Source organism: Akebia trifoliata, chromosome 3 (assembly GCF_017979445.1).
Source record: "Akebia trifoliata isolate Shusen 1 chromosome 3, ASM1797944v1, whole genome shotgun sequence".
NCBI lineage: Eukaryota > Viridiplantae > Streptophyta > Magnoliopsida > Ranunculales > Lardizabalaceae > Akebia > Akebia trifoliata.
Genome location: NC_141377.1, coordinates 3,141,791 through 3,252,222, shown reverse-complemented (window position 1 = coordinate 3,252,222; position 110,432 = coordinate 3,141,791). Strand labels below are relative to the sequence as shown.

General features: G+C 34.9%; 6 protein-coding genes and 1 pseudogene across 15 annotated transcripts; 3 read left to right on the top strand and 4 right to left on the bottom strand.

The window, feature by feature from the left end:
- Window positions 1-3,260: 3,260 nt before the first annotated feature.
- LOC147405559 (Pseudouridine synthase family protein) lies at window positions 3,261-9,960 on the top strand. 2 transcript variants are annotated; one of them, XM_086433331.1, is made up of 9 exons: window positions 3,264-4,482; window positions 5,620-5,675; window positions 5,749-5,831; window positions 6,466-6,544; window positions 7,649-7,759; window positions 8,458-8,567; window positions 8,885-8,968; window positions 9,066-9,103; window positions 9,656-9,960. In XM_086433331.1, exons 1-9 carry the CDS (start codon window positions 3,480-3,482, stop codon window positions 9,724-9,726), a joined length of 1,635 nt encoding a protein of 544 aa, XP_086289457.1. In that variant the 5' UTR covers window positions 3,264-3,479; the 3' UTR covers window positions 9,727-9,960. The 2 variants fall into 2 exon arrangements, with proteins under 2 accessions (XP_086289458.1, XP_086289457.1); XM_086433332.1 differs by lacking the exons at window positions 8,885-8,968; window positions 9,066-9,103; window positions 9,656-9,960 and adding an exon at window positions 8,089-8,172 and having other exon boundaries at window positions 3,261-4,482.
- A 2,283-nt stretch (window positions 9,961-12,243) lies between these two features.
- Window positions 12,244-15,837, bottom strand: LOC147405558 (GDSL-like Lipase/Acylhydrolase superfamily protein). Of its 2 annotated transcripts, none has more exons than XM_086433334.1 (5): window positions 15,480-15,837; window positions 14,709-14,903; window positions 13,587-13,759; window positions 12,817-13,087; window positions 12,244-12,645 (listed from the first exon to the last, which is right to left on the bottom strand). In XM_086433334.1, exons 1-5 carry the CDS (start codon window positions 15,724-15,726, stop codon window positions 12,380-12,382), a joined length of 1,152 nt encoding a protein of 383 aa, XP_086289460.1. In that variant the 5' UTR covers window positions 15,727-15,837; the 3' UTR covers window positions 12,244-12,379. The 2 variants fall into 2 exon arrangements, with proteins under 2 accessions (XP_086289460.1, XP_086289459.1); XM_086433333.1 differs by having other exon boundaries at window positions 13,587-13,762; window positions 15,480-15,836.
- A 7,388-nt stretch (window positions 15,838-23,225) lies between these two features.
- LOC147405557 (sufE-like protein 2, chloroplastic) lies at window positions 23,226-39,593 on the bottom strand. 5 transcript variants are annotated; one of them, XR_015175991.1, is made up of 2 exons: window positions 32,254-32,354; window positions 23,226-23,339 (listed from the first exon to the last, which is right to left on the bottom strand). XR_015175991.1 is itself a non-coding variant. In XM_086433326.1 (2 exons), exons 1-2 carry the CDS (start codon window positions 39,439-39,441, stop codon window positions 23,275-23,277), a joined length of 840 nt encoding a protein of 279 aa, XP_086289452.1. In that variant the 5' UTR covers window positions 39,442-39,593; the 3' UTR covers window positions 23,233-23,274. The 5 variants fall into 5 exon arrangements, 3 of the variants coding, with proteins under 3 accessions (XP_086289452.1, XP_086289454.1, XP_086289453.1); XM_086433326.1 differs by lacking the exon at window positions 32,254-32,354 and adding an exon at window positions 38,721-39,593 and having other exon boundaries at window positions 23,233-23,393; XM_086433328.1 differs by lacking the exon at window positions 32,254-32,354 and adding an exon at window positions 38,721-39,593 and having other exon boundaries at window positions 23,248-23,339.
- An 11,587-nt stretch (window positions 39,594-51,180) lies between these two features.
- LOC147405556 (Melibiase family protein) lies at window positions 51,181-58,955 on the bottom strand. 2 transcript variants are annotated; one of them, XM_086433325.1, is made up of 15 exons: window positions 58,707-58,955; window positions 58,441-58,607; window positions 57,665-57,824; window positions 57,265-57,522; window positions 56,604-56,778; window positions 55,824-55,885; window positions 55,207-55,370; window positions 54,987-55,084; window positions 54,297-54,355; window positions 54,064-54,198; window positions 53,725-53,978; window positions 53,465-53,624; window positions 53,201-53,276; window positions 52,514-52,564; window positions 51,181-51,491 (listed from the first exon to the last, which is right to left on the bottom strand). In XM_086433325.1, the coding sequence occupies exons 3-15, from the start codon at window positions 57,788-57,790 to the stop codon at window positions 51,271-51,273; spliced, it is 1,839 nt and encodes a 612-aa protein (XP_086289451.1). In that variant the 5' UTR covers window positions 57,791-57,824; window positions 58,441-58,607; window positions 58,707-58,955; the 3' UTR covers window positions 51,181-51,270. The 2 variants fall into 2 exon arrangements, with proteins under 2 accessions (XP_086289451.1, XP_086289450.1); XM_086433324.1 differs by lacking the exon at window positions 58,441-58,607.
- Window positions 58,956-60,155: 1,200 nt separating this feature from the next.
- Window positions 60,156-68,680, bottom strand: LOC147405555 (O-fucosyltransferase family protein). The gene is made up of 11 exons (XM_086433323.1): window positions 68,292-68,680; window positions 67,002-67,052; window positions 66,813-66,903; window positions 65,983-66,059; window positions 65,766-65,854; window positions 63,968-64,087; window positions 63,216-63,332; window positions 62,954-63,097; window positions 62,739-62,862; window positions 62,466-62,657; window positions 60,156-61,003 (listed from the first exon to the last, which is right to left on the bottom strand). Exons 1-11 carry the CDS (start codon window positions 68,580-68,582, stop codon window positions 60,644-60,646), a joined length of 1,656 nt encoding a protein of 551 aa, XP_086289449.1. The 5' UTR covers window positions 68,583-68,680; the 3' UTR covers window positions 60,156-60,643.
- A 2,128-nt stretch (window positions 68,681-70,808) lies between these two features.
- Window positions 70,809-83,768, top strand: LOC147405554 (sphere organelles protein-like protein). Of its 2 annotated transcripts, XM_086433321.1 has the most exons (15): window positions 70,809-71,099; window positions 72,529-72,593; window positions 73,692-73,970; window positions 74,108-74,297; window positions 74,328-74,347; window positions 76,597-76,666; window positions 78,295-78,372; window positions 78,543-78,608; window positions 78,776-78,917; window positions 80,129-80,160; window positions 81,194-81,391; window positions 82,251-82,322; window positions 82,410-82,562; window positions 82,962-83,103; window positions 83,248-83,768. In XM_086433321.1, exons 1-15 carry the CDS (start codon window positions 70,911-70,913, stop codon window positions 83,436-83,438), a joined length of 1,887 nt encoding a protein of 628 aa, XP_086289447.1. In that variant the 5' UTR covers window positions 70,809-70,910; the 3' UTR covers window positions 83,439-83,768. The 2 variants fall into 2 exon arrangements, with proteins under 2 accessions (XP_086289447.1, XP_086289448.1); XM_086433322.1 differs by having other exon boundaries at window positions 70,810-71,099; window positions 74,108-74,347.
- Window positions 83,769-92,407: 8,639 nt separating this feature from the next.
- On the top strand, window positions 92,408-96,200 carry LOC147405553 (cytochrome P450 736A117-like; annotated as a pseudogene). The gene is made up of 2 exons (XR_015175989.1): window positions 92,408-94,013; window positions 95,306-96,200. The product of XR_015175989.1 is annotated as a cytochrome P450 736A117-like (transcript).
- The last annotated feature ends 14,232 nt before the right edge of the window (window positions 96,201-110,432 follow it).

Below are 110,432 nucleotides of genomic sequence, written 5' to 3'. Positions count from 1 at the left end.
CTTTGGTCTTTTTTAGTTAAATTAAGTTATTTTTGTTCTCATTTAATTAAATGAAATGAGTATTATCTATCCCGATTTAATTTCGTATGTGTCACGACCAATCACTTCCCTCAAGATGGCACATGACTTGGATGTCACGCTTACGTGATTGGGATGGTGTGCTTTTTCGTGAATCAATGGAATCTAAGAGTCTGTTCTTTACAGAAGTCAGCTCCAGCTCCAGAAGTCAACTTCTGAAAGAAGCAGAAGCCTAGAGCCTGAAAAGCTACATTTAGCAGAAGCCTGTTTGTTACAGAAGCATATAAATTAGAAATTGATGTTCGTTTGACAGCTTTTTATTGCTGGATTCTGGTAAAATGATCAGAATACTCTTAATGTTGATAATGCATCTAAAATGCATAAAAAATGACTAGAATACCTTTATAAATTTATAAATTTATATATATATATATATATATAGATATATAATTTTTAATTTAAATAAATTTATAAATTTTATGAATTTTATAATTTTATCAAAATTTCGGTAGCATCTCCTTTTAAAAATGGACATATGAAAGATGACATTAACGCACTGATAATTATTATTGTCTCATCATCATCATCTGTATTATTTTATATAAAAGGTTATAGATGACTAATTTTCGAAAGAAAATTCAAATTTTTTATAAAAAAAATTCTAGGATTTCATTTGGTGATTTTTCATTAATCACTGAAAACAAATTATACTAGTCCCTAAACAGATAATATATAGTCATCTATGGTAAATTTTAGTTATTTTTCTTTTATCTCAACTGTCATTTGATGAACAGTAAACCTTTTATGCTTGTCTTTGAATCCTTAGACTTAAAAAAAATAAGTCTAATTTTATTTTTTATCTTAGAACTTGAGATGACATGTTTTAAAGAAAAAATCAAGACTTTTTCAGATAAGATTAAAGACAAGGGTATTTCCATCATTTTACGTCAATATTTCATGGAAGACCAAAGAAAGATTATGTCATTAGTTTGAATTTTAAATTTCAAAACACACAGGATTATCTATAATGAGAACTTTTATTGGCACCCCAACTTTTACTTACTACACCCCATCTAAATTTTATAGTTGATGGTGGCAATGTGAAAATGTTAATTCCTATTTTAAATGCATTATGTTAATTTTTTTGTTAGGAAGTGGTGATAAATAATTTGAAGTAATTGGATTGTAATAAGTAAAAGTTGGGATGCCAATAGAATTTCTCCACAACTAACAAAAAAAATCAGATTGCTTGGGGTGAAGTCATAATTAATGGTGTGGTAATAACACATCCCTTTATTTATTCTCAGATTTTTATCACCCTCTCTCTTTCCATTATATGTGGCGGACCCATCTAGCACAATTCTTTTTTAATTTTATTTAAAGAAGGATACAAATCATTTGGTGGAATATATTTAAAGAAGAAGGACATTTAAGTCATTTTAAGTAAATGATACAAATCATTTGGTGGGATATTATTTAAAGAAGAAGGGCATTTAAGTCATTTTAAGTAAAAACGTTTTCGGTCTCTGCTTCGCGCAAAAGCTCATTCGCAGAGCACCTCAAAGGCGGCTTCAATCTGAAGCCCCATCAGCTCCATAAGCCCAAACGAATATAATCCAACGGGCCTTTTAGGCTTAAAAGCAATAAAAGCTTAAAAAGTCCGGCTCCGAAACCCAAACGAACAGGGCCTAAGTCTTTTGACATATATTTAGATGAATAATGATTTTCTGATGCCCCCCTCTTAACATACGCTCCCATTACAAAATCGTAGATCATTTGCCTTGGGACATGTAGAATTATCAATCTTTTGTATCTCGAGATAAATGATCTACAGTTCTGTGATGTGGGCGTCAGATTCTCATTACTCTAATTAGATATATGAAAAATAAATAAAAAAAATCAAAGTGATGATTTGCTCCCTTGATTTAGGTTAACAATCAAAGACCACTATCAACTTGACTTAAGTGGGAGCAATGATGGGGAAGTCTCACACTCAACGCCGAGGGTTGGCTCAGTGGCAGTTTCAAACTAGTAAACAGTGAAAGTCCATAGGTCATGAGTTCGATACCTGGTATGAGCATTAATTCCTTATGGGCCACCCCGCAAGGGTGCATCTCATCATCTGATGTGTGTGATGTGCTGGCGTTGCACGTGCCCCAAGACTAGTCCTTGGACAAGACCATGGTCTATCGACTAGGTAAAGCCCAAATACAAACTCGATCCACTGTCTACAAGGATACCTGGTTAGGGGATTATTTTCCATCAATTAAAGGCCTCCAAATCTTTATCACGATCAATCCAACCACTCTTTCAGGCATTAGAACGATACCTACCAATTATTTACGATGCTTAGGTTTACAAGTAGAATTGTATGAGAATAACATAATCCTAGAACAAGTAAATTGGTGATGGGGTAGTTGATGTGGTACTTCGATACTTTGTATCAATTACATTACATGTTGATGTGGTACTTTGGATCGATACTTAGTCACAATTGTGAAGTCAGGATATTTTTCATAGTAGGCCAATAAACAACTTCATTTTAGGTCAGGGGATTTGTTTATACCGTTGCCTATCCTAGGGATTCAACATAGTTATGATTTCTTTCCCCTTATCAAATGCCATTGATGCAAATCTCGAGGGGTCAAATTTTTAGTGAGTCCCCCTATCCTTACTAAGTTAGTAAGCATTTAACCCTTACTAAGGTTCTTTGGGCTCACCTATTGGCATTTAAAAACATGATCCGATGCTTTGAGGTTTGTAGAGGATGAAATTCTATGAATTTGGAAAAAAAAGTCATTTATCACTGTTGAATTTCATTTTGAAGTGTGGGAGTTATGTGAAAGTTCGATAGCTGTTCATTTTCAAAACCTTGGATTTTGTTAAAAAAAATTTGTTTTTTGCTTTTTTTTTTTTTTTTTTATTATCTAAGTTTTTCAATGAAACTCTATGGTGTTGAATTTGTGATGTGGTAATCCATTTATGCAAAACGACTCTTAGTACTAAGGTTCAAATCCTGGAGAATTATGAGTTTTTTATTACACAAATCTCGGAGATATTTATCCCGAGGATAAATCTCAACCATTGGATTTTACAGTTAAAGGGTTGGGATCATATGTTTTTTTAAAGAGTCAATCTTAGGAGTCAAGGGATCCTGACCCAATACTATACAATGTATTTAAATTATGGAGTATATTACTGTGTTTACAATTTTGTATCATATCGGGTTTGGTTTGAACTTAATTTCGATCCGATCCAATTGTTATTGGACTGAGTTTGATCCTAAAATTGCAAAACCATAATATCCGATCCGAAAAGAGTCTGATCCTATGCTGATTGGATCAGTTCTGGATCCAATCCTTATTGAATTGGTCCCAAATCTAATTCGATTCGATCCGGACCCGATCCATCGACAGCGCCGAGATGAGATTGTGATATACCGGGTTTAAAACTATGGTAGAATGCTCGTCTCTTCGACCCGTTTTGAGTCCAGCGTTCTTCAGACTTCACCTCAAACTCTGAACATTTTCATGGCGAAATCTCTCTCTCTAACTCACATTTCTCTCCTCTTCTTCCGCCCCAAAACCTCTTTTCTACTCTCTTCGAAGCTCAATCTCCTCAACAAAACCTTCTCAATCTCCTCTTCGCGCCCCTTCTCCACCACTGCAACTCGATACCCACTACAGTACGAGCTCATAATTTCTCGCCCAGTTCGAACCCCACTCCGTCGATCACTGCCTCGAAGATCTCCTCAACCCAATCGAGCGATACCCAATAACTCCAATGAAGCCAATGAACCAAATCCCGAAATGGGTCTCGAAGATTGGGTCGATAAAAAGCTTTCTGAGAGAGAACCAAATCAATCTGGGTTTGAAAATTTGGGGGATTTGGATAAATCGAAGAGGAAGTATTATAGAAAGAGGAGGAAGAGAATGTATGGGTCAGATTCAGATGAAGATCGACCCCAAGAAGAGAAATTTGTGGAGTTGAAGCAAGAAGTTGTTGATTTTCATAGACTCCACAAAAGAGAAGAAGAGTTATACTTCTATGATGCTTTTGCTTATCCTTGGGAGAAGGAGAAGCATTATAAGATGGTTTATCAGTTAGAGAAGAAGTATTTTCCCGATCAATGTCTTGATAAGGCTTTTGTCGAACCAGGGGAATCAAAGAAGAAAATGGGTGAGAGTGGGGAGAGGAAAGGTGAGGTTTTTGATGAAGGAGAAGAAAAGGGTTTGGTGTTTTTTGAGGATGAGGTGAAGAGGGAGAAAGATAAGAGAGAGATAGGTTTCGTTAAGGATGTTTCAGAGAAGAAGGTTGAGGAGTTCTTTAAGTGTTTGAAGAAAGTCCCAAGCAAGAGTGCTGAAGTTGATTCTGGAGAGCCTTATATGGTAACTAGGAAAACTGAGCTTCCACCAAGATGGGATGGTCCCTTTGGTACAGTGGTCTTGGTTAACAAACCCAAAGGTTAGTTCTTGATTATATATGCTCAAATGATCATAGTAACCAAGTCGGATTCAGCAATTATTGGGGTGGGGGGGATTCAGTTTGGTTAATTCAGATAAGTTCCATAAAAAATCTGAAAGTTTGGGTGTTACACAAAGCCCATAATCTTCAACCTCCCTAAAAGTCCTATCCTGTTTTTGAGATTTGAAGATTGTAGAAGATAAAAATTTTAAGGTTGAAGGGCAAAAATGTTACCATATTTGGCGATTAATCTATAATTCGGATAAGTTTGGAAACATTTCGTAAAAAATCTGGGTATTATTCAAAGCCCATAATCTTCAACATCTGTAAAAATCCTATCTTGTTTTTGGGATTTGAAGATTGTAGAATATAATTTTTTGACGTTGATGGGTAAAAATGTTACCATTTTCAGCAATTAATCAATAAATCACTAACTCGTCGATTCACCAATTTAATCAACTAGTCCCTTATTATCCAAATTTTATGATTTTTTGGAAAAATTCATAGAATTTTGTGATTATGCAAATGGTTTGGAAGTTTAGAAATGAAAGGAGATCGTAATTTGAGAACTAGCGAATTGAATGATCCATAATTTAACAGAAGTTTGTTAACCAATCATGTTAATGAAGTTGCCTTTTTTCTCATCTCAAGAGCTAGTGTTTTAAATTGCATTTTAGTAAATTTCTCATTTCGCTGCTTGGGTTATGTATTTGGCATCATGACCTGTAGTTAAGATCACCACAATATAATGTAGACTTTTATCAGAAATTACCCAACAAATATTTATTAATTGTAGCTTACATACTGAGACATGTTTGTTGATTTGTTGTCTCATTTTTTAACTCAGCTTATATGATTATAGATTTGCATTAGCAGTTCAAAGCCCGCATGGATCCAAATTTGTAGATAAAATGAGATTCATGTTGGCTAACCCAATGTTTGGGATAATACAACACTGTAATGGTGGCCGATCCTATGGTTGCTTTACTTGGTTTAAGAGTAATGTTAAGTCCACCCAAGATAATTTAATCTTTAAATAGTTGTGGTGGTCTATTTGCTTGGCATCTTTGTATAATTTAGATATTGAGGCTCGTTGATAATAACTGATTAGAAGATCACTATTATATTGGAAAGCAGGATGGACTTCATTTACTGTTTGTGGAAAGCTGCGGCGCCTAGTCAAAGTACAAAAGGTGGTGTATTAGATTGGACATGTGTTATTGTGGCTTTCAATGCAAATGCTCCTCACTAAAGTTTTATTTACAGGTTGGGCATGCTGGTACTCTTGATCCTATGGCGACTGGTTTATTGATTGTCTGTATTGGTAAAGCTACTAAGATTGTCGATAGGTATGCTTTGGCTTTAGTTTAATAGAGCTACTATTGGCACTCCAACTTTTACTTATTGCATTCTAATTTCTTAAATTATTTGTCACACCCCAATTAAAGAGTAAAACACACCATTCAAACAGTACAAAAGTTTGGCTCAAACTATTATCATAACATTGCAAAACATTATAACACTCATTCAAACAATTGCAGTAGTTGTTTACAAGTATGATTAGGCTCATATAACATCTTAAACCTAAAAAATAGAAATCTAGCAAAAAAAAAAAAAAAAGAAGAAAGAACTGCTATGGGAATCCAACTTTTAGTTATTCTCAATTATTTACTTATTTTCTTTATTTTTAATTGGGCTCTAATAAGTAAAAAGTGGGGGTGCCAATAGCAGCTCTCTACTTCAATTTTCTCTACTCTATTCTTATTGATGGATGGAGACAGTATATGGAAATCACTTAAAATTTTTTTGCATTTACATTTAGGTCTCTAGTAACTTATCAATGTGGGATCTGTCTTGATGAGGTCCTTACAAGTTTACCACATAGGCTCACTTGTCTTTTTTTATGTTAGAATTGAAGCACATCTTAGGTGAATTTACCCAAATTGAAGTTTCTGTAAAAATTCTCAATGTATTTGGTGGCAGATTTCAGGGTATGGTTAAGGGTTATAGTGGAGTTTTCCGGCTAGGGGAGGCTACTTCAACTTGGGATGCTGATTCACCGGTCAGTTTACTGGTTCTAACAAAAGAACACTCTACCTTCTATACTTGTCCAAAAGAAAAAAGAAAAAAACTTCATCCTCTTTTTCAAGTAATATACAATAAGATGCACGTGTGATTTTTTGCTAGTTGACACATTTTAAAATCATGAGAACAAATGTGCATGTACATTATATTTTGATATCTCAGTGCGATCTATTTCCAAGAAACACCTCTTGTCATCCCATATGTACTTATTTTTCTTTTGCTAATTCCAAATCGTGCTTGTTGTTTCCTTCATTGTTTAACAGATAACCTCACCAACACTTTGATTGTTCGAGTACTTGAGTTTTTATGAATTCTTCAAGGGCACAAAATCTCTTGCTGATAGACAACTTTGATGTGAACTACGTGATGCTTACTTGCCCAAATTATATTAATGGCACGTTGAAATCATACATGCATATTTCAGTTATTAGTTACAACAAGCTCAACGGATCCATTGTTATCAGGAAATCACGCACACACACACACAACCACTTAACAGAAATAAATAAATAAATAAGAAAAACCAGCAAGGAATACACACATTAAAATAAAAGAATACACCCCAATATAAATATATATATTGCAACTTTATTTATATATACACCAAATACATGCATGCTTGGCAAATAACCCACAATCGGAAGACGAAAAGTACTCTTGAAAAATATGAAGTCTGAGGAAGCAAGCAATATTTGTCCCTCTATATGTTAGAAGTAAATTTACCTCAAAAGTCCCAGATAAATATATCTTTGATCAAGCAAGTTATACACAATTGACAATAGTAAAAGGGATGTGCGTACATTAAGAAATTAAAATACGCAGAAGTTGGGATAATCGGCATGGTATGCCCCTGCTTAATCACCAAAGTTCAACTGCCTACAAATTGGAATTTCATTGCCTACATATTATTTAACTTTTTGTATGATTTCTTCTAAAATTATCATGCGTATATAAGCTTTTCATTAACTTTGATTATTGGGTGGTTTCCCCCTCTTAAGACATTGTAGAACTGTTCATTTTACTTTCAAGTTTGTTTGTACACTTCGAAAATGTCTACTTAACACACCGTCTTGCCATGTAGGTCATTCAGCGTGAGCCATGGGAACACATCAAAGACGAAGACATAAAGAAGACTGCCGCATCATTTTGTGGGGAGATATGGCAAGTTCCTCCAATGTTCTCTGCAATCAAAGTAAGCATTTTTGTTAATCTTCTGTGATTGCCTTGATCCTGAAATGGGAATATTACAAAGCTTGCAATTTTGAAGGAGATTATGAAGAATTAAAGAGAAATAATGAATTTCAGAAATTTTCTGAAGAGATTTTAATCTCAATTTTTTTTTTATTATAGTTTTTTGTGTTTTTGTCTGAAGAATATCAGGAGCGTTAGAAGATAGGAAATATATACTGAAACTTAGAAATCATTAGTATTTTCCTTATTGAGTCATAATCATCAAAATCCCAAGAAAATGAACACATTCAAATTCATGCAAGAAGTGACAGATCGGTCTCTTGTGGGCAGAACTTGGATTTTGGCCTAGTTGGGTTACACTCAGCTGAATCATCTCTGTCTAGGAGGTTTTGATATGGTTTCATCTCTTCACAGGTAATAATATGAGCACAAATGATAGTAAATTTCATACAAATTTAGCAGTGATACAACAGAGTTTGTTGGAAATGTGCTCTATGGGCCTCAGCATTGGACTACTGACCAAGTCATACACCTAAACAAGGCTTTGAGTTCTTGATTATGAAAATCTCGAGTTAATGTTCTTATTATTCTTTATAAATCTCATAATATTCTGCAAAAGCATCGGAAGTATTTTGTTTCAAAAAAAGAGAGTGCATCTGTATAGTTTTGTTGTTGATGGTTTTCTTCTCGCATGGATAGGTAGGTGGTGAAAAGATGTATGACAAAGCTAGGAGAGGAGAAACTGTTGAGCTTTCACCAAGACGGGTTTCGATTTTTCTATTTGAAATTGAACGCAGTTTAAATGACAGGTTGGTATTTAAACTAGAGAGCTTCTATTGCCACACCAACTATTGCTAATGCCACCCAAGATGTGTGCAAATCTTTAATGATTTACATATGAATTGGTGTGGCATTAGCAAAAGTTGGTGTGTCAATAGCATCTCTCTTAAACTATTATGTCTGGGATTTATTTCTTTGTCATTGTATCGTATCATATTATCAAATACAGAATCACGTTTAATTTAAAAAAACCTTTGTTTTAAATACATGGTGATTCTTTTTGTATCATTAGGCATTTAGGTGTGTTTCCTTTAGCTTGCATTAATTGTATGTTTTGTATTTACAGACAAAATTTAATATTCCGTGTTACATGTTCAAAAGGGACATATATTCGATCCCTTTGTGCAGATTTAGGGAAGGCGCTTGGCAGGTATGTCATTTATGAATGCAGCAAGTTATTGAATTTAGATTTTGATGGTTAAATCTTTTTAAGTTGAAAAGTTTTGACCCTTCATTTGTGTTTGTAGTTGTGCTCATTTAACTGCATTACGAAGAGATTCAATTGGTAAGGCTTCTATCTTATACGTTCCTGAAGTTTCAATCATTTGTTGCTCAAATTCAATATCTAGTTCTTTTAAAGACATCTGTTTACATAATCTGCAAGTTTGTATCATAGTGACAAAAATATGCGTTTTTTTTTTTTTTTTTAAAGTCGCGAAACTTTTGAAATTTTTTTTTTTTTCCAATAATTCTCGATAATCGGTGGTTTAATCAACGATTTTTTCAAAAAATCACAAATTATTTTTATTTTTAGCATTTTTAAGTGTTATTGTATCATTTAATCAGGATCTTGTTTAAATTTATAATCATTGATATGAGAATGAACAACTTATCTCTGTTCCTTAATTGTCAGAAGATTTTGATCTTTTTACGTTATATTTCCTTGAACGTTGTATGATGGAACTCTGAGGGTAATTTCCAATTGGAAGTTTTGGCAAAGCTTTGAATTAGTAGTTCCTATAAAATCCCAAAATTACAAGTCACACAGAAAATTCAGTTTTGAGTCGTCATTTTACTTGTTTAGACCAAATTAATGCAATTTCGATTGTCTTTTCAGGGCAATATTCAGCAGATGATGCCTGGGATTTCCCAGAATTGGAAGAAGCAATCACCAAAGGTTACTTCTAATGTATTTTTTGGTTGGTGTTTGTCTTGAAAGCTTCAGAGCCACAACAAGGCTCTTGGAAGAGGGACACCAATTTCCCCAAAGCATATCACCATTGAAGTCTGTTTTTTTTCCAAATTTTATTTAAGTTTTGTATCATAAAAATAATGAGGTTATCTGTGAGAAAATATTCTGATATATTCCCATTTACAGGGCATATTTGGCTTTATTTATTGGAATTTCCATTTTTTTAGCTACTTTTCATTCTACTTTATGGCTCAAGTTGGATAATTGAATAGATTTTGGATTGTCTTGATACATTTGGTGGGGGCCTAGGAAATTTGGGGAAGAGGGTTCTTTTTAAATTTCTTTCTAGAAGAGCAGTTCAGGATTGAGAGAATGAGCTTCAATGGATTTTCTCAAGCTTCAATGGAAGCAATCTAAGGAGCTATATTTTAGTTCTTAATTGTTGTTTTTTTTTTTTTTCAATTGTTTAGAGTGCATATAATTATGGCATCTACGACTAATATCTGAATTTCAGATATCGTGGTCATGCTCCCAGCCTCACTTAGTTGATTTTGGCACTCCAGGACTTGTAGACCTATGTTGTTCAGCTCAAACATATTGATGTTTCGGAGATAGCAAGAAAGCATTTTTTGAAAGCTTTTGAAGGCACTTGAGGCTTCTGCAAATAGTTTTCATGTCGCTAAGATAATCTGGATGGATGGAAAATGAAATTCTAGGATAAAAAAACTCTAGGTACAGACATTTTTTTTTTCTTCTTTTGCTGACCATCCAATGGACTATAGACAGGTTAGAACTAATAGATGCCAAAAAAAAAAAATTTGAAAGGTAAGTCTGAAAATTGAGAACTGCTAATGCCACACCAAAAAATTGCACACAGTTGGTGTGACAATGGTAAATCTCCTGAAAAATTCTAGCTATCTGATCTACAGATTAGTGGGGTTGCTAGTGTTTGGCCCTCATCTGTGTTGTAGTCGTGTAATGGTGATTTCTATGTGTTATTTAACATGAGCTTTGTAACAGGTTCAAGGGTTTTCAGAAGTTTTTTTTTTAATCAGACGAGGTGAAATCGCCATTGAAGCTTGATTATTGTTATGTATGGCTCTACCAGGTGAGGCAAGTGTTAATGGGTCATTTGGGTGCAAGAGTTTGCTGTGTGGCATGCAAGAAGATGGAAAGTAGTAGCTAACCAACTCCCAGGTAATACCATCTCAACTCATTGATTTTATTGGCTATTGGGTGCATACATACATAAAGTAGGATTGAACTTCGCTCAGAACTAACCTGAACTCTGTCTCCATATTTTTCATTATAATGATCACAACAACAGGATATCAACCGACCTGTGATCCTCTTATATTCATAGTTGCAGCTTCACTATCAGATCAATCTTTTGGGATAAATGGTTGTCGACATAATATCAAAGCGCTAAGTTTGTATAGGTCACCAGTTCGAGTCTCCTCGAGGGAAGTTTTCATCTTTATATTGAATGTTATGGTATCTGCTTCCTTTTTCGGGTGTCACGTGCTCACTTATTGTGCCCTAGTTCGACCTGTGACCCTCCTATATTCATAGTTACACATTTCCCATTAAATCGATATTTTTGGGGAAATGATTATTAACATTGTATTAAAGCGTTAGGTTCGTATAAGTCACGGGTTTGAGTCTCCTTGATGGAATTTTTCACCCTTATGGGTGAGGGGGAGTGTTGAGTGTCGTATTATCTGCATCCGCTCCCGGGTGTCATGTGCTCATGTATTGTGCCCTAGTTCGACCCGTGACCCTTTTATATTCATAGTTGTGCCTTTCCCATCAAATCAGTCTTTTGGGAGAAATAGTTGTCAACATGGTATTAGAGCGCTAGGTTTGTATAGGTCTTCGAGTCTCCTTGAGAGAATTTTCCACTCTTATGGGTGAGAAAGAGTGTTGAGTGTTGTGTTATTCGCCTCCGCTTCCAAGTATCATGTGCTCACATAGTTTGCCCTAGTTCAACCCGTGCCCCTCTTATATTCATAGTTGTGTCTTCTCCATCAGATCGATCTTTTGGGATAAATGATTGACAACATGGTATCAGAGCGTTAGGTTCATATAGGTCTTCGAGTCTCCTTGAGAGAATTTTCCACTCTTATGGGTGAGAAAGAGTGTTGAGTGTTGTGTTATCCGGCTCCGCTCCCGAATATCACGTGCTCACATATCGTGTCCTAGTTTAGACCGTGTCCCTCTTATATTCATAGTTATGCCTTTCCCATCAAATTGGTCTTTTGGGGGTGAATGTTTGTCAACAAGAACTATGACATCGTCTGATTCTCGTGTCCTTCCATCCATGTAAAATGCAATTGATTACTCCTTGGTGTGCCCAAGTTGTGTCCATGTCTTAGGAGAGTTGCCCAAGCCAATACAATCAATGGTATATTTTTTAATGCGAATGACTATAATTACGTTCAACTTTCGATCTTTCCCTTTCACATATCCCAAACGACTTACCACGCTTCTTAACTTTATAGAAAATGCGTTAGAAGTCAAAGACTAAGAAGGAGCAATCACTCATTCCCAAGAAGATGACCTACCTTAGTTTGATTGAGTAACACTTATTCTCATTCTACTTCCATCGATTACTTATAAACCTAACATCGCATGTTCCCCTAAGCATTGTTAGGGAGGCCTTGACACTATTTGCTTATGACATGCAAGGGGGAGTGGAATTGGCGGATCTGAAAGTGCACCGGTAAAAATGTTCTTTGCAATCCAATGATTCGCAGCTTCAGTATAGTGTATGCCATCCCAGCTAATATACTTCGATGGATCGCTACAAGAAGCCCCGTAAACTTGGATACCATTGATGATCGCCGATTGCCCACACCATACGTGATCATAATCCTTGTGATAACCACAACAGATCTTTAGAGGATCAACAAACCCTGCCAAAAAAAAAAAAAATACAACTGATGATAATTATAAAGATCTTACATAGCCACACCAACTTCTTATTACCGCACCAATTATTAAAATTAAGGAAAACATTAGCTTCAAAAGAGGCTAGACACTCTAAAGACATATCAATGTCTCATTTCATAGATGATGATACATACCTTGATCACTGGCATTGCTGATTAGTCCATATTTCGCGGTGTAAACATCAACATATGTCAATGCAGCATGTTTGAGTTGTGCCCTTAGTAGAATCACACGTTCCTTCAATTGCCTATTGAACTCCACGGCTACGTCGTTATGAGACTTGAGGCAGCCATACTGGTCTAGCAAATCTGGGTCCCCACTGAAATAAAAAGTGGACATAGGCAAGCAACCTATGGGTCCTGTGTTATATATCCAAAATGTCCTCCCCCCTTTTTTGTAAAGTGTCTGCAACATTTATTATAATTTTAAATAAATATTAATAAATGCAAGTAAGAGTACTTGTTTATTAAAAAAGATTATTAGCATGTAAGGGATTTCCCTACTAAATATTTAAAGAGAATTTTTATTTCTAAGAAAGTCAATCCAGAATTTCACAGAATCGCAGTTGATTAATCACACAAAACCTAATATGGGTTGGTTTTGTGTATTGAGGACGCCCTCAGGTAGATCCGGAAGTCTGTAAAATCCTAGGTTTTCCTGTGAGCAAGAATTTTCTTTGGGTTTTGTTAATGTGTGCCCTTAAGGCATATGTTAAGATGCATTAAATACACATTCAAAACAAGCACTTGAGGGTATTTTTGATAGAAAAATCAAGTTGGAGGTGTATTTAATGCATCTTAATGTGTGTGCCCTTAGGGCACATGTTAACAAAACCCAAAATTGTCCAATTGATCCACAATTGAATGGGTCCCACTTAGAGGTGCTTTATATGTGATATATTTACTTGTACGGCTGCTGAGAGCTGATCAAGTATGTCTGGGATGGATGCTAGGACTTGTGTATTAGAAGGCATCTTTCGTAAACCAGCTGAGAGATCGTTCTGTCCAATATCGATGGCGTAAAGGGCCTTGGAGAACTCTTTGGGATCCGGAAGGGTTTTACAAATTGTGGTGATTGCTGCTGATGGACATAAACCAACCAACTTATGTCACACAGAATCAAACATTCAAGTTGAGCGCATGCAACTGCTTCGTTAAAGTAGAGTTAGAAGATAAAGAGTACTAATCCCAACCCTTTAAACACAAGATCCAATGGTTGAGAGTTATTAACATCTTTATAACACAAATCTCGAAAATATTTATCTTAAGGATAAATTTCAACTATTTGGATTTTGTGTTTAAAGGGTTGGGATCATGTGTTTTTTTTTTGTGAGTCATTCTTAGAAGTCAAGGTATCCTAACCCCATATATCTATATGTATGAAGGACCATCCATCTCTATCGACCACATGTCAACACAATGCTCAAATACACTATCGGGTGTCACATGTATGTATAATATAAATTTTTATGAATTCTCAAATAAATAGAATTGAAAAAAAGATTTTTTCACTTTTGCATTTAAATTTCAAATCTAAAAGTTCAATGACGTTCCATTTTTAAAATCAAGATCCAACGTCACAAAATGCTTTTTTTTTTTGAGGTTTTTGTTCTTTCTAGTCCAATCCAGACGACAAACTAGAGGCTGAGTTGTCATTTGGACCAATGTGGCAGTCCATGTGTTCCAATGTGGACCTTGGTCCATGCTCTAGATGATCCCTCGGTATATATATCTATATATGAATCGTAATAATCTGACTACCCCACGCGACAAACTCAATTGACTACCTGATGTGACAAATTTAAGAACCGTAAACATGGTTCCCTTGTGATACATTTTTATGGGAAAGTGCAGTCATATATCTCGAGGAGCACAAATCTACAGTTCCTGAATTTACCACGCCAAGAAAGTCGATTGAGTTTGCCTTGTGGGGTACCAGTAATTAAGTCAAAATACTTGCCCATTTGGGTAAAACATCTAAATTTATATATATATAAATAAAAGATGAAAATTAGTGGGTGACTCACCATCATTGCGTGCCTTAAACTGAGCAAACTGCCAGAGCTGAATATTAAGTGAGAAAGGACTGATACCATCCTGAAATAAAGTTCCATTCTGAGGCCTAATAGTTGATCCTCCTGTTGCAAAGTTGGCCCCATGTCTGAAGTTTGCTCCCATTGAATCCAGATATGCACTCAAGTATGACAACCCCAAGTGCTCAGCTGCCAAACACCCACCCCTCATCAGAACAAAAATATTTTTTCCTAGAAATTTTTTTTTTTCAAAAAGAAATATTATTTTTTACCTTTATAAACATTTTTTTTAAGAATCTGTAGTTTTTGGGAAAATGAATTCCACCATTTTGATTGCACCTTGGAACATGTCAAAAAGATAGTTGTTTGGAAAAAAAAAATTACCACAAAAGAAATTGTTTTTACCTTTTGAAACATTTTGTACAAAAAAAAAATTCTTTAAAAAATATGATTACTGCCCTCTTTATTGCACCTAAGAACATGTCGAAAACATGGTTGTTGGGAAAGAATCTGAATTTTTTTTGGGAAAATGAATTCCACCATTTTTATTGCAAATTATGTTTTAAAAAAACACAATTCTTTCGCCACTAGGATGGTGCATTTTGGTTGAAATTTTTTTCAAAAAAATATTTTCTTAGTGCAACCATAATGAAATATGTACACGTCTTGTGTCACAAGAGACAACGTGACATGATATAGTCGAACCTAAGGACACATACATATATAAACTATGCTGAATTAGAAGGAATGCGTATTATTTATTACCCATGAAGTCTACGATGAGACGTCCATCACTTGCCCTTCCCGAAGGCCTACGAAAGAATGTCTCACCGTTGGGAGGAGGAACGGGAAGAAATACAGCCGATATACCACCAGTATCTGAATTCGAATCGCCAAAATTGTATATTGCCGGAAAATTACACGATTTTGAACCCATCACCACCAGCATCTCTCCTATACTCCAAATCCATAATGCCAAACACCAAAAACTCAAATTTTTTCCAAATTCCATTGCACCAACACAAGCACTACTACTAGTAATACTCACTCCTTTGAGCAAAGAACAATGAAAACCCTCTCATTTATAGAGAAGGCCAAGAAGGCCAATCATGACTCATGAGAGTAAAGTGTTCTAAGTCACTAAAACGATTCTAGTTTTGGTTAAAAGTTGGTGTTGGTGGGTCATATACGTTTCATTCGGCGCTACCAATACTTTTGTTCTTTTGTGTGGTGGTTGTCATCCACTCAAGTGTTATGTTTTGTGAAGTCTAATGGTAATAAGTACAATGCTCAAGTAACATTAAAATTGACATCAATTCACACGTTATGGTAATAATTTGGGGTCAAGGAATCTGTTCTTTCTATGGTCTAAAGTTCAAATCCCACTACCCATAAATAATTTTGGTGGCCACGCATCGCTCCACGTAGTGGGGTATAGCCTGAGTGCGGGGCGCAAGGACTAATCTGGTAAGCGCAAGCTGGCCCGGATACCTTTCGTTATCAAAAAAAAAATATATTGTAATTACCTTTTCAAGGCCTATAAATATAGAATAATGTTGAAGTTACCTCTAAGATTGTACACCTCACATCATACATCCACATGAAAGTCGATTGAAAAAGCATATTTGGTTCTTATACAATCTTGAGGTCACTCCAGCACCTTCCATGATTTTTCCTTGTAATATATCTTTCTCTATAAAGAGTCATGATTTGATTTGCACTATTGAAAAAGTAGCCTACATTTGGACAGCTTTAAGTCTTCCAGGACTCGTCAATGCCACGCAGTGAGAAAGAAAAGTTGGGCAAAAGAGAGTTTCGTTGATGTGACCGTTGGCTAGAACGAACCTCATATTGCACTTCTTTGACATGGAAGTGTATGGGAATTTTCAATGTTTATGAATTAATGTGCTATTGCAACAGATTTTAGTGGTGGATAAAGAAATCTGTCACTATCACCCCCACAATTTATTTATTTTTTCCACGCTTAGTTGTCCCGCAACTATTTTTTTCACTCTTAATTGTCTCCACAAGTATTTTTCTACTCTTGATTGCCCCCCACATGAGCAAATCCTGACTCCACCCGAACCATAGATGCTTTTTATCGAGATACAAAATTCATTCATAGTTCCTATCCACTTTCAAGTCAAGAAGGGCGATATGAAATTTCAGCCTGAGATCACTCCAACACTTATGGCAAACTCCTAAGTCCTAGCATAAATTGACATGGAATTTCTTTCTAAATAGTCCCTACGATTTGGACGGTAGCTTGACAGCCTATTTAGTGAACTTTTTTTAAATTCTTAATTGTTCCTCATTATTGGTGAGCTCACCACTTTTGTTTATTGTCAAACTACCACTTTTTTTATATATTTTTTTTTTATTTGTTGAGTTCAACAATTTTTAAAAATATGTAGAAGAAGACAATAAAAAGTGATTAACTCAATATTAGCAAACCCACTCATTTTGGTTTTTCGACTAAAAATAAATTAAAAGATCTAGTTAAAACTTGAGGCAACAACTTATCTTAGATGATTTTGGTTCTTCTTCTTAAATTCTTTTCAATGAAATGGATTCTTCGAAACTAGATTGGGCTGTCAAAAATCAAATTTTTTTGGATGAAAATGCAAGTTCAAACGGTTAGGACATTCAATCGTGAGCAATGTAGGAAATGGGCTTCAGGGATTTGATTACAAAGAAAAATTTTACTAAATGGACTATTAAGAGATGCCCTAAAACTTAGGTACTAATTATTAAAAAGAACTCTCTCCGCCAAGGTCCTTTTAAGTAATTTTTCTTTGATTCAATTCATGCCAAGACTTTTTTCCATGGATGACATAATGTGGTATAACCTAGTTCTAGTGGAAGTTCAGGTTTGCTTCGGGCATTCGTCGCACACAATTATGAATCGTAGATAAAGATTTAGAGAATAAAGTTGGTATTAGAAGAATGAAGAATGTTAACCCATGTTCCTACTAAGGACGATTACACACTTCTAACTTTTTGTTAATATTTGAAACAATCCTCATTTTGGTGCTTATGTCTCCTACTCTCAATCCACGTTCTAGCGTTTTGGGAGCGAATCCTTCATCAATCCCCGCTCTCAAAATATGAGGAACCCACTCCCTAAATTTTTCAAAACGACTCTTCGTGAAGATTCTCATTTTATCTATGTTATATTAAATAATTTTTATTTCTTACACAATTATTAATCATGTATACCCTAAAAACAAACATTGCAATGATCTATTAATGAATTATTCAACTAGAAAACACCAATAATTTAGGAACAATTTAAAATATTACAATACCTATAGAATTAATCTAAAATCTTCCAAGTAGAAGAAACTTCAATCATTAAAACTTATATTAATTATAAATTACTAATAGATAATAATATTAATTAATATTGTGTTGTTATAACTAACTAGGGTGAGAAGATAACATACTAAAATTGGTGATACTAGTCAAGTTCTCTAAGTATAGCAAAATAATACATCCACTCTACAAACATGGGGCAAGTGAAAACATAATAACTATGAATATTGAACCCATGATTGTAATTTTCAATACGAAATTTATTGAATAAAATTGATATTTGAGTATATTATTTATATAACACTTTGGAGGCACTTAACACCCTAAGATACTTTTGAACTTAACAACTACTCCAGCTCTGATCACTAAGGCCATCATCATCATTGTCACCGTGATCATCACATCATCATCAATTACATGTTATGATTGATCATCATCATCACAACATTGTCGCCATCTTATTCAAGAGATTCTAGATGGACTTGTTTTGGGAATAAAAACAATGGCCTCTAGATATTGTTCATTAGAGAGAAAACTAAGGTCAAGGGGCATACCATCATTTTGAAAATATGAAGTACTAAACTATTAGAAAACGAGAGGGTCAAAACAATTAAAATACCAATTTTCAAACAGTTAATCAGTGACATACGGTCATGTTGCGGCTTAGGGCTAGCACTCTTCTTAGAAGAATTTATGATCAACTCTTATAAGTTTAAAATGAGAATAAGAAAAAAAAAATTTATACATCTCAAGGAAGAATATTAGAGAATAACTAGAGAGGTTGGAGAAAAAAAATTGAGATTGAAAGATCACTTAATTATGGGTAAATATTTACAATAAAGGTACTGTGGACTCTGAATCTGGGATATATTTTCAATGGATCCAATTACTAAAGTGGTCCAATTGGATGATGTAAAACATTTGGTCCCAACCATGGTTTTAAATATTGTTAGAGACCGAGATGACTCGCCTGAGTCATCTCAGTATCGCTTAGCAATGAGCAAGATTTACATGTTGTCTCAGACTTCACACCATCTCGCAAGATAAAGGAGATGACTCAGAGACGATATTTTGAAAATCTTGGCTGAGTCATCTGGGATTTTGTATATTTTGATTAACATAATTAATTTTTTAAAATTTAAATATTTATTATACCAATATACATGATTTTATGATTAAAAATATCTTCTAATCTACCTTATTTTCTATAAAAAAATTTTTTAAAGTATTTTCATATAAATAAATCGAATTAAATTATTTGTCTTGTTCCAGATGAGTCAACTTGGTCATGTTCATGGACGAGACGAGACGTCAAACCGAGTTTGGAAACCATGAGTTAGTGTAGCGTTTTGAACCCTGATTGTGTGGTAGGTTCAGAACTAGTCTCAGCCACACAGAAAAGAATCCTAAAGTCTCAAATTCCCAGCAACTATGTCGTCACCAATTGTATGGTTCCAAAATGAAGTACTGCGTGATTTTATTTTTGTCTTGTAGACATGATAGTAAGGGGTAGCAATTTTAACACGACCCAAAATTACAACTCAAAAATGACACGGAATTAGTGGATTTGGATCAAGCCTAATTGGTTTTGGATCATAATAGTGTTAACTCATCTAACACGATTATTAAATGGGTCAGGTTTAGGTTAGGGGCGTCAAACCACTTAACCCATTTTTACACATTTTGTTATTCTATCATTAAGGTTTAGTTTTAAATACATCAACAATTATTTAAGAATTTTTTAAATTACCCAATTTTGGTGATACAATTTAATTTATGCTTTGTGATACTTAATTTATGCTCATAGATATGTATATACAGTTGTGTGGCTTTATTTTTCACAATGGTATTTTAGTTTTGGTGGTGGAAGTGGAACTTCTTTTTTTTAATAAAGATCAGAATTTTATTAAATAGGTTACATATGGGTCGGGTCAGGTATACCTATTTATAAATTGGTTGGGTTTGGGTTTAAGTTTTTAACACGATTATGAAATGGGTCAGGTTTGGGTTTGGTAAATTTTCATGATACCCTTAACTCAACACGACCGGACCCATTGCCACCCCTAATAATAGTTTCACTAATTGTTTGAGGGATATAATGGAAAAAATTAGGAAAGATATTCTCAAAGCTCATCTCATGACCTACCGGTAGGTTTAAGCGATTGTAATTGGATTGCAGAGCCCATCTACACATCCATATCTGCATCACCCCAACAATGATCTTGTTGCCTGAAAATTTGAAGGCCATCCATGAGAGGGAAGGGAGAAATTGGAATGCCCTGAAATGTGTTAAAAGGTGTTGAAAGAAGGGTAAATTCCTAATGATTGACTTGAAAATGTCTCGTGTAAAAAAAAATTGGCTCACAACTAACATTAGAGACTGAAAAAAGAAGGGATAGGGCCCTGATTTTCAAATCCTGTCCAGGCTATGTAGGGTTGCATCCAAGGGATATCTACAAGTGACAACTGACAACTATTTTTTACATTGCTCGGATACCGTCCATTTTACAAGATCCAACGACATCTGGCGGTATTGTAGAAAATATTGAAAAAATGGACATCATCCAGGTGGTTGTGTAAAAATAGTTGTCAGTTTTAGATATCCCCTGAACACGTCCATACATAGCTTCATTTTTTTTTTTTTTTTACAATCATATTGTAAAGACCCATAAACTATAGTTCTTAGCTCTATGTCATCATTTAAGATACATATTTATGCCTATGTAAATATTTTGTTTTCTTATTATCTTGTACATCTATTATATAAGTATTTTTATATGTAAAAAACATTATTATATTTAAAGATATTATTTTGGCCTAGGCCAAGCCACATGCTCTCAAGCCCTAAGCTATCCCGAATTTAACAGGCATTTTGAAAATTATTAACCTTATCCTTCTTGCATCACAATATAACTCATGCATCTACTCCACAATTTTGTGTCAAAAAAGATCATTTACAGTGCATGTTCCATTCTGATACTGTAAATTTATAAGCACCACAGTAAGACAATTTAGTAAAACAGATTAAGATAACAATATGCAAATGCAACCAAATATATAAATATATATAGTTAGATTGAAGATGCTAAAGAAATATTAAGTCCTATATATAAATCATTTATATTATGATAAGAAAAAATATTGATTATTGTTAGTTCCATATTTTGTCAATCCCGAGACTTAAGTTGAGTGTCGGATCAATTTACATTTGAAGGCATGTGAAGACTCCGATAAAATCCAATCTCGAGCACACCAACAAAACGCTCCATATGCACGTGCACAAAACCTAAAAAGTAATGAGACCATCTAAACCATTCTCCAACACCTAGATGATTGTTAGGTCGACTCATATTGGTAAGGAAATCTTATTCCTCGACCCATTCATTCATTGGAACTTTTGGAAGTCAAAAATGATCATAAAGGGCATTTTGATAATTTGACCACCCTTACACCATCACCCACCCTTGGTAATTATTTGGGGATTTCATATAGGCAAGATCTACTAAATCCTCAAACCGTTTAATCACCAGATTTCTCAAGAGCTCAATTTGACCCAAAATGACTAAAAGGGTATTTTGATGATTTTACCCTTAGGTCATGGCCCACCTATTGGTGAAAGTTTGGGACCTTCTACTTGGTAAGATATATAAAATCCCTAAACAGTTTGTTCATTAAAGTTGTCGAGAGCAAGATATGGCCAAAATGACCCAAAATGAACTAAAAGGGCATTTTGATCATTTTATCGACGCCACCAAGTAACATTACCAGGGGCACTGGCAGAAAGCACCCTAGTTCTACCAATGCCACCGATAGGCCAGTGACACCACCAGCAATGCACTCCAACGGTCATATTTTTTATTGTTCAGCTACCAGTACCCCTTGTTTCAACCTGACACCACCGGTAAGTCCCGAAAAGACCCTCAAAACTCATCGCTTTAGTTCATATGTGGGTTGGACTAATCCTTAGAGAATTTATGCTCTCGCCTCTTCCTTTTGAGAGAGCGTTCTCTACAACATTGGAGGATCATGCGTTAGTTGAATGCACCATCAACACAAGCAACCTCCATGAGAATTTAGCATTAGGTGAGCCTTCCCTCAACCTATATTGATATCTCATTTGATCTCACTTCAACCATCAAACCTTTCCTTGCACACTCATTGGTACATTCATGGAACAAAAAGGAAAGGGAGAAGATGGAAGGAGTATCACAAAGAGCTAACGAACTCAAAAGCTTGATTGGAAGATCCAACCGTCAAAACGCACTTATGAACTCAAGGACTCGAAGAACTCAAGATCGTCATTAGCAAACTTTAAGTGTTGAGTGAGTCTTTGGATTTAGTTTTTTTTTTTTTTTTTTTAATATTTTCAAATTTATGTATGAGGTTACTTGGTTCAGCCCATCAAATACCAAACTCTTGTTAGAGTGTAAGACTCTTGACAAGAGAAAGGGTTTGTCAAAATTCACAATTTTGAGATTATGCGTCACTCTCGATCTTAAGGTTTTATAATTTAACCTAAGTATGAAAATTCTATGTAAAAGATTCGAGGTGAACCATAAACCTCTTTGATAGTAAACACCAAATTTCTAGGTAGGAACTTTGAGAGTGGATGTGGACACGTTGCGGAACCACTATAAATTGTTTGTCTCGTGTTGTAAAAGTACCTCTATCAATTTACACTTAAATGAATGCATGCCATGACATGCCATCAATGTTTAAATTCTAAGTGAACTTCAATTGCATTGCAAACTAGAGATGCTAGATATAAACTATGAGAATGAATATAGGCATATTGCCAAACTATTATAGTCTTATGTCTTGTGTATGTTTTATGATTCTGAAATTTACACTTGAATGCCTTAAATGTCATGAGGTGCTATGAATGTCGAATAGGTAAATCTTATATAAATGAGCTATTCAATGACATGACAAAATGAATGTTTGAATTCCAAGTATATTTTCATTAAATGCATTTTAGAGACATAAGTGCAAAATCGATAATAGGTTAATGACATAAAATATATAGTGATATTATCAATTTAAGTTAAAATTGGATAAATCAAAAGAAATTTTAATTATCCTATTCACCCCTCCCCCTTCTAGGACTAGACACGGTACGAAGCCCAGTATTTTTAATTATAAGCTATAAGATCAAAAAAATGTCCAAAAAAAAAAATGAACAATGAATGAAAACTCACAATTATTAGCACAATTTTGTATGTAATCATGAAATTCAAGATTTCACTTATGGAGTCCCAATCATGTTTTGGATGTGCTTCAGCAATCTCTTCATTTCCCATGCTAGCAAATCTGCCAAATCAACTCGTGCTGGAATCAATGATCCCATATGTTTAAATCTTGTAACTGAGTAAAATATACAACATGAATAAGAATAAAGCACCCTAAGAATGGGGATGAAACACTACCGACCTTCACAAAATATACGAGCTCATGCTTTCCATCTCTAGCTAAGTGTTCATATATATAGAAAACATGCAAAGTTCAATATGTTATCCCCATCGAGATAGTACAAGAAAACAAAAGTTTTTTTTTTTTTGATAAATATAACTTGTATTAATTAAAAGAAGATAGGGAGGCTGAGATAGCCCCCAAACAACAAGAAAGGAGAAACAACAAAGCCAAGAAAAAGAAAACAAAAAAAAAAAAAAAAAACACAAAAACAACGGGGGGCTAAGCGCCACACATGATTTCCCAATTAAAAACAAAATCTTCGAAGCTAACTCCCTCGAAATCTTTCTTCAACTTGGACCAAAGAAAGAGTACTCCTAAAATCTCTAAGATCACTGAATGAGATGAGCTCTCCTTGCCTTGGAAAACTCTGTTGTTGCGCTCTCTCCAAAGGCCCCAAGTAATAACAAACGGAAGGATAGTCCAAAGAAATCTCTTTCTAGAGAAAAATATATTGAATCTCCACCCCTCCAGAAGCTCAAAGAAAGATAGAGGAAAAACCCAATCCATCTGGAACCGAGATAAGAAAAACATCCATATAACTCTGGAAAACGAACAATGAATCAGAATGTGATTGACTGACTCCCCATCCCTAGAACAAAGAAAGCAAAAGTTTGGAGTAATCCACCCTCGATAGATCAGATTATCCACCGTGAGAATTCTACCCAAAGAAGCAAGCCAAATAAAAAAAGACACCTTAGAAGGAACAAGATTGGACCAAACGACAGATGGAGCAAACGAAGTATCCCCCCTCGGTAACAAGCAATAGTAGTAGGACTTAACAGAGAACTTCTTATCCTTTGCCTTGATCCACTCCCTTCCGTCCTGCTCATTTTCTCTGACTTGGATAGAGTTAAGGAGATTTAGAAGAGATGTAACCTCCGTCAATTCCCAATCATTGAAGTTCCTCCTAAATCCCAGATCCCAAGAATCCGTGCTCCCGTCCCAAGTCAGGCATTGCCTTATGGAGTTATTTTTTTTCAAAGAGCAAGCGTACAAGGAAGGAAACTGAGTAGACAGAGATGAATTTCCGCACCATAAATCTTCCCAGAATCTGACCTTGTCCCCCGCCCAACTCTAAATCTAATTTCCTTTTCAAACTTATCCACACCCTTATAATACCCCTCCACACACCACACACCCCGTAAACTCCTGTAGCCTCTTCACTATACCAACCAAATCTCTTCTCACCATATTTAGCCTTGACCACTTTCCTCCACAGGTTATCTCTTTCTTCCCCAAATCTCCACAACCACTTGCCCAAAAGGGCTTTATTAGTGATTCTGAGCCCTCGAATCCCCAAACCTCCATTCTTCTTCGGAGTGCAAACCATCTTCCAATTCACCAAATGATACTTTCTACCACCATTATTATCATTCCACAGAAAATTCTTCATAAGTCTTTCAATCCTAACTTCCACTAATTAGGACAATGAAAACAGAGATAAAAAATAAATCGGAATACTCGTTAAAGTACTTTTAATCAACGTAACCTTACCCCCTTTTGAGAGATATTTAGCCTTCCAAGTACTCAATTTCTTCTCCATCTTCTCGATAACTCCCTCCCAAATATTTTTACTACAGTACAAAGCCCCTAAGGTAAACCTAAATAGGACGAGGGCAACATATCACTCCTGCAGCCCAAAGTAGCTGCTAAAACTGAAAGATTCGGCACCTCACCAACACCAAATAACTTGCTTTTCTGCAAATTGACATGCAGTCCCGAAATAGCCTCAAAACAGCCTAATAAAACCCGGAGAACTCTCACTTGATCTCTAGAATGATCTAAGAACACTAAGGTGTCATCTGCAAATTGCAAATGTGAAATCAAAGGACCCTCATTCGAAACTCTAAAACCGGATAATCTCCCTATCTCAACCCCCCTCCTGAACAATTTACCCAAGGCCTCAGTCACTATCAGGAATAAAAATGGGGATAATGGATCCCCCTGTCTCAAACCCCTAGAACTCCGAAAATACCCAGCCGGACTACCATTGACCAAGATGGAAAAAGAAACCGACGTTATACATTTCATAACCCACCCAATCCACCTAGAACCAAATCCCATCCTACCCAACATATACTCCACAAAATCCCAACTCACATGGTCATACGCCTTCTGCATATCGATTTTTCCTATTAGCCCCGCATTTTTATCTTTAATTCTCGAGTCTAGACATTCATTAGCCATTAACACCCCATCCAGAATTTGTCTCCCCCTAATGAAAGCACCTTGTTCAGGGCCAATTAATTTTTTCAACACTTCCTTCAATCTGTTAGCCAATACCTTGGATATAATCTTGTACACCGATCCCACCAAACTTATAGGTCTGAATTCACTCAAGTCAACCGCACCCACTCTTTTAGGAATCAATGCCACAAATGTACTGTTAAGGCCATAATCCAAGTATCCTTTCTCCTGTAACTCCCAAACCACCTTCATGAAATCTTCAGATATAACTTCCCAACAATGCTTGAAGAATTCCATTGTAAAACCATCCGGCCCCGGTGCTTTGTTCCCACCCATTGAAGCCACCACTAATCTCACTTCCTCTTCCCCAATCTGTCTTTCCAACCACCCACTTTCCTCATCAGTTAACCTATTGAATTCGATATTGTCCGGACGAGGTCTCCTATTCTCCCTTTCCTTGTAAAGATCTATGTAGTAACTCACTATTCCCTCCCTAATACTCTCTTCCCCTTCCACCAAATTCCCGTTGATCGTCAAATTGGCCATATGATTATATTTTCTATGATAATTGGCCACCTTATGGAAAAATTTCGTGTTATTATCACCCTCCTTGAGCCACTGAATCCTTGATTTTTGACGCCAACTTATCTCCTCCATTAATGCCACTCTTTGAAATTCTAACTTCAACTCCGTTCTTTTCACTCTTTCCTCTATTCCTAGGTCCCCCCTTTCCTCCTTATAATCTATATCCTCAATCTCCTTGAGAAGCTCTCCCTTTCTCATCTCTACCTTCCCCACTACTTCCTTATTCCACCTTTTCAATTTCTCTTTTAGAAATTTGAGCTTATTCTTGAAAACAACACCTGGATACCCCACCGTTGGACATTCACTCCACCAATCTTTAATTAAATCTGCAAAATTTGGGTGAATAAGCCACATGTTTTCAAATCGGAAAGGACTCGGTCTAGATCGGCAATGCCCCGCCTCAATAGTAATAGGAGTGTGATCCGAAACTAAACTCGGGGCTGCCGTGTGCACCACATTGCCAAACTTCTCCTCCCACTCCCCACTCACCAAAAATCTATCTATCCTGGACATCCTCGGGTCAGCTTGGTTGTTGGACCAAGTAAACCTCCTTCCTACTAAAGGTAAATCCATAAGAGCGAATCTATTCACAAAAGTATTGAAATCCCTCATCCCCTTAGTGATCCTGTGCCCCCCCTTCTTTTCCTCGGTGAATCTGATAACATTGAAGTCCCCCCCTAGAACCCAAGGCTTATCCCAATAACCCGCAATATCCTCCAACTCTTCCCAGAATTGATTTCTTTCCCTACTCACTGTTGGACCGTAAACCCCTGAAAAAACCCATTGAAAATCCTCATTCACACACTTACAAAGAATAGAAATGGAGAAAGCACCAACTAAATTGTCTATCACTTGGATAAAATCTTTATTCCACATCAGAATAATACCACCTGCGCTCCCCAAAGCTGGGAGAGCAACCCAACCAATATTACCTCTCCAAAGGTCCTTAATCAACTTGTCCTCACAAACCGAGAGCTTCGACTCTTGAAGAGTGACTAAGATAGGTCTTTGAGATTTGATAAATGTTTTCACTGCCGCCCTCTTCATCCTATCCCCCAACCCTCTCACGTTCCAAGATAAGATCTTCATCGACATAGAAACTACAACAATAACCCGGACCTACACCACAAACCAATTCTATAATTGCTCCGCCACCTTGCCCATTTTTGGCCTATATAACCTCTTCACTGATTCCATGGGCGCCACTACAACCACTTCATTCGATTGACCATCCCTGAAGGTTTGAATTTCTTGACTATCCGACACTTCTAGACCCTCTACTTCTACATCGACTCCATTATCCTTACTTAACTCCTTCAATTCTGCCTCTAGAAGAGCTCTATCCGTCGAATCCCCTATGACTACTCTTAAAATAAGAGAACAGTCTTTGTCATCTGTTTCAGGAACTATTCCAAACTCCTCCGCCATACACAAGGCTCGGCTAACTAGCCATTCAACTGTTTCCACCTCAGTTTGAACCAACAACTCCTTCTCCTGACTCAATTTCGACTCTTCTCTGTCATCCCAATATCCTTCGAAATACCCTTTTGTCTGACTCAAACCGGTCACTTCCTCCGACATCTGAGTTAAAGGAATCACCGACGAAAATTGACAAGAGTCATCTCTACTAATCTCCCGCACCTTATCCTCATCTTGAGAGCACTTACTGACTTGGTGGGAATCGATCAAGACTACAGAAGTCGGAGACCTGTTAACAAAGTACCAAGGACATACAGAAAAACAACAGGATGCCCAACCAACACCCTTACAAAAGGCCAACAAAGAATTGTTCAAGGAAGGAAGGAGAATAAAACCAAAAGGAGACGTTGAAGAGATTGAATTACCTTCCCTAGAAATTTCTTCTCGGCTATCCTGCCCCAAATGCATCATACTCAAGTTCCCTGGATCAAGCAACGATCCCAGAAGATTCCAAGAAGAATTGCTCAATCTATCCCATTTTTCTGTGTTTAAAAGAAGGGAGCCTGCTGAATGTCTATCCTTTATCTTAAACTTTTCTGGATCTTCGCGTCCTTCGCTGGTCTTCTCCTCTTTATCGCCTATCGAATCTGATGTAAGATTCCGAATTTTCCAACACTAACCACCTGATACTGCCCTCCTTCCCTCTCTGCTCTGCCGGCTAGTCGAAGTTCGAAATACCTCTTAGAAGTATTTTCGGAATCAACTCTCACTTCGTTCGTTGCACCCCAGATTCTACGTACCTCAGGTCCATCTCCGCGGTATTGTTTATGATATCTCTGGCTATCTTCTTCCGACAAAAGCTCCGATTCTCTATTACTCCCCTTGGCTTCCTTCGCTACCTTGTAGCCTTCTCTCACGGTGTTTAGAATTTGTGATAGTTTCTTCTTAATCTCCTCTGTTAACTTATACCAACTGAGCCCTCTCCCTAGATTTGAAGACCTCATAAATCTCCCTCTGGCTTGCTAAAATTTAAGCCCAACTTGTTTTCGAATTGCAAATGGGCCTACACAAGGCTTAGCAAACTGATTCCTCCACTTGGGTTTCCTACGCAGGCCTGGGCTCTGTCTCAAATCGAAGTTAACAACCGCTGGGCCTTCGCAGCCCATCCCTTCACATGCCGCAATCTGGGCCTCATTCTCCTCCGCTCCTGCCAGCCCACCTCTATTTCTTTGAGCCCCTGAACTACTTTGCCTCAAATCAATATTACCGTCAATTGGGCCTTCGCATCCCATCCCTTCACACTCCACAATCTGGGCCTCATACTCCTGCACTCCTACCAGACCACTAACATTATTTTGGGGCCCAGATCTGCTAACACCCAGCCCGCTCAAATGTTGTCCATTTTGCTCTACCATCCCATTAATGCGCAGCCACCTAGTGTACTCTAGGGTTTCTAGCTGCATTGCCTAACAACCTCCTCGTTTTGTCATTCTTACAAGCCCCCCTACGTGTCTGAATCTTTAAGTTGCTCTTGCCATGTGTTTTCATACTGACCCGAATTTTGAATTTACACCTGATTGAAGACTTTAAACGCACGCCCCTGTCCTTTGGATTTGATACAACCCGATCCAACTTGTTATCTCCAGGCCTCTTCTTCTCCAGCTGACACTTCCCCTCCATCTTTTGTAAACGGACCTCCTCCACCTGACCTTGTGAACCTCTCTCTATTGGATTGTTATTCCCGTCCTCAACTCCTTTTTCAACTCCTTTCTTTCACTTTCCTCCCCTACCAACTCGATCCCAACCATATAGCGAAAACCACCCATCCAAACATACAGTCCACGCGGCATCTTCCATGGAGCACCACCCACTTTGAGCCTCACTATATCCAATTTTGAGCGACGAAGAGTGACCGAATCCACCTCTAACAGCCCTCCCAGTTGTTGTCCAATCTCCCTGAACACCTGATTCATCCAAAGATGGAAAGGAAGCCCATAGACGCTAACCCAGACTCCACCTTCCTTCCATTCTAGTTTGATAGAGTTGCATCCGGCAAACCATGGGTTTAAGCTGAATGTACTGTTCCCTACTACCATTGTTCTACTCGCACCCACCTTCAAGAATGCTGCTCTACTATCCAACATCAACATCTTTTTAGTTGGTTCCCAATCTAACAGTTTAAACATCGAGGATTGGGAGTATGCTACCTTCATAATCTCCAAAAACCCCTCCCAATCTGCCTCCACAGAACTTGAGCTACAAATAAACGACCATCTCCATCTACCAAACATTAACCCATTGTTGTAATCTTGTTTAACCATCGGATTTTGGGCTTGCTTAGTCGAAAAAGTGTTCTTCCCCTCTGCCTTATTAGCATTTGAGCTCTTAAGTTCTGTTTTGGAAGTAGATGATCTATTAAGTACTTGAACCCATGACAAAGTCTTCCCTCCATCCTCCACTGTGCCCTTCATCTTCTCATCTGGAATGATTATTGATTTAAAAGCGATGCTTACCACCCCCCACCCATTGCCTCCTCTGCCTTCTGGGAACATTACCCCTCGAGATCGGAACCTCTCCGAAAACTGTTGTAACTTCAGATATCTCCCATTAGAATTCTGCTCTTCCTGTATCATAAATATTCGGCCCTCCCTCGAGAACTTGGCTCGAAACAGCTTTGTCGAGATTCTTGCTGCGTCGAGTTGATCAGAAACCCATATTGCTTCATCTTCCCACAAATGAAGGCTAGATTCGAACCTTTTACCCTTCTCCTTAACCTCGAACCCTCTCCTCCGTAGATTCCAAACTTCCTTAAATTCGAAAATCTTACTCTCAATCTGTAACTGGACCATTGTTCTTACTTCTCAATTTATTCAATTTTAAGGTATCATTTATACTAGGTGAGGAGCATGTCAAGCTCAGGTAATGACATTACAAATTGATTGGGAGGTAAACAAAAGTTTCTAATTAAAACACTAGTGAAAACATTTAATGGGAAAATTATGGTTTTTACTTGCACAAAATCAGTAACAGACAAAATTGGGTCAATTGATCCTAAACCAAAGGAGCATATTGGCAGAAAATCATATCATTCATTTGAGTCATGCTGGAGTAACATTGAAACTGACATCGTTTGGGACATTGGTGTACACAAAATCATAGATGCTTCTCACTCGTATCTCGATGAAAAGAATCTATGGTCTGTACCCACATCCACATCAGCAATGTCCCAAACGATGTCAATGTCACTTCGGCATTTTCCAATTCATTTATCACTAAATAAACATGGACACCCGAAAGCAACAACGTGAAGAACAAACTTATAGAAAAGGAAATAGAGTTGGTTATCTTGAGTTGTGTAGGTAAACTTCCTTTTGTGTTTACAGAATGTATTTTAAATGCAAAAAAGTTCAGTAATTTGTGTTGAGAACATCAACGCTATCATCATCGTCATTTTTGTCTTCCTCATCATGATCATCATCTTTACCTCAAGGCACGCCTCTTCCTATCTTTTCTTACTACCTCCACCTACATCAGTTCTTGCCTTCCTCCTGTCCAGTTCTTGAAACGGTTAGCCTCTCAAGACTATAGCCTCAATATGCTACAATAAGGCATAAACTTCAGCCAGTTGAGGCATACACCTTGTCGCCATAGCCTTAGGTGTCAAAGGCCATAACCTCAAATGTACAAGAAGATTGGAAACCTCACCCCCCTATATTCATCATCATCATCATCAAAGCCTTTTTCCAAAGATATGGGGTTAGCTAAAATTTGTGCCTCTCAATCTTTGGGGAAACTTTTTTTGCTTGTTTCCCTGAAATAACCCTACTGATGTTATGGTATTGCAAAAATGACCTAATTGCATTTTGCTTGAAAATATCCCTGGTTAAAGTAAATCTCAACTTGTTTATGTTATTTGAGAAAATTTTCAAATCAAAGGATTCAAGCCCTAATTTGGTTTATGATTTATACTCATCAATTGTTGAATCATGTTGATGACACTATATATCAAGTGTTTGGCTTGAAATTGTCCCTCGTTATGGTAAATCACAACAAAAGAAGAGCTAGCATGCTTGTTTATCCATTTATTTTACTTTTATGATGAAATAACTTTTTACAAATTTATTATGATATTTTAAGAGCTTTTTTTAAAATAATTGAGGTTTACAAACTGCATCAAGGCTTACACATCGCCTCATTAAGGCATATTGCCTCAAGTATGTCTCATAGCTTCTTAAACCTTAATTTCTCCTTTTTAGATCCTTCGACTTATACCAATGCCTCACTGATATTAAAATTTTAATTTGTAGTTAATTTGGGTCGCCAATTTTTTTCAAATAACTTCTAATGCAAAAATGGAAACCCAAACTGTCTCTTGATGTTACTTCTTGTTTTCACCTCATTTGGCCTGTTTTCTAATAATTCCAAATCAGTTCTTTCTACGTCGTATTACATTCAAGCGTACAACCTCATTTGGAAACACAAGCATATAATATATATTTGCATAAATAAGAAAAACAAACAGAGGCAAGTTACAAAATCAAGGAAGGCATGGCATCATTACCCTGAAGTTCATCCGTGGATAGAACCAGAGGACTGAAAGGATCAACGAGTGGTTTCTCCTCTCTCGGAAACGAGAATTTTAGTCCTTTTTTGCATACTAATTGTGGGGGAAAATTCTTGAGCACGGACACGTGGCTCGATCAGGGGCCAAGATTAATGATTTGAGGTCGTGGCTCGGTTTATTAACCCCGACGAATGCTTCTATACGAAGCTCGGAGCTAGGCCATCAGCCAGTGAAGCGGTCCGGGCAACTGCCTCTTAGGTCGGTATGACAAGCCTGACAGGCGTGCCAGCAATAGACAGCCAGCTCTAACAACCCACGTCATGTCAGGCCAACTCTGACTTTCTCAGAAGTGATGGGGCAGTTGCAACAACTCCTGCAGCTGACATGTCAGGGAGTAAGCTAACTACCCCAAGTCACCTCAAGGGGTGGCACAGAAAACGATCAAGTTGAACGCCTATATAAGGAAGAAAACTACGAGTAAAAGAGGTTCGAATGCTCCTTCTCTAAACACACTACACTGATCAATTTTGCTAACTTGATCGTCGGAGTGGGCTGTTTTGCAGGTCCCCCGAGCTTAAAGAGAAGGAAAGTGTAGAGCCATTTCGTGCATCTACACTAATCAATACATTATGCCATGTATTCACCCTCGAATGTGCTCGACCGTGCAATCCCACATTCAACGCGACCAAATCTTCCGTCTTCACCTTTACAACCTCATCTGGATAGGCTCCATCAAGAATCCAAATCAAACATGAACAGAACCCTTTCGTGATCTCCGAATCACTATCAGCAGAGAATCTCATCCTCCCTAACTCATCCAATCTTGAAACCAACCAAACTTCGACGGAACAACCCGTGACACGATTCAATGGAATACGATCCGACTCGTCCAATAAAGGAAGAAGACATGCGTAATGTAAGAGGCGTTTAACACGATCTATCGGTTCGGATAGAGATTGGAACTCGGATACAACTAATTGTAGCTTGTAGATTGCAACATCAGAGTTCTCTAATGGAGTTTTCGACACCATCGAGCATGAAACAGAAGATCGAGGGTTTTGAGTATCAGATTTCAGAGGAAACAACGAAGACGAATCACATTTCGTGGATTTCAAGAACAATCTCATCTTTTTCTCTCTAAAGTATCTCACACGAATCGACCTAGGGTTAGGGTAAGGGTTCCATAGTTTTATGAAGTAAGGCGAAGAAGATGAAGGTTTCGCCACGAAGGTTGTGAGGTTCATTTTAACAGAACTTCGAAGATATCCGTACAGTTTGGAGAGAATGAAGACGGACGTTTGCTAAGCTACGCTGGTGGTGTGATGATCCTTATACTGCGCACCCATCATTGGAAAAAATCTACGAATGACAAGCATTGGAAGAAGTACAGAGTCCAGGGCTCAGTCAGCCTTGTATTCGTAGAAGGCAAAAGGAAATGCTGCCACGAAAGAAAGAACAGAATTTGGGGTTTAAACGTACCGTTATTTCCGTTATGTTACCGTTATATTTTAAATATTACAAAGAGTGGGAATGGGAACTTGGTTTCTTTAGCACACCAGATTTTTATGTATAGTACACCAATTAGTGAAATTATACATTATATACTAAATTGATCGGATTTAATTGCCAATAACATAATCAAAGTGTTTTGTCCTATTTAGACTAAAAGTTTGAGACCATCCTCACAAAAAATAAGCTCATTCTATAACTTCTAATCCCAATTTCGAAGTTGAAGAATTGTGGACCGTCAATTTTTACCATTAATTTGTAAAGCATTTTTTATGAGCTTGGAAGTTTCGAAATAGGCTGATTTTTTTGTGAGGATGATCTCCTCACTATACATATCATTCTCACAAATATATCAGCCCATTTTGAAACTTTAGTCATATATGACAAAATTTTGACTATCGAACACTGCCCATATTAGATTTAGGATTAAAGAGACATCAATTGAACTCAACTTTTAGGATTTCTTAAAAGGTTTTTTTAAAGAAAATTGTAAGAGAAGAAATATGAGAGAAAGGGAGGGAATAAGATCAAGAAATATAGTGGGACCGAGTAAGGTGAAATGAATTTGATTTCAAAAAAGATTGATGTTGGAGTGACCTCAGTGGAAGACATCTTGATGTGGTGGTGCGTGCATGCTTGTAGATACGTTTCTTCAAGATACGAGTAAAATGCATCTACGAATATGCACGTGCCACCACGTCAAGATGTCCCCCGTGTGTCCCATTGAGATTACTCCAGCACGACTCTTCAAAAAAACATATTAAAATATCTAAGATTTAAAGAAATTATTTTTTCCAAACAAAAAAAGTGACTATATAAGAAACTCTAGATTTTAAAAATCTCCACCAACCAAATTTTCTCAAACCTCTCTCTCTCTCTCTACACATTTGGAGGAAAACAAAGGAATTCATTCATTTGTTAGGAGAACAAGAAAAAGCGTGAGTCATCATGATAAATAATAATAATAAAGAATGACTATCTATAACGGAATATTATTTTAATTAAAAAAAAATTGGTGTGCTATAACTAAAACTCACAAGTTTTCTAAAATGAAATAAACACTTGTCTGCAATAACAAATTCTCATCCCAAATATTTGGGATTTGTTAAACGAATCAATTTCCTCCCTTCGACTTTGTTAAGAGTCAAATCTTTTGTTATTGAGGCTCTACTTGGTACCAAGCAAATCATTTGCAACACTTTCTGGGCTACAAATTATTTGCAATGCAAAAAAATTTCAAAATATAACCAAACATCTGTAAATTAGATTCCAACAAATCATTTGCATTTGCAAATGATTTGCTTCGAATCAATTAGGGCCTAAGAGTGAATCATTTTGATTTCACTACCAACATTCATGTTCTTTTGGATGTTCAATTTCTTCAACTATTTTAAGATGGGTTCCTTAACAAGTACGGGGCACATGTTAAGAAGCCTTAAATACACCTCCAAACTTTATTTTCATGTCAAAAATACCCTCAAAAACTTATTTCCAAGGTGCAGTTAATGCATATTAACATGTCTCCTAAGCACCCACGTTAACAAAACCCTTTAATGAATTACTTTTCGTGATACATTTACATTTGTCAACATTACACAACACAAGTTTCACTTTCCTACACATCATTTGTTTGCTCTTGTAAATGATTACTATAATACTTCTCTTTCATCAAATCTTTCTAATCTTATATTTTATTATATAGATTTTTCTTTTTTCAAATGGTGGACAACGAAATCATATTGAACCACTAAGTTAATAAGAGCAATTTAGAAAGAACATATTATTAAATGTTCATGGTCTAGCCTCATCAATTGAGCCGCCTCAATGATTATAGAGTGGGTATGACATGTAAGAAGAAGACTGGCTAAGCCGCCCATGATTCATGGGTTCAACTCATCCTGATTAGGCATCTCAATCTGTTAAATGTAATTTTCTTTAACCACTTATATAAAATAATTTTCTAATCAATAAAATAAAAATAAAAATAAAAATAAAATGAAAATATGTCAGTGTTGACGTCAAAACGCATAAACATTAGGATTTCGATAAAATTAAATTATGATAAATAAAGGGTCAGGATATGTAGACTTGTGAAAATGGAACTCATATGTTCACATACAATCTTGACTATGTAAATGCAAAATCTAAGATCAAGATGACATATGCATCTTGAGAAGGCATTTTGTATCTCTAAGATAAATCCCAATCCTTGGGTTTCTTGTTTACACAATGGATTGAGATTGTGTGTGAATAAGTGTCTTTTATAGAGTGACAATGATTGTGCTTGGCATTGTTTAAGATAACGATAACGGAAGGAAAATAACGGGGACTTTGTTGACACATTTCATTTTTAAAAAATAAATGTGTTACATTACAATGGAGTAAGGTCTTATCTTTCCATACTTGGGATGCTTTTCACTTTATCTAAATCAAAATTCATTTTCACTAACATATGGGATATGCCATCTTTCATTCCATTAAAAAATTTATTAGTTTTTCTTTTTCTTCAAAAAATTAATAAAATAATGTTGATTTTGTTGGTTATTAAAAAAAAGTAGTTTATCAAAAATTAAAAAGATTAAAAATGTTGGGACTGTCCAATGTTTTACATTGATTTTGATAATTTTAAAAAAATTATAATTTACTCAATAATAAATAATAAATAAATAAAATCAATGTTATTTTGATCATCCCCCCCCCCCCTTTTTTTCTGGACATTGTTTTCAAGGCAAGTAAGCCAACTGGTTTTGATCCCAAGTGTGGGAACAACACGTCACACCTCACCGACTTAGCAAAGTTAACCATGCAACAGTTGGTGAGATGGACATGACCATGTCTCAGGAAGCGGAGGTTTTGACTTCAAAACCCCCCTTATTGGTCACTCTCAGGGATTTAACCCAAAAATTCCCTGACGCTAGTGGGGGAGGAGATTGAACATGTTCCGAAGATTAGTCAAATGCTCTAAGAGACTCAGACATCTTGATTCAAAAAAAAAAACTTAGCTAAGTTGGCACCATTGTCAAGGGTTGTTAAAGGAGATGGATAGAAAGCCTCTATTGAGATGTTGGTGTTGTGATAAATGTCTTGAATATGGTGTTAGGTCTGTCAATGGATTTGGATTAGACTCGATCAAATAACTTCGGGTTGGGATCGATGTTTTGGATTCTGACAAGGTTTTGATCCGATATCTTATTGGATTGGATCTGGAACAACCATGTCCCGATCTGATAATATGTTAGAAAGTATATAAATTATATTATATATTTATTGAGATGTATGAAGTTTATTTAGATTTTGTTATAAAATTGGATTGGCCCAATTCGAGCGATTATTAATAGATCGGATTTGGATCTTAATATTGAGTTTGATAAAACCCGATCTGATCCTTATTGCATCGATACCAAATCAACCCTAATTCGTTCCGAACCTGATCCGTTGACAGCCCTTGTTGTTAGATCAACATTAAAGTTTTGTACATTTACACTAGGGGTCCAACTTGGTCCGATTCAAACAGAGAATCGAATCAAACCGATAGCTTTGGGGTAGTTTGGTTCAGTTTGGAATAAGTTGCGGTTCGATTCCAAATTACAAAAATGGAGAATTGATCAATTTGGTTCAGTTCTCAAATCAAGCTTGTATAGAACTGAACCCTTATGCAATATATATATATATATATATGAATTATTTTAAGAGTTAGGACATATATTAATGATCTTTTATGGATAAACTAATGATTATCTATGGATAGATTAGTGATTTATTTTATGAAATGTTATGTTTACTTTTTTCATTAAAAAATGTTACTTACAATTTATAGAATATTGACAACCCATAGAACCAAACCGACTTTAAGTTGGTTAGGTTCCAATGAAATTTAGTTCGGTTTTGATTCTTATATAGTGAAACTGACCTATGTGGGTTCCATACTAATTTGACCTCAAACCGAACCAAGTTGCACTCCTAATTTATACCCACATTAGGGAACGATGTGTGCAATGCAAGTCCTGAGCTATTCAGGCCTCAAAATCTTAGCCAAGGCCCATCCCATCTAATGGTCTGACCAAATAAAAATAAAGCCATGTTCAAACTTTACTAATAAGCATTCAGGCCTATTTACAGACCCAACTAGTTGAATCCTGATTTCAAATATATTTTTCTTATATATAAGTTAAAAAAATATAGTTGTAATATATTATAATAGGATCAGGATCCCTTGACTCCTAAGAATGACTCATGAAAAAAATGCATCATCCCAACCCTTTAAATGAAAAATCCAATGATTGAGATTTAACTTTTGTATAAGTATCTCCGAGATTCGTGTTATCAAAATACTTATAAAATCTCAACCATTGTATTTTATGTTTAAAGGGTTAGGATCATATGTGTTTTTTCATGAGTCAATCTTAAGAGTCAACGGATCCCAACCCATCATAATATAAGTTATTAGTCAGGGATGCACCGATGGACCATGAAGAGGACTTTTGCAATTTTACATTCTGTTACTTGTTAAGAGAATTTTAGAGCGTTTTTTAAAATAATTGAAGTTTATAAACTGCATCGAGGCTTACACATCGCCTCGTTAAGGCAAATTGCCTCAAGTGTGTCTCATAGCTTCTTAAACCTTAATTTCTCCTTTTTAGACCCTTCAACTTACACCAATGCCTCACTGGTATTGAAATTTTAATTTGTAGTTAATTTGGGTCGCCAATTTTTTTCAAATAACTTCTAATGCAAAAATGGAAACCCAAACTGTCTCTTGATGTTACTTCTTGTTTTCACCTCATTTGGCCTGTTTTCTAATAATTCCAAATCGGTTCTTTCTACGTCGTATTACATTCAAACATACAACCTCATTTGGAAACACAAGCATATAATATATATTTGCATAAATAAAAAAAAAAAAAAAAAACAAACAGAGGCAAGTTACAAAATCAAGGAAGGCATGGCATCATTACCCTGAAGTTCATCCGTGGATAGAACCAGAGGACTGAAAGGATCAACGAGTGGTTTCTCCTCTCTCTCGGAAACGAGAATTTTAGTCCTCTTTTGCATACTAATCAATACATTATGCCATGTATTCACCCTCGAATGTGCTCGACCGTGCAATCCCACATTCAACGCCACCAAATCCTCCGTCTTCACCTTTACAACCTCATCTGGATAGGCTCCATCAAGAATCCAAATCAAACATGAACAGAACCCTTTCGTGATCTCCGAATCACTATCAGCAGAGAATCTCATCCTCCCTAACTCATCCAATCTTGAAACCAACCAAACTTCGACGGAACAACCCGTGACACGATTCAATGGAATACGATCTGACTCGTCCAATGAAGGAAGAAGAGATGCGTAATGTAAGAGGCGTTTAACACGATCTATCGGTTCGGATAGAGATTGGAACTCGGATACAACTAATTGTAGCTTGTAGATTGCAACATCAGAGTTCTCTAATGGAGTTTTCGACACCATCGAGCATGAAACAGAAGATCTAGGGTTTTGACTATCAGATTTCAGAGGAAACAACGAAGACGAATCACATTTCGTGGATTTCAAGAACAATCTCATCTCTTTCTCTCTAAAGTATCTCACACGAATCGACCTAGGGTTAGGGTTCCATAGATTTATGAAGTAAGGCGAAGAAGATGAAGGTTTCGTCACGAAGGTTCTGAGGTTCATTTTAACAGAACTTCGAAGATATCAGTACAGTTTGGAGAGAATGAAGACGGACGTTTGCTAAGTTACGCTGGTGGTGTGATGATCCTTAAACTGCGCACCCATTGTTGGAAAAGATCTACGAATGATCAGCATGGAAGAAGTACAGAGTTTCGGGATCAGTCAGCCTTGTATTTATAGAAGGCAAAAGGAAATGCTGCCACGAAAGAAAGAACAGAATTTGGGGTTTAAACGTACCGTTATTTCCGTTATGGTACCGTTATGCTTTAAATATTACAAAGAGTGGGAAGTGGGAACTTGGTAGGCGTTTGGATAGGACTCCTTGGCTACTTCTGACTCTTGCGGGGAGTTAGAAGTCGTTTGGATGCGTTTGTATGAACTACTCTTTCGAAGAGCTACTCCGCGCAAGAGCAAGAAATTACTCTTTATGAAGAAGTCAAGAAAACCTATTTCTCAAAACTCTTCTTGCGGGGAGTCAAAATCTAGCGGTTCGTTTTACCAAAATACCCCTAACTTTATTAATTTTCTATGAAAATATTTCTAATTCATTTGCCCTTAAATCAAACAAAAGAAACATTATTAATATTAATTTTTTTTTTTTTAATTTTGAGTATAATGGATTTAAACACATTATATTAATATTTAATATTTAAAATATTATATTATATTAATATTTATTATATTATATTATATTAATATTTATAGTTAAACACATTATATTAATATTTATATTATATTATATTATATTATATATTTATAGTTAAAATGTCAAAAAAAATATAGTTTGAAGGCATATTATGACACTAAAAGACAGTCTGTCAATTTTTTTTAAAATTTTGAGTATAATGGATTTAAACACATATTATATAATATTTAATATTTAAAATATTATATTATATTATATTAATATTTATTATATTATATTATATTAATATTTATAGTTAAAATGTAAAAAACAGTATAGTTTGAAGGCATCTTATGACAAAAGACAGTCTGTCAATTTTTTTTTTAATATTATGTCATATTATGTCAAAAACAGTCAGTCAATTTTTTTTTTTTTTTAATTTTAAGTATAATGGATTTAAACATATTATATTAATATATTTAATATTTAAAATATTATATTATATTATATTAATATTTATAGTTAAAATGTAAAAAACATATAGTTTGAAGGCATATTATGACACTAAAAGATAAAAAACAGTAACTGGTATAATATAAGGGTATTCTAGTCTTTTTTCTAGAAGTCATGAGAAGTCAGTATGGTTCCCAAACAAACTTCCAGCACAAAAGTACTTCTGCCAGTACTTCATAGAGTTGATTGCCAAACGCCATTTCTGCACATAATTACTTTTCCAACTCCTCCATAGAGTACTTCAGCTCCTGTTCTTTGGAAGAGTAGTTCTGCTCCTGGTATCCAAACAGGCCCTTGGTTTCTATAGCACACCAGATTTTTATGTATAGTACACGAATTAGTGAAATTATACATTATATATTAAATTGATCGGATTTAATTGCCAATAACATAATCAAAGTGTTTTGTCCTATTCAGACTAAAAGTTTGAGACCATCCTCACAAAAAATAAACCCATTCTGTAACTTCTAATCCCAGTTTCGAAGTTCAAGAATTGTGGACTGTCAATTTTTACCATTTATTTGTAAAGCATATTTTATGAGTTTGGAAGTTTCGGAATAGGCTGATTTTTTTTTGTGAGGATGATCTCCTCACTATGCAAATCATCCTCACAAAAATATCAATCCATTCTGTAACTTCTAATCCCAATTTTGAAGTTGAAGAATTGTGAATAGTCAATTTTTACCATTAATTTGTAAAGCATTTTTTTTTTAGTTTGGAAGTTTCGGAATAAGCTGATTTTTTTGTGAGGATGATCTCCTCACTATACAAATCATCCTCACAAAAATATCAACCTATGTCGAAACTTTAGTCATATATGACAAAATTTTGATTATCAAAAACCGTCCATAGTAGTTTTAAGATTAAAGAGACATCAATTGAACTCATCTTTTAGGATTTCTTAAAAGGGTTTTTTTTTAAGAAAATTGTATGAGAAGAAATATGAGACAAAGGGAGGGAATAAGATCAAGAAAGGTAGTGGGACGGAGTAAGGTGTAATGAATTTGATTTCAAAAAAGATTAATGTTGGAGTGACCTCTGGGAGACATCTTGATGTGGTGGTGTGTGCATGCTCATATATACATTTCTTCGATATAGGAGTAAAATGCATCTACGAACATGCGCGCGCCACCACGTCAAGATGTCCCCCATGTATCCCCCACGGAGATCACTCTAGCACGATTCTTCAAAAAAACATATTAAGATATCTTAGATTTAAAGAAATTATTTTTTTCAAACAAAAAAGTGACTATATAAGAAACTCTAGATTTTAAAAATCTCCACCAACCAAACTTTCTCAAACCTCTCTCTAGAGAGAGAACATTTGGAGGAAACACAAAGGAATTCATTGATTTGTTAGGAGAAGAAGAAAAAGTGAGAATCATCATGATAAATAATAATAATAAAGAATGACTATCTATAACGGAATATTATTTTAATTAAAAAAAATTGGTGTGTTATAACTAAAACTCACAAGTTCTCTAAAATAAAATAAACACTTGTCTGTAACAACAAATTCTCATCCCAAATATTTGAGAGTTGTTAAACGAATCAATTTCCTCCCTTCAACTTTGTTCAAAGTCAAATCTTTTATTATTGAGGCTCTACTTGGCACCAAGCAAATCATTTACAACACTTTCTGGACTGCAAATTATTTGTTAAAATTTTTGAAAGATTTAAGAGATTTGTGCAAATAATTTGCAATGCAAAAAAGTTTCAAAATATAACTAAACATCTGTAAATTAGATTCCAACAAATGATTAGCTTCGTATCAAATAGGGCCTAAGAGTGAATCATCCAGTTTTCACTACCAACATTCATGTTCTTTTGGATCTTCAATTCCTTCAACTATTTTAAGATGGGTTCCTTAACAAGTACGGGGCACATGTTAAGAAGCCTTAAATACACCTCCAAACTTTATTTTCATGTCAAAAATGCCCTCAAAAACTTATTTTTTTTTAAAGTGCAGTTAATGCATATTAACATGTCTCCTAAGCACACACAAGTTAACAAAACCCTTTAATGAACTACTTTTCGTGATACATTTACACTTGTAAACATTACACAAACACAAGTTTGACTTTCCTACACATCATTTGTTTGTTCTTGTTAATGATTACTATAATACTTCTCTTTCATCAAATCTTTCAAATCTTATATTTTATTATATAGATTTTTCTTTTTTCAAATGGTGGACCTCAAAATCATATTGAACCATTAAGTTAGTAAAAGCAATTTAGAAAGAAAATGTTATTAAATGTTCATGGTGTAGCCTCATCAATTGAGCCGCCTCAATTATTATAGAGTGGGTGTGACATGTAAGAAGAAGACTGGCTCAGCCGCCTCCATGATTCATGGGTTCAACTCATCCTGAATAGGCATCTCAATCTGTTAAATGTAATTTTCTTTAACCACTTATATAAAATAATTTTCTAATCAATAAAATAAAATAAAATAAAAATAAAAATAAAAATAAAATGGAAGTATGTCAGGGTTGACGTCAAAACGCATAAACTTTAGGATCTCGATAAAACTAAATTAGGATAAATAAAAGGTTAGGATCTGTAGACTTGTGAAAATGGAACTCATATGTTCACACACAATCTTGATTATATAAATGCAAAATCCAAGGGTCAAGATGACATATGCATCTCGAGAAGGCATTTAGTATCTCTAAGATAAATCTCAATCATTGGATTTATTGTTTACACAATGGATCGGGATTGTGTGTGAATAAGTGTCTTTTATAGAGTGATGATGATTGTGCTTGGCATTGTTTAAGATAACGATAACGGAAGGAAAATAACGGGGATTTTGTTGACCCATTTCATTTTTGAAAAATAAATGTGTTACGTTACAATGGAGTAAGGTCTTATCTTTGCATACTTGGGATGCTTTTCACTTTATCTAAATCAAAATTCATTTTTACTAATATATGGGATATGCCATCTTTCATTCCATTAAAAAAATTATTAGTTTTTTTTTTTTTTTTCTTCAAAAAATAAATAAAATAATGTTGATTTTGTTGGTTATTAAAAAAAAGTAGTTTATCAAAAATTAAAAAGATTAAAAATGTTGGGACTGTCCAATGTTTTACATTGATTTTGATAATTTTTGAAAAATTATAATTTACTTGATTATAAATAAATAAAATCAATGTTATTTTGATCCCCCCTCCCCCTCTCTTTTCTAGACATTGTATTCAAGGCAAGTGAATCAACTGGTTTTGATCCCAAGTGTGGGAACAACCCTTCACCAACTTAGCTAAGTTAACCATGAAAAGGTTGGTGAGATGGACATGGCCATGTCTCAGGGAGCAGAGGTCTTGACTTTGAAACCCCACTCATCGGTCACTCTCAGGGATTTAACCCAAAAATTCCTTGATGCGTATGGGGGAGGAGACTGAACATGCTCCGAAGATTAGTCGGGTGCTCTAATAGGCCCAGACACCTTGATTCCAAAAAAAAAAAAAACTAATCTAAGTTGGGCACCATCGTCAAGGGTTGTTAAAGGAGGTGGATACAAAGCCTCCATTGACATGTTTGTGTTGTGATAAATGTCTTGAATATGGTGTTAAGCCTATCAATGGATTTGGATCAGACTCGATCAAATAACTTCGGGTTGGGATCAATGTTTTGGATTCCGATAAGCTTTTGATCCGATATCTTATTGGATCGGATCTGGAACAACCATGTCCCAATCCGATAATATATTAGAAAGTATATAAATTATATTATATATTTATTGAGATGTATAAAGTTTATTTAGATTTTGTTATAAAATCGGATCGGCCCGATCCGAACAACTGTTAATGGATCGGATTTGGATCTTAATATTGAGTTTGATAAAACCCGATTTGATCTTAATTGCATCGATACCAAATCAACCCTAATCTGTTGGCAACCCTTGTTGTTTGATCAACATTGAAGTTTTGTACATTTACAGTAGGGGTTCAACTTGGTCCAGTTCAAACAGAGAATCGAACCAAACCGATAGCTTTGGGGTGGTTTGGTTCAGTTTGGAACAAGTTACGGTTCGATTCCAAATTACAAAAATGGAGAATTGATCAATTTGGTTTAGTTCTCAAATCAAGATTGTATAGAACCGAACCCTTATGCAATATATATATATATATATATGAATTATTTTAGGAGTTAGGAAATATATTAATGATCTTTTATGGATAAAATAATGATTTTCTATGGATAGATCACTGCGTCAAAACAGTAAATTTTTCGACATTACTGTAACGTTAAATTCAGCAGCCCAAATCCATCATTTATATTTCGTCGATCCACATCCCACGTTTAGGTCCATAAGATAATTTGACAGGCTTAACTCACCGAATTTTTTTCCCTCGTTTTAACGGCCCATCGTCAACGAACTCTCCCTCTCTCATTTGGTTTTTTCTCCCCAAATTTTCGAGGTTCTCTCTATAAGTTTCTCATCTCCCTCTCTCTGTCTCGATCTCTCCTTTCTCTGTAACTCTCTCAATCTCTCGATCTCTCCTCTCTCTGTAACTCTCTCGATCTGTAAGTCTCTTGATCTCTCCGCTATTTGTAAGTCTCTCTCGATCTCCCATCTTTCTGTCTTGGATCTCTCTCTCACAGCTATTTTCGATTGATTGATTCAGAAAATTATTGATCATCTTCTTCGACTTAAGCTCAAATCGAATCACTGAAGATCAAATCCTCTCGATCTCATTGTCATCTGTGCCTTCCAAGAACTGAAACTCAAATCGAAGAACTGAGCTCAAATCCTTGATCTTCTCTTCTCAGCCAACTATTTTCAAAGCTCAAATTGAGATAACCATTTGATTGGTTCAGTTCCAGTAAGTATTCTCTCATATTTCTTCTCCTTATTCATCATTCATCAATTTTCTCTTGTTTATAGGGTTTTTTTAAATAGTTCGATTGATTTTGTTTAATTTTTTCTCAATATTTGCTATAAAAATTGTTAAATTTACTCATGTTGTCATGATTATATCTGGTTGACGAACAATTATTATCAACAACACTGATAATCAGATTATATTTTCCTTGATACCATTAAAACCGAAGCAACCTCTCAAACTAACAACATCGAAAATCAAAAAGAAGAAAATCCACACAAAATCTCTATAGATTTTCGAATATGAAAACTCAAAGCAAAACCTCATATTCTTATTCAATGAAATGTGAAGTACTGAGAGAATAAAGTCCTACATCAACAATTTTCTTATATTTGATTCTTGGTTAGATTTTACCATTCCTTTGAATGGTTAGCTAAGTTAACCATGCAAAGGTTGGTGAGATGGACATGACCATGTCTCAAGGAGCAGAGGTCTTGACTTTGAAACCCCACTTATCAGTCACTCTCAGGGATTTAACCCAAAAATTCCTTGATGCGTATGGGGGAGGAGACTGAACATGCTCCGAAGATTAGTCGGGTGCTCTAAGAGGCCCAGACACCTTGATTCTAAAAAGAAAAAAAAAACTTATCTAAGTTGGGCACCATCGTCAAGGGTCGTTAAAGGAGGTGGATACAAAGCCTCCATTGACATGTTTGTGTTGTGATAAATGTCTTGAATATGGTGTCAGGCCTGTCAATGGATTTGGATCAGACTCGATCAAATAACTTTGGGCTGGGATCAAACAGATAATCGAACCAAACTGATGGCTTTGGGGTGGTTTGGTTTAGTTTGGAACAAGTTACGGTTCGATTCCAAATTACAAAAATGGAGAATTGATCAATTTGGTTCGGTTCTCAAATCAAGATTGTATAGAACCGAACTTATGCAATATATATATATATATATATATATATATATATATATATATATATATGAATTATTTTAGGAGTTAGGACATATATTAATGATCTTTTATGGATAAAATAATGATTTTCTATGGATAGATCACTGCGTCAAAATAGTAAATTTTCGGCATTACTGTAGCGTTAAATTCGACAGCCCAAATCCATCGTTTATATTTCGTCGATCCACAGCCCACTTTTAGGCCCATAAGATAATTCGACATGCTTAGCCCACCGAATTTTTTTCCCTCGTTTTAATGGCCCATCGTCAACGAACTCTCCCTCACTCATTCGGTTTTTTCTCCCCAAATTTTTGAGGTTCTCTTTGTAAATCTCTCCTCTCCCTCTCTCTGTCTCGATCTCTCGATCTCTCCTCTCTCTATAACTTTCTCAATCTCTCGATCTCTCCTCTCTCTATAACTCTCTCGATCTCTCCTCTCTCTGTAACTCTCTTGATCTCTCCGCTATCTGTAAGTCTCTCTCGATCTCCCATCTCTCTATCTTGGATTCTCTCTCTCTCAGCTATTTCGATTGATTGATTCAGAAAATTCTTGATCGTCTTCTTCGACTTAAGCTCAAATCAAAGAACTGAAGATCAAATCTTCTCGATCTCGTCATCATCTGTGCCTTCCAAGAACTGAAACTCAAATTGAAGAACTGAGCTCAAATCCTTGATCTTCTCTTCTCAGCCAATTATTTTTGAAGCTCAAAATGAGATAACCATTTGATTGGTTCAGTTCCAGTAAGTATTCTCTCATATTTCTTCTCCTTATTCATCATTCATCAATTTTCTCTTGTTTATAGGGTTTTTTTAAACAGTTCAATTGATTTTGTTTAATTTTTTCTCAACATTTGCTGTAGAAATTGTTAAATTTACTCATATTGTCATGATTATATCTGGTTGAAGAACAATTATTATCAACACTAATAATCAGATTATATTTTCCTTGATACTATTAAAACCAAAGCAACCTCTTAAACTAACAACATCGAAAATCAAAAAGAAGAAAATCCACACAAAATCTTTATAGATTTTTGAATATAAAACCTCAAAGCAAAACCTCATATTCTTATTCAATGAAATGTGAAGTACTGAAAGAATGAAGTCCTACATCAACAATTTTCTATATTTGATTGTTGGTTAGATTTTACCATTCCTTTGAATGAATATTTATGATTTGTATCACATTTTTATAAAAATTAAGAAAAATATTTATTATTATTACTTTATACTTTAAAATATATTGGTAGACTTTATTATGGTAAACTTTTTCAAGGGAGTCCACTTGTGATGTTAATTAGTTAGTCTTTTCAGCGATTAGTCTAAATTACTTGACAAACATTTAAGGTTACAAAATTAGTTTTTTTTTTTTGGGTGGGGGGAATGAATATTAGGCAGAAAGGTGGTCTCTCGTCTGTCACCTCAAGTTTCCCAGCTTGTTAAGATCTTGTTTTATGCCATATTTTTGGTGACGTGTTATTTTTTATAATCATTTGGATTAGACAGAATCTTCATTTTCTTTTGACATGTGGCAAATAATCATTTGGCTTACGTCATCTGCCACGTGTATGAAAGTTGTTATCAATCTAGTTCTGTATAGAATCCATAGTAAAGATACTTTAAAAGATTTTGTAACTGTGAATGAACAAATTAAATCGAATACTTTGTCATGAAAATCGCACATGCGATAGGTAGCAAGTGAGTTGACAATACGTATCTGATAAACTTGTGCACACGCCACAGCCCCTATGTGATTGTTAATGAGTAGAGGCATTGAGTCCACGACATGCTTGGGCTATGACTTCCTTTCTTATTGATCAACCAAATTCTTGTAGGCAAATTTGACTTTTGAATTCATTGTATTCCTTGGATTGGGCTTTTTACAACGAGTTTTGTTACGTTTACCTAATTTTTATATTGTCCTTGATACTATTAGAACTCTAATATTTCTCAAGGGTGGGGTATTGAGAACAATAATAACTTTTGTATGTAAAATTGTGTTTGAATGGCCATAATAACTTTCTAATTCTCCCCAAGGCCTATGAACAATCCATGTGAATAGAAATAATCAAGTAGGAGTAAGCCAAATCCAAATGAACCTGACACAAATTTGATGCACATCTAGATTGGGCGAGTTCTAGTTGAGGATCTAATTATATATATATTTTTTAAGAATGCCCTATAGCGACGGTCGTCGACCGTAGCTAAATATATATTTTTAATAAAAATACCCTATAGTGACGGGCAATAGCCGCTGTCGCTATAAGTCCATATACCGACGGTTTTCTTCTATAGCGACGGTTGTCGACCGTCGCTATATCCTTAAATTCTATGGTTAAATTTATGGTTTTTAACCGCCGAATATTTTTTCGACAAAGCCCAATTCGACGGTTTTGGACCGTTGAATTTTGAAACTTTTAACGTAGTGGATTAGTGATTTATTTTATGAAATGTTATGTTTATTTTTTTCATTAAAAAAATATTACTTACAATTTATAGAATATTGGCAACCTATAGAACTGAATCGAATCAAACCGACTTTAGTTCAGTTTGGGTTGGTTTGGTTCCAAAGAAATTTGGTTCGGTTTTGATTCTTATTTAGTAAAACCGACCTATTTCAGTTCCATTCCAATTTGACCTCAAAACCGAACCTAGTTGCACTCCTAATTTATACCCACATTAGGGAAGGACGTGTGCAATGCAAGTCCTGATCTATTCAGGCCTCAAAATCTTAGCCCAGGCCCATCCCATCTAATGGTCTGACCAAATAAAAATAAAGCCATGTTCGAACTTTACTAATAAGCATTCAGGCCTATTTACAGACCCAACTTGTTGAATCCTGATTTCAAATATATTTTTCTTATATATAAGTTAAAAAAATATAGTTGTAATATATTATAATAAGGTCAGGATCCCAACCCTTTAAATGAAAAATCCAATGATTGAGATTTAACTTGTGTATAAGTATCTCCGAGATTCGTGTTATCAAGATACTCATAAAATCTCAACCATTGTATTTTATGCTTAAAGGGTTGGGATCATGTGTGCTTTTTCATGAGTCATTCTTAAGAGTCAACGGATCCCAACCCATCAAAATATAAGTTATTAGTCCGGGATGCACCGCTGAGCCTAGTTTTCAAAATCGACACCTAACCATGAAGTGGACTCTTGCAATTGTACATTTTGTTACTTGTTAAGAGAATTTTAAAAAATAAAAATATTATTTATATAGATCTTTTTAATGGTTATTAGTATTTTTTTTTAAATTATTTAATGTGAATTTCGATCTACAATCCTCATCATTCTCTAACTATAATAACAAAGATTAAAGTTATAAGAGTAATTTTAGTATTTTAGATTTCTGGATACAACTCATTTTAGGATTAGAAGAGATTGAAATTGAGCAGAGGGACTAGGGTTATATAGGATTCAAAATGTTTGAGAGAGTAATAGAGAGATATCCCAAGTAGGGGTGTCAATGGATAGTCGAAAATTCGGATTCGAATTCGGATAGTTTTATATATTCAGATATAGATTTGGATATTAACATTTCGAATCCGATAATATCCGATTGGAAATAATATATGATATATATTATTTTATTTGATTAATTTTTTATATAAATAATATAATATATAATAAGTTTTTTTTAATAATGAAAAATCAATTGGATAAGGAAAAATTATGTTTTTTTTTTTTTTATAGATACAAATTATTTGAATTCTAATATGATATTATCCGATATTCGATAAGATAATTGGATTCGAATTCGAATATCAGATAAAAATTTTGGATTCAGATATTGTTGTATCTAAACCGATAAGCATCCATTGACAGCCCTAATCCCAAGATGTAATTTCCTTCATTGTATTAGTGAATCACATATACACTCCCAAATATGGTTTCAAAACTTGGTTTGATGTCTTGTCTCGTCCATGGACGAGACCGAGTTGTCTCAGACAAGTCAACTTTTCTCTCAGATGAGGCAAATCGTTTAACTCGATTTATAATAATTGATTTACTTATATTTAAATTAAAATAATTATAATTTTTTTAATAAAGTAAGAGAGATTAGAAGATGTTTAGTCATAAACTCTAGGGGTGCAACTTGGTCCAATTCAAACCGAGAACCGGACCAATTGATAGCTTTGGGGTGGTTTGGAACAAATTATGGTTCGTTCTAGGTTACAAAAATGGAGAACCGATCAATTTGGTTCGGTTCTAGGATTAAGTTTGTAGAGAACTGAACCCTTATGAAATAAATATATATATATATATATATATATAATTATTATTAGTATGAATATTGTATGGATGAACTAGTGATTTTCTATGGATAGATTAGTGATTTATTTTATGAAATTCTATGTTTATTTTTTCATTAAAAAATGTTACTTACAATTGATAGAATATTGACAACCCATAGAACCGAACCAAATGAAACCGACTTTAGTTCAATTTGGGTTGGTTTGGTTCCAATGAAATTTAGTTCGGTTCTAGTTTTTATTTAGTGGAACCGACCTATGTCAGTTCAATTCCTATTTGACCTCAAAACAAACCAAGTTGCACCTCTAATAAAATCATGTTTTTTTTAATATATAATAAATATTTAAAATTTAAAAAATTATTATTATTATAATCAAAATCTACAAAATCTCAGTTGACTCGGCCAAGATTTTCAAAATATCATCTGAGACATCTCGTTTATCTTGTGAGATGTTGTGAATGTTGAAACACATGCAAATCTGTATCGTTGTTGAACAATATCAAGATGACAAACCAAGTAACTAAAGTCAAGAGTTTATCTGTATAGGAAGAAACAAACCACACCAAACTTGAAATAAATCATAATAGACAAGAATGAAACCAATAATCAAAATGTGGTTCGAGATATTACGAACTAAATACAATTAAGAACAAATAATGCACAACCATGCATCTCTACTGCAATTGATATTGTTTCTTTCTTCACCTCGTAGTTTTTTCCACTCCATACTTCATGATGCTTGCACGAAGCTTTGCTCAAGTTTCTCTTCGGAAATACCTTAGCCAAAGCCGACATCTTTGTGGAAATCACGGTTTTTTCAGCATTCAGATTGAAAAAAGAAACATATATTTCTCCTACAAAAGCACACACAAAAAAAAAAAAAAAAAAATCTTAAGCTAGGAAATTAATACATGAAAGAAATAAAACTAGACAACAAATTTTTTCATCCAGATGTCAATGGCAGACATTTCGGGTTTATATATCCCCGGAGCAAGTACAAGTGAAGCAGATATAACTATTGGGTTCGATGTCTTGAATTAAGGTCTTGGTGGGTATCGTTCATCAAATACCCAATCTTGGGGATCGTAGGAAACTCTAATATGGTGAAGTCTGATGTAAGGGGAAATATGAAATTTCGGGAGAGTTGACTTCAAATTGGGAAATCTATGGATTTATAAGTCAGGATCACAATATTTCTCAAATATAGTGAAACTCACCCATTTTCATTGATGTAAGCCTAGCTAAACCATGTAAATCTTATGTTTCTTGATTATTTTCTTTGTTTTTTAAACTGCGTTCATAATAACCAACATAGGGATGTTAGCATTGTCCATCAAATTCACTTTCCAGTAATACCCCTACCAATTTTATCTTTTAGTGAAAAAGACAAAGGTATGTTGGTCTTTTATGTAATTATATAATAAATGTCAAGGGTATTTTAGTCTTTTGATTTAAATGTATTTTTTGTATTAAATGTTTTGGCAATCAATGCCAACACAATAAATGCATTTATTAATGTAAAAGACTAATATACCTTTGCCTTTTTCACTAAAAGACAAAATGAATAAGGGTATTATTGGAAAAAAAAAATTAGTGGAGAATGCTAACGTCCCCATGAGTTCTTGGACGTTAGCATTCCCCTATATATATATATATAGTCATGCTGGAGTGACCTCAAGATTGTACCTCATATCACACATCTTGACGTGAAAGTGTGTAGGAATCACATATGCTTTTTGACTTGTATCTCGATGAAAAGCATCTATGGTTCCTACACACTTTCACGTCAGGATGTGAGGTCACTTCAGCATTATTCGTATATGTATATAATTTTATATTCAAGCCAAATGGAGTCCAAAAATGTAAGTGATAAAACCTCTTATCCCGGTTGCAATCCAAGAGCGAATTCCGCCAGAATTGACTTTAGCTGCATGAATGATCATTTTTTTTTTTTGTGGAGAAGTGTTAGCTCTTCAAAATTTTATTTTGAAGAATGATGAACTTCCAAATATTTACCACTACAGTCCTGCTTGGTATGCTGCAAACCATTTGCAAATATGCAAATAATTTTCTGAAATAAATTTTACTGGTTCTTGGTTACACAATGCGAATGATTTGCATGGATCACCTAGATTCTTAAGAAATTTCAGCAAATGATTTGCGGCCCAAAAAGTACTGCAAATCATTTGCAAAATCACAATGAAATTTTTTATTGCAAAGTTCAACCAATCACAAAAAAAGATTTGCAAGAGATTTCCCAATGGTTACCAAGCAATATAGCAAATCATTCATCGCAAACCATTTGCAAATGCAAATGATTTGTAGCATACCAAGTAGGGCCTACATATAAAGGAAAACTTGAAAGAAGAAAAAAACGAATAATGATTTTCTGACCCCACCCCCCCTATGACATACACCCCCATCCTAGAACTGTAGATCATTTGTCTCGGGATACTCGGAACCATAAATCTTTTCTTGTGTATCCCAAGGCAAATGATCTATGGTTCTGTGATGGGGGTGTAGGGGGGCGTCGGATTATCATGACTCAAAAAAAAATTATTACCTTTGACTGTCTTCACTGTTGCACAAAGACCAGAATAGCTGTTCACAAGGGTTCCATTAAGGTTCAACTCCCACATCTGTAAGCATTTTTAGTTTTCATTCAATAAATATAGTTTTTGGGAGAAAAAAAAAACAATCTTGAGCTTAAAAGAAGGAAAGAAGAAAAAAATGGGTAAAATTCAAAATATTTGGGGAAAAAATGGAACTTGGGCAAATATTTGAAATAAAAATGGGTACCTTGTATACAAGACCATGGGCAAGTTACCTGATTGGCTTCCCCTCTACATGGAGAAAACGAACCACTTGTAATCTCTTGAGAAGTAAGCTTTTGATTTGGAGAAGCATCCAAGCAAATTTCCTTTACATCTGTTGCTAATAAATGGAATTTTTCTTTATATTTTCCTTTGTGGACCATCTCCTCGTCTCTACATCAGCGTTACCCAAGAATTCTAATTAGAGCAACAACAACAACAACAACAATTCATAATAAGTGGTTTATATTAAAAGAAATGAAGGCTTTCGTACAATGTCGAGAGAGGATTTCTTTTGTTTAGGCAAAAAAGTGGCCTATATTTGGTTCCCAAGTTATCTTTCCAGCAGATACGTTCAAGATCGTGATCAACAACTTCAGTAACCCAACCTTTTGTTTCACGATCTTTGCAGCTAGTGAGACCCAAAACATGTGTATCCGACATTCTCAATTTCTTCAAACTTCTAGATTTCCATGTGAGAACACGGTTGCTTCGTTTGAGGTCTTTCGTTCCACTAATGTAAGGAAACTTAAAGTAAAAAAAATAACAAAAAATTTCAATATTTTGCAATTCCAAAAGGAATAATACGGTAAAATGTGTGATATAGATATACCTCCATGTTGTTTGTGCTAAAAGAATTTATTTCAAGTAAGGTAGGATTTGTGATGAGGTTGTAAGTGGTCTCGTCAAGCTTCCGAAGATCTCCTCCAAATATGAGAGGGGACTTGGCCATAGACCAAAGAGTCATCTGTTGAAAAAGAATTTTGTATTTGTTGCAAACCCATAGTAATATAATTTGATCATCTATAATTAACTATTGAGGATTATTTACATCTACATAAATACCTGAGTTTTTTGCTCATCAAGACTGAGATTAGACTTTCTATGTGGACCTTGATTTGAACCTAGTATAACAAAAATATCAAAATAACTAAGTCATCTTCGCTTTCCTCTAAGAGTCTAGGAAACCTCGATCAAAATAATTTCGTTCCTCATAAAAGGTTTACTTAGATGACCGAGTTGATATTGGTGAGAGCTTTGATAATGAAACCAAAGAATGCAATATAGTTGAGCCCATATAGGCTTTTTAACAGTTCTCTAAGTTACAACTTTGAGGTTGTGGGTTTACCCAAGATGACCCACACCTTAAGGAAAATGGGGTATGTGGTTCATTGTAATAAATTGATGGAACAATGATTGACAGCTCTGTGTGTTAGTGTTAACCAACCAACTACTCCAAAAGACCGATCTGATGGAGAGGGGGAGAACTATAAATGTAAGACGGTCACGGGGCTTACACCAGAGTGAAGGAAAATATACACTCACACTCTCCCTCACCCATAAAAGTGGAAAGAATTGAACCCATGACCTATACAAACCTAGTGCTTTGATACCATGTTAACCAACCAACTAATCCAAAAGACCAATCTTTTCGAGAGGGAGAGAACTATGAATATAAGAGGGTCCCGTGGCTTAACTGGGGAATGACACACCCAATAGTGGAGGAAATGTGCACTCGACAGTTAGGTCTATCACCTGGATCAGTAAGCCATCCCAGTGGCAACATGTCTAAGTCGGGCCATGACTTCCCTTTCAAGCCGTTATCTCCTATCATCTTAGCATAAGCAAAGTCCCTGATGCATAAGTAAATGTAACACACTATAAACCAAAAAATAAAAATAAAACATGGAATTTAAATTCAAATTAGTAATTTGAATTGGGAAGCTCTTCATTGAACCAAAAAACATTGTGGTACCTTGTTACGTTAAAATGAGCTTCCACATCACCCCATGAATCCCAATCATCCCCAGTTATCCTATACATATTCACAAGATTTCTTACATTCTTGGCCATGGCCGGAGTCACACTAGTCCCAGGAGAGAGAGAATACAAGATAGGGCGGTTGAGCTCTTTAAGAACCTGCATAAGAGTGCTTCTTAGATCATTTCTTCACTCTGTATTTGTAGAGAAATCGATCCAAGAACAATAAATAAGAAGAAGAAAAAAATAAGCACAAGATTCAAACACACAGAAAACATAGAGATTTTTACGTGGTTCCCTCAAGATTGAGATACATCCACGGACAACACCAATTCCACTATGAAGAGAAAATTCTCGATTACAAATTACAGATTACACACTTCCACCGAAAATAGAAATATATACCCCGAGGAAAAACCTAACGAGGGTTTCACGTAATACAAGTGAAATTATGAAAATACCCTTGGGCCGCCTCTCTCCAACCTCCCAAGCCCCATTAGGCTCCACAAACCATAACAGTATTCCCCTCAAAAACTGTTTCAACTCCCTCCAAATATTTCAGTCGAACTATTATTACTTTACCATAAAAAAAATAAGGTCACTACAATATACCTCCGACACAATGCTTATCTCATCTACGTCCAAGTCATCACCAAAGATGCAGTCATGTTTCACTGTGTAAAAACCAGAAACAATCAGCATATGAGCAACCAGTGAGAAATTTAGATTTTACCAGCCAAAATCAGATCATCATCATTTATCGATCACGGGTTTTGATAACATGTTCCCTAAGGACACACTTTAAGATGCATAAAATACACCTTGGAAATAAGCATTTGAGGGTATTTTTTGTAGTAATTTTTTTTAGGGCACTTTTGGTGGGAAAACTTCTTTCTAAGGTGTGTTTAATGCATCTTAGAATGTGCCCTTAGGTCACATGTTAACAAAACCCATCGGTCACAATGTTTAGGTACAACTATTTGGGCTAAAAAACGTGAATTATGTATTGTAGTCATTTCTATCTAAAGCCATATACCCTTGTGAGGTATATAGAAGATCTTTTCTAGCTACCTCGATCCATCTCATTTTGGCTTTTCTCTTGCTTTCTTTTATGGTCCTCATCCTACACCAAAGGGCTCTTCCTTGTGAGTATTTTGTGCATAAACTAAAACCATATCAATAAAATTTCCTTTATTTTATCCCCACTGTGATTACTCCAAGATTCTTCCACACGCTCTCATTTCTATTTTGTATTTCCTAGCTTTTCCACTCATCCACCTCAACATACTTATTCGGAAGTTCGACAATCATAGTTTACCACGCGCATTGGTAATAAATACATAAAAAATCAAGAGAGAGAGAGAGAGATGCAATAGGAAACAAAGGAATTACCAAAATCAACACCCCATTCTGCATATTGTTGATATAGTGACCTCAAGAAGGCTCTTCCAGCTCCCGACTTCGTATCCACACTCATGAAACCCTGTGACATCCATGCACATGCCCTTTCTCTCAACCCCACATCTTTTGCTCTCCATTGTCGCCCAAACTCCTTATAAGCACCTCCCTAACAAAAACACAAATGAAGGTTCCAACAGTAACAATCAGTGTTGAGTATATATTTTCCTTCACTTTATTGTGTGTCATACTCAAGTTAAGCCCCGTGACCCTCTTATATTCATAGCTCTCTCCCCTTCAACAAATCGGTCTTTTGCAATAGTCGGTTAGTTAACATGGTATCAAAGCATTAGGTTCGTGTATATCACGGGTTCGATTCTTTCCACGCTTATGGGTGAGGGGGAGTGTTGAGTGTATATTTTCCTCCACTCTTGGGTGTATCATACCCCAGTTAAGCCCCATGACCCTCTTATATTCATAGTTTCCCCCCTCTCCAACAGATCAGTCTTTTGGAGTAAATGGTTGGTTAACAACAATTGAAACAGCTTTCTTCTTCATTTCCTTGTTATATTTACTTTTAATGGATAAACGGAAGCATTGGTATATAAAAGAGGGAAACTAATAGATTGAATTTATGAATGTGAAGGAGCAAAACCTTGATGATGTCTAAAATAGGGGTGTTCGCATTGACTGCTTGCGTACTTATTCCTCTCATAACATGAATCCCAAACTTCAAACCCATGGAATGGACTTTCTTTGCTACTTCTGTGAACCCTTTCCCACCCCTCGAAGAAGGCCACCTTTCCGGGTCAGGGATCACCCTTCCCCATTGGTCGATCACATCGAAACCCAACGAATTTGTATAAGCACCTTCCACCTTCCTCCTGTACCAAAGGTAATCCACCACAACATACTACCAAAAAACAAATTGGAGAATAAGAAAAAATAAGTTTTATGTGGAAAGATATTATATCTTCTCTCGTATCTCAATTATGGGGAAGCTAATCCACATTTACTCAAAATAAGAAACATAGTCATGATTTATAGTTGCTGACCTGATATCCATGAATCAGTAGTCGTTCGGAGACGATTTTTGCATTTTGTAGGAACTCTTTTTCAGAGATGATCCATGAAAAGGAATCATATGAGTTCCAACCCCTTGGAGGGAAATTAGCATGCATTGTTTTACTCACAGACAAAGCTTCAGATAACTCCCTGAAATGGGTATTAGTTATTCTTCATTAATTATTTGAGACTCAGAGATTCAACTACAAAACTTCTATTAAATCACATAGAAAAAAAAAATGGTTGATAAATAAACAAAGAAATAAATTATAGACAAGTGAGCCTGATAAATCAACTATAAATCAATAAACCTATTGTAGAAAAAAAACACTGCAAAGAATTTCCTGAAATGGGCATATATAATGAGTGTATATTTGTTCCTAATCAGTTTCATCAACCCGATAAATTCAATTATTGAACTTGTATAAACCATTATTAAAAAATAAATGATTAAATCAAATTTCAGATAATTTCCTGACCCCTCCCCAATCATATATATATAAACTGATTAACTCAGCTTCTAACTCCTGAAATGATTACTTTTGTTTCCTCATTATTTTTCAAGGAAACTGTTAAGTTGAGCTTCAAAACTCCTCTGAGACCAATGTATATTAATTAGATAAATGTTGAAATAATTTAATGATGAGTAGTTTGCATTCATCATTAATTTCATAAAAAAGTTTAAATTTCAGCTCCTAAGCAATTATAAAACAACATAGAATGCAGCACAAGCAATTTATTGTAATGGGTCTCTCTAATTCCTCACCAATTCCAACAACATTATCATCATCAGGGCCTTATCGATCACATTCTTCAATAATTCCATAAAACTGATAAATTTGAGCTACAAAATCCCATCAAATGATGCAAATGTATAGTTCTCTGAATTGGGTATTTGTTCTTTTTCATTCTTGATCTCAAATAACAATGAAACTGTGCCAAATAACTATCAAAAGGTTATTGAAAATAAAGACAATTATAGAATTAGAAAAATATCAGAATTAAAAAAATAAAAAATAAAAAAAGTGGGACCTCTGAATAAGTAAAGTGAAGAAGAATGAGAATACAAGAGAGCTCTGCTTCAAAGTGAGGACTGTCATGGCTACAACCTCTCTCTGTCTGAGAAATGGGTAAGTGAGTGAGTGTTAATGGAGATTGTACTAACAACTACTCTGCATTTATGCTGAGCGTTCTTGTCGTTAATGGCCGTTGGTTTGTGGTGCACAACTGCACATACGAGGCAACGAGTTGCAATGCGAATGACTCGGTAAATGGTCTCGAGCTCTTTACGCCTTTCGTGTATTTAATTTCGCATCCGCCAATATATACGGAAAGTCGGAAACTTTAGGACATGAAATGAGTCAGACCCGGACCGGTTATGAGTTGGGCTGTTAATGGGCCGATTTTTGGCCCGGTCTGCTACGGATCGGCTTTGGGTTTAATTATAAAGTCTATATAATTATCGGGTAAGAACGGGCCAAGAAAAGCTCGTTTCATTATAGGGCCGGTTTTGGGTTTTGAATGTGAGTTGGTGGGTGGACCGGCCCGTAATACTATATTAAAATATAATAATTTTCTTACAATTAATAATGATCCCCTTAATTCGTAGTTTCTTTGAGAATTAAGAGATTGTCAATTTGAAATGAGAGATGGAAATATGTTTGAAAAATCTAATAATCAAATATTATTTTTGATCAATTTTTTTATTATTTAGTACGCTTTCGGTACAATAAAAAATAGTTGAAAATGGGTTTGGGCCGCCCTTAATTTAGGTAGACCGGGCTTGTATTAAGATTTTATATCTTAAGCCCGGTCTGATATTTTGATGGGTTGGGTTCAGACCTAGCTTTTAACCTAAAAGGTCCGGCCCATAGCGGTAATTGTCCTTTGTAATGCCTTTACGGATTATTTTTGTCTATCAACAGAAATACTATTTCAATCCACGTAATTTTTTAGTATCTTATTTTGCCTTTTAAAGGCATAATAATGCTACTTTTATCGGTGTTTCATTGATCTTTGTCTCAGTATTTTATTTTATTTTTTTTATAACCAGATGGTTTGGGCAAGTTCAATGGAGGCCAATTACAGACTCAATTAAATGGTCTGAAAAGAAAAGAGCACGAGAAAGATCAAAATAGACGAACCTTGGATTGATTAGCCAGTAACATGGTTTTAAATTTTGTCTGTGACCGAGACAACTGGTCCAAGTTGTCTCATTATCACCCACCAATGAAATGAGTTTACAAGTCATCTCAAAGACATGATTTGTTCCAATTCTAAGGCATTTTTTAAAACATTGTCCGAGACAATTCAAATGAATTGGATATCTCGTCCGAGACGAGATGTCAAAATGAGTTTTAAAACCATGGACAGAAAACTCACCGGATTCTGGATTTATCAAAGTAGGTTGCAGGAAATGGATCCCAACAAGTCCATCATCCATCATCCATTATTTAAAGTTTCTTCAGTTTCGCTAGGGAAGACGTAGATTCAGAACAAAACATTAACCCTGAAACATTCTACATTCCAAAAATGTTTTGATGTCTCATAATGTTTCAATCAAGAAAAATGTCAATATTTCTCCTAACTGAAACATTGCCTTGACATGATTTTAAACCTTGGTAACAGTTTCCACACCGAGGTTCCATTTGTATATGATTGTCAATCAAATATTACATGCAAAACTATCTACGTTTGAGTTTAGAAATCAGAGGATCACAAGATTGTTACTAATTGAAAGGTCCCCTTATGCTCGTAATCCAGACCGGCTTCATTAAGCACCATTCGTTGTAAGCCAACAACTATGACCTCAACTTCGGATCTTTCGCAGCAACTAACATTTTTCTTCATATTTTATAGGAGAATTCTGTCTTCAATATGTTCACGTTGGTCCACATTTTCTTCAAGAATCAGGTTCCCTTGTATGGAATAATCTCAGTTATAAAGTGTGTATCACTAGTCATTTGGTCTCACGCTTTACACATACAAGGCGTGAGAGGATTCTCCCAGAGATCGTAATTCGGGAAGGTCTCCTCAGGCAAACCGGTTCTTGTCTGATGCGTAACAACTACATCTTCCACAAAAGTAGCCCAGCCCATGTAGGGGTCCCCGAATGACTTGGACATGAGCCCTTTGTCTGGTTTTATGGACTTAAGTCGGTGCCCCATGTACCTTCGTGCCCCAATGATGAGCTTTGCGAAGTTTCCACCATGAGTCATCACAAACACATCCGACTTCAAGCATACCAGGAAGTCAAGAGCGGCCAAGCTGGTCACGTGCTTCCTAAAACCATCCAACTCCTCTTTGCTTGCTAGTTCCTCCTTTGTAACCTGTAATAATGCCCCAAAGAGAACAAAAAAATGATCAAGGAAATAAAATCAGATTAATATGCCCCATTCATTCCAGCCAATCCCAGATTTTTGAGATAAGGCTTCAGTAATGATGATGATAATAATGATCAATCCAGACATAATCTGATATCAAGTTATGGCATGACTTGATCAACTCAACTTATTTTTAAGAATAATGATTTTCTTAACCCCCCCCCCCCCCTAACATACGCCCCCATCACAGAACCGTAGATCATTTTCCTTGGGATACACAGAACCATAGATCATTTTCCTTGGGATACACAGAACCATAAATCTTTTTCTTATGTATCCTGAGGAAAATGATCTACAGGTCTGTGGAGGGGGTGTATGTCAAAGGAGGCATCAGATTATCATGACTCTATTTTTAAGCCAAGTTAAAAGGTCAGGTGACTCAGCTAAGTTAAGAAAGGGACTTGCCTCTATACTAGGACATATATACAATAGAACGCAGCGATGGGTCCCACTCAGCATCTTGTCTTTCCTCTTCACCTCCTTCAACTTTATTATCTTTCCTCCCCCCTCCTCCCTCCTTTTTTAATGATATCCCTCCAATTTTACTATCTTTCCTCTTTTACCCCCTTTTTCAATAATACCCCACTAACTTTATTATCTTTTCTCTTTAACAAACTCTAGTATATCTATATAATAAAACACAATGGTGGACTCCACTCCTTTGTCTCAAGATTTATACCCCCATAAATAATGTATCTCGATGACAGATGTCCCTCCTCTTTGTCTTCTTACTTCTTCCCCTTCCCAAGAATACCCCAAACTTTCATGTCTGTTCTCTTCTACCCTTTTCCAAAAACACCCCTACAACTTTCTGTATTACATTTCCTCTTTTTCCCTTTTCCAATAATATCCATTCAAATTTATTTTTTTCCTCTTTCCCCCCCCCCCCCCCCACAAAAAAAAAAAAAAAAAAAAAACCCCAAAGAGGATGTCTGTGCCATAGGCATGGGCAAACTCTAGTATGTGTAAATGACTCCACACTTTCTTCCAGTTAACAGTGACGCAGCAGACTCATGGCAATTTTACAAGAGAGTATACAACCAACAGTGTTCATCCAATTCAACATGTAAACTCATTGGAGTTGAACCTTTCATAACATAAGAAGGACCACTTAGCTAAGTGGTAAGACCTTGTGGAGGCTGTTCCCAAGGTCTTAAGTTCAAACCCCTTCTTATACTAAATACTAATTGTTAACCACTAAACCCACCAAGCAACAAAAAAAAAAAAAAAACAGAGGATATTGTTTCCCAATTAAAATTTTCACCTTGATAGAAAAGATAAAAACAGATTTCCAAGCACATTCTTAGAAATTTGAGAACTGCAGATAATAATGATTCCGAAACAAATTCTGTATGTGAAAAGGGTTGAACAAGAGTTGGAAAAAAAATAAAAAACTAAAATATCTTACCAGATTAGGGAACATATTTCTGAGTGGTGCCATCCGATTCTGTCCACCATAAACCTGTCCGGAAGCAACATAGATTTGAGTTTCTTTAGGGTAACCCATCGCTCGAAGGATCACAGCCACTTCTCCAGGCTCGAGGGGGCACCGTCCTTCCTTCCGCTTCTGCAAGGCCAACTGCCAGAGATGGGACCCATTCTGCATGCCAATTGCCAAGTTATATTCTGTTTTTGATTCTATACTGAAGCCCAGACTACCAAATGAGCATTTCTGAATCACCTTGTACCGTCGAGGCCACTCCTTTTTTCTGTATTCTGCCATTTTAACTTTCTCTTCTCTTGTCCCAACGAAGTCACAGAAAGATAAACCTACCATTCCCTTCTCAAACCTCAAATGAAGAGCCCTGTTAGAGAAGGGGTCCAAGTATTATCAGAACTAACGTAACAAATCCACACAAATGTGAGCTAAATTGTTTGCAAACCAAAATCAATTACATGTATGGATTTGAACTACTTGTGCGGTTTCTCATCCTTGACGCCAACTGATCAGCCATTTGTTCAATTTCAGGTAAGAATTTTAGGGCATGGTAGTTGACTCTGCATCTTAGTCTGTTGATTTCTGGTGGAACGTTATCATACCTGATCAATTTGAAACAGATCAACATTGATAACTTGAAACCGAATTTCCATAATTGAAGCCAAAACGAATGCTGCACAAGCAGGTGTTGAAGAGAAAACTATAACATTCATGACTTACCCCAGCCTATCAACGAAAGGTTTTAGAGCCATTATCTTCTTCTCCTTGATCCGTGGTAGCACATTGTCAATATAGAATTGTGCGGGAGCATACTTAGGGATGTTTTTAACTGTGCGCCTACCAGACAATCACAAACACTATTAGAGGAATTGACATAATTTTTACAAGTTCCATTGCTATTTCAATTCAAAAGTTAATTAAGGTGAGTAAAATGTTATAGATACATTAAACATAATTTTTATATCTAAATTCCTCTTTTTACAATCAAAAATAAAATTATCATATACCAATCAAATATCACTCTAATCTTTTTTATTTGCAAACCATTAGTTGCAAACCAGGTCAGCCCTACAAACTGGCATTGGTGAAGCAAAAGAGCCACTGAAATTTTTGAAAAAAAGATAAAGATATACTTTAAGAGAAGTCGATATATGGATCAAGAAAGAAAGAATTCATGGGACTGGGAAACACTGAGGTCCTCATTAGTTCTATTACTGTCCCACTTTTTATTTATAATTAAGCTTATATCGTGATTCTTTTTTTTGAAAAAGAGCTTATGTCATGATTCTATCCTAACAACGAATGAATCCATCATGGAAAGTTGGCATTTTGTGATCTTCATGGAAATGGAAATCTTGCTCCGCCAACATAAAAAAATTATCAAGGCAACTCAATATTAAACCACATTAATTATGCTTCCTTGTTATTTTCTGTACACATGGTACACAATGGATGATAGGAAGGCGCCATACCTTATACTTGTGAATAACTCTGATTTGTCAGGAAACCATTCAGGGATGTCACGAACGATTCTCACATCATCCTTCAAGTAGTCAATGAAATGATCTACGTCAAAGATGTCCTCAAATTTCCTGCAGATATTAAGAAAATTATAAAGAAAGGTAGAATTGGAATAAATACAATAAATTGAATTAAAAGAAAGCACATGAGAAAACTTCATCCTCCAAAGCAACTCCTAGCTCAGGCATGCGGCTCTAGTTTTTCAAATGGTTTGACCTTTAGTAACTATTTATTCCTTCTGCTTGCAAGAATCATTCTTTTAGTTGCCCAACTCAGGTGTTAATCATCTATGTTCTTAGTTTGTTGTTCTTTTAGGGAAAAGTTTTTAAGGCGCTCAGGGGGGTCTATTTTGAAGACTTCCTAATGCGTTGGGATCAGGTCTATAATTTGAATGTGCTGTAATCTTCCAAAGTGAGATCTTGTTTGTGGGCTGGTGGTCCCTCGACCGCCCTATCCCTTTGGTTTTAATGAAATTTATATTTATCAAAAGAAAAAAAAAAATTGTATCTGATGACTTAAATAAGATCTTCAGTGAACCATAAGTCATAGTTGATGCATCCAAACAAAGGAATTTTTAGATATCTAATCAATGAAACTATTGTATTTTAACACATGTATCTGTATCCAACAACATTAGTGACTGTTCATAGAATGCCTTCACCGAATTCTAAATGAAATATACCATACAAAACAAGCTCAAATTTAACATTTGCAATGGGAAAACAAAGTGAGAATCGCTACAAGAGTTTAGGGATGCTATGGAACAACTCACATATGTGATAAAAGCATGTCAATATTTTCTTTTTTGACAGATCTGACATGGCCTATGGGTGCTTCACCTTTTCAAATAATAATAATAAACCATGGGGAAGAGTGGAGACAATTTAAAACAAGAAACAAAAATACCCAGAGAATTTTTCTGGCTTCCTACCAAGGATGCCAACCATCAAGTCAATCTTCTTAAACAAATAATGAAGAGGAAAGTGCCAACTTAGCTAAGTGTTAAGACGTGTGAGGTGTTGTTCCCACGTCCTACGTTCAGAACCCATTGCACCCAACTTCATTTGCTAACCACTAACCCTATACCTATCAAAAAAATAATAATAATGGAGAAGTTTCAAGAACAGAGGAAGAATACAAATGATCTTGAATGACTTATAAGGCACACTATAAAATGCCGAGAAAGTTGATTTGGATTAAAATGTATGTTGAAATCGTAACTAGTGTAATAAAAGTTGGTGACAAGACTAGCGAGTTTAAAGTTAAAGAGGGTATGCGTTAGGGAATGACTTGTAAGTTCCTATCTTTTTCACCGATTAAGTATAAACCATGGCAAATGTTCAGGGCAAATTTCATTTGTGTATGATATGAGCAAATAATATAATGTGAGTGGATGAGACTCGAAAGGGAGTAAATCAAAACACTAGAACTGTGTAGGAATAGCTCATAAATCAAGGTTTTGTAGTAAGTAAGACTTCATGACCAGGGCAAAATACAACTTTAGTAAGGACACCACTTACGATTGATAGGCAATAATTATACCAACATATGTTTGTAACAAAATACACCTTTATTTCTTAAGATGAAATAAACAAAGACGATGGAACCCCTCACTGGAAATGGTGTTGAACCTTACTCGTTCAGTGTTAAGATGCGTAATAGGTAAATGAATCAAATTGGACGACCCAAAACAATACAACACCCGAAAATTTGTTATGAACATAAAGGATCTTACTCATGACATCTTACGTTTGATCTTTCCAGATCTGGTCTTGCTTCAACAGTGGCAATATAAGGGTGGCATTCATTATCTTGGCCACAGCCACAGCATTACATATCTGCAAGAAAAATATGAATTGACGGCAAACTAATTCAGTAAATGTATTGTCCAATTGAAATATGATGGGAGGAGAAACCTTCACATGAGATAATTCAATTTTTAATAGGTAGTATCAATAGAACATACAGCTATTCTTTGCTGATTTAGACCACCCTCAGCATGGATCAATACATAGCCAGTTGTTTCATTCTCCGAAGGAAGATCTGCATAGGACCCCCAAAAAAAAAACAAACAAATCAATGGAAGAAATAAGAAAGTACAGATAAAGCTAATAATTGTGCTTTCACTGCTTCAGAAGTTGAACATGCAAAAGTGCATGAAGAATCTTTCTATGATACTTACAACCTAAAACTTAAAATGATTTCTTTCAAAAAGGCCCATATACATTTAGTTTACACTTACTCCCTATTTGTACTCCCACTTGCAAAACCCATATGAATATATGTTGGGCAATCCAACCATGAAATGAGTCTTCCTCACCAAGGTCATTGTTGCCGAAAATCAGACCTTGCCAATATTGTTAAACCATATGAAAATGTAACTCGGTATAACGGTTTAATTTAGAAATCAAGAATTTTCAATTTGAATTCAACTTTTCATGAGTTAGGAATGTCAGATTGGATTAATCTTTTTTTTTTCCTGGGGATGATCTCCACAAAGTAAGAACCCATTATACAGTTGGATTCCCTAACGTGATATCAATATCAGTCCCACTAGAAGGATTTGAAACAGGGAGTATGAAGGGACAAGTTCATGCATGATAACTTGCAAAGATAAAATTACAAATGAAAATCCCTCTAGGCATTCATGTTAACTTTCTTTTGTAATCATTTTTAGCCCAATCAAGGGCACTGTTATGAGTTATAAAGATACAATCATTAGCCCACTCAAGGGCATTATGTAGGTCTTTGCAATGTGAGTAGTACCAAGTACCACTCTAAGATTCTGAATGTTACCTGAAATTCCACCATCACGGCGCTCCGCGCATGGCTTCCAGGAGGTAGTTGCAGAATAGGGATTCTCCCAGAGAGAAGGCAGCTCCTTGACCTATAACGAAGAAAATGAAACCCAGAAAGATTTCGCACAAGTTAACTGAAGGAATCTGTCAAGCATGGAAAATCAAATTAGGATCCTTTAAGACTTACATGTGGGCAGCGTAGAACAATGCCATCTTTCCTACACAAGTAAGGTGCATTCTACAAAGAAGTGAATGGAAAATTAGTGGTTGAAATAGAGATTCGAGACTTGACCATAAAATCATTTGCAGTATCCGAAGAAACACATCACATCGTCATCAACATAAAAAACAAAGTGTAACTATATGCACTCTGACTTTTTGAATCAATAGCAAATGGTATCTGTACACCCAATCATAAACAGGACAATTCTAGTGTATGAGAGACAGGGTAAGCCACTGGATTCTGCGCTTGGTTGGGCCAATGCATGGAAAGATAAGGGAAACAATCCAAGACTCAACTCAACTAAACGACTAACCAGTTGGACTTTGTCCATCCTATCTTCGTATATAAGCCAAGATGGCAGCATACACTTTCTCCTCACATGGATTTGAACCCCATTCAGAACAAGGTACCAACCCCTCTTCAATAGAAGAACCATATCACAATTGACAAGGACTCGTTAAAAATTTAGCGCTCTCCAAATACCATCTTTTTGAGCGAGAAAATTTGATTCCTTTCAAATCCACCATTAAAATCTCATAATTTCAGCTACTCATTAGCCGGGGAAGCTTGGTATTATTATACATGTGAATAATCTACATAGATAATGAAGTACATTCGAATAATTTAGAAAAATTAAAGACAAAATGTTGGCCCTAAACAGTAGTAAAACAGCAAATAAACCAACAACAACAACAAAAAAAGTAGTAATATCTCGTAATTTCAGCTTCTCTTTAGACAAAGAAGCTCGGTATTGTTGCACAGATCAACCTACATAGAAAATGACGCACATTCGGAAAGAATCTAACAAAATTTGCCCAAAACACTAGCAAAATAGCAAACAAACCCCAAATAAAATAACAAAATCTCATAATTTCAGCTGTTCCTTAGACAAAGAAGCTCTATATTGTTGCACAGATCAATCTACATGGAAAATGAAGCACATTCGGAAAAACTCTTAACAATTTGGAGAAAATATTTTGCCCTAAATACTAGGAAAACAACAAACAAACAAACAAAAAAGTTAGTAAAACCTCATAATTTCAGCTGCACCTTAGACGAAGCAGCTCGGTATTGAAGCACATTGAAAGAATCTAACAAATTGGGGAAATTTTTTTGCCCTAAATACTAGCAAAACAGCAAACATCCAACATAAACAATGAAAAATGGAAGTAGTAATTGAATCTTAAAGAACGAGGTGTCGCAAATAGAAATCCAAGTCTACGATCCTTCGTAGAAAAATAAGAGAAAACTTACTAATCGCTTCCAGATCGAAGGAACTGAGATCAATCCAGCGAAGAAGACACAAGCAAGCAAAGCAAGTGAGATCCTGTAATTCTGTGGAGAAACCCTAGAATCATCGCTTAAGTACGGAAACAGAGAATGAAATTGGTTCCAGAAAGGTCGATCACGATCTCTGGAGGAATGGCGATGGTGATCATCATCTGGTTGATCTTCAGGTATCAATGGCGTCGCATCTTCGTCTCGTTTCATGGGAGAAGATGTAGCGCGAGCACCGATCGAGCTCGAATGGCGTAACTCCGCCATTGCTCGCTTTGGACTGAAAGCCAGCTCTACTGTTCTCTTACTCTGTCTCTCTTCTGTGCTGTTGTTTGTTTGTTGTTCAGACTTCAGGGGCGTGAAATTAATTACTGTTGGGGATCGATTAATCGATTGTCAGTGTAGCTGCAAAATTATTGGGTGATTTAGATATACCCCTCTATATTTTGGTAAATATTTTAGATACCTCCCTATATTTTGTTTATTAAGTGCTGATGTTTCTTTGACCTTGGTCTTCTCTAATAGATTAATGGAAAGTGACTTAAATGCCTTCATCTTCAATCTCTTGCCTTCAAAGGCTGAAACTTTTGGGTTTGCTTCTCAAAATTAGCCGATATCGTACTCTCGATCTAACTTCTCAACCTTGCCTTATACCCTCGTAGGAAACCTTGATTTTTCTAACAAAGTTCATTTTATTTTACTAAGGTAAAACTTTGACCAAAGAGATTGAAGATGACTAATTTATGAAAAAAAAAGAATGTGTTAGTTATAGTCTTATATTTTTACAAAAGAATCATGATAACCGGACTATCTCGGGTGGCACTCAATTGACTCTCCTGATATGACAAGTTCAGGAACTATAGATATGTACATTTTGAGATACAAAACTACACTTTCACATAAAAATAAGTCTCGAAGAAATCAAGCATCCCGAGACATACAAATACACAATTCCCAAACTTGTCACATCGAGAAAGTCGATTAAATGTACCACGTGGGGTAGTCAAATTATCATGACTCATTACAAAAAGGTTGAAGAGAAAGGTATTTATATCATTTTATTAAAAATTGAGGTTAAAGGACACATCATCAATTTGAAAATATAGTGGTATATGTAAGTTTATAATTACACCTCGTGACATAGACTAATAAAAAAATTACTCACGTGGCATCATACAAATAAATTGAGTCAAGATCTACATGTGCCAACTCTTTGATGTGTAAGGATCACATGTCAACACTTCCAAATATGGAAATAGGACTCAACATGTGACAAAAGGCATAGAGAGGAGCACTAGGATAAGGTTAACTTTAAGACAAGTAAGTGATTTCAAATTTCAATTGTTGATATTACGTTTAGCCCCCCCCCCCCTCCCCCTCCCCCTCCCCCTCCCCCTCAAAATGCAAGCTTAGGTTCATCCTTATCGAAAGTCAATGTCCCCTCTTAATGAGTTATTGATGAAAATTTGATTTAATAATCTAAGTTTTGAAGGAAATTTTGAAAAGAAATAATGATAAATTCAAAAAGTAAAAAAAATCAAATATACTCAATTGAGGTGGAATGTGCAATGAATCATAGATTTTTTCCTTGTGCATTTCGGGGCAAACATATGGTTTTGAGTACATACCACATCGATTGAGTATGTTTTTTAGTTAATTTATATCGTCTTTTGAGAAACAAAAATACTAAGAATCCATTTGGATAAAGTGTAGAAAGTAGGTAGGAAGAAAATAGCTATAAAAGAGAGTAATTTTTAGAAAGTATAAAATACATTTTTTTTTATTTTTTTTTATTTTTATAAAGTACAGATTTTTTTGTGACTACTTTTTGTGTGTATCCAAACTAACTTAGAAAAAAAAAACACTCAAAATGCACTCACTAACCTGGTATTGCGTATGAAACCATTAGTTTTTTTTTCTTCTCATGTATCTCAAGGAAAATAATCTATGGTTCAATGTACATTGCAATGCCAACGAGTGTCAATTTGAATCATACTGCACGGTTAAAAAAAGAGTTGAATTGGGGTAACATTGAAATTGACATCGTTTGTAATATTGGTGTGCACAGACGAGAAACACCTAATGGTTCTATAGACACATCTATGTCAATAATGTTTAAAACGATGTCAATTTCAGTGTTACTTCAGCATTTTCCTAAAAAGAGAGTTATTAAAAGAGTCGTGATGAATGCACGGTTGGGTATGCGATTGACATGGCAAGGGCACAGAACCACACGTATTTTTCTTATGTATCCCGATGAAAATGATCAATGGTTCTGTGTCTTTGCCATGTCAGCCGCGTATCCAACCACATTCCAAGACCGCATGCATTCATCAATATTCTTATTAAAAAGACGAACGTTGACTTTTGGTCAAGATGGTAGACAAAATCTTGCATTCTCTAGGGGATAACTCTGATATCATTAATTTTGCAAGGAGTTTTTACTAAATTATGAAAAAATAGAAATAAAATAAAAACCCTATATCAATTTTACAAGGAAAGGGTTTAAGAAAGGAACCAGCTTTGGGTTTCAACTTTCAACAGTGTTTCACTTCACAGTTCACATCTACTTCATTTGCTTATGCAAATATTTGCATGGAGAGTGTAAGACTTCGTTTGGTGTTCGAAGATCGACATCTCCTCACCAAGACACAGAAGTCACAAGGACTGAAACGAAGCTGGTTTCTTCTCAAACCAGACCTCGAAACCATATCAGATCTTTCATCAAATCTCAATCGCACCTTCGACCTTCAACACTCTTGCCCTAATGGCATCCTCCTCTCTGTAAATCTCTCTTTCGTTTCTAATTTCAAACTTCATTTCTATTCGAAAATTGACATAAAAAAGTATCAGTTTCAAATTCTGTCGATAAACACTCATTTGATTAGCATTTGTTCTTAAATCGGAAATTTTAGTTGTTAATATTACTTGATTTTGGGATTAAAATTAGCCGAAATGATTAGTTTTTATGGTTAAAACAGTGTGCTTGTGTGCATAAATTTTCCTGTCTTATTTATGGATTTTTCTTTATGTTTATTGGGGCAGTCATTCGATTAGCATTTGTTTCTCAATCAATTCTGCAGTCTTAGTTTTTCTTTTGAGAAGTGAGAATTTTATTCAAGCGAGGACAAGGAGTCCTCAAAGAAAAAAGAGCAGACAAACAACCGATCACTCCCTATTTACATTTTCCCATCTAAACATAAAATCTTCTAAAAAGAAAGCCCTGAACTCCTTAAATTGCTTACACCAAAAGAAAAGCAAACCGAAAATATTAAAAATAAGATCTTTGAAATTGCTCTTGATTCCATCAAACGTGGGCATATTCTTCTCTTTCCATAAACCCCAACAAATTGCAAAGGGAGTTAGGTTCCAAAGAATCTTCAACCTACCAGAAAACGATGGGGACTTCCGACCAAAAAGAAGAGAAACAAACGAGTCAGGATGACACCAAGAAACCTGAAATAAAGAAAGAAAGTAAGACCAAACCCGAAATGCCACCTTACAATGAATGAGAACATGGTCCACAGACTCTCCATTAACTCTACACATGCAACAATAATCGACCAAGAAAAGCCACTTGCACCTAAGAATATCAACTGTTGGAAATTTGTTCAAAGCCGCTAACCACATGAAAAAGAAACCGTAGAAGCCCAGATAAATGAATAAGGGAAACACACCTCTTGGTAGCAGGGGCGGATTTAGAGTGGGGGCTGTGCCCCACAAGGTTTTTCAAATTCTATGGATAAATGTGCTATTGCGACAGATTTTTTTTCCCACTCCTAGTTGCCCCCACAACTATTTTTTTCACTCTTGATTGTCCCTACAAATTTTTTTCTACTCTTGGTTGCCCCCACATGAGCAAAATCCTGGCTCCGCCCCTGCTTGGTAGTCTTCAAGAAGCATATAAAAAGAATTTACCGAGAAGCGTCCGTCAATACAAGGCTTCCAAATCCAGCGAAGGACCTGTGGTGGCTAGAAACTCTATGATAGAGATTGCATCCTCAATCTTCTTCTAAGACCAAGATCCCACGACTCACCCCTCTCATTAGGAAGCATAAGTCTTAAGTTTTATTACTTGAATTTGGAATGAAAACTAGATGAAAGATTTGTTTTGATGGTTAAAACAGTATTTTTGGTGTAAATTTGCCCTTTTATTTATGGAAAGTTTTTTTATATTTAATATAGAGATTTTTTTTTTCCCCTTTTCTTGCAGATGGATGGCTTTATTTTGCCACCCTTTGAGTCAACTCGAATTTTTCAGGATAAAGATATCATCGGGTCAGTACTGTCCATGGACTCTCTTTCTCTCTTGATGATGCTAATTATAAGCTTTTGTTGTTGTTGTTGTTGTTGTGTGGGTGGGTGGGCCCCGTGTGTGTGGGGGGAGGGGGAGGGGTATTTTTGTCGTCAAATATCATTAAATCCTATATAAGATGCTATTAGCAACGAAATCGGCTGTTGCAATGGCAGTTTTAATAGTATGATAGAATTCATGATCTGTTCTGTATAAAAATGAACCCAGGTGCTTTTCATGAAGCCATTGAATATTGGGTTTTCCTTTTAACTTGGGAATTATGATTGAGACTTACAAGAATCAAGATGAAGTCGAAGAGATCGATTTGAGTGCTCTTATCTTATACCATAGAATAGGATACCATAGGCACTATTATTATAACACAGTGGCAAAGTGTTAGGAACTTCAATAATGGGTTGGGCAGTAATGTCTACGGTGATGATGCCATAGACCTGGCCTTCTTGCCATCGTTGACTTTATATCACCAGCTATGCCCTCCTATATGTTGATTTCGTTTCCTTTGCAAGACCCATTCATTGGGAGTTTCCATGCTCCCCACTTAATGAAACCATTAACCAAAATTTGAGAAATGAAAGGAGATTGGGGAAACATAGGTCAAAGGGCTATCTTTGAACTCTTTGGGCATAGATAGGCCATGATATAACGTGGCATGGAACTTATTATTATCATCATTATTATTATTATTTCTAGTTGTTTAGTCACCGATATCTCCAATCGATACAAAAGTAGATTTGATATGATATATTGGACAACATGGAGATGGTGCAATGCCAATAGATTTATGTTGACGAGTGACATGGTATTTGGATGGAGTGGTGGTTGTCACTTCTGACAAGTATGGCATATATTGTGGCTGTTCTCTCCATTGTCTTATAAATCAATAACTCATGCTCCAGCCTATTTAAGACAATTTAACATAGGATTTTGATCTGTTCATATTAGAAATTTAGAATCAGTGATGTAATGTTGTATATCTTAATACATGGATTCAGAATTTTCGTTTTATGCTCAACTTAAATGATTTGATGGTTTCATACAAGTAACATAAAATTTTCTTTCAGAGTGAAGAGGAAAGCAGGTACACTGAAAGATGTTATTAGGAAAGGCGATGAGGAGGCAAACTCTCTTGAGGATTCTGAAATTGTGGAGAAGCGACCTGTTCTAACTGGCGTGAAACTCCTAGCGCTTGATGAGTTTGAAAAGGAGACTGGAGGCTACCAAAGGGAACCCGAAGATAGTGAATCTGATGGCCCTGAGAATGCATTGCATTTGGAAACTCCTTCAAATGGGAAATCAACCTCAAAGAAAAGAAAATCATCAAAGAAACTTCAAAGTGCAAAGTATTTTCTTTTATTCCTTTGCATTCTATTTATTTATTTAATTTTTCTGCACGATCTGTGCTTTGAAATCTATTCATATTTCCTTAATAGTATATGGATTGGATTCTTTTATCACTTGTTCTTATTTCAAATTGTAGGAGGAAGAGAACTAAACCTAATAGTCCTGCAAAATCTCCAAAGGTTTCGATTGAAGGTGCTGAAAATGATATGCATACAGATTCGAATCAAGGTTGTCATCGCAAGAGAGTCCTTTCCCTAAAATCTTCCCACAAAAAGGACAATTCATCCAAAGCAAAGGGAAAGTTGAATATAGAAAGTACTGCTGAAGTTGGTGATAGGGGTACCAACATTGCTGAATCTATGACCAGTGAAGAGAGGTAGTATTTATAATCCATAGCCTTACCATGTTCCCAATTTGCTTCTTTTGTTCACCAATGATACTTATCATATGTGCTAAATTTAAAAACTTCATGGTGATTGCTGGTGTTGTCCATGTGAAAAATATTGACAACGGTATAATATGATTTTGATTTTTTTGAGGTTTGAGCAGTATATTTTAGAAATTGTGCCTGTAAATCTGCATCAAGGAGATATCTGGGATGTATAGATATCTTCATTGAAGTAGATATGTCAAATCTTGATTTTGAAGTTGAGTGGGTTTGGACTTTTTTTTTGATAAGTGTAAAGCTTTATTGATCAAAAGGAAAAAAAGGGAGGAGGCCGAGATGGCCCCCACTACAAACAAGACTAAAACAAAAAAAAAAAGAACAAGAAGAAGGAAAAAAAAAAACGAAAAGAAAAACAAGATGCTCAAAGAAGCCCGAAAAACAACCAAAGAAACTAACAACAAAGAAGATCCCACTTGAAGATGAAATCATCAAAAAACACCCCCTCAAACTCTTTATTCAACTTGCACCAATAAAATACAAGACCCATGATGTCCAAGGCAAGCTCCTAAGTGTCTTTTTCTTCTACTTGGAACACCCTCCGGTTTCTCTCTTTCCAAATACCCCTACAAACTGCAAAGGGAAGAATTGCCCACAAGTATCTTTTTCTTTTGGAGAAAAAAATAAGGGTACCCCCAAGGAAGAGAGAAAGAACTGAACCTGGCATCACCCACATCAATTGAAACCGGTTAAGAAAGAAGGACCAAATAAGAGTAGCGAAAGGATAGTGTAAGAAGATATGATTTCTACTCTCTCAATTCCTCTTGCAAAGAGGAAAAAAAATTGGGGTTGCCAAACCCCGTTTAATGATATTGTTGAGGGTAAGAATTCTATTAAGGCTAGCCGTCCAAACAAAGATCACAACCTTTGAAGGGACCAAATAGCAGACATCGTTATGGAGAAATTAGAAGAAGGTAAAAGGGAATTGTGAAGAGCACGAACTGAGAACCTTTTGTCCTTGCTTCCTATTCACTCTCCTTGATTTTCCTCATTTTCCACAAAAGGATAAGAAGAGGTAAGCTCTAGAAGTGAAGCCACATCATTGATTTTCCTGTCGTTGAAGTTCCTTCTAAATCCCAAATCCCAAGAAATATTGCGCCCATTGTAAGTCAGACAGTCGTGGATCGCTGCATTCTTTTTTGTAGAGTGGGTGTGGATTGACTGAGTTTCCATTTAGTTTTCTTGTTTTAACATAGTGAGCTTATAAAAATTCTTATGAAAGACAGTTGGATGTATCACCTGTTACATTAGAGACAATGATACTGAGGTACTTAAAAATTCCCTAATAAGGGAATTTTAATTTCATGAAATGAGGTTCTTGATTCTTCTTTATTCTGATTATTGGTAGCAGACCAACCAGTACAGCATGAAATGGTACAGGCTAGGTCAGAGGTCCGATCCTACCTGTACCTGTTTTAGCCCTTTGGGATCCTTAAGTATTATCTGTAACATCAGTTTTTCAGATGTGACATTTAGATCTGAATGGATGCCGTGTAGTCTGGAATGGGGACTTGGACCCATCTTCATCATTATTATCAACATCATCATCAAAGCCTTATCCCCAAGATTTGGGTTGACTAAATGAATTCTCTTCCTCCATTCAATTCTGTTCAGAGTCACATCCTCTGCTATTGAGAGGACTTGGACCGTGGACCCTTGATGTGTAATATAAGGAGAGTTAAGCCATTATTAATCCATTTGCAGATCTGACTTGTATTAGCTTCACGAGTGGAATCAGGTTTGGTTCCCTTGACTTGTTGGTAAGGACCACATGCTGTCATGGACTAGTCATATCTGGATAAAGGATTCTAGATTGCACAACATAAAGTCAGAAACTGGTTTGAATTGGATCCATTCTATGCCCTACTAAGCGCGGTTTACTACACCTGATATCATATATACTTAATTGGCAACTTATAGTATCAAAATGGAAAAAGTTCATTGAAACTTTGATCTCTTTGAAGTATGGCACCAATCTGATTGCCCTATATTCTTGTCTGAAGTTACTGCTTCAATTATTTTTATGTTTACAATTAAAATGCTGTGCTAGTAGAGAGTTTGTAGTATTGTGTTCAAAATTACATTCAAACAATCTCTCATGCTCCAATGGGTTAGATTTGTATCCTTTTACTATCCCTGTAGCACACATAATGTAATTATTGTTCTTTTCTTTTGTATAGATATCATCAACTTCAGGAAACTGGCAAGGAAGATGTAGAAGCATCTTGTGTTCCAGAAGGCACGAAAAAGGTTTGGCATTTTTTTATTTATCATTTTTAAATTAGATTTTGACATTTCCGGTCTATAGTATTTGGCATTCACAAAGATGGATGTTTTCTTCATTTGAGTTGTAATTAGTGTAAATTTTACTACTGGAGAAGCTGGAATTAAGGGGTGCCTGAAGAATTTTTTAAAAAAAATTCTTCTCAGTTCTTTTTTATTTTTTGGGGTGGGGATGGTCACTTAGGAGGTTAGTTAGTGGATAACTGCACGAGTATGGATTTCAAACCCCGTGGTATCAATACCCTACAACTTTATCTGATGATGTTATGTATCCATATATGGATCATGTAAGCTAACTCTGCAAAGAAATTGCACTGAATTAGTGCAAATTTTATTCAATGAACACAGATGTAAACACATTTAGTTCAATATATTGTGAAGCCATTTTGTGTAGTTATCTACCAATGGCCTGTGACTATTGTGTGATGCCAGTTATGTCAAGCTGTAAGCATTGAGGGGCACACTATAAGCATTGAGGGGTGTACCATGCACCTCATATATTGGTTGAAGTGCTCTAGGTCTAATTGATCTCCCAAAGAAAAAAGATCTGCCATCGTGGTTGAGATAAAAACATTACAAATTTTTGTTGGCATGTTAAGCAAACTTGGACCAATTGAGTAGCCTTACCTAAGGCAGCATTCTTGAATATCATTCAAAATCACAGAAACAATGGATTTTAGCACTCTTTACATATCACTAGTAAAACTGGACTACGATGCTGCCTTTGAACTTCAATTACTTTGATTTTTAGTATGAGGAGATTAATGCATATAAGAGGCCCATAATACTCCTGTGACACCAAGTCAATTGCATGAGGGTCGTGAGTGTCACATGCATGTTACATAGATTTCTCCTATCCCTCATTTTACATTTACTCCTTATTGCAATCTTCAGTCTAGGCATATGCTCTATCTTATCTTACAAACTCAATCCTCTGCATTTTTGGCCTTTCTCTTGCTCTCTTAGAGCCTCAATTTGCACCAAAGTGCTCCTTATTTATGTTGTTATTTATTTTTCTTTGGATATGGTCAAACATCTCAAAATGAGTTTGGATCCAATTTGCACTATAATATATTTTTTTTGGTAGGGAATGCTATTCCCTCTTGAAACAACGAACAATTTTTAGAAGATTCATTATTTAGAGATATCCTTTTTTCCTTCCTTTCCTAAAAACACCCTTAAAATAGGGGGTGAGTGGTGTTCAGCATGGGGGTGGGTGGGGACATAAAACCTTATCCCTGAAAATTTTCCCTCCAATTGAATGAGCCAGTCCTGTCTGTGAAAAATTAAGGGATTCGATTAACTGAGACAAGAAATATGTTTGCTTGAGTTAACACGTCCCCCATAATGAAGACTTAGGTGAAGAGAGATATTCCTGTTTGAAGGATTTTAATAGCATGGCATTGACTTTCTCGTTTCATTTAGAATTTGATCGGTATTATGTTGTCTTTTAGTTGTTGTAAATCTTTCAGTTACTAAGTTTCAAATTTTTCATAGGGGTATATATATATTTTAAATCTTTTTGATTCCACCTCAAATTTGCCTTCAATTTATTTTTAGATCTATCTCATGCATAACTGATTTTTTTTTATCAGTTCCCTAGTAGAAGTGCACGACGTAAAAAGGCCAAAAGACAATGGCTGCGGGAACTAGCTAACTCTCAAAAGAAAGAGGTATATTTGGCCTTCAGAAGGGCTATGCAATCAAAGCTTTTCTGCCCAATTTAATTCAAGGCGTATCCTTCATAAACCATAAGCTAATTTCTTTATTTTTTTTTGTTTGTTTGCTAATGTCTTTATATTTTTGTTTGTTGTACTTTTTTTTTTTCTTCCAACTGAATCAGAGCCATATGCCTGAAAAAACTATGCCTAAGAAATCTCCGGAACTAGCTAACTCTCAAAAGAAAGAGGTATATTTGGCCTTCAGAAGGGTCATGCAATCAAAGCTTTTCTACCCAATTTAATTCAAAACGCATTCTTCACATAAACCATAAGCTAATGTTTTTATTTTTTTGTGTTTGTTTGCTAATGTCTTTATATTTTTGGGTTTGTTGTACTTTTTTTCCAACTGATTCAGAGCCATATGCCTGAAAAAACTATGCCTAAGAAATCTCCAGAACATCAACAATCAGATTCAGATCACAGTACTGATGCAGAGGCTGAAATTGTTCCCATAGTGGTTAGGCCCGGACACATTCGTTTTGAGCCTCTTGATGAAGGTCTGATTTGATCCCTTTTTAGCCTTCTTTCCCATGTTTTTTGTTCTCATTAATCTTTCTTGCTTTAGAATTTAAATGGGAATTTAAAGCTACTGTAGTTGGTGGTTGCTGAAAAATATAACAAGGTCTACAAGGAAATGAGAGGGTAAATGCCGATCAAAAAATGAAAAAAGAAATGAGAGGATAAATGTGTGTATGTGATATCAAATTATTTGCTTCCATTATAAGGTTGAAAGCTTCTTTTCCAAACAATGAAAAATTAAGTTATTTGTATATTCAGACAAACACTGGCATATCTCCAGAGGGAGAGGTGGTTACGTGGTATATATGCTCTATATTTGTGGTCAAACCTAGGGTTTCTGCTTCTCCTATTCCCTTATTATCCATTCTTGTTCTGTTTTCAACTGCTGGTCCTCAATCTCAATGGTTACAACTGTGTTATTTAGTTGTGGCAAAACCCCATCCATGAATTTGTCAGTCTACCATGACCAGTAGTAGGGGAAACCAACATTTCATAGAAGTGTTTGCACAGACACAGCACTGTCTTTTAAATCACATTTATACTTGGAACTTCCGTGCATCTGATTTCTCTAAAGAAGTAAAAAAAGGCTTAAGGTTTATATTTATAGTTAAAACAGACATGTGTTGGCAGTTGTTCATGGAATTTGATACTCAGATACATAGTTTATAATTAGATGGTTTTGGCCGGTTCAACAAAGGCTGATTACATCCCCAGTTAAAAGAAATATTCCAGTTGAAGGTCTTAAAAGAACGAGAGGAAGACCCAAAAGAACTTCGATGGAGACAGTGAAAGCAGATATGAACTCACTCTCAATAATAGAAGACTTGGCATTGGGCAAAGTGGAATGGAGGAACATAATTTGTTCAGCTGACCCCAAGTCTTTGGATAATGTAGTGCATTGTCGTGCATCTGAAATTCATTTATGATGTATTTATTTCAAAAGATGTGGCATCCTTGTTGTGATGTATTTTACTTGATGCGTCTTGGTATCGTAGTAACTTAACAATTTAATATTGCCTTAATCTGTATTTAAAGGTTTATGTGAAGGTTTTGTCTTGAAGCAAATCGATAATCATGTTTCTTATGTCTGATTCTAAAAATGGATGTTTTCTTTGCACAAATCTAAATTTTCATAATCATGTTCTGCATGTTTTATGCCTGATATGCTATGTTGTTTTGGTGAATACAGATCAGGTTATCCAGCAAACTCAAGATCCCGTGGTGCGTTACCAGCCTAGTGTGTTTGCTTATGCTTCTCATCTACTATGTCTTTGTATATCTTTTATTCCTCACTTGCATCTCTCTTAACTACCCCCATGAAGAAGAATTACCTTTCTGGTGGAATAATATAGAGTTCTCTTCTGCATGTGTGTTGGCTGCAGACTTGCCGCCCTGAAGCATTGGCATAGTTATTGACTCAACTAGAAACTTTTCTAATGTTTATATGGCATATCAGAATGTTTCCGGTGTTTTAATCACCTACTTTTAAGAGGGATGAAATGGTCTGTAGCTTATATATTACACACAAGACACATTAGGGGGTGGATCCACCATTGATCCCTCCTAGGATATCAAGGCTGTTGAGCAATGTAGTTTGGTAGATCATTACTATCTGATATTTCAATGTTTTCCAGACAATTCAGCATAGTTCTTCAACCCCCACCTCCCTCGAAAGAAGGTAATCTATGGGTGGTTAGGATCATCCGATCAAGGTTGGTTCTTTTGAACCGGGATGTTTCCTTGGTAGGAGATACATATTTTTGTCTACTTGCAAATGGTTATTGTATGAAGACTTGGATCTTAGATTTCCCCGTAAAAGTTTTTGAAAATGGCTTTTCTTGCAAAACTTGCTTCATTCCTAAAGCGTTTTTAAGTTTTTGCTCAAGGCTTTTCTCTAGTCTTGCACATTCATAGATCCAATTAGGTTAATTGAGAAATTTAATGTGAGCTGTGTAACATAGAATCAGGACACTTAGATTTCTTTATTTAGATACCCTCTTTTGCTACAGGTGAGTTACCAAAATACCCTACATTGATAAACGCCCAACAGTTGTTTGCATTGTTGCTTGTGCCACTAGCATTCCTCTTTCTTCTCTTCTTTTCCCCTGTTAAATATCTTATATTTAAACTAAGCTAATACGGTTGATTTAGTAAATTATTAGTTTTATATATAATAGAACACCCTCTCTTATTGTTCTTCTTTTCAACCATAGTCTCAATTCATTAATGATTTTCTCCTTGAGATGTGCTCTAGGAAAATTTCCAGTGGAACGGCACCACCAGCAAGAAGAAGGGACAAAAGTGGGGTAAAGAGAATACCTCAGTATCTAGAAGTAATGGTTATAAAGATTCCAGAGAAGACTCTAACGAAAAGCCCACTATTGAAGAAGGGGATCTTGTACATGATCTCGTAGACTTTGAGAAGCTTAAGCCATTGTCTGGCCTACCTAAGGTTTGTTTCCATCAAATGCTTTCAATCTAGACTTACGTAAATCAATATTTTAAAACCTTGAAACTTGATTGAACCCAAAAGTCTGCTATTTGTCGAGTCCGTGAAACAACTAAAACCCAAGCCTTATTGTCCCCCATCCCTCTCCCTCTCCCTCTTGCTTTACATTTTTTCTCTTCTTTTTTTGCTACCTCTTCTTCTTTTTCTGTCTTCATTTAGTTTTCACTCCTTTTTTCCCCTTTATTTGACATGGGTCACGTTGAAAACTTGGCCTAGTTTCCAAGTCAGCTTGTAAAATAGCTAATTTTTATTCTGCAATCTGGGTATCCGTATGGTTTAAAATATCGTATTGATTGAATGTTTCAGTTAATGAAAAAATCGATTCGGTATCGGCCGATGCATTTGATACAAACCAATACATTCTGATACAAACCCAATACATTCCTGAAACATTCAATATTTCTAGGTCAATGTTTCATATCGGTCTGGGCCGATACTGATATGTATTGACCAATACATTCTGATATTTTAAACCATGGGTATACCTGCAAGTCAACAGAGTTAACTTGACTTGACGAGTCTTAGAACATTGCATAAAATACTTGAGACGCTTTTCACCATTGAGCTTAATTGCCCCTTTATTTGTTAGCCCATTCATTATCTTTCTGTTCAAAGTATTGAACTATTGCAACTAATTAATTTTCTTTTCTCCCCTAGATCTTAGTTCTGGTCCTTCAGGAAGATTGGTTTACAAAAGTTCAGAGTTATTTTACAAGATCCCTGCAGTCTGGTCAAACTCACCATGATTTTCCTATCCATTTGGGAACCACGAATAATCATCCACGTTCTCTTTTTATTGCAGGAAGGTGATGTTGTTGCATATCGTTTGGTTGAGTTATCTTCATCGTGGTGCCCGGAGCTTTCATCATTTCGAGTATGGTTTAATAACTATTTGTTAATTGTTTTAGAATGCATGATATGCATGTTGAGTATGCTTAAAATGTTCTCTTTCTTGCTATAGGTTGGAAAGATATCGTGGTATGACTCTTCATCCAATAGGGTTATGTTAGTACCCATTCCTGATTATCCTGTTTTTTCTGACGTGACGAGAGATGACGAGGAAGCGGCACCGCAACCAGATGCCTCCCTTTACAGTGAAGATGGTTCTTTAGAGGTATTTGAGATATTCGTTGTAGGTATTTCCCAAAGGGTATAAAGTGGACTTCGTTGATAGTAATTTACAAAGAGAGCTGCTATTGGCACCACAACTTATCTTTATTACACCCCAATTGAAAATAAAGAAAATGAGTGAATGGTTGAGAGTAAGTAAAAGTTGTGGTGCCAATAGAAGCTCTCATTTTTTTTATTGCGAGATTTCTATTTGTTGGGTTTAGGATTTTATATGAGCCTGATCATAATTTTAAACAACTACTGAAATGTTTGAATGAGTGTTATAATGTTTTGTGCGCTCCAATCCATGGACAGTTAGATGCTGAATTGCAACAATGAACGATTCACCTCTTGTTGATAATCAATTTTTGAAAAAAAAAGTTGACGACATTGGTTTTTCCAGATTGATTTTCCATCACTCATTGACGTTCGTATCTTCAACCATGACAACAAAGATACTGCAACGGCTCCTATTAGACATAAAGAAGCTGTACCAGCTGTGAGGCCCAGTGATGCCAATGAAGAGACACATGCGCCGATCATAGGTACTTACTTCTCTACGCAATGCTTGATGAAATCATTAATTTTAGCCATCCAAACATGAAATGCATCATCTATTACGGAAAACTATATGATTTGTATTAATAATAAATTGTATTTTATTTTCAAATTTTTTCTCTTTTTTTTAGAAAAAGATGGACCAGTGAATGCTTGGGAAGAAATCAGCCAGGCTTTGAGTCAGAAGAAGACACAGCTGTTGCAGAAGGATGGTTGGACCCAAAAAGAGAGTTCAGGCAAGAGTCCATGGTCCTACAAGGCCTTGAGAAGCAGTGCACTAGGTCCAACCATGGCCCTATTAAGAGGTGGAAATGACTTGTGAGTGTGATTTTCGAATCAAGACGATTAGTGTGGTTTAAGCTCCGGGCAAGGGAGGGAGATGATCCAGTTGATTTGGCTCTCTACCATTGTTAACTTAATCGAGGCTTGTAAATCTTTCATGCAAGTGAAGAATCTCACCCAAGTAGTATGGATTATGAAAATTTTGGACTATTTTTATATACATGAATGGTCTTTTGGGAGTCATTCATGCTAAAGATGAGTTGGAATGTAAATTCCAAAGCAAATTCTCCCAACATTAAAAGTTACGCGAGGATCTTTGATATTGAATGTGCACATCTAGATTTAGAACTTCAAAATATTTCATTTATAATGCTGGAGCCCAACAAGGCACGGAGGACACCCCAAGCATGGCTTGTGATGTTCAACATAAAGCCAGTCTCAAGATTCAAGTGTGCCAGTTTTACAACGGTACAATATTATCTGTTTTGAGTTGAAGTCTACACGATTTTAATACGCATCATTTGATGTTGAGTCTAGTTTGTAATGCAATGAATGTTCTCTTGCCTGATGTGGACTAATTATACGCCTCCCTATTATTCCACCCTGTAAAATGACGGTTCCACTTTGATATCACATGATCTTCAGTCCTTTCTATATCCAGCCAATAGTGCACTGACAAGGTCGTGATCCTCCTCACTAAACAGGAAGAATTATCCTCGGCTCTGATATTATGACAAATGCCCTGACCCCACACTTATATGCTATTGTCCGCTTTGAATTGAAGTTCTGCATGGCTTTAAAATGCGTCATATCGTATAGAGTCTGGTTTGTCTTTATAGCTCATGTTCTAAATGTTATTTTGTTCGATGTGGGACTAATCATACTCCTCCATGATATTCCACCCCATAAGTGTGGGTTAGGAGCGTTACAAGTGGTATCAAAGTCAAGGATAACTCATCTTATGAGTGCGAAGAATGTCACGATTTTGTCGGTGTGTCTACCTAGGATAGGGAAATGACTGTTGAAACCGAGAGATTGAAGTGGAGTCATCATGTGCGTTAGATGGAATGGTATCATGTGCATTAGATGGAATGGTAAGGGAAGTTGTGAGTTTAGTATCACATTGATGGGTTAGATGTTCAAAGCCTGAGTTGCAAGGGCTAGCTTGACCCTATCATGTAAGATGTGTTTTAAAGTTGTGTGGGCTAAAACTTAAGGGAAGTTGTGAGTTTAGTCTCACATTGACGGGTTAGACGTTCAAAGCTTGAATTGCAAGGGCTAGCTTGACCCTATCATGTAAGACGTGTCTTAAAGTTGTGATGGGTTAGACGTTCAAAGCTTGAGTTGCAAGGGCTAGCTTGACCCTATCATGTAAGACGTGTTTTAAAGTTGTACGGGGTAAAACTCAAAACGGGCAATATAATTACCTGGTCAAGGGTGGGGTGTTACACCAAGTGTTCGAAATAGAAATAAGCCAAAAAAAAAAAAAAAAATTGGCGTATGAAAATTATTAGACACTACGGAAAAGTATTAGCAAATAAGCAGAAACTGTCTTTGTGCTCATTCAGTTAAATTGGGTCATATAGTTTGTTTGTTTGTTTTTTTTTTCCTTTTTTTCTTTTTTTGAGAAGGTGCTGTTTGTTAAACTGAAAAAAATAAGTGCTGAATAGCATTAAGCGCTGAAACTTATAAGCGCTGAATTTAAGTGCTGAAAAAGTTGTTTGTTTAGATGTTGAATCATGTTTGTTACACATTGCTGAAACTGATAAATTGTCTTTGTTACCCTTACAATCATATTATACATTGTTTACATGTTTCAAATACTTAGTTATATCAAACACAATAAATTATATTATTTTTTATAAAATTAAAATACAATTTATTTTTAAATAATAAATAATACTCAAATAATCTTCAATTTATAAATAATAATTTCTATTTATAAAAACCCACAAATTTCAAATTAAAAATAATAATGTCATACAAGTCACCAAAATTTGAAATCAACTTTAAAAGAACTTAATTTTGGATGAATAATTTTCGATGGAAATGAAGGATGTGTAATTATAAAAGCACCCTATGAATTAATAAGGACATCCCACACTATAGCCATTTTTTATTTGTTTTATATGGGTTAAAGTTTTTGGAATGAGCAAATTTTTAGTGAGGATGGTCTATATGGTCTAGAGATCATCATCACCAAAAATCAGTCTATTTTGAAACTTCTAACTCGTTAAAAATAGTTTTCAAAAAAAAAAAAAGGGATAATTTACGGTTCTTGAACTTGTTTTGATAGGGTTAGAAGTTTCAAGATGTGCTGATTTTTTGTGAGGATGATCTCCTCATTGTAGAGATCATCATCACCAAAAATCAACTCATTCCAAAACTTTTAACCCATACAAGACAAAATAATTTAGCTATGGTGTGGGTTTATTAATTTGTGAGGTGTTTATATACTTATCCATGGGATATAAGAGGTAATATCCTTTTAAGAATAAGGGCATACTTGTCCATGCTCAAAAAAACAAAGGGCATACTTGTCCGTGTTGAAAAAAGCGAAGTGCTTACCGCTTCAGCACTTTTTTTCAGCATCAAAATAGTGCTGAATTTTTTTCACTTATTTCAGCAATAAGCACAAGTAAACAAACGCGCTATTTTGACAAAAGTGCTGAATTTAATTTTTTTCAGCAATAAGCACTGAAAAATAGCGCAAACAAACACCACCTTAAGTCTAGTCTTACTAACATGGTGATTTCAAATCTTACAAGGGTCGTTGAGCTCACCTTTGACATCCAAAAACGTGATCAGATGCCACGAGGATGTAGATCACAAAATTCTATGAACTTAAATTTTTTTTTTTTAAAGTTATTTTTTACCATTAAATTTTAATTTTAAATTTGGGAGTTTGGTAGAAGTTCGATAAGTGTTTATTTCCAAAACCTTGGATCAAGTCCAATTTTACTTTAGGATATGAGTTTTTTCATGATATCAAGAGGGCTATGGTGCTAGATTGCCAATTTAATAATCCATATTTGAACTCAATCACCCTTAGTAAGAATGATCTCTCTCTCTCTCTGTAAAATAAGTTAAAAAAACAGTATGAGCACATCGGTATGCATCAAAAGGGTTTATTTGTAATTTAAAATATTTATTAAAGAGTTTTTAAAGATTATGTACGATTTTTTTTTTATTCCTTTTGAAAACTAATCACCTTGATTATAGGGTCATTGATTGCTCTTTTACCAAAATAACCCTACTTACATCAAGTTTAAAGGTTAAAGTGGACTTGATCCAAGGTTTGGCCCTATAACATCAACCTGCATGATTACCCATTTGCTCAAATGGATTACCACATCAGAAATCCAACATCACATCAGTCCTCTAAATTTCATTCAAAACTCAGCTAAAACAAATAAAAATAAAAATAGAATCAGAAAACAATTTCTTTTGAACTAGATCCAAATTTTGAAGATTGGACGGCCATCAAACTTCCACATAACTCCCAAACTTAAAAATGAAACTTGGCACTCCAATAATACCCCTTTAAATATGAGAGCTTCTATCCCCGTGTTTGGGGCGGTTCAAGTGACAATTTTTGTCTTAATTGGGTAAGAAGTTTTGGAATGGGCTGATTTTTGGTGAGGATGATCTTCTTGGTAACCCCATCAAAGGTAGTTTACTTACAAAAGGGTCCCGTTCGGCACCCTAAGTTTTACCACACACTTAACAAACGCGTTTTGTCTTACATGGGTTAGAAGTTTCGGAATGAGCTGATTTTTGGTGAGGATGATCTCTATGGTGAGGAGATCATCCTCACCAAAAATCAGTTCATTCCAAAACTTCTAACCCCATCAAAATTGATTTACAAAAAATGGACGGTCCACGATTTTTCAACGTGTAAACATGGGGTTAAACATTTCGGAATGGGCTGATTTTTGGGGAGGATGATCTTCTAATCATAGAGATCATCCTCACCAAAAATCAGCTCATTCCAAAACTTCTAACCCATGTAGGACAAAAAACGTTTGTTAAAGTGTGTGGTAAAACTTAGGGTGCTGAACATTTCCCCTTACAAAAAAATGATAACCGTTGTCATGGATATTGTCACAATTGTTGTCCCATATACCGTCCCCCCATCAAAGATGATTTACTTACAAAACAGTTAGTGTTGGTTTTAAGAATTTAAATATTTTGGCGTTTCATGTTTGTAATAATAAGATGTCATTAATGAGTTTAATAATTCACATTTCAAAGGTTTTTCCTAGACCTTTGATAGACCCTGCCCGTATTTCTTGACTTAATTTGAAAAAAAAAAAAAAAATCTTAAAACCACTTCAATTCATACGTAAATCACGAAAGGATTAGCACACATCTTGAGATGGTGTTAGTAAAAGTTGGTGTGACAATAATAGCTCTTTTATTTTTATATATAAAAAAAGCTTGAAGATGATGGATTTTGAGGAAAAATCAAGGGATTTTTGGCTGGATCCTTTAAATCTCACTTTGCCCATCTTCATTATTGACTTTTGGAAGATTTAGACATAACCTCCACTTTTTGATGAATATTTGAGATACCTTTCCTTTCCAAACTAGGGCTTAAAACAGGTCGGATATAGTCTGGATACGATTATGTCCATATTCATATTTGAATTTTTTATTCGGATTCATATCGGGATCCAAATCCAACTCGGATCCTAATAGTTAAAACCATATCTGACTTTCATCAAATCGATATCCGGATCTGATACGATCAAATTAATTGATTTGAGTCGGTCGGATTGGATTATAACAAATCATTTAAGTTTATTTCAAATAAAATTGTTAAAATATAGTCAAATGGTGACTTGAACCGAAGACCTTTCCATTTTGAAGAGAGATCTTAACCACTACACCCAACTATTATTGATTGATGGATGATAACTTCAAAACTATAAAAATATAACTGGCAAAGTAATATATTATTTGAATCTTGGCGGATATAGGAATGAATTTGTATCTAACCCGGATCTGACTTGGATCAAGGGACATCAACCCATATCTGAATCATATTTTTATTCGAATATATTTGATGATTCCAAACCCGTTAAATTCGGATTTGGTGGACTCAAATTTCAGATAAAATCCAACCCATTTTAAGCCCTATTTTTTTTTTTTATCAAACACAATCTTAGATCATGGTTTAAAAAACATGGCTGGTTCTCCATTTTCTTCTCCTTTGTCATATATAGATTTGGAAAAACTGGAATATCTCATTCAAGATAATATGATGTCTCTCTGAGTCATTTTGATATTGTTCATGAATGAGATGAGAAACCGAAATTTAAATCCATGATTAAGTAGGTATAAAAGAAAGTTTTTATTTGGGTAAAAGTACCACTTGTCTAATTTCTCTTTTAAAAGAAGTTTGTATTCATTTGATAGAGATGGACAATTCTTTTATAATAATTTTGTTTTTATATTTACTTTTGTAGAGCTTATTCATTTGATAGAGAAGAACAATCCTTTTATAACAATTTTGTTTTTTTATATTAGTTTTGTATATGGGCTTTTCCAAAAGGCATCAAGAGATAAGCTTTTAAATCTAGCTACAACAAAACATACATTTTAAGTAAATGAAAAGCACAAGTAAATGTCTCATGCACTATTACAATCGCTAGTAGATCACTTGTCGTCACAGATTACATCTGATATTGAACAGAGACGTTTTGGCTGCTCCATCTCCTCCTTCTACCATTAAACAACGACCATTTTAAAGGAAAAAAATAGAGACGTTTTTGGGTGCTTCATCTCCTCCTTCAACCATCAAACAACAACCATTTCAAAGGAAAAAACAAAAACGTTTTCTTGGCTGTCTTTTACCACATTTTTAGACGTTTTCTTTGCTTTTTTTTTTTTTTTAAATCTCTAAAACAGCAAATAAAAAAAAATAGCAACTCTCTATTTTCTTCTCCATTAAAAACCAGCAACTCAAAAAAAAAAAATGTTTCTTTTGCTGTCCTTCACCATGTTTTAGACGTTTTCTTTGCTGTTTTTAACTCTATATAAAAAAAAAAGACCTTCGTTTTAGATCGGCTTTGTCACCTTCAATAGCCACCTTTGGACTCTCTTGAACTCGATGTTCACGCCCAAGTCATCGCAACATTTTATTCAGTAATTTTTTTTAAAAGAATCCTAGACAGTTAAACATCAAGCCATATTCATCACGATTTTGAACCAATAAGTGGTCATAAGCTATTTCTAGGTTCTTTTTTGAAGGAATTCAAGCATCTGAAATTATTCGGCGAAGGTAACTTCTTTTTTTTTTATACTCTTTTTTATTGTTTCTTGATTGCGTATGCATTTAAATTAATTCGTCGATTTTTGGGGTATGCGTGGTACTGATGACAATCTTTACAATTCTAAAATATTAGTGGATCGATTCACCCATTTTTTTGTTGATAAATTGATTGGTTAACTTGTTAATATTAAGTTGGTGGATCGGTTCAGTAGGTGTTGATATTTATTGGGTTGATTCGTCGATTTTTAATGTTATTGGGCCAACTCATTAATGTTGATATTAATCTACTCATAATTTTTTGGTGTACACGAAAAATAAAAATAAAAATCGATTTTCTCAATAAAAATCAACGAGTCAACTCACTGATTTTTGTGTCCATTGAAAATTCCAAATCGAAATTTACTATGAAATTAGACATGTGAGTCAACTCACTGATTTTGGACGCACGTGTGGCAATTTTAAAAAATTGAATTTCATTAATTAAAATTGTTGAGTAGACTTACTGATTTTGCGTACATTGAAAATTTTAAAACAAAATTTTCTATGAAATTAGGCATGTGAGTCAATTTACTGATTTTAATACACGTGGCAATTTAAAAAATCAAGATTTGATTAATAATTTGTAGGTTAACTCACTGATTTTAATACATGTGGCCATTCAAAAAATCAAGATTTTATTGATTAATAATTTGTGAGTTAACTCACTGATTTTAGTACACGTAACAATTCAAAAATCAAATTTCTTTGGTTAAAAATGTGTGAGTCAACTCATTGATTTTAATGCACGTGACAATTCATAGAATCAAGATTTCTTTGATAACAAATGTGTGGGTCAACTCACTAATTTAGTACACGTGGTGATTCAAAAATCAAATTTTCTTTGATAAAATGTCTTCAATGAGCCAATTCATTAATTTTGTTTATATGACATTAAAAATTGATTTCACATTCTTCTAAATGTGACTGAATCGATTTACTAAATTTTTGGTGTCACGTAGACCCTATTAAATCATGGGATTCTATTATATGATATTCAAGAAATCATATAATTATTTTAACCGTAGGATTTGTTTAGTAAATTCGATGTGATTTGATGATGATTGGACCTTAGTTTGACCTTTAGTCTTTGAATGTTGACCGTAAGATATTTTTGGATCGTAATAGAGATTGATCATCTTGATCAGGCGGGTTTAGTGCCTAACACTTTTTGAAACCCGTAATTTGACCCCTTACCCATTATTCGTGGACCAAATCGATCCATTTTGGAGTTATCTATGATTCTTAGACCTAAACTAGGTGGCGACTCTTTATTCTTTAAAAATCCTCAATTTGTGTAATTGAACCCCTATTCGCTATTTAGCAAGCGGATAAAGGGGGTCGAGGCGATTTCAGTGTCTCCTCATCATAAATCTTTAATGAGTCAGAATGTAAAACGTTGTAACTTAAACATTGAGCTACTTTGGGTAGAAGGAGTCCTAATTCTAAATAATAATCTACGTAAATTGATGATTTAACAACAGAAGAACAATACACTTGTATACTAATAATGTTACCAACTACATCTATATTGTATTCATAATAGTTAAAAAGTTTAATACATTTAATTTTAATATTTTTTAAATAATTTTTATATTTTGGATCAGAACTTAAAGATAAAATTATTGTGAAAACCCTTGTTTTATATTGAGAATAGATAAATGATGCAAAATGCTAGAGAAAGAGGCACATTTTTAAATAATATTTTTCATATATTTAACAATAGTATTATTAGATTTTTTTTTTATGACCTGGGTGTTTGAACCCCTAGGTCTAACTAGGGGGCAAGGCAACTGGCTTCTAAGAGCACAATATCTCGCCCAAATCCCTTGAGTACATGAAATACCCCACAACCCACACATACATGATATTATTAGAATTATTCAACACAACTTCGATCACAATTTCAAAAATCTTTCAAGATCCTGATGAATCGTTGAATGAGGCTCAAATTAAAGAGGAGATATGCTACTTTCCCCCTTTTCTTGTCCTCCTTAATTATGCATAGATTTGGCAAAATGTAATGTCTCATCTGAGTCTTCTTGATATCGTTTGTGAACGAGATGAGAAACCAAGATTTAAATCCATGATTAAGTAGCTTTAATAGGAAGGTTGTATCTGGGTTTAAAAAAAAAAAAAAAACCTAGATCTTGTATAATCTCCCTTTTACAAGAAGTTTGTATTCATTTGCTAGAGAATCAAAATTCTTTTAGAACAATTTTATTTTTTATACTACTTTTGTAGACGGGATTTTTCATTTTCGTTGGGACCGAAATAAGCATTAAGAGACAAGCTTCTAACTTTAGCTACAAAGAAACATGTGTTTTAAGTAATTGAAAATAACACTTTATTTTTTGAGTCCTGAGGTGGAGGCTAGAAATCCTCCTCCCACACCTCAAACATTGCCACTAGGATTCTCTCCAAAGAAATTAAATTAGCAAGATTCTTTTGGTAGAACGAACCACGTTTCGATAGGATTCTCTAATTTTTACTTAAATTAAAAAGAACCCAAACATTTCAATAGGACTCTCGATTTCTTATTTAAATTAAAAACAACATCCAAATTTTTTTTTTAAAATTTTAAAAAATAAATAATTAACATGTTTCAATAGAACTTTCTAATTTTATATTTGAAAAAAATAAATAAATAAATAAATAACAACATATTCACATGCATTTTAGAGGGGCAATGTTTGTAAACAATAACAATGTCGAGGTGAGTTACAACAGGAAAGAGAGATTAATTGTACGTATGATTGAAAGACATAAATTGGGAAGTGTAGGATTTGTAAATAAAATCAATTTAATTTGACTAGTGATAATCTCACTACCCGACGTGGCAGACTCAATCGACCCCACTGATGTAACATGTGCGAGAATTGTAGATCTGCACTTCTTGGGATACATAACTGCACATCCCCATAAAAAGGCAATTGTATATCCTGAGGAGTGCAGATCTATGGTTCTAACGCAAGTCATGTTAGGGGGAGTCGATTGAGTATGCCGCATGGGTAGTCACATTAATTTAATGCATTTGGAGAGAAATGTTTGAGGTGTGAGGAGGATTTCTAACCTCGGAACAGGGTGCATACTTTTAATGTCTTCTACTTAGAGTCCAAAATTGTTTGCACCCAAGGTCGAGGATCAAAACCCTCCTCCACACCTACACACAAGCCACGTAAGCCATAATCCAAGGATTTAATGACTAAAATTTCATTGGATTGTGGCTTAGGTGGCATGTGTTGAGGTGTGGGAGGAGGGTTTCAATCCTCCAGTTCGGTGCATATGATCTGGACTCTTATTTTTATTACTCCACAACCATAACTACTCTCAGGCCAACAAATATAAATAGGAGAGCATTATGTGAGAAGCTCACAAGAGAAACAAAATGTCTCATGCACTTTTACAATGGCTAGAGCAACTAGAGATGAGACCCATGTTCTTCTTGCTCTCTTTCCTTCTCTTTTCCTTTCTCTTTATTTTCAATAAACGTCCAATCAACATCTACAGCTTCCCACCTTCGCCATGGAAGCTCCCACTTATAGGCAACCTTCACCAACTTGGCTCCTTCCCCCCACCGCAGTCTCCGATCCCTAGCTCAAAAGCATGGTCCACTCATGTTGTTACATGTGGGACGTGTACCAACACTTGTCGTCTCGTCTCCTAGTGAGGCTCGAGAGATCCTGACCAACCATGATCTTGTCTTCTCCAGCAGACCGGTATCGAACGTCTCCAAGCGAATGACTTACAACCACAAGGATATAGCGTATGCACCTTATGGTGAGTATTGGAGGCAGGTCCGAAAGATGTGCGTTGTACAACTTCTAAGTGCGAAAAGCGTTCAATCGTTTAGATTTGTGAGAGAGGAAGAGACAACATTAATGGTAGAGGATATCAAAGCACAATTGGGGTTGGTGGATTTGAGTGAAATGCTTGCTTCACTCACTAATGATATTATTTGTAGGGCTTCTCTTGGGAAGAAATATGGTGGGAGTAGGTTTAAAGATATGATTGCCGAGGTTGGAGTTTTGATGGGTGAATTCGACATTGGGGAGTTGATACCATGGCTTGCTTGGGTGAATAAATTTAATGGCTTCGATGCAAGGGTGGAGAAAAACTTCAAAGAATTTGATGCATTTATTGATGGAGTAGTTGAAGAACATATACAAAGGAGGCAGAGAGCAAGCGGCGAAGGTAAAGGTGAAGATGAAGAAGAAGATTTTGTGGACATTTTGCTTAGAGTTCGAGAGGACTTCTATCAGTTTTCCTTTCACAAGAGATCACATCAAAGGGATAATCTTGGTATGTATTAAGGAGCTCCCTCTCTTAATGGCCTTGTCTTTGGTATTTATATAGTTCAGGTGGGATTGACTTTCTAAGAGCATCTCCAATTGTAATGCTAAAATTATGCTTAGTAATTCTATTTTTTGAGACTAAAAAGTAAAATAATGTCAAATTTTAAACGATGTGCTCCAATGCATTGTCTAAAAAAAATTGCCATTTGTCTGCTTTGGATGGCAATTTGATAAATAAAAAAAACAAACTATCTCCAAAAGTACTTTTTCATTTGTTTTGATGGAAATTTCGTCAAAAAATAATTTTAAAGGCACCTTTTATAACCTAAAAGTTACTTTAGCAAATTATGAGATATGGTAAAACCAATGCCAAGCATGGCATCGGTATTAGCATATGTTATATTTGAGACACCATTTGAGATTTGTATTGGAGTGCATTTTTGAGAGGTTATTTCAAAATTTGGAATTGCTATCCCAATTTGAGAGACCATTGGAGATGCTCAAACGGTCCTACCAATCTCGTTGGATGTCAAATCAAATCAGAGTTGTCGGGGTGCATACCCCTCATTTTGGTGAATATTTGAGTTGCCCCTATATTTTTAAACTGATGACATGCCCCCTTAACCATGGTCTTTCCTAATAGACAAATAAAAAATGACCTAAAAAACCCCATCTTCAACCTTTGGTAAAATACACTTGATTTTTCTTCCCTAAACCAGTCATTTTCGCTTATGTTTTCAAGCCTCAAGATTAAGATATGATTTTTGGAGAAATAAAAGACGACAAATTTTTTGGAAAGAAATAAGAGTTTTCTATAAGGATTTAAGGCAAGGGTGAAAACACTACATTGAAGACGAGTTGATTAGATTATAAATAATTTATTATAGAGGTTGATGAGCTTTACGATGTCTGATTTTGAGAAGAAAATCTTAGGATCTTGGTTACATTTGTCTTTAAGAGAAGACAAAGGTTAAGTGGAGCACGCCTTCATCAGTTTGAAAACATAAGGGGTATTTCAAATATTTCCTAATAATATATGCATATAATATGTGAGTAATTGTTAGATCCATGATAATGACACATGTTTTATTAATAATTCTCAATACATTAAAAGAACAAAAATAGCATTTTATCGTCGCCCATGGATGTTGACAATCTTACTGAACCACATAAATTTTGTATCTTGTTCTTTCTTTATTTTTGATGTATTTTTATTTTATTATTATTGTTGTTTCTTGCACACGATTTTTTACGTGTAAATTAAAGACGATACACACTATTCTATTATTTTCCATGCAGGACTTGTTTGTCGCTGGAACTGAACAACATTTATAACCCTACTATGGGCAATGGCTGAGCTCTTAAGGCACCCAGAAGTGATGAAGGAAGTAGAAAAGGAAATAAGAGAAATTACTAAAGGAAAATCAAAGGTCACAGAAGATGACATAGAGAAAATGGACTACTTGAAAGCAGTGATCAAAGAGACACTTCGATTGCATCCTTCCCTTCCATTATCTCTCCCCCATGAATCGATAGAAAATACAAAAATACAAAGTTACGATATTCTTGCCAAGACAACACTTATCATCAATGTGTGGGCAATTGGAAGAGATCCAATGTCGTGGGAGGATCCTGAGGAATTTAAGCCAGAGCGATTCATGACTATTGTGGATAATTCAATCAATTTTAGAGGAAAACATTTTCAATTGATCCCATTTGGGGGAGGGAGGAGAGGGTGCCCTGGAGCTCACTTTGCAATATCTGCAGTTGAGCTTGCACTTGCTAATCTTCTAAATGAATTTGATTGGGCCTTACCAGATGGAATGAATGGGAATGATTTAGACATGTGTGAAGGTGTTGGGCTTACAGCTCCCAAGAAATCTAGTCTTGTTCTTACTGTCATGCTTCGTGCGGTATAATTAGCACGAAGAATATATCTTATTAGATGTAGAAGACGTTATTATATGTCTCTAAAATAAATCCCAACTATTGGATGTCACATTTAAGTAGTCGGGATAGTGTGTGAACGTATGAGTTAATTTCCATGAGTCTAGGGATATCACTTGTTATGATAAGCAATTATGTACATTGCACTTCATTGATGGTATTTGTGTGATTTTATATGAACTCATTATATCCAATGTAATCAAAATCTAGTTATAATAAATCTATTTCTCTATAATCGTTTTTGCCACTATGAAAGACTTTGCATTTGAAAATTTTAAAGTTGGGATTGATTCCAACGGTTGGCACTTTTTTAGATTAAACGAAATTGTTCTTATTATTTTGTACTCAAGACCTTTTATCCAAAGTTGCCTTCAAAACTATTGACTCATGTCTTTTGAATTTAAAAGGGTGTTTGAGGCAAATTTTGATCAATTATTTATAAGAATTGATTGATCACATTTTGTACACAACTCAATCAAATAGACTAATTGAAAAAAACAGTTATTTGTTGTGAGATGTCCAGTATTCTTATTGGACTTAGACTTCAAGAGGCAAGGCAATATCAAAAGCTACCTTTCTTGATGTGGAATGGGCTCCTAGAGCGAGAGGGAAAGGTCCCAGGTTAGGTTACTTGATTGGTCCCACACGGGGGTTCAGGGGACAGTGCCCCAGAGGAGATATATATATATATATATAGGGAAATGTTCAGCACCCTAAGTTTTACCACACATTTTAACAAACGTTTTTTGTCCTACATGGGTTAGAAGTTTTGGAATGAGCTGATTTTTGGTGAGGATGATCTCTATGATTAGAAGATCATCCTCCCCAAAAATCAGCCCACTCCGAAATGTTTAGCCCCATGTTTACACGTTGAAAAATCGTGGACCGTCCATTTTTTGTAAATCAATTTTGATGGGGTTAGAAGTTTTGGAATGAGCTGATTTTTGGTGAGGATGATCTACTCACCATAGAGATCATCCTCACCAAAAATCAGCTCATTCCGAAACTTCTAACCCATGTAAGACAAAACGCGTTTGTTAAAGTGTGTGGTAAAACTAAGGGTGGCGAACGGGACCCATATACATAATATTTTCAAGTAGGATTTTATTATTGTTTTTGATTTACGAGGTTCCTTGCGGCCATGGAAGAAGAGCCTATATTTTTTATCGTTGACAGTGTATTTTTTCTCTCCTCTGTGAACGTAGGCAATTTATTGAATCACATAAATCTTATGTGTTCATTTTGCTTTTTCATCTTTACTATTGTTACGCTTCTGCATAACATTAATATTATTCTCCCTACAATGGTTTCAATTTATTAAAGTGTTTCGATATTTTGGTGTTGAGAGGAGTGTAAATAGATTTGAGAAATCAATCACAAAATCAATTTAAACTTGATCCAGTGTATGCTGGAGCTGACTTTATTGATAGTCCGTACATGATCACAATTTTTGTGCTAGGGGAGAATATTATTTGATCGATATTTTGAATTTTCTACTTTCTTTCTTTTGCTTTTTAATTTACTTGAATGAATTATGCTATAGATCACCGTTGAGAAAAAATATTTAGCCCAAAGCTGTGATAGTTTCAAGACCGAGGTCATATGTCATCAGTTTGAAAATACATGTTTTTTTTTTTGCTAGTAGGTTATATTTTCTTATTTGTTCCAGCTATCCACACTATTTAAAGTTGTATAATGTTTTGGTTTTGTCGATGTACATGATTTGAACTTTTAACATTGTGGATTGTAGAATCAATGATGTTGTTGTAAGAAATTTAAGTCTTTAAGAATAGTTTCAGAATATTTGTGTGAGATTGGGGCCTATTGGGATCCACTTTTAAAGCAACTCCAACCAGTCTCTATACCCTTATATTTAGAGATAGAGATCTCTCAACCAAGATCCAATCGGTCTCTTTATTTTTGACACACCCTCTAAATCACTGTTCACATCTCTAGAATTGGAAACAAAGCAAAAAAATAAATAGAGATGGTCTCTATTTTGCTATTCATCTTGTACAAATACCAATTGTGTCCCCATCATTTTACATAAATGCCATTCTTACTTTTCTTTTTCAATAAAAATATGTTTTAAATATAATTTTTGTCCCTTATTTATTTTCAATTCTTATTATTTAATTTTTTTTATTTTTTTAATAAATATTTATAAAAATATGTTAAACTCATATTTAATCAATTTTTCGACCAAATTCGACAAAAAATTGTAATAAAAAATAAGTTTGATCATGATTATTCATTTTTTTTTTTTAAATTAATTTAAATGTATATATTTTTATTTTTCTCCTAAACATAAGATGATCAGATCAAATATGATTTCTCATACTATTGGTGGATTTTTATATTTTATTTAAATTGGGGTGTAACAAGTAAAGTTGGGTTGCCAATAACATTTTTTACTTTCTTTTTAAATATTTGATAGCAAGTAAAATTGGGTTGTCTATATATGTATATTTTTTAATATTTAACTTGGAGTGTAACAAAGTTGGGTTGCCAATTGCAATTTTTAATTTTTATTTAGTATTTAACTTGAGGTGTAACAAGTAAAACAAATTTATATATTTAACTTGGGGTGTTATAAGTAAAGTTGGGTTGCCAATAATAGGTTTATTGTTTTTTAATTAGGTGAATAGTGAATTAGAGACACGAATAGTGATTTAGAGGTTGGGAACTGTTAGAGTTCGTTTAGGTTTGGAGGAGAGAATCATATCTAAAATGTGAGAAATATCCTATCACATCAATCTATTAGTTTTGTACCTTATTCTCTACTACTGGTTCTTAAGATTTATTTTCTTGTTTGATCTTGGAATCTCTTAGTTAATAGAAAATTAAAGTCTCAAAAAGCTTAAGTAAATATCTATTGAATAAAACAAGATGATTGTACTTGTCCTCCACCTTTGTCTCAATCTTTATAATCTGTAAATAGTAGTTGAGATTTAATCTCACTATGAATCTTGAGGATAATTTTTAATTTTATTGTCTTTTATCTTCTCCTCTTTTCCAATGATATCTTTCTAACTTTATTGCCTTTCATCATCTTCAAGCCTCCATTCTAAGAAATGAAATTTACCAAAAATTACACTTATTTTTGTTTATTACCAGGCCATTGTTGGGTTATGGTATATTCTCAATACATTATAATATTTTGTGTGTATGAAAAAATTACCATCAAAAGTAAAGTTAGATTTCTTACTTGATAGAGACTTTTATTTATTTATTAATAAGCTGGGATTGAAGGGACCCCTCCCTAAGATAAATCAACGAGAATAAATATAACATAAATCCTCAATCAAGATTCTTGTTAACTCTTGAGGAATGCAAGATACATCCTCAGTTACAACAAAGTCCACTTTGAAGGAATCCAACTTTGCTAAAAAGTCCATCGCTATATTAGATTCCCTCCAAAAGAAATATTCAAAACTACATGTTGTGAAGGAGGAAGCCAACATTTAAATCTCCTCGACTAGTTCAAAGTATTTCCATGAGCTCTCAATCTCTCTTTTTTTAAAAATGCATTTGATTGAATAAAGAGATTCTGGGACAAAAGAATCTGATCATATCCCTTATAATGAGACTTATCTAGGTTAGGAGAGAGAATAGAGAGGACAAAGCTTGCTTTACAAGCTTCCCTTATCATCTTCTTTTATCTTCTTTTTCTTCTACATCATCCATGCAAGTGAGTATAACCAGACATTGTCATCATCTTCTTCTTCTTTCATTTTCTCCATCAGTGTGATCGGAGTTCAGAGCATCGTCTTCTTTCTTCCTTCTTTTTTCCCATCTACCTTACTTTTATTGTTGTACAATGATGTATTAATGAGCTACTAAACAAGGGATTATAATTATATGTCTCTAAAATAATCCCAACTACTGGATGTTGCATTTAAATAGTCGTGATTGTGCGTGAACGTATGACTTAATTTACATATCCTTACTTGTTATAATAAGCATTATATATATATATATATATATATATATATATATATAATATATATATATATATATATATATATGCATTGCACTTCCTTGATGGTATTTGTCTGAGTTTATATGAACTCATTATGTCCAATGTAATCAAAATCTAGTTATAATAAATCTAATTTTCTATGATCAATTTTGCCTCTCTATAAGTTTTTAAAATACTGCATTTGAAAATTTTAATGTTGGGATTGATTCCAACAGTTGGCACTTTTTCAGACTAAAAGAAATTATTATTATTATTTTGTACTCAAGACCTTTTACCAAAAGTTGCCTTGAAAACTATTGACTCATGACTTTCGAATTTAAAAGGGTAAATTTTTGACCATTAATTTATTTATAGGAATTGATTTATCACTTTTTGTACAGACTCAATCAAACAGTCCAATTGAAAAAAAATTCATTATTATTCTCCCTAAAATTGTTTCAATTTATTAAAGTGTTTTCGATATTTTGGTGTTGAGAGGAACGTAAATAGTTTTGACAAATCAATCACAAGATCAATTCAAACTCGATCCATTGAAGGCTGGAACCGACTTTATTGATAATCCATAGTTGATCACAATTTTTATGCTAGGAGCGATTACTTGATCATTATTTTGAATTTTCTATTTTCTTTCTCTTGCTTTTTAATTTACTCGATTGAATTATGCCATGGATCATCATTAAGAAAAATATTACAGCCCAAAGCTATGATAGTTTTAGGACCGATTTCAAGGGTATCTCATCTGTTTTTTTTTGGCTACTAGGTTATATTTTCTTATTTGTTTCAATATCTAGCAACCCGCACTGTTTAAGGTTGTATAATGTGTTGGTTTGTGAACGTACATGATTCGAACTTTGAACATTGTGGAATCAATGACTATTGTTAGAAATTTTAGTCTTTTAACAATAGTTTTAGAATACTTGTGGGATGATTGGGGCCTATTGGGATCCATTTTTAGATGAGTTAGAGGTCCTATCACATCAATCTATTAGTTTAGTATCTTATTCTTTACAGTTGGATCTTAAAATTTATATTTTTGTTTGATTCAAGTCTTTAACAATAGTTTGGGAATTTTTGTGTGATGATTGGGATCTATTGGGATACACTTTTAAATGGGTAAGAAGTCTTGTCACATCAATCTATTAGTTTTGTACCTTATTATCTATAGTTGGATCTTAAGATTCCCATTTGAATTAGGAATATCTTAGTAAATAGAAAATCAAAATCTCAAAAAGTTTAATTAATTATCTAAGAATAAAATAAGATGATTGTACTTGTCCCCTCCCTTTGTCTCAATCTTTATATTTTATTATTAGTGGTTGAGATTTAATTTCACCTTGAATCTCGAGGATAACTTTTAATTTTATTGCCTTTTCTCTTCTTCCCTTCTTCAAGAAATACGTTCCTACTTTATTGCATTTCATCCTCTTCTACCCTCCATTCTAAGAAGGGAAATTTGCAAAAAAAATTACCTTATTTTTTTTTATCAGACCATTATTGATTTATGATGTATTTCCAAAATATTATAGTATTTTCCGTGTGAGACAAAATTGCCCTCAAAAGTGAAGTTAGATTTTTGGCTTGATAGAAACTTTTCACAAGTGTAAGTAAGAGAGAGAAGATAGTGGATACAAGCTTATTTTATAAGCTTCACTCATCATCATCTTCTTTTATTTTCATATTCTTCTTCTATGTTCTTCTTTTTTTGTTCGTGCGAGTAAGTACAGACCGAATATTATCGTCATCTTCTTCTTTCTCCTCTACTTCATTCGTATTAACGAGTTGTTACGTAAGGGATTAAGGTGAAGAGTTTTTAATTTTTTTTCAACCATCGAAGGAAGTGAATGTGATTTTGGTATTGTTACCTTTGTGCAATTGGTTATTTTCGTCTACATTTTAAATGAAAGATAATCAGTGTCAATTTCATTGAAAACTTAAAGTTGTATTGAACGTATTTGATATTTTTTATGTTTCTATGGTTTTAAAACGATACATGCGAGATGCATTTAAAGCTTTGGTTAGTTGAAAATTCATGGATAAAACATCGACAAAAAACACACAAGGTTTTGGATGACATGAACGAATTGTTGACAGACATAATTTCATTGATAAAGATATGTAGACATAATTTCAGTGATAAATTGACATAATAGTTATCACAGTTGACATATGTTAGGTCTATTGTCGACAATTTTAACAGATTGTTATATAAGATAAATAGACGACTAAGCATACAATATGTAATGAAAAAGTTTAATATATAATTGACAAAACATGGAATATATGTTGATAAACCTTGAGTAAAACATTCACAAAACTATTATAAATGGTTTAGATTGTAATGATGCATTTCTTTTCTTTTTTTTCATTTTCAGGTTGGACTCAGACATGTAATCAGGATGCATCTATAAAAATGGTAATAAGAAGATAATTTTTTGTTTCTATTTCAGTTTATTTTGATGATTTTTTGAAGATTCTTGAAGAAATCAACTAAATTTTCATAGAAAGAATAAGTATAATCTTCAAAAATTATGTTTTTGGTTATCCATATGATATCGATAGAGAGCATGACTTCATTGTTATAATGAATCGGAAGAACCCTGACATTCTCATCATCATATGGACAAAATATTAACAAAATTGTCAAATATGATTGATAAATTTTGAAAAAATTAGTTAAACTGATCCAAAAGAGAAGGCATTTTGGTGCAAATGCAAATTAGTTTGAATTTTGAAGTGTTTGGACTACAATCTTAAAACTTGTTAGCATATCTATGGATAACTCGTTGAAAAAACTTCATACAATGTTGACAATTGGTGAAAATAACGCTGACAAACTTGATATAAAGGATTGATAGATCTTTGAGTAGTAAACCAAATTAATCCAAATGGATAAGAAATTCTACTGGAGATAAAAATTTGTACAAGTTGCAAATGTTTGGAAAACAACCTTAAAACTTGTTACCACATTTGTAGATAACGTCAATGAAAACTTCATACAAAATTGACAAGTCATGAAGACAGTGCCGAGACATTTGACATAAATGGTTGATGAATCTTTGAATAGTCAGCCAAATTGATTTAAATGGAAAAATCATTTTCTTGGAGATGAAATTTTGTTCAATATACAAATATGCGTGAATCATAATCTTAAAAACTCATTAGCACCTTTGTGGATAGCTTGTCAATGAAAGCTTAATGTAAGATTGACAAATCGTGAACACAGTGTTAACAAATATAGCATACACGTTTTAAAATTCTTTGAGAAGTCAGTCAAATTGATCCAAAGCAAAAGACATTTTAGTGAAAGTAAAAGAATTTCACAATCTACCTTGTCCAATTCTTGGACCCTATTTTATTTGATATGATGGATGATAGTGTAAGAAAATTTATTTAAACTTGTGGACCACAATCTTAGTATTTGTAGCTATCAATAGCCTAAAGAACAAGTACTAGGTTGTCTAGTTTTTGGACTTTATTTTACTATAAGATAATATTGTAAAAATATTTATTGAAATCTTCATTATAAAACAAATCTTGATTAATTTTTTTATTTTTCTCCTTCTTTCTACATGGGTCCATCAACTTAATGACTAAAAAGGTAAGCATTCGTTTAACATTTTAGATCTCCATTATAGCTTCATTTAAAAGTCAAATCGTTATTAAAAAAATCTTTTTTTTTTTTTTTTTTTTTGGTCTTTGTTGTGAATGAATCATTCCACTTGATAAGCTAAATAAATACTATTTCAATTCAAATCTCCATCACATGGTGGACAAAATGTTGACAAATCATGCAAAATTTATAGAGAAACTTTGAATAAATTGTCAACGTAACTTTCATAAATGATTGATAATTTATAAATAAACATTATATAAGAAATTAGGCTAATAGACCCCAAAGAAATATGTATATCATTCAAACATTATGCATATGGTTACATATATGATATTGATTAAAATGTTGACTGTATTGCTATGTTAAATAACCATGTAAAGAACTTTGATATCCTCATGATCATATAAATTTTAAAAAATGAAAAAAAAAATCCATAAGATCTACTCCAATAACTTATTTGTGGGGAATACAATATTGAGATAATTTCCTTTAAGAGCTAATGAATTTATCACATTATGTTGACATATGATTTTTTTTTTAATAATATTACAATATACGTTGTGTGTGGTTAATTAAATGTCATATCACTCATCAAACATTTTGTTAAGATTTTTCAGTTATGTTATGACATTTCAGTGATTGTCATAGAGTATAAGGGCATTATAGTCTTATAGTAATGAAATGTGAAATCGAAAAAAATACCGATAATGTATTTTAGCAATAGACAAAAATATATGTAATTTTTTGATAAATTTTTCTTTAAATAATAATCCTTCAAGGTTCAACTTTATATATTTTCTTTCTTTTTTGTTCCCTTTTTCAATGATAACCCTTTAATTTTATTATCTTTCTTCTTCTTCATCTATCTTTCAATAATATCCTTTTAACTTTATTATCTTTTCACTTCTACCCTTTAAAAGGGGGATTCACGTACAGTAAACAAGGACAAATTGTAAAAATTTATATTTGTCATAACATAAGAATGTTTATGTGATTCATATAAAAATTACTCTTCTTTCAATGGTAACTCCCACTATTCCCTAATATTAATAATTGCCTCTATAGCTCACTATATGGCAAAAAGGAAATTAAAAGAAAAAAAACAGCCAACATCACGTGAGGTGAGGGTTAGGTGAAGAAATAAATGAAAGGGTCCACTTGGGCACAAGTGGTGGTTGGGATCATTGTTCGTATCTTATCAAAGGTGAATAAAGATGATGAACCATTTCTTTTGCATTTTTAGGATAATTTCAAGGAACCCCATCCAAGTTTCAAAATTAGATCTACCTCTCTGATTTGAAAAAGTTAGGAGTGGATCTTCAATGATTGAGAGTTGGAAAGAAAAATAACACCTCAACACCCTAGGATTCATGACTAGACTAGATTGGGGGGAAAAAAAAAGAAAAACATTTTCTGAGCTGATCAAAGCTTAGAAAATGGACAGTTACAGAATTTTTGTGGTTTAAACCTAAATATTGCGTCTAGTCCTCAAAAATGATGATCTCTCTCTTGATTTCTAAATAAGAGAATCTCTTCCCAAAAAACCCTCTTAACGCCCCCATGCCCCCCACCACCCAAATTCTTTGTCCTATATTTAAGAAGTATAACGATTTTTTAACGCCCCCTATGACCCATCACAGGACCAAAGATCAATTGTCTCAGGATATGCATAATCATAACTCTTTTCTTATGTATCCGAGGTAATGATCTATGATTCTATGTTGGGACGTAGGTCAGGAGGGGGCATCATATTATCACGACTCATTTAAGAATCCACCAAACCTTTAAACCTCACGAGCAAGGCAATCGTGTTGGGTAAGATTTGATTGAGAGTGTAGAATTTTTTTTTTTTTTTTTAAAATGAAACAATATTGATAGTTTGAAAACACGTAGGTATCTCAAATATTTATCAAAATATGGGCAGTCTTGCAAATGTGATATTACCGTGGGTACCCATTTTGGTATTAAAAAAATATATACCAAAAGAGGTATATGACACTTTTGTAAAATTTTAAAAGTATGGCTGGACCGGTGATACCGGACTCATACATGTACATGACTATTTAGGTAATTTCCCCATTGCCTAAATGTAGCTAAATTGATCTTTTATTTACTACAGTACATCAATGCCACATGGGGGGGTTTCACCGAACTGGGCCTAGCGACAAGTATATCTTTGTCTATTGAAGTACATTACTTAGACTTGTACGCTTCCTCCTCTTTAATAAGTAAAAATTTCACAGAACAAGTCTCAAAATTCTTATATTTCACTCCATACGTTTGATTGATCCAACCTAATTAGATTGATTGGTGATTTAGAGTTTACACATACCCTTGCACCTTTTCAATAATATTTGAGAAACCCTTCACACTGATCACACACCCCTTGAAATCAGTCTTATATGATAGACTATTAGAAAATGGTTTGAATGCCCTCATCTTCAACCTGAGGCAATAAACCATTTTTTTTTCCATAAAATCAGTCAACTTCAACCTTCAAACCTCAAAGACAAATGGGACTTCAGGAAAATATAAAAAAGATTAAATTTTAGGTTGAAAAATCAAAGGTTTTATATCAAAGTTTAATGCATGACAATATGTTGTGTAGAAGATAGAGGATAAATCCCTAGGAGGTTGACTCAACTGTAAAACTGGTGGCATGGGTTTTATTTTGTTTTTTCACTTTGGTCTTGTGGTTGAAACTTGGTGGTCTACTAATTTACCATTGCATGTCGGGAAACTTCAATAGGGTTGAGGCTTGCGAACCATTAGGACAAGTCCCATGCCCAAATAGTGTTGGGGAAACCTCTGATAAAATGAATAGCAATCAAGTATAAGGTGTCCCATTCCTATAAAATAGCAACGGTGTCAACATGACACATTTTGGTTAGAGTTTAAAACACATTGGACTCCTAATCAAAGTTGTTTTCTGCATTGCACGCAGTCCAATGTATTTTAAAGTCCATCCAAAACATGTCATGTGGACAATATTTTCCACTATAGGAACATGACACCACTTTGGATCACGACTCCAACTCCAATAAAATATTAAAATAATAATAATAATAAAAATTAAAGGTCTTAGAAGATCAATAAAAAAAATAAAAAAATAAAAAGGTCTTGAAGTTAACTATTTTAGAAGACAAATCAAAGAATCTTCGGCCACAGGTTGAAAGATAGGACGTTTTGGTCAGTCTAACTTTAGTCTGTAAGGGAAGAGAGAGGGGTGTAGAGGGCATGTCATTTAAAAACATGGGTATCTCAAATATTCACAAAAACGTGTATAGACCCTAGATATATTTAAATCAAAATCAAAGTCAAAATTGGATAAAGGTGGCTTAACTCTGATGGTGTGTGGATCTCCAAGCGACTCATATCGCTTGAGGAACTCACATCAAATAGTCAAGTGACAAACCACGCTTACCTACAAATTCATGCTCTTTCTTGCATTTAATACACCACAACCACCACCACTATACTTCTACTTCTACTTCTACTTGTTCGTCTCTTAATCACTCATTCTTCCTAAAAAAAAATAAAGAAACAATAGAGAGATTCAGATCTTGAGAAGATAAACAAAGAAAAACCCATTCTTCCTCTCTTTAAAACAACATCTGGGTTCTCTTTATTTTCCTCAAAAAGCCAACATTTCTGTAATTGAAATGGCTTCAACCACTAAGTTCTCATATCAGAGGTTGAGAAATTATGGTAACTTTGAAGGAGAAGGAGGAGAAGAAGAAGAAGAAGAAGAGAGACTGATTGGGAGGAGCAGGAGAAGAAGCTGGTTAAGGATTAAAAGGTTGGATAGTCAGAAGAGAAGGAGGATTAGAATACCTGGATTGAGAAAGTTTTTGAGAAGGAAAGTTAAAGCTGTTAGGGTTTCATGGAAAAAAGTATGGAAGATATTGAAGGAGAGTAGATCACATATGGGTGATATGTTTGCAGGGAATTATTTGTTCATTCAAGTCAGTCCAACTCCTCTCAAGTGTGTTGATAAGTCTTTCATTATGGGTCATGGCCTCCTTGGGCATGCATATAGTTTTCCTTCAAGGTATAATCTTGGGAGGATTGCTTAAAATTATTAATTATCTTTTTTTTTTTTTTTTTAAATAAGTAGTGTATGTTTTAAGTGTAATTCAATGAAGTAGTCAGGGTGATACCCTAACAATGTAATTATGATTTGGATTCTCTCTCTCTCTCTCCCTTTCACCTGTTTATAACTTGATACTATAAGGCTGTTAATGGTGAGTTGGATCAGAGTCTATATCCGATCCAATAACTACATGTCTGGGTGAGGATACAATCCGATCAATGGATTGATTATGGATCGACCATTTCAGATTCAATGAGTACTTGATTGGATTGTGTTTTAAGAATATATATATATGGGTCCCGTTATTTGGCCAACCGTTTGGCAAACACTTTTTCAAAACATGGGTTAGAGGTCTTGGAATGGGCTGATTTTTGGTGAGGATGATCTCTACGGTGAGGAGATCATCCTCACCAAAAATCAGCTCATTCCAAAACTTCTAGCCCCAGTTTACAAGTTGAAAAATCGTGAACCGTCCATTTTTTGTAAATCATTTTTGATGGGGTTAGAAGTTTTGGAATGAGCTGATTTTTGGTGATGATGATCTCCTCACCGTAGAGATCATCCTCACCAAAAATCAGCCCATTCCAAGACCTCTAACCCATGTTTTGAAAAATGTGTTTGCCAAAATGTTTGTTCAGCACCCTAAGTTTTACTATACACTTTAACAAACGTTTTTTGTCGTACATGGGTTAGAAGTTTTGTATTGGGCTGATTTTTGGTGAGGATGATCTCTATGATTAGAAGATCATCCTTCCCAAAAATCAGCCCATTCCGAAATGTTTAGCCCCATGTTTACACGTTGAAAAATCGTGGACCGTCCATTTTTTGTAAATAATTTTTGATGGGGTTAGAAGTTTTGGAATGAGCTGATTTTTGGCGAGGATGATCTCCTCACCATAGAGATCATCCTCACAAAAAAATCAGCAAATTCCAAAACTTCTAACCCATGTAAGACAAAACACGTTTATTAAAGTGTGTGGTAAAGCTTAGAGTGCTGAACGGGACCCTATATATATATATATATATATATGGTCCTATTCAGCACCAAACATTTTGACGGGGTTAAAAGTTTTGGAATAGAGTGATTTTTGGTGATGATGATCTCCTCACCGTAGAGATCATCCTCACCAAAAATCAGCCCATTTCAAAACTTCTAACCCATGTTTTGTCAAAATGTTTGGTGCTGAACATTTCCTATATATATATATATATATATATATATATATATATATATATAATATATATATATATATATATATATATATGGGTCAGGTTCAAAGGACAACCATTTCTACATACATATAGACAACGTGTTTTGTCTTATATGGGCAAAAATGTTTGGAATGGACTGATTTTTTGTGAGGATGATCTCTGTGATGAGGGGATCATCCTGGCAAAAAATCATCCCATTCCAAAACTTGTAACCCCATCAAAATTGATTTACAAAAATTGGACGGTCTATAATTTTTCAACAAAAATTGGTCGGTCTAGAAGTTTCATAATGAGCTGATTTTTGGCAAGGATGATCTCCTCATCACAGAGATCATCCTCACAAAAAAATCAGTCCATTCCAAACATTTTTGCCCATATAAGACAAAACACGTTGTCTATATGTGTGTAGAAATGGTTGTCCTTTGAACCTGACCCCATATATATATATGAGTGGCATTCAAGGGCCAACTTTTTGGCAAAACATTTTTCAAAACATGAGTTAGAAGTTTTAGAATGGGTTGGTTTTTGGTGAGGATGATCTCTACGGTGAGGAGATCATCCTCACCAAAAATCAGTTCATTCCAAAACTTATAACCCCATCAAAAATAGTTTACAAAAAATGGACTGTCCACGATTTTTCAACTTATAAACATGAGTTAGAAGTTTTAGAATGGGCTGATTTTTGGTGAGGATGATCTCCTCACCGTAGAGATCATCATCACCAAAAACCAGCCCATTCTAAAACTTCTAACCCATGTTTTAAAAAATGCTTTGCCAAAAAGTTGGCCTTTGAACGTGACCCTATATATATATAGGGATATGTTCAGCAACAAACATTTTGGCAAAACATTTTTCAAAACATGGGTTAGAGGTTTTGGAATGGGCTAATTTTTGGTGAGAATGATCTCTACGGTGAGCAGATCATCATCATCAAAAATCAGCCCATTCCAAAACTTCTAACCTCATCAAAAATGGTTTACAAAAAATGGACGGTCCACGACTTTTCAACTTGTAAACCGGGGTTAGAAGTTTTGGAATGGGCTGATTTTTGGTGAAGATGATCTCTTCACCGTAGAGATCATCCTTACAAAAAATCAGCCCATTCCAAAACCTCTAACCCATGTTTTGAAAAATGTTTGTTGCTGAACATTATATATATATATATATATAGAACAGCGTTCCTAAGACTCATATTGGGACTCACATTGCGACACACCGTTTTGTCTTATATGGGCAAAAATATTTGGAATGGGCTGATGTTTTGTGAGGATGAACTCTATGGTGAGGAGATCATCCTTGCCAAAAATCAGCTCATTATGAAACTTCTAGACCGTCCAATTTTTGTTGAAAAATTATAGGCCGTCCAATTTTTGTAAATCAATTTTGATGGGGTTAGAAGTTTTGGAATGGGATGATTTTTTGCCAGGATGATCCCCTCGTCACAGAGATCATCCTCACAAAAAATCAGCTCATTCCAAATATTTTTGCCCATATAAGACAAAACGGTGTGTCGCAATGTGAGTCTCAATATGAGTCTTAGAAACGTGACCCATATATATATATATGGGTCGGGTTCCTG

Bases quoted from the DNA above. Each gene is read 5' to 3' on its own strand.
- LOC147405558 (XM_086433333.1), bottom strand. From the start codon at position 15,726: ATGGAATTTGGAAAAAATTTGAGTTTTTGGTGTTTGGCATTATGGATT. The intron at 14,904-15,479 runs GTAATAAATAAT...GGTGTTTGGCAG, and splicing joins TCTCATCGTAGACTTCATGG to CTGAGCACTTGGGGTTGTCA. The intron at 13,763-14,708 runs GTGAGTCACCCA...TATGTCCATCAG, and splicing joins GTTTAAGGCACGCAATGATG to CAGCAATCACCACAATTTGT.
- LOC147405557 (XM_086433326.1), bottom strand. From the start codon at position 39,441: ATGAACCTCAGAACCTTCGTGACGAAACCTTCATCTTCTTCGCCTTAC. The intron at 23,394-38,720 runs GTAATGATGCCA...TATTTTACTCAG, and splicing joins ATCCACGGATGAACTTCAGG to TTACAAGATTTAAACATATG.
- LOC147405554 (XM_086433322.1), top strand. From the start codon at position 70,911: ATGGAGAGTGTAAGACTTCGTTTGGTGTTCGAAGATCGACATCTCCTC. The intron at 72,594-73,691 runs GTCAGTACTGTC...ATTTTCTTTCAG, and splicing joins CAGGATAAAGATATCATCGG to AGTGAAGAGGAAAGCAGGTA. The intron at 78,373-78,542 runs GTATATTTGGCC...CAACTGAATCAG, and splicing joins CTAACTCTCAAAAGAAAGAG to AGCCATATGCCTGAAAAAAC.
- LOC147405556 (XM_086433324.1), bottom strand. From the start codon at position 58,774: ATGACAGTCCTCACTTTGAAGCAGAGCTCTCTTGTATTCTCATTCTTC. The intron at 55,085-55,206 runs GTACCACAATGT...CTTATGCATCAG, and splicing joins GCTCATTTTAACGTAACAAG to GGACTTTGCTTATGCTAAGA. The intron at 54,356-54,986 runs GTGATAGACCTA...TTGTTATACTAG, and splicing joins GGGATGGCTTACTGATCCAG to GTTCAAATCAAGGTCCACAT.
- LOC147405559 (XM_086433331.1), top strand. From the start codon at position 3,480: ATGCTCGTCTCTTCGACCCGTTTTGAGTCCAGCGTTCTTCAGACTTCA. The intron at 5,832-6,465 runs GTATGCTTTGGC...ATTTGGTGGCAG, and splicing joins GCTACTAAGATTGTCGATAG to ATTTCAGGGTATGGTTAAGG. The intron at 9,104-9,655 runs GTAAGGCTTCTA...TTGTCTTTTCAG, and splicing joins ATTACGAAGAGATTCAATTG to GGCAATATTCAGCAGATGAT.
- LOC147405555 (XM_086433323.1), bottom strand. From the start codon at position 68,582: ATGGCGGAGTTACGCCATTCGAGCTCGATCGGTGCTCGCGCTACATCT. The intron at 65,855-65,982 runs GTATGTTCTATT...TTTTTCTTGCAG, and splicing joins TAAATCAGCAAAGAATAGCT to ATATGTAATGCTGTGGCTGT. The intron at 63,333-63,967 runs GTATGGCGCCTT...ATTGTCTGGTAG, and splicing joins GAGTTATTCACAAGTATAAG to GCGCACAGTTAAAAACATCC.